This window comes from Colius striatus, chromosome 8, assembly GCF_028858725.1.
Source record: "Colius striatus isolate bColStr4 chromosome 8, bColStr4.1.hap1, whole genome shotgun sequence".
NCBI classification, from domain to species: domain Eukaryota; kingdom Metazoa; phylum Chordata; class Aves; order Coliiformes; family Coliidae; genus Colius; species Colius striatus.
Window position 1 is genome coordinate 34,573,316 of NC_084766.1, and position 142,281 is coordinate 34,715,596.

Below are 142,281 nucleotides of genomic sequence, written 5' to 3' on the forward strand. Positions count from 1 at the left end.
CATGGGAATGGTACAGCATTGTTTGCGGCTGAGTTCAGCTTTTATTATTGTGCTCTGATTACAGCTTTTGTTTCGCTGTGAAGTGGGGTTGTTAAATGCCAGCTTGAAACAAAGATGTATTTACATGCAACGGCTGAGTTCAAATGATTTCTATTTTGAGAGATATCCTGGCTTTAAACTAGGGAAAAAAAGTCTCAATTACTGTTTTGGAAAACCCTATGCATTTTAGCACATATACAGTACATGCTTAGAAGACAATTCCCATTAAAAATGGTCAAATATCATGATTGGAACTTGTTATTTGCCCCTAGAACTGTGGTGACTGATGGCTTCATAAAGCTTTGAAGTAGCACCTGAAATGATAAGTCTTCTGTTGAGAGGTGTAAGGGAAGAGCCTCCAGATGTCCAAATTGTTCTTTCCCTCCTTGTCCCTCTCTGGACAATTTAATATTACAATTGATAGCCAAAGAAGGCCAATGAAGCCGGGGAAGGTTCTGGAGCACAAGTCAGATGAGGAGTGGCCAAGGGACCTGGGAGTGTTCGGTCTGGGGGAGGCTGAGGGGAGACATGAGGTTGCAGCAACGTGGGGGGGGTCAGTCTCTTCTCCCCAGTAATGAGTGGCAGGAGAACAGGCCTCAAGTTGCACCAGGGGACGCTTAGCTTGGAAATGAGGCAGAACTTTTTTTCTCTGAGAGGGTTATTAGACACTGGCACTGGCTGCGCAGGGAGGTGTTTGGGTCCCCAGCCCTAGAGACATTGCGGAGCCGTGTAGCTGAGGTGCTGAGGGCCATGCGTTAGTTGTGGCTAAGGCTTCCACTCAATAATCTTAGAAGTCTTTTCCAAGGACCCCGTGCCTCTGTACCTGCTCGTTTAACACCGAGCCCCACAGACGGGCTCCGCGCCGCGCCGCCCAGCCCCATGTGGCGCCTCACGCCCGCTCCCGGCCCCCGCCCGCCCCGCGCCTCAGCCGCCGCGGCGCGCGCAGCGCCCGGCCCCGCCCCGCACGGCCGCACTACATCTCCCAGCGGCCTCAGCGGCGCGGGGCCTCCCGGGCCGTGGGGCTCCGGCGCATGCGCGGGCCTCGGCCGTGTCGCCGCGGTCAGTGGCGGCGGCGGCGGCGGTGTGAAGTTCCTTCGGAGGGAGAAGGTGGGCGGGAGGGGCCGGGGCCGCCGGGCCGCCCCGGGCCGGGAGGGGAGTGCAGCAGGAGGCGGCGGGTCCCCGCGCGGCCCGGCTCTCCTCACGGAGGACTCTCGGACTGCCCTGGACTCCAGTAAGTGGCTCGGCTCGGGCCGGGGCGGGGGCGCTGAGGCGGGGCCGGGGGCTGAGGCGGCGGCGCGGCTCGGCCCGGCCCTGTGGGGAAGGCGCCTGATTGATGCTTTTCCTTCCGTGCTTGCCTGGTGTGTGACCGGGCAGGGCACTGTCCTGCTCCTGCAACGTCTTCGCCTTTGTATAGCTCGTCGGTCGCAGCCGCTCCGTGCCAGCCCCTTCTTTACCCTTCCCTCCTCCTTCTCCTCTCTCTTCCTTTTCGTTTTCCCTCGCCGCCGCCGCCTTGGCGCGGGGGTTCTCCCCGGCTTTCACCTCGGGGGCGGTGTAAAGGAGGCCGTGGCGTAATTGCCCTGGTGAGGCAGGCAAGGCTCTGTCACATCCCCAGAGGTAAGAGGATGATCTCATTACCCGTAGTTTTGATTTGGGCTTTTTCTTTTTTCCTCCTTTCTCCTCTCTTCTCAACTTCGGTCTTTGAGCATGATGGGAAGGAGCGATCTTATCTGGGCAGTGATGGTGCCTGGGAGGGTGTGGGTTCCCGAAGCACTTCGGCTGCTGAGCTGTGCCTCTCTTGGCTGTGCTCGCCTTTGGCAGTGAGGGCTCAAGCTGCAGCCTCAAGAAGAGCTGAGTGTGATTGGCCGGGTTAGGTGGCTGCTTTGGTTTTAGCTTTCGAAGGTGCTCGTTCTGAGGCGAGCTGTTTTGGAAAGCTGGTGCCTGTGCGAGTAGTGCAAGTTTTGTTCCAGCTTAGTTGTAACGTGGGCTGGTTATTTACTGAAGCAGAGTGTCTTTAAATGGATAACTTGACTATAAATGAATGTTAAACTGTAACTAGTACTGTCATATTTGCAGGTCTTAGCCTATGCAGAAATAGGCATTTGATATGCAACTAATTTAACACAGGCTTAAATACTGTATGTATTGTGCATTCCCTTAGGTGTAACTAATGTATAACCTTCATAAAAGGCATCTTATTATTTCATAAAATGTTTGTGAAGTAACATCAAGAGAACAACAATTTCTCTTTGGGGTACAAGCTCCTGGTTTGAGGCCTTAAAAAACCCGCAGAAGTCTGATTTTTCACTAATCAGTGTACTATATTAGTTTATAAACAGGTGAAAAGAACAGTTTATCTTCAAGAGAGAAAACAATTATTAATGGGTTAGGCTGAGCATTAGGGATTGGCCAGGAGCACAGTGATGTAAAGCTGAGAGGGAGAATTACTTTTTTTTCCACCTCCCTAGATTCTTAAGAGCTAGATCTCTCCCTGCTTCACCTTCTTACAAAATCATAGGACTTCCAAAGAAACTACTAGACATACCTGCACATAGTAAGCTGAATTACATCTGTTTTTTGTTATCTTCTGAAAAATTGCTTGCTTTACTAATTGAGGCCTTAGTGTCTGTAAAGATGCTTTTTCTGTTCTCTCCCCATTACCCAATCCCATATGTGACATGGAAGAAAGAGCCATATTTGTTCATATAGTTTAGGCCTGTGAGGTGCCAGGAATAGCTTCTCTCTGCTGAATCCAACAGGGTTTGGGGATATTTTCTTTGATTTCTCCTCTTCCTCTTTATACTTGGGCTGTGTTCATTGTGAGACAGTACAAACTCAGTCCTTACTGAGATGAAGCTGTGCCTGGCAACTTTGGCTGGTTGCACTGGGGTGGGTTACTCTGCCTTAATGAATTTGCTGTACTGCACTTTTAGGTGGGGGTTTTTAATGCTTTTGGTTTGAGAGTAGTTATGACATATGATGAAGTCTTGTGTAGGTTTATTTTGCAGCTGAGTTACAGGGGCAGCTTTAAAGCAAATTTGGTACTCCTGGAGAAGGTCTATACATCTAGTCACATACAGATGGATTTCTTTGAGTTTTATCACTTGTTCTCATAAGGCTCCACATTGACTAAATTCACAGGACACTCACCACTTTCTATTAAATATTAACACTTGCTTTGGGACAGTGGACTTGCTTTTTAGGTCCCTACAGTCTTGTCTCCTTCTCATACTGGTTATTTTTACTCGAGAGAGTCACACAAGTAGCAGTACATGAAAACTGTCAGGTGTATAAAGCAGAGAAGTGTAGAAGTGCTGTTTTCCTGTTTGTCACATGAGTAAGTGTTAAAAGTGCTTTGAAACCTGTCACGATAGAGAGAGATTCTGAGCCTGGTTGATGTTTGGAGTAGAGCCTTTTAATTCAGGGATAAGTATGCACTGGTGCTACAGAAAGTGATAATTCAAGAGATAATATGAGGGATATGTGTATCCTAGATGCCACTGAGCTGGAGACAGCTTTGCATTATAAATTCAACTTTGTGACTCTTGTGTTCTTTTTGCGGTTGTTAAAGGCTGCACTGTGATTTTTGGTAGTGTCAAGACGTTAATTGAGAGTTAGCAAATTGTACAGATGAAATTTGTTTTCTTAAGCTGTTTCTGTGTTTTGTAACTATGGTTGGCCTTATGTTCCATTTCATAGCAATGCATTTCTGGGGCAGAAGTAAGGGAAAGGATGCACAGACGGTCTCAGTCAGGTGTATTACAATGTTTAAAGGTTTTAGAGGAGTAGACACTTCCATGTAAATTGGAGAACAAACAAAGAACAACCAGTGAATGAAGAAAATAAGAAACATCTTAATGCTTCTCTCCCCATGCATTTATTTTTCCTCAGGAATAGTAACTGAGTGACAAAAGACAGATAAATGCAAAAAGAATAGAGAAGGCAACATATGAGGAAGACACCTGAATACAGGAAAAGGCCTTGGTTTTTCCAGGTAGCTATGGCTTACTTCAGAAGACAAGGGAGCTACATTAGCAGAAGTAATGAAGGATGACTGTATGTCGAGTTGGTGTAGAAGAAAGGAAGTGCAGAAGTCATTTTTTATTGCCTGTAACAGACTAGAAAGAACTTGAGGACATTACTGAAATGTGAACAGGTCTCTGCTTGTAATCCAGTCTCCAGTGTAATGTTGGACATAGCCCAAACTGCCAGGCCCGCAAAATCCGTGCTCTATTTTAGTAGATTTAGAATTCCATTGATGTCTTTATTACTAAATGTTCCTGGTTATTTAAGATGATAGTAGTAAATGTATTTCCTTCAAAATACATCCAATCACAGTGTTGGGGAAGGGAGCACATATTGTGAGAAGCGATGTGTGCTTTCTTGTGTCCAGCTATTGGTCAGTGTCTGTCTAAACAATGGTTTGGGATAAGAGCATCTACAGATTTCTTGAAAGGTTTGGGATTTTTTTCCCACTGGTAAGTATAACCAATAGAAACACTCCTAGTAAGTACTTGGTGATGTTCAGAGCCAAATAGATCTTTGTGCAGTTTTACAATTGCATGGAAATATAGGATGGTAACTTAATTCAGTGCCAAAATATGGGAGTTTAGGTAGCTGGCGTTAGCATGAAACATTTTTATGAAGTGGAGCAAGTGCTGTAGATGTCACCAGGAAAGGATACAAAAAAATAGAGCAGTCAGTACCTGTGTTCTCTTGATTTTGAGCCTAAATGCAACAAGCCATGGCTAGAAGAACTGCTCTCAATGCTTTAGAAAATTATATAACAAACGTAAATGTCAAAATTCTAATAAGCTGATCTGACATGTAGAAATAATGTAGCTGCTTTTAAAAAATGCCAGCTGAAGAGGTCAGAGTAACAAGTGTGGTTCAAGCTGGGGTTTTGAAGTTAAGCTTTAATGCCCAGAATGACTGAAATGAATTGGAATGAGGGACACGACTGAGCCATTTCATTTTTTTTTCTACTCTTACAGCGATCTCTCAAATTAGGATTTTGAGAATTTGTGGTTCTAAGGTCATCATGATACATGCAGTAGCTTAACTTGAGGAAAGATTTAGATATGTGTTTGTATGTGGCTCCATTTTATAAATAACACTTTCCTGTTAGTGCTAGGTAAAGCAGCAGGGGTTTGTTGCTGTTGAGGAAGGAAGCTTGGTTCATTGTCTCAGTGTTAGGCAGCATTTTCTCCCTCCAGGGACTTGCAGAAGCATCTAGAATGTGTAGGTGTTTCTTTAATCTTGGAGAAGGAACTTATTAAGCTTTCTGGTGCAGAACTGTATGAGCCACTTTTAACAGATGTTATCTGCATGAGTAGGGAGTTGCAGGTCTGGTAGACATTCACGGCATTCAACAGTTTAAACAGTTTTCAGGTTTGAACATATGCCTTTGCCTTGAAAATCTGAATAGTTTCAGGTATTTTATGTAGAAGAAAGGTGATTCGATGGTGAGGTTGCTGCTCTGGGACTCGGCAAACAGGTTCAGCTCACTGTGTTGCCAAAAGCTTCCTGTGTGGCCTGGGACAAGCTACTTCACTGTCCCTGCTTCTTATACTGACAGTGGAGAGCAGTAGGTGCAGTCTGCATCACAGAAGTGTTACAAGGGGATATCAGTCAGATTTTGATGTGTTTGGGTGCACTAGTAGTGTGCAGCACATAGCTCTGTTGGGCTAGGAGAGGTAGGGAAGAGTCTGCTCAAGTGAAAAGCTAGCAGTAAGCTCAAGGTAGAAGGAGTAAAATCAAAAAATAAGGGGTGAGGGGAGAAGTTTTTTGACTGAATCTCTTGGATCAGTTAAAAACAAACTCTTAAAATGTTAAGGAGCACTGTGTTACTTTGTTTAACAAAGTACAAAAACAGTGCTTAAAATACCTGAAAGAAACAGGCAAATCTCTGTAATGGTTCTGCAAAGCTGTCTCTGTTCCTCTGTCCACTGTTCTCTTTGAAAAATGCTTTTAAATTCTAGGTAACTGTTACATCCAAATATTCCATCTATCAGTTTTGTTCATTTGTTCTGTGACAAGATAGGCAGCATCTTGTAAATTCAATCTTATTTATTGACTCTTCATGTGAAAGACGCTGAGAAAAGATAGCTTCTTTATCTCCCCACTCCCCCAAGAGCAAGAGGAGTTTGTAATCACCTCTTTAAAGGGCAGTGTCTTCAGCATCTTAGTAGAACCAAAAGTACTTTGGATTTTAAATCCTGGTGGAAATATAAGATTGTGTTGTCATTACCATAAACCAAAAATGTAGACCAGACAGCAATTACCAAGCTTTGCAAAACGTGTTTTCATTGTTAAGAGTCAACACTGCCAAGAACAGCCTTTACTGACAGATAGGTGATAAATTCATTAAATATGTAATTATTTTGATGTGTATGCTCTCCGTGGTGCTTTGGTACCTGTCACATTTACATCCCATGCCCAAGAAAATATGTTTGAACTTGTTCAGACTAGTGACTTTTAATTAAGAGTTCTTCTGTTAAGGACTGAAACAGTTACATGTCAGATTTGTTGTAAGAGTGAGTGATCCTCTTAAAACTACACTTCAAAAGCTGCTGTTAAATCTATTGATTAACTCTTTAGGGAGGAGTTATAATAATGGGAAACTTAGGCTGTACTAACAGTTCTTTAGATGAGTTATTTGTATAGTTAGTAGTCACGGGGCCTGTATGTGCTGCAAAATTAGGTAGCAGTGTGCAAAGGATGTTCTTGCTTCAGAAGTGGTCCTGCTTATGCAGGACTTGGGTTATGGGGAGATTTTTTCCCCCATTTAACTTATTTTTTTTTAAATCAAGTTCACTGCAGGTACTGTAACTCGTACTGTCATGCTAATTTGTGCTGATGCCCTGATTTTTGAGTGGAAGAGGGACACTTCTTAGGAGGGTCCATTTGTTTCCCCCCTTGGGGGAAGGTTGTAATACAGTATATTGTAGACCAGTCTGTTGCACACTCCTGGGCAGTTCAGGATTTCCAGGCACATTGTTGCACATAGACAGGACTTGTGATTCTTCTGAAGTATTTCTGTCTCGCTGTGTGTGGGTCAGGCTGAAATCCTCCAAAGTACCAGGAGCCTGAGGACTTCCTGGTAGAAATGGGATTACTCTGTGGGTGGAACATTGTTGTTCTCCACGTGCATGGTAATTTAGGCTTTGAGAAATGCCAGTGTCACTGAAGTAAACTGGCATTTATATCTCTGCACAAACAAGAGGTAAGGAAGAAGGTCAGCAGCCAGACATAGTCTATACCTGATGGGAGGACAGTTCCTTGGGCTCACAAGTTGTTTCCAAGGAGGAAGTCTGCTGGAAATGAATTATGTGAGAAGTTTTAGTGAAGTATGTGCTTCAATTGAAGTGTTAGCGTGCTGGCACTGTGCTACAAAGTCTGTCATTGCAGAAAAGCTTTTATTTGATGGAATTTCTCTCTCAGGTGAGACTTTCATTAAATATAGCAGAGCAGTATTTAATTTTCTTAATTTAAGTAGTAGAAACAAAGGGGAGGAGGGGTGGGGCAGGGCAGGAGGGTGATGACCAGAAAACCTTGCCGTTTGATGGGAGCTTCATTTTCTTTTCCCACCACGGTGAACAGGAGCTGATGTACTCTGCAAATCAGTATTGGATTCACTTATGTGAGACAGACAAAGCCTTGTTCTTCCTAAAGAATTTGTACTAAACTTTTACTCACTGAAGAGCTCGGAGATGAGTCCCAGTTGCTGTGAATCCATCTCTAGTACTAACAGGTTTGATAAGTAAACTAGATTGTGGAGGAAACTACCCTTCACAGTAGTGGGAATTTTGGTCCCCATAGGGGCTTTGCAATGAACTGAATGTGGTCTGTGCCTTAAAGTCCCCAAGTAGTAAAATAAATGAGATAAAATCTTAATGGCAACATTTTTTTTTCCTTCCCAGAGTATTCATGTAAATGAACCATTGTGGTTTTTATTCTGCATTGAATTTGCTAAATTAGATTTATAAAATCAAATTTGATAATCAGTTACTTGCTTTATGTGCTTTGGTTTCATTAAATCCTTTCATTTCATTAAATCCCTTGACATTTTTTTAAAAAGGTCAAACCAAATACTCATCCCATAGTGTTCTTTTCATTAACTGATACTTTAAATGAACTGAAAAAACAGTTATTTATCGTCCTTGTTAGACTCCACAGTTTGGTTTTGAGCATTAACAAATGTTTGCTTACTTTGTTCTGAGCTCGGGATAGGCAGCATTGTTAAATGTGTCTTAAACTTGTGCTCAGGTAGCCAGTAATAAGCTGTGCTAAGGGCTGACATAGGAGACATGAAACCCCAGTTTGCAGGTGTTCAGCTATTCAGAGCTGCCTTTAGAGTGTTTTAAATACATACAGTTTAATAGAATTAGTCTGTGTGATATTCATGCATTTAAATTTGGAACTTGCCTTTGGGTCTATATGTAAAAGGTAATCTTTTACTACTGCAGCACTTTCTGAAGTTCCCCTCCATTTGGCTTCTGCCCAACTTTTTCAGCACATTTTGGTGCTGCAGAGGCAGATAGGGTTTTTTAAGTAGCACTTCCAAAATTAATTGGACACACTTATGTACATGCTCCTATTAATTTAACAATGTAAAAGTACTCTGTGAAAGCTGAAGAGATACTTTCAACTTGTGAATTTCCCAAGCAGCTGGCCTGCTGATTTTTTTTTTTGCATAGTTCACAGAAAAGAAGGTCTGTGTTTCTGCTGAAGAGTCTGTAGCCAGGATTCAGAGTGAAAATGACAAACTTCTTTTGTAGCCAGACCCACGTTCCTTTTTCTGTATTGAACTTCCTCAAGTCAGAGAAGATTCATCAGAATTTGTGGTTTGCTGGAGACAGTCTTTGTGCTTCAAGTCATTAGGGTGCCTTTGAGGCTTTTACCCTCTCATATTTGAAGACAAGTTTGGGTTGAATTGGAGATAATTGTCAGTATGTGTGAGTTCTTGGAGCGGTTGACCTAGATGAGAGAGTTACTAATAATTGAAATTAAATAGGGGTTTTTTTACTAATGACTAACTAGTAGTAATAAGTAATTCTACTAAGTAGCATGCTTATTTCCTGGTTAATTTCTAATTTGGTTTAGTTGTCATGAATGAAACAACTTCTATAGACTAATGCATGTAAGCATTTTGAAAAACAAGGACCTAATTTGTCATATTTATAGTTTCGGAATTTAATTTTGAAAAGGCCTAGAATATTAAAATAATTGCATATAATAATCACTTCTGAACCAGCATTATTAAGCATTTTAAGTAGTCTGTAACTTAAATTAATAAGCTTTCATGAAGTTTTTGAGGATTATATGAGAAGTCAAAGTGAATTAATACAACTCTTATTTTCTACTCCTCTCTGGTTATAGCTCATTCTGAGTAACCAGACTTAAGAAGTGATGGAAACTGTACATCCAGCTCTTGTAAAAACTTTGCATTATTAAACATATTTTACTCTCTTTTAACTCTGTTATTTGACTTTATTGCTTTCTAGACTAGTCATCACTCGTAAGTTATTAATAGATAAATTTCAAGAGTGGTTTTATAATGGTAACTTTGCACAGGATGCTTCCTTGTATTTGTGTTAGCTCAGTGCCTCTAGAGGGACAATTAAAATACTTGTTTTAGCTAGGCACGAACCATAAATAGGTGAGGTGGGTTTTTTGTTTTGGCTGTCTTAAGAGATCAGTGATAGGGATTTTGTGTCCTGGGAAGTGCATTTCCTCATGTCCCAAAGCCTTTGGCTGCTATTGCAAATACCTTCAATGGAGGAAATGAGTTAAGAGCATTACAGAAACCCTTGCAAGAGTTTTTAAAGAGGTACCAATCTGTCCATACTGGAACTCATGTCCATATTTGAAGTAGGCCAGCAGGTAATAGATTCAGGTGACTTCAGAACGTTTTCCTTAGAACTACAATCTTCCCTCAAAGCATACTGAAATTTGTACCTAAACAAAGGTGAGATTACTGCAGTTAAAATGGATTAATGTTGTATGTGGCAAATGATGGTGGCTTTCTGCAAGCAGTGTCTCTGGTGCTGGGAATCAGACCAAAATAGCTGTGAAAAGCCCTGACTGCCATCATGGTTGGGAGGGAGGTGGTAGGCTGTATTCATTAGTCCAGTGTGTCTTACGGTAACTTCATTTTGATTGTTTCTTGCTTCAGTTTGAGCCAAATGTTCCTTACTGGTGTACTGTTGTACCAAGGGCCTTGAAATGTTGCAGGTTTTACTGGATTTAATCTGAAATAACATATGTCAAACTCTTCCTGTGTGACCTACTCTAGGTGGTCCTGCTCTGGCAGGGTGGGTGGACTAGATCTTTCGAGTCCCTTCCAACCCTGAAGAGTCTGTGATTTGTGTTTTAAAGTGTATTGCAATAAATGTGTATGTTGAAAGCAGACAGTATTAATGCTGTATTGTTTGAATAGTAGATAGTATGGAATAAAACTACAGTCACTTGACTTACTGAGGAAGACTAGAAAAGGTGTAGTTGTCTTGCCCTCATTTAACAAGTCTTCCTGGGAAACAGAGATGAGATGTTTTGAAGACAAACTGATACCTGAGTAAGACTTAAGTGTAAGATAAGACTTGCTTTCATTAGACAATTCATCACTGCAAATGATGGCTCTTCTATATTGTCACCTTGTTGGAAGTTGGATTAGGGAACAGGAGAGGGATGTATAGTTTTAAAGGCCTCATTGTTAGATCAGGGATAGGAGAGGTCAATTCTACCAGTACTAATTTCAGGGTTTTTAACTTTGAAGATGAACTTATTATGCTTTGGAGTTGTCTTCCAGGCAAATCCTGGCCTTTTGCAGATGCTTTTTATTCCTTTTTGACTATTTTAGAGAAGGAACCTATATTTAGGGGGCAGCATGTCCTGGAGACTTCCAGTTCTTATTTATAGATAAAATGTTGCTAAGAGTTTCATACTCTTCTAGCAAATTGAAGTCATGCCTTCTCATTTAACAGAAGCATATAATCCTTTAGTACCCTCCAGAACAACCACAACAACAAAATAATTGTGCAGGATCTTTGGGGAAAAAGAAAAGCTCAGTGTATCACTTCAAAATGGTTAATCCTAAATTATCTTAAGTTGTCATCAAAATTGTACCCAAGTCATCTCTCCAGCTCCTGGATTAGTGTTGTTCTGTCATGTTTTGGGTACTTAGGAAATTGTGGCTTTAAGAGGTTTGTGAAAGGTGAGCAGAGGCATCGTCTCTCATTTTTAATTATCTGTATGGTGTTCTGCCTCTGCTGGAAGCTTTTCAAGGGGCTGAAAATAAAGAAGTTTGAACAACTGTCCTGGAAGATTTATGTGACTTGTTTTCAGAGGCTGTTCTGAGCTGATTGTCTCGGGGTTTGTTCCCCCCACCTCCTCTTTGTTGTCCTGGATTTATGCAAGAAGGAAAGTTTTCATTGGTTTGTTCTTCAAGGTATAAGCAGGAGCAATCCTTTGCCCTTGGGAGTCAGTAAATGGAGTAAATGGCCAGTAAAAGAGATGACCAACTGGAGAGTAGCTGATTTACAACAGGAAGCTGATTATAATTGCCTAGGTAAAAGCCAAGATCTCTCAATAGTTAAGTTGCCCCTGGAGCTGCAGGAATGACTGGAGACTGCTGGGGATGCTGCTCCTCTTCCCTTTGCAGCAATGAAGCTAGTGTCAATAGCTGAGCCTAGAAAGGGAGGTGGTGGAGGGATGGACATTGACTCATGACATCATTTTATATTTATCAAGTGTAGTTTTATGGATGTTGTTCACTGTTTCATAGACTTGAGTAATTAGGTGATGTATATTTCTTAATCTTCTTAGTAGAAAAAGAACCCCAAAGTCATCTCCTGTGGTAAGTTAGATCCAAAGTTCAAAAGGTCTATACATTAACAGAGCAGGAAGTAGAAATGCTGCTCCAAATGACAGGAGTAAAAACAATAATAGAATTATGTACAAAGCTTGGGAAAAAACACAGGTGAAATAAAGCTAAAAGGTATTAAGGAGCAATGCTCATCTTGCTGAGTATCTTAAGCTTTCATGTGGATAATGTGAAGCCTATTACATGGTCTCTTTGTTCATACAAAGTTCCATTTTCTCTGGTAAGCCAGTGGCCCACAGTTTCTGCCTACTTGTATAAGTCAAGCGTTAACTGTCAGGGGAGAGACGGGGCCCTAGAGATGTTCACTTGTCTATCCCTTTAGTAGTCTTTTATCAGCTTTGTACTTGAAGATATAGAGGCTGCAACCAAACTGTAATGGAGGTGAACTCAAGAACAGGTGCTGGTGTGAAACTAAAAATAGAAATCAATGTCGGAGAGTTTAAATAGTGTGTTATAAATGGGGAGAGTGAGATGCTTGTGTGCTTCTGCAGGTTCTCCTTGTGCAGTCATGCATTTAAAGTTACAGACTGGGAGAAGGTGATCTGTGATTTTTATTTATAGTGGTACCCAGGAGGCCAAGCAGCCTTCAGGTCATGATATAAATGTTGAGGAATGTTGATATATGGTACACCCCAGAGGAAAAGAGTGGTGAGAAATCAGAGAAGCTGGGCTGGTGAGGTATGTACCTGCTTAAATTAGTACAGTGCCGCTGGAAAGAGGGATGTAAGACTTCAAAAATAAGTGAGACCTCCTATTTGGATCATGACACAACCCTCCAAGAAGGAGTTTTAAGGATCTGAGAGTTTTCTGAACTCTTGTATATGAGTGTCAATATACACTGCAAAATGGGGCTTCAAAAAGATTGAAGCTTCTAGTAGTTTCTCACCAGAACTACGAGGAAATGGGCCACAGGGATATTTTTTTCTGAAGTACTGCTGTCATTGACCCATGTCTACCCCCTCCTCTGCTCCTCTTCCACTCCAAGGAGGGAAGGCAAAATCAAATGAAATTGTGTGTAATCTGTTACAGGTTTGGTGCCTTTGGCTCTTCTCTCTAAGAGCTCATAATCCTTTATAACGTTTGATTCTAGAAGTGGGCAGCAGGGCTATTCTACTGTCCTGTACAGCAGATTCTGCTACAGAAACTAAACGTCTGTGTAAAGAGCCATAAAACACACACAGACTTGGAGATTTTTGGTTTATAATTCCATGAAATAATGTCATGAAAAATAAATGATGTCTTTGTAAGACAGGATCCTTATGATGAAGACATTTTGAAGTTCTGATGAGTTGTTAGATTGGTGGTCTTCTAGCCACATTTCCTATGCTGAGGAATTAATGTTGGAGTTGTACAATTCCTTTAAAGAACCTTGAGAAGTGATGTGGTAATTCCATTGTTGTTGTTTTTTTTGTTCTGTCTAGATTTCCCAGGAAGGGTGTTTAGTGATGGTTTTGTCACGTGTTCAGTTTGTGGAAGAAAGTCACAAATTGATTATAAATTGTGGTTTGTTAATGAATGCTGAACAGAATTAGTATTAATTTACAGTGGAATCTTGCCAAGGTGCAATATGGTGGAAGCAGAGCTTTAAAACTGGGAAACAATTGTGTGATTTCATGTTGGATTTCAATTTTATCAGAAAGTTAGAGGCTTTTAATCTCTTAAGAGCATCAGTCTAGGGGATGTCAGTAATCCCTTGAGGAATTTCAAACTGATCTGAAGAAAATAGCAGTTATACAGCTTAACTTTAAAATTAGTGATAGTTTATCCTGTATTTTCATCAGAGGACAAAAGAACTTCAAATAGTAGCATTTTGTAGGCTAGAAATCAGTTAGAAATAGAAAATCTGTGCAAGTTTAGGTGAAAATTCAGTTTGATTTTATTCAAGGTTGGTTTTTTAGTCAATTTCTATCTTATTTCAAAACCAAGTTTTCCTTGTTTCATTTTCTTCACATCTGCAGAGAACTCAGTTTAAGCCTGTTCAAACAGGAAACAGGTCACCAAGATTTGCCTTTTTTTAGGCACAGGGCTTTTCTGGGCTTCAAGAACTGTTGATGTGAAGCTGAAACGATGTCCCGGAAGTGTTGCGTATTTTCTTGAGGGACCACCTGGCACAACTTTGGACAATACTGGTAAAGGACAATTTTTAGGTTTATTTAAATTTAAACAATGTGCAGTGCCAAGTTCTTCCAGCTTAGTTATGATTCAGAGAATAGCCACCCTTTAACTTGCCCCTAGCTACAGATGAGTTCATAGTGAGTGTAAAGTGATCCTGGGAGCCAGCGTGTAAGTTACTGATGAATGTTTGTTATGATTATGACATTGTCTTAAGAGTACTCAAGTGCTTGTTTCTGCTGTTACATGTAACTTGATTACAGAGTTTGTCTCATCTGTGATATGTAAGTTATGAGGAACATACCAATAAAATTGAGATTACCTTGGCAAATGTTACTTTTTTATTGAAGAACAAACCAATACTTTTGAAGATTTAAGCAGTGTGTTGCATACCTTAAATAGAAAGGCTCTCTTACCTTTTGGAAGTAGAAAGAAAACCAGGTCAGTCAAGCACTTACTGGAAGGCTTATACACATTTAATGTTCTCCTAGCTATACAGAACATGTCTAGCATCTCAAACAAAAGTATGTTAAATTTGTTACACACAGGTGCATTACATTTTAGGATTTAATTGCTTGTATTAAAAACCACAAAGCACTAATGCTTTTAATAATGTGTCATCATGAGGATATTACAATCTCAGAATTTTTTTGCAAATGCTACTGAATTGGGATTGTTAGACACGGTCCCTGGTGCCAAGCTTCATGTGTCAGACTCGAGTTTGCACCAGAGGGTTAGTTTGATATTGGGAATGAAAAAGGTCAGTTACTGTGCAGGTGGAGTGAAATGGCTTTAAACTGTTTACTTAGAAATTTTGCTAGTATGGTATCAAAATCATGACATGAGATGTAAAAAACCATTATTGCTCAAAGTGGTTAAAGCAAAATTTGACTAGTATTCTGACTAATCACATTAAAAAGTCATTAAATCCAGCTCATATTTGCATGTTTGTATACCTGATTCCCCCAGATAAACGTATGCTTGTGTGTGTATATCTGAATCACTAACATATACACTTTAAAATGTGCTTAACCATGGATCATGTTTCTATGGTGTATCAGTAGCTATCTACAGAGTTATCAAGTGTCTGCCCCGTTGTGTCTGTAAAACTAAATATAAATCAATTAAAGCTAGGAAATAGTAGAGGTCAAAAATGTAACGAAATATTTAATCTTCCCTATTGCACAGTGAAAGCTGGAAGATGTTATGAAAAATGTTAAGTGCTTAAACCTTCAGTCTATTGATAATATTTTTGGATATATACTATTTCTGAGTTTTGTAATGTGGAAGAGACTGAATTGTTTCTTTCCTGCTCTGGTCAAGATTGGCATTGACCTGATATTCATCATATTTAAATGTTGATTTATTGCTGGTTTTAGATGAGTAAGCAATTTTATCTTTGGTTTCACAAAGCTGGCTCTTAAGGTGAAATGACTGCCCTGTAAAATAAAAGGAAGCAAAAAAGCCAGATGCAATAGGCTGCTGTGAGAGAGCCTTAAAAGGTGAGGCAGGCGAAACAGGAATAGATGGTCAGTGGTCATAGAATGGTGGGGGTTCCCCTGCCAAAGCAGCTCCAGCTAGATCAGATCACACAGCAACATGTCCAGGCAGCTTTTGAAGACCTCTAGAGAAGGAGACACGTGGTACAGGTCTTTATTTGTTTATTAAAGCAAAACAAAAAGAGGACAAAACCCCCTCCGCCCCCCCCAAAAAAAAGCCTGCCACTCTCAAAGTTAGTACCACATGGCTATTGAGGATTTCAGTTTTGGACTAGCAAGTGTGTTCCCTTGTGCTCTACATACAACTTCTTTCCATCCTTAGACATTAAATAGTCAAAATGAAGTCTATTCTTAGACCTTGTTAGACACTAAGTGATTTTTGTCTTTGTAGAAGAAAAGAAAAATACAAGCAATGTTTCTAAAAGCCTTTTTGTTGAATTTGCCTTAGCAAAAGATGAAAAAAAATCCCATTGGACAGTAGACCTGCTGACAGGTCCTTTCTTGACCATGAAAGGCAATGTCAAAAAAGGAAGTGTAAACCCAGCATTAGCTCAACTGTCTGCAAGCTGTGAAAGAGAATCTTTGATTATTCTTTAGTGATCTTGTAAAAGCTAGTCTTGATGCTCATATACAACTTATCACTTGTATCATTGCACCTAAGGTATTAGATACCCTAAGGCTATGCTTCAAAGAAGGAAGAAAAGCCTGTCTAATAATTCGGTAGTGGGGGGAAACAGTTAGGCTTCATTTATTCTGTAGAAACTTCTTTAAGCTGCTGGTTGAAACTACTCAATCTCGTGGGTGGGCACAGAAGTCTTAAAATTAGTAACGAGGAACAGTCCTTAACTTGTACACTTTTTGTTCTACAGTGTGATGTTCAGGGTCAGAAATGCCTTATGTGGATCGCCAGAATCGCATCTGTGGTTTCCTAGATATTGAAGAAAATGAGAATAGTGGGAAATTTCTGCGGCGGTACTTCATTCTGGACACACGAGAAGACAGTCTGGTGTGGTACATGGACAACCCACAGGTGAGATGTTCTGAGGGATAATTATCTGGCTTCTATCGATTTAAAAATTTACATGTTTAAAAACTTAAAAATGGGGTTTCATATTGGTTTATGTGAAGCTGGGGCAGGAGAGGGGAAGTTACCTAAGTGAAGTCATTGTAAGTCAGTGTCTCTTCTTTGCTAATATGTGCAATAGTTTAAAGAAAAAGTGTAATTAATATTTAAAACACTGTGTTGCAGCTAGTAGCAAAGCATTAAAAACTCAAACATCAGTGAACTGACAATCTACAGAATCTAAGTATTGACAGGAGAATTGGGAAATGGATAGGAACCTGAATTTGGTACCACATGTGAATCAGTTATTTGGTTTGGATCCCGATGTGCTCTATTGTACTTCCTATTGAGTGCCTTGAAGGTGCATTGCAGATTCTCACAGGAACCAGGTAGAGCTGTGTCATGGAACCACGTGAGTCAAATGACATACTATTTTAGATCTTTGAATTCACCTTTAACCCTGTGAGGAAGTATGTAGTTTTCCTTGTGATGCAGATCAGTTGGCACTTCTACATGAGGTAACTTCAACTAAACCGGGCATTGAAACGTAATTTCCAGGGATGTTGGCAATTTCAATGCAACTGATGGTATGTGAATGCAAAAAGCTTATTTATATCCATCAGGATGGAGAGCATCCTTTATATAAAAGCTGCTTTTACAGTGTACACACATCAGTATGTTTTCTAGCATAGGGCAGAAGAGATAATTGCTTAAGATTTGGGTACAGAGACAGTGAAAGCATAAGATCTAGGTCAGCAAACAACTGACAGAAGAGTCTTCATGTACCGTTCTGCCAGCAAGACCACAGTTAGAATACAGTAGAAGTCTGCTGTTCTAAGGAACCAGCCAAAACCAGGTAATTAAACCAGGTACAGTCCAGTGAATGTGACTTGACTGAAGGATTCAGAAGTTCTTACTGAGGAGGAAAAAAGAAATCATTTCTGGAAATGAGAGACTTCAAAGGTTTGATCTCAACAAGTGATATGAAGCAATTCTCTTCTTCAGTTTCTCCTGTGGTATAACCAGGGCACGTGAGCAAAAAACGTGAAATGCCATAGAATTGCAGTTTGTTTGGAAGTTTTCAGACTAATATTTGCAGTGCACACCTCTTTATGGTTTTGGCTTTCTTACCTTTGTTTTTAATGAGTTCATGCACAGATGAAAGGCTGCCTTGCAAGGGGTAAGGTGAAACTTCTTGATTTTTCTTCCACTGCTGCTTTAGTTTTGAAGAACTACAGAACTTTTACAGAGCCACTGTGAGGAGACCATTCTTAATCCTTGAAGTGATGAAACTCTTCATACAGGATGAGTCTATGATGTGTGCAGAAATGTACAGGCCCTTTGACTGAAATGCTCTATTTTTATCTGTGAAAATCAGTTCAGCTCTTCAAAGAAATAAAGTGTTTAAGCCCACCATTACCTCTACATGATTATTCTAATAAAGATTATAAAACTGATGTATACTGTGATCAAAATAATTCTGATAAGGTAAAACTTATACATTTATTTGGGCAGAAAGGGAAGACTTACTAATTATTTGTCTTTGTGGACAGCATCAGGCTTCTCTGTGCAATGTAGACTTTCATAAGGCATTACAGGCTAATGAAGAGCATTTTAGCTGGAGAAAGGGTCAGTGAGCAGATGCAGTACCATTCTTACAGCCTCCAGGGAGGTCTGTAGTGGGAAGAATGGTGCTGTGTCTGAAAGGGCCATTTTGAAAATAAAAATTCTAATGGAAAAAGTAAATGCAAAACAGTGTTTTATTTAAAGGAGCAAAATGAGGAAGAATGTTTCATCAGAAACAGTTAATAAAAAAGAGAACAGTTTTTTGTGATGCTCAGTTCTTTAAGGATTGTATTTCTAGGCTACTACCTGATGGTGAAAGGTAATGTGAATGTTAAGACCAATGTGTTAAATGATGTAAAAACAACAGATGAATCCTTTTGGGGTTGTAAATAGACTTAACTGCAACTTTAGAAAGTTTTTCCCTGCAATAGGCCAATGGCATCCTGGGGGCATCAAGAAGAGTGTGGGCAGCAGGTTAAGGGAGGTTCTGCTCCCCCTCTACTCTGCCCTGGTGAGGCCTCGTCTGGAGTCCTGTGTATAGTTCTGTGCCCCCCAGCTCAAGAGGGACAGGGAACTGCTGGAGAGAGGCCAGTGCAGGGCTACCAAGATGCTGAGGGAATTGGAGCATCTTCCTTATGAGGAAAGGCTGTGAGAACTGGGGCTATTTAGTCTGGAGAAGAGAAATTGAGGGGACATCTCATTAATATTTACAAATAGCTAAATGGTGAGTGTCGGGAGGTTGGGGCAGCACTTTCTTGTGTTGTATCTGGTGACAGAACAAGGGGTAATGGAAAGAAGATGAAACACAAAAAGGTCCATTTAAACATAAGGGAAAAACTATTTCACTGTTGAGGTGAGGGAGCCCTGGCCCAGGCTGCCTAAGGAGGGTGTGGAGGCTCCTTCTCTGGAGGTCTTCAAGACCCGCCTGGACACGTTCCTATGTGACCTGATCTAGATGGGACCTGCTTCTGCAGGGGAGTTGGACTGGATGATCTCTAGAAGTCCCTTCCAACCCCTACCATTCTGTGATTGTGTGAAATGAGAAGACTGATATTTTTTCAATCCATTTTGGAAAATACATGAGATGGCCTTTGAAGTGTCTGACATAATAGATGAATGTCACTTCTTGGCCTTTCCCCTGCCCTGGTCAAAATATAGAAGACGCCAACATCTGTTCAGGAAAAAGTACTCTTTCCGGATTTCCTGGATGCAGACCTGCAAGAATCCTTTTCCTCTAGTAAAATAAGTAAACCTCTGAAACAATTACTATTTGTATTGTTTCTAGCAGTCTTTCTATTTTTAGTTGATTAACAGATGTGTGTGTAATAAACAGGTAATTTGGATCCTGTTTCAAGCACACATTGTGTATTGTCTATAAAAGCACGTTGGATTTACTTTTTGTTTGTGCAATTATTTACTTTTTATGGATAAACACTGACTGTGACATGAGAATAAGCTAGTGTCACATTGTAATGTATGTTTTGTTTCAGAATCTCCCCTCTGGATCTCCACCTGTCGGAGTCATTAAACTTACCTATATTTCAAAGGTAAGGTTCTGTGTGAGACACATGTTGCTGAATTTTTGGTGATAACTTTCAAAGGCCACTTCTTAAGGCCTCAAGTATAGACCATTTTAAATGTCTTTTATGTAGCACATGGGAACCTTTTTGCTTTGTGTGCTACTCCAGGATTTTAGAGAAGTGTTAAAAACACTTCAGTAGTATCACGTTAAAATAGGAACAGATGAATTACGGTATTGTCTGGGTTTGTTTTGTGATTTCATATCAGCTCTTTGTGCTGCATAGAATTAATATTTCTGAACTGTATGTTTCAGTTCTGAGTATTTGAGTTCCAGTTAATCTGGGAGAAAAGATAGGCCATTTGTCAAGTGGGAGGTAGGTCTTTGGGTGTGATTGTTGACAAGTATTAATGATCTTTAACAGATCAGAAAAAATCTAGAAAATACTTCATTATACTCAGTAGACATTCACTTCCAAATGTGTCAAAAGAAAACTGAACTAGGACAGTCTCCTTGGTTAAATTTGTAGCAGATGCTGCATTGAAGTGAGAGAAATAATCTCTCATCTTCCTGCTCGTTCCTCATGTTTCCTTTGATTTTCTTGTTGTCACACTGTATCTACCCACCTTCCTTGTAAAAAGATATCCCCAGCATCAATAATATCATGAGTGCAAAAATGTCTCTGGAGACCTGCTCATGTCCTTGCTGCTTTCCTTCTTCTCTGCCTACTTTGCCCTAAACCTCACCGTTGTCATCTAAAGAAACTTGAAATCTTGTATCTCACTTTTAATGGGAGCAGAGGTGGTCACGTGTGCCTTTGCACCTCTGTACCTTGGAAGGCAGCTCAAGTGTGCCTGCTGTGTGCATGCTCACTCTGACTTGCCATGGTTCTTCCATTTACTTACTACATGGGTTTTGTTTCTGGCCCAGAGAAAAGGTTTTGATGTGAGAAAGTGTTTTACCTTCTTCCCTACCCTTGATAGAAATGCTCTATAATGTAAAAATGTCAGCACCTCTCTCTAAACAGGACACACATTTCTCTCCTTCCCCAGCACTGCAACATTTTAGAGACTTGTGAAGGAAATTCAATATTATGATAATGGTCCAAAATAAAACTGATATCCTTGAGAGTGTGAATTGAATGTTTAGTTCAGTTGAGACATAGAACTTCAAAATGCAAGTGTTATGTTTTTGGATTTCACCTATTGTCTGGTAAAAAGAATCCTTAAGGAACGAGAACGTACAGCTTAAGCTGTCATCTTACTGCAGGTTGCACATCTTGAACTGCATTTTAGATACTATTTTGTGTTGTAGCTATTTGTCTTTATACTTCAATAAGCTTGCTATGCTGCAAATAAAAAAATGCTTTCAAATTTAGCCACTTTAAAGAAAAAACAAAAGTAATACACATGTTTTGTGTGCACAGTGACATTTATCATCTTCATTTCTCTAATAGGTTAGCGATGCAACTAAGCTGAGGCCAAAGGCAGAGTTCTGTTTTGGTAAGTTCTTGCATGTGCATCAAGTACATCCTTCTGAAATTTGCAACAAAGATAATATTCTGCAATTCTCTTCCTAGATACAGCTGATTCAGATGTTTTATTAATGCCTGAAAGTTTTGAGACATTAGTAACCTACTAAAAAACAGGGATGTTTTCAGAAACACAGCATGCCTGTCAGCTATGAAAACAACTAATTTAACTGTCTTAATCTCTTACTCATAGAAGAGGTGATTTAATTATCTAAATATACTGTCAGCCAGTGTTTTTAATGTTAAATTTCAACCTGTGTTGCTGCACTGAAGAAAAAAAGTTTGCTTGGGGTAACTTCTGGTTATATTGGTACTTGTATAAACTTGAATAAAGCTTTAGATAATAATAAAAGCTTCGTAGAGTCTTTTAAAGATATTTTTTCTTATAAGTAATTTTTCCAGAATTTACCATAATTGCTTTTTTTTTAAGCAATTAGCATTCACAAAAATGTGTGTAGAGACTGGAATCAGCTCGATGGATGAAAAATGTTCTTTATAGGTGCATTCGTGTAAGAGTTTTAGCTCAGGTAAAGGCCCATGAAAATGCCTGAGGATCTTATGACAATCAGTTGACGTGTCCTTTGCCACCTGCAGCGTTGTATCAGCTCAGAAAAGGCAGCCTTGCTGTATTTGTGCAGTCTTGGTGGTGGAGCTTGTGAAACATTTGGTAATTTAACTCTGTGTGTAAGGCTTGAGGGATTCTAGACCTAGTGTGTCCGCTCAGTGCCATCTACAGATTCCTCTGTATGTGAGGTGGTTGTCTTCATCATCTTTGAAGTTGCTCTTTTCAGTGAGCCAGCTCTGCAAAGCCTTAATGATCCAGGGTGCTGGTTGAAATATTTTAATGTTTCTTATTTATTAAAACGTTTTTGACACTTTTTAGAGGAAACAAATACATTTACTGCCTTTTTATTTAAGTACTGGGAGTCGTTTGTCCGCTCATGCAGTTCTGTATTTTGGTTTTTGTATTTACATCAAATAACGTTTCCTTCAAATCATCCACTCTGGGGAGAAAGATGATTGAGTAAAAAGTATCTGCTTCTGGCATGTGTTAGCTGTTAATGATGACCTCAAGAACTATAACGTTTTAGGTAGGGCTTCCCAGGACAGATTTTTTTTCTCTGGGAAGGTTTTAGGTAGGGTTTACCTCGACTAATTTCAAGATATATTCTCAGAGTTTGTGAGAAAAACAGCTGTGATGTTTTTATTTTTTACTGTTACACAGAAACGTTTGTCCTTTTTTGGGATAAAGTTATGCCAGGTGTTGCCAGGTAGATGTCTAAACTTGCTAAAAAGATACTTTTTCTGCCAAGTCTCTGAAATAAAAATAAAGTGTTATGTTCTGGCTATTTGGTTTGATCCTGAGCATTGTTTATTTAATTATCAATACTGATTTTTTCACAAATCATAGTGATCATAGTCATAGTAATGAGGTTGTTGCAATGAATGACAAATACTGGTCAGAGGTTTGAAAGGAGAAATTGTAGAAGTCTCCAAGTGCAAAACTTGGTTGCTTAGAGAAATGGAAAAAAGGAAATGAAGCTGTAAAAAATTTTGATAAAACTCAACTTTATTTCTGTATGTTAAAAATTTCTCAAACTCTGTGTGATGCTGTGTAAGTGGAGGGCTTTAAAAGAAGTTTGCCCTTTTAGAATAAAGCAAACCTGTCAAGTGAATGTGTGTATCATAAGATAATGCAGCAGAAAGCTTAAATACTTCAGCTGGATTTCAAACCTAAAATCAGATCTTTTTATGATGGTGTTAAGTTTGCTCTTAAGTTTCAGTGCTGTTAACTTTCATGGTTTTTTACAGTGATGAATGCAGGGATGAGAAAATACTTTCTACAAGCCAATGATCAGCAGGACCTAGTTGAATGGGTAAATGTTCTGAACAAAGCTACCAAAATCACAGTAAGTGTTTCAGTTAATACTTAGTAATGCTTTTAAATGGTGACCGTCTCAAAGTGCTTAAATATAACCTTTGCCTACAGTTTTTATGCTAAAGTAGTGGTATTTTATCTCCACAGGCAAGTCTTGACTTGACTTTCCAAGACTTGGAGAAACTATACAGAAGTCTTCTTAAGCTTTGAGTTTATTTTGCTTTGGAACTTGGACAAAAATGGGATGATGTTTTTCATTGCAACATTGATAGTTTCTAATAATTTATGGTTAACTATATGCATATATTATTAATTGAAATATCTAGAAGACACTTGCAAGTAATGAAGAGATACACATACATTTGCCTGGTGTCAAAACTCTGTGTTTCTTAAAATATCACTAGAATAAGGAGCCAAGCACGTGTTCCAAAGGCTCTGTCCCTGATTTCAACCAACGTCTACTGAAAGAAGCAGTAATACATTCTTCTGATGAGGGTTAACTTACTTTTCTGGCTTTTACCAGGACAACTTGTTGTCTTGTGATAGAAAACCCCATGTGTTACCTCAGTCTTTTCAGGAGGCAGAAGTTAGGGGTTTGTTCCCTATGCAGTTTTGGGAAAGTGATGACATGAGCTGTTTTGAGGGCACACCCTTACAAAGAAGGGGTTCTGAGCATGAGTGTGCATGTTTGTATTTGTTCTCAGCTGCTGAGTGCCACCTTCACTTGGCCAGGAGGAAGCTATCCTAGGCTGACATTTGTGCTCTCAGGACTGTTTGTACTACTTTGTGGGCTGTTTTGGGTGGTGGTTTGCAAAATGAGCAATTCTGGGCTTAGAAATTAGAATCACAACAGACTATAAAGTAGCTTTGGGTTTGTTCAGATCAGTTCCATTTAATGTTTTGAATGTGCCACAGTCTTGCATGGTAGTTGAATGTATAAAGACAATTGGAGTGTCTTTCTGAAGGAATTTGTGCCCTCTGTAAACATTCAGTAGATTACTGACTAGAATATTTTGGTGTGAGACTGTTGATGTCTTGTTGAAGGCACTGTGAGTTTATTAATATGAGGAGTGAAAGGAGATTGTAAATCAAAATGTCTTGGCTAGACATTTGTTAGTGCATTTCTTAGCATACAGGTGTTTCCTTCTTGTAGAAACTCGGGAATCTGAGTAAACATCTTAGATCAAAAAAATTAAATTGCTGTAGTGTTTTGATTACACATCTGAGACAGTTATCTAATAGCTAATGATGGGTAGTTAGGGATGTTATGGACAGAATTTAGCAAAATGTGTCAGAGTAGTGGAGGCAGCATGCTCCAATCTTCATCTCGAGAGTTGGGATGAGCGTGAACATCATACTGCTCAGCCATCCTGTTTGATACAAGTCTCAATTAGAGAACTTTAATTAAATCCTGCTTAAAAAAAGCAAACAAGGCTTGAATAATGATTAGGGATTTTTTTTTGTCTTCCTAAAACTTTTGTAGCTAATGATCGTATTGTACTTTCAGGTACCAAAGCAGTCTGATCCTCTGTGTCAAATGGATAATGCAAACCGTCAAGCTGAAAGCCCAGGTGGAAAGAAGCAGGTGTCTTACAGGACAGAAATTGTTGGTGGGGTTCCTATCATTACACCTACCCAGGTAATACCCTGAAAACAAGTGGGCTGTTACTTGGGAGAGAAAGCTTTGCTGTTTGGCAGTTGAGGATAGGTTAGGTACCACAATACAGCAGTCACCTTGGTCAGAGGACTTATACTTTGCTGTGCACCTTTCATTGACCTAGAGGTAAGAGTTACAGTTGCAGTAAGTTGCACTAGTGTTCAGTAACAGTGGAAGAAAAAAAATCCCACAAATATCAGGAGAATAAGGAGCAAAACAGAAAACATCTTTGTTGCTGTATAAATCCTGTCTTTGACGAGTCCTTGATTACTGTGTCCAGTTTTGTTCTCAGTAGGACTGGAAAGGTTGAAAGATTTCAAGGATGATCACTCTGTGTGGAATGATCTCAGTGTGAGCAACAGCTTAGTGGGCCAGTACTGTGTGTGCAAAAGAAATAACTAAAGGAGCTTTACAAAATCACAGTTCGCAGAAGTGGATGGTGTAAATTTTCTTTTCCAGTATGAGAGCCATGGGCTTTTAAATTAAGCTAATGGTGTAACAAGGTGGAATGAAGAGAAGGATTTCTCTTTTCAGTGAATAAATAAAACATAAGATGCTTCTCAAGAAGAAGCAGCTTTCCTTAGTTTGAGGGAGTGGACAAGCTCATGGAAGCAGAATCTATGCAGTGTGAAAGATGTAGACTTGTATCTGTTTCTGGAAGTTCCCAGAGCTGAAGATAGTTGCAGATTGGATTAATAATGTAAAATAAATGTATACAGCTAAGTTGCATTTAAAAGATTGGTGAATTCTGGTGTCTCTAATGGTCCTAGAAGTAACTTTTTCTTTGCTATAGCCACCTCTAGAGTGTTGCCCCTAAAGTCATGTTACAAGTTTGCACTAAATAGATGCATATACCATGGTTTTATATCTAATGTTCTTCACTGAGTGTCTGTGACCATTGTTTGAGAACATTCAGCACTTCCTTAGTGTAGTCCCTAAACAGAGCTTGCAAGTACTGTACTGAGCCCTTGGAGGGAGTCTCATTTGGTGTCTCTAGAAATCAGCTGAATGTTTTATCCTTTAAAACAAGCTGGAAATGGGATTTATGAGCATGCAATGATACAATTTTATAACTAGTGCAGTTATTCTTTGACCTTTAGGGGAAAAAAAAGAGAAGATTCTGAACTTTACTGCTTTTTTTCTAGAAAGAAGAAATCAGTGAGTGCAGTGAAGGAGCCGATAGGAACTATTTGAAACGGTCACAAAGCCATCTTCCTTATTTTCCTGCCAAGCATCCCCCAGATAATGCTATTATCAAAGCTGGCTACTGTGTAAAACAAGGAGCAGTGGTAAGTATTTGAGATCAATGTATTTCATTAATCAAGAGGAAAGGTGATCCTAAGGTGGTAGTTTTACGTATCAAGTAGGTGTAAAAAACCCCACATAACTAGCAGTAACTTCAGCACTACTGACAGTATTGATAGTGACTAAACAGTTACCCTCCAGTAGCATTTCATTGATGCCTGTACTACTTTTCCTGACTCTTCAGTGTTCTGTTGTTGGACAGAGACATTAACACCATGGTTAGTGCACACAACTAGGAATTCTTCTGCTCTACACTTCTGGTGGGCTCCTTACTTTGCTTACTAGAAGCATCCAGTAAGGCAGAAAAATTAAGGCAGAAGTTAAATGTCTGCAACCTTTTTAAATCACTACAGTGTTTAGAGAAAGCTAATTTTTCAGTTCAGAGGAAGTATTGTACAACTTGTCACACTGATTACTACAAGTGGAGCTGTTCATGTGGTGCCTTGCTAAAAGCAGGAGCAGATAGCTCAGTCTGAGAGATGTGCATGATTTGTGAGTTCTCAGCCCCATTTTATCTTGGATTATAAAACTTCTTTTTGTTGCATTCCTTCTAGTTAAAAATGAGCTAGAAACCTTTAATGTACTGTCTCCTAACATTTTTTACAAGGCATTTGTGTTGCTGAGTTACTGCAGTTTAAATGGGGATTTTTGAAAAATGCTTATTGATAGAAAACAGCTTCCAGAATTGTTAATTTTTGCAGTTAAAAGAAATCACTAATTGGCCTGAGACTTGCAGAATTGTTTGGGAGGCACTATATACAGATATACAACACATGAATGTAATGTGCAAAAATATAAATGTTATATATATATATAACTAAATAACAAGTAATTACAAAATAGTGTATATTAAAGAAAACATAGAAATGTAAATATATAAATGTTTAAAGGTGAAAAACACATGATGTGTAAGTAGATCTGCATGTATATAAAATATATAAATGTTTGTCTTCCTTTAACAGATGAAGAACTGGAAAAGAAGATACTTTCAGTTAGATGAAAACACAATAGGATATTTCAAGTCTGAACTGGTAAGTTTCTAAATGTGTGTTATTTTCCAGTGACAGCTGCAAGAAAACCTAAAGAAAATGTACTTGCATTTGAAACGTGTGCTGTGCTGCTCCTGCAGCTCTTAGCTCTGTACTGCAATAACTTTCATGCTCAGGAAGAATTAAAGATTAATAGGGTGGTTGTTAACTCAGGCTTCAGTTTTCTGTTTGGTAACCTGCCTGTAGGGTACCGAGGAACAGTAATGGGGTGTATTTAACTATTCTACAGTCACTCTGATTTTGGTATTAGTATCTTATGTCTCTTTGTATGCACATATGACTAATTGTGTTCTTGAAACAGCTGCTCATGGTGTAGAAAGACAGAACTGTAATCTTGCAATTTTTTAATTGAAAGTTGAGATTACAGGATGTTTATCATACAAATAATGGGATCATTTCCTTGCTAGGGCAGTGAAGACAAGCAAAGAGAACTCTACTGCTGAGAGGCAATGCCTACAGAATTTGTTTTGCTTTCATGACCTTTCTTCCTCACTCATTTCTCTTAAGCCTTTTGACCAAATGTTAAGTGCTTTCAGGCTTCATTTAAAAATGAAGTGGTTGGTACTGGAGACAGTGTTTTTCCCAAAAAGGAATCTCACACTTAGTATAAACATTAGAAAATAGAATTCTAAGGAATGAAGTCTGAGTTGTAGAGTATTATAAATCAAGGAACATTGAGACAGCTGTAAGATGTAAAATGTCAAGAAGCCAAATTTCAGGCTGTTTCTGAAAAGAACTTTTGCTTTCCTTTTAATGAGGAGTATACAACAGTAGCAGGAATTCAGTCTTGCATCGTTATCTTTGTTAAACTGTCAGCATAACCCAAATCTGACTCATTGCCTATAATAAACCCTCTATTTTTATTTTAAAAAGATGGGAGTGCAGATTGCTCACAAGCAAATTCTCAGTGAAGAACTGTATTGTGTGAGAGTATACTAGAAAGCTGGTAGAAGTGCACATGTTTTGTTTCATCATGCTCCTTTCAGCTGTTTTGAACAAGACAGAATTTTGTAGTGTCCTCTGTTCTTCAGGGTAATATCCTCTTGCTGCAGTTTGAAGAAGGTACTGGACTGACTATAGCTGACAGGCAACAGGGAAGTAGGTCCTGCTTTACAGGATCATTCACCTGGTGTAGCATCAGACTTCTAGAGGACTTCTTTCTCCCGGAGTTCAGTTCCCACTAGCTGTAGTCTTTAGTCAAGTATAGCTCTTATTTGAACTTAATTTCTCTCAATAGCCAGCCTGTTCACTGATAGTTCAGGTGAGTCTTACTAGATAGTTTGAGATGTAGTTGTTAGATAATACTCTACTGAAATATTTTTTGCCTTTCTTTTCTTTCCAGGAAAAGGAACCTCTCAGAGTTATACCACTTAAGGAGGTCCATAAAGTTCAGGAGTGCAAACAAAGGTGAGGAAAGCAGCAGTGCCATGGTTACCTGGGCTGTAGTATATTGCTCTGTCCTTCCCAGACTGCTCACTGGAAACAGCAGAGAACTTCTTAGTGTTTTTGGTTGATGTCCACATGTGTATTACTCTTAGGACAGCAAGTAGTTTTGCACACAAAAGTGGTTTTGAGGGTTCAGCATTAGGGTGTGTTTCAAACTTGTAACATGCAGTAGAATGTAGATGCACTGAACAAGAGTGGAACAAAGGAACACCATGCAGTAATGAGCTGTGTGGATGCTTTCTGATTTGAGGCAGCGCTTCTAGGTGTCTCTTTTGCTTCTATAATCTCTAAACCTTTAGAGGATGTCACCTTATGTTAAACATATCAATTTAGATGAAGAGCTTTCCTCCTGCTATTCCTCTCCCACCAAAGGGCAGTGTAGTAAGGAATTAATTGCCTTTGTAGTAGTCTGAGGGTTTTTAGCAGGCTACTGCTTAGGAATAATACTATGCAAAAGCATAACAAATATGTAAATGTGAAATTTGACTAGAACAGTACTTATTTTTAAACTTACCGTGATGTGGTGTAGAATGTTCCCATTTAAAATATGTACAGTAGCATGTATGGCACAAACCAAGAGTTTCATGGCTAAAATGAGTAAGATGTTGATTTTCTTTTTCAACTTTGTATTTACTAAACACCAGTGGTAGAATCACAAATACAAAGGTTGTCAGACAACTGCTCTGCATATCCTGGAGTCTTTTTAAATAGAAAGCTGTACTTGCTGTTGAAGTGTTGTTGTTTGTTTCATTTACAGTGATATAATGATGAGAGACAATCTCTTTGAAATTGTAACAACTTCTCGAACCTTTTATGTTCAGGTAATTTCTTTTTTTAAACCTTGGGCCAAAGCAGGAGACTGCCATAGTCAAAGCAAAGGAGTGCTGCCATTTCTCTTTTCAAGCTGTATTTAACTAGGTCATGATTTTCAGAGGGAATGTGATCTTCGTGAGAAATGTGCCTATAGGAAGTATTCCACATAACAGCACCTGTTAATGTTGATGGTGTATGAAAGTAATAAACAGTAAATCCTAGTGTGATATTTTTTTGTTGGCACTCGGTTCTTCAGACTCCGTAGGATGAACTCAATATGTGAAACCTTTTAAAGTACTGAATTTTTATGTGTAGTGACTAAGTTCTCAAATGGGCCACATTCTAATACGTGCTTCAAGCACAGCAACATTCAGATTTGAGTATCTGTTTGGTAATATGTATCTATGTGTACTTTATTCACTGCATCCTTACCTTGTTATTTGTCCTTATGCTTGGATATGATGCAAGTCAGACTTGTTTTTCCTAACTCTGAGGGAATTTGATGCTTATAGTACTGAAATAATTGAGTTTCTCTTGTAGGATCAGAAAGGGCTGTATATAATAGAGGCAGTGGTGCCAGATGCTGAGTTAGGAGCTGTCCTGTAGCTGAACATAATGAATTGATAATGGTAATGACTGAGTGGATGTGCTAATTTAACCAAGTTGCAAGTTCCTGTGTGACCTACTCAAGGTGGCCCTGCTCTGGCAGGAGGGCTGTAGTGGATGATCTTTTGAGGTCCCTTCCAACCCTTAAGATTCTGTGATTCTGTAATTAGGAGACAGCTTTTGGTTTTGATCTGTCTTTACCTGAGATACATACACCCTTGGTATTCACTGTTAATCTATTGCATCTTTGGCTTGCTGTTCTAAGTAAACATGCAGCTGAGCTCCTGACAGAGACTGATTTACTGAAGACTTTATCTTTGGTAAATATCTTATAGGATTAAAGTACCCCAGTGATTGAAAAGTACAGAAGTTATATCACTGGCTACAGTCTGCTAAGGGGTCAGCAGACCTCCTGTGCAAAATGCAGGACAAAATGTTAAGAAATGTCTAGGTTAAGAAATGGAAGTTCTTATGGCTTTAAATAACTAGCTACTAAAGCAGGGTATGGCTGTCACTTTAATGCAAGTGGTGAGGACACTGGGAAGGTTGGGAGTTGTTAAATACGATGTATATTTCTTGATCCAGGCGGACAGTCCAGAAGACATGCACAGCTGGATAAAAGCAATTTCTGGGGCCATCGTAGCACAGAGAGGACCTGGAAGATCAGCAGCTTCCGTATGTTGCTCTGAGCCTCAGAGAAAATGTGATTAGTTGATGATCACTTGTGCACATGAAGTTCTAGTTGTGTTTTCCTTTCGCCTGTTCTCTATCCTGTCCTTTAATAATGTGGCATTTTTGCATGCACTTTTGTACAGACTGGCATAAAATAGATTAGTTTTAATTGAGCACTTACCTTAGTCTTTTCTTTATGTAACTTTATGTACATTGTATTTTCTTGAACATGTAGGTAATGCAAGTGCTAACCTAGAAAAAAAACAACTGAGTTCAGTATAATCTTTGTCACTGCTACTAGTTTGGGAGTACAATTGAACCTTTCTAATTCCTGCGAGGTGTTTCTGATAATTACTGAGTTTTGCAGTCTAATGCCAATATCCTAATTTGTTTTAAACAACTCTCACTACCAATTTGTCATTGTCTGTTGTTGGTAGTTTATTCTGTATGCAGATACAGATTCAAATGTTAAGTAAACCTCTCTGAGACCTCAGCTCGCATGAATTGGTTTTGCTGTTGGAAACGTAGTGTGAACACCATCTAGCATTGCTGAACTGAGGCACTGTGACAAACCTTAATACTTGTGGAGCCCCATGGCTGCAAACCCTTCATACCTACTCCAACTGAATTAGATGTTCAGTACGTGACTGCATGAAAAGCAGCAAAGGTTACTGTAGTGTCTCAGTGTCTCCAAGTATGTCCAGGTTTAACAGACGGAATACTTTGCAGTTCAGACGTTGCAAGATCTGGTTTTCACTTTCTGGCTATGGGGTGTTTAATAAGCTGCATATATCATTACCCTCGTAATCTGAAATTTAATCATTTAAATCTGACTTGCAGCTACACATTTGCATTGATACTGTGCTTCTGTTGACTCAGTCTAAGCTCTCAGTCGGTTTTGGCAGCTGGGAGCCAATTTTGTTTCTTTCGAGGGCAATGAAAATATGGAGATAACTTTTCTCAGTGTATGCTTTTTTTTTTGTGGGACTTACTGAGCATTCTAGCTATGACTGTCTGCATCACTTCTTTCTTTTTCCCTCTCTTCTCTTCTTTCCCCAAGTATAGGTTACTCTAATCTTAGCTTTGCACTGTGTTCCAGATGCGGCAGGCCAGAAGGCTGTCGAATCCTTGTATACAGAGGTATACATCAAGAACTGGTGAATGCAGCACGTATGTGGGCTCTCATGTAAACTTGCCTTCTTAACAGAGGGCTAGGACTGGAGACTAATTTGCACTATAAAAACCTAAAAAATAATGCTACCTGTTGTCATTACCATTCCTGAAAACTAACTCATAAATTGTCATTCACTTACAGGTTTGCACTGTTTTTTCTTACTTTTAAAATAATTGGGAATTAAAAATGGCAAAAAACATGTATTTATACTTCAAAGCATACTGTGTCTTTAAGAGTAAGTCATGTAACATCACTTGAATAAGAAAGTATGAAAACTAATTTGCATGAGAGTTCATATTTCCATTTTACTTTACCTTTTTTATTTGAAACTGCGCAGAAGCAACCTTGAATTTAAGCTCCCCACAAACTAATACAGATGCGTGCACACAGGGAAAACAAGGCACGTTGTAACTCAAGCAATTGGAAGGATAATGTTGTAGCCTGATTTGCATGGCTTCTAAGTCTCTGCATGAAATTATTAGTTCAAACGTAGAAGTGTTGTAATGTACGATCGGCACAGTGTTCAAAGCAGTACATCTTAGGAGTGAGATGGCAGCAGAGTCTCTTAATTGTGAAATTACAGGCAGTGTGGGTATTAAAATCTGAGTATCCTTCAGTTCAATTTATCAAAAGGTTTCCTTTGGAGATCTTGTCCTAATATCCCTTACTTTTTTCCTGTTTGTTGAACAAAAATGAATAAGAATAGTAGGTAAATCGCTGAATCCTGTCTTTTCATGAAGCAAGTGCTTTTCTTCAAGTGGAGTGTCAAGTCAGGAATGAAGTAAGGCAGTGTGAATAATAGAAAACACTTGACTGAAAACAAAACTGAAGTCCAAAAGCAGTTGCACAGCTCCTTCACCCAATAATATTGGTTAATTTATAAAAAGAAATGCATACCTACGTGAGAGAATCCATTATGACTGAGTTGATGGAGTCACATCATAGCATTCTAAACTTGGCAAACAGCTGGGAAAATATACTCAGGATGCATAATTGCATCTTGGACACGCATCTGTGATGGTGTTTTTGCTGACAAATCTTTAAGAGTTGACTTGTGTACACACATGGGTTTGCAGGTTCCCTTAGTTCATGCACTAACACTGATGGCAGAAGTGGCAGCAGCTGCAGCTCCTCATTCATGCAGAGTGATGTGTTCGGTGCATCGTCACTTGGGTCATCATTTAACACCGTATCCAGCTCTGCTTTAGTATTTGGTATTTGAGACATCCCTATAGAACTCGTTCTGGAGATACAGATGTAGGTTAGGCGGGATTACCCTAGGACATCTAAAGGCCACTCTGTGCCCGTGCTTTAAACATCCAAATCATTCTTGGGAACTTGTTTTTTATCAGTAAGTAAAGGATGGAAGGTTATTTTCACAGCATCAATCTGACAGTTATATAAAGGGCAAGAGAATGGCAGCTAACAATATTTACATAAGAAAATGACGAGTAGAAAAGAGCTTGAGGATCAGTTTCTTTTCTAGGTCCATTAACTTCATTATTGTTAAACAGTCTTGATAGCATAAAGTAGTTACTGTTTTTGTTTGGTCCCTGGAAGAAATTGGGGAGATGGGTACCCCAGGAAGAGGGCATAGTAAAATGTGCCTGATGTATAGGAATATGGCTGAATACGTTTTTCTCTCGGAAAGGTGTCACTTGCAATGGCCTTTAAAGTGTGTCTCTTCAAAAGGTTACTGAACATCTTAGTGAAATGAGAAGCCTCATTGCTGGACTGTATTATAAAGTCTAAAGAGTTGCTGAGCTTAATTTGAGAGATTGAATTTCTTCAGTTGAAGCAAGCGATGTTGCTGTCACATACTGCTGTAAGCTCACACTTAACAACACACGGCCTTGAGAAAGCACCTGCCTCCTGCTGCTGCGGCTGATGCTTTGCTTTGTGTATCTTCTGCCTTGATTTTTGTTTATTTTCTGTCTGAGACCGAAACCTTGAAACTGCATCGTTCCAACGTGACCTCAGTGACTTCATCTGCCACGTGCTCTTCTTTTCCAGGAGCATCCCGAGCCTCCTTCCGACCCCAACCATGCTGTCCGTTCTGCCGTCCCAGCCCCAGCCGCCTCACATTCCGCAGCCGCTCTCGGCAGCCCTCTGGTCCCAAACCCTCACCCCAAACACCCTGCCTTGGAGAAGCGAGGATTTCACGAATCTTTTACCAAGGCCAAGCCAGGGAGCTACAAGATCCAGGTTGTCGCTCCAAGAGAATCAGCTTCCAAAGTGACTGATCGGGGCTTCTCAGAACCCCGAAGTAGAAACGGCACTCAGGAACAGGATCCTGGCCTTGTGGATCTGGATGATGCAAGCCTTCCAGTTAGTGACGTGTAGTGATGGAAGTGTTTGGAGAATGATCCATTTGTTCGGTCCTCTAATTTCCTCGCTGGACTTTTAACCAAAGAAAATGATAGGAAATGAGAATAAATGATAAAAAAAAACCAACCCCAGAACACTGATTTTGATACGTGTGTGTGTGTGTGTCTGTGTGCACACACATGTATATATAATGTGTTTGTATATTGCCTTTCAGCTGAGGGTCAGAAACGGCCCTTTTGCGTGTTCTCAAAGCCTGATAGTAAATCACTTACTAGGGAGGGGCCAAACTGCATGAGTTAGAGGAGGAAAAAAAACATCCAAAAGGCAAAACCAAAAAAGTACTTCTGCAAGTAAACAAGGTACCAGCAACTTTTCATTCCTGATCTGGCAAATTTACCAAACTTACAACTAATGCTGTGTCGTTGGAGAACAATTCTTGCCAATAAATGTGATTCTTTAGTTCCACTCTGAACTACAGTAAGACTTCAGACGAGAGCTGTTTCTCTCTGTGACTTTCAGATACCAGGAAATAAATGCACAAAACGTTTCTTCTGTTCTTTAGGATCGACAGTGTCAGCTGTTTTGTTGTCAGAACAAGAATTCTGAACTCCCTTGGAATTCTAATTAATGGTGCTGTAAAATTTCCACTAAAATAATATTTTGCCTAGTCAGCCTGTTTTTGATGCACTCCTGAAGGTGGCTTGTAACTTTTTGCACATTTGGGTTTCAGTGGACTGCATGTAACGGTGTTTTGGAGCGGGGAGAAAAGAAATTGGACTTTTGAATTTGGACACTTTAGACCTTTTGATCCAAGTAGGGTTTCTGTTGTGTTACATTAAGCTTTGCAGCAGTTCGTAAATGTCTAAATGTATCCTTTAATTCCTGTTTTGAGAATGGTTTTCTTACAAGTGCTGCGTGAACAGTTGTTTCTAGATTTGATCAGTGGAAGGCAGAGCTCCTCACCTCGTTTTGTCATTGGTACTGAACTGTTTGTAGTCATGCAATTGTGGCCTATAACTGATAATGTGCACTAATAATCTTTAAGTGCCTGTGTTTTTCTTCTCACGTTGTGGAAACACTTTTGGGTTCGGTATGTACACAAACCGTTCTGAATGGGTTTGAATGTTGGCTTGGAGTTGTTCTGAGTAGCATAGTATGAAACAGCTATTGAAAACAGAAAACTTGTGCTAGGAATACCAGTGCTCTGGTATTGCACCTACTAGCTGTGCAATATGTTTTTAAAACAATGACTCTTTGTGTACACTGTGTTATGGGGCTTCAGTGATGCAGGTGAAAAGAACCTTTACATTTCAAGGATTGGATTTAGATCGAGTGTGAACTTTTCATCGGGTTTGAAAATGTTTGCTTTAATCAAAACCCCACAAATATCTCATGCTGCTGCTTATTGTGATTCAGATTGTCCAGCTTTGCAAGACTTTATTTCTTTTGTTTACTGGAAACTTAAGATATATATCACACAAGTCCATCTTCTCTCCAAATTCCAAACTGACTTCCTGCTTGGGAGATAGGAATGACTTTACCACAATAATTTGTTGATCCAAGGATAGAATAATTGGTGTAGTATATGATCTGATTTCAAAGCCTAAAATTTTATCAGCACCTTTTTTTTTTTTTGAATCCATAAGCTAACTGGCCACTGTCTTAAGGCAGTGGTGTTTGTAAATGGTTTTGTTTGACTCTTTAGATATATGTGAAAACTAGCAGAGAATTGGAAGTTACTGTAATGTCTGTACTAGCATTTTAAGTTTTAACTTCTATAAAGATAAAACAATAGCTCTTTAAAGCTTATTTTTTCACAAGTACATTCTGTGTGGAAGACACTTGGCATTGAACCATTTTTTACTGTAGTCTAACATCTGAAATCACTCGCTCTGGTACAGCTTTCACACTGCATGTTCATTTTATTATGTTTTGGTATTGGCAGTTTTACACATTGGGTGAAGTTAAAGCAGCTCCCTTCTGGGACTTAGAGGAAAAAGGAAAAAAAAAGAAGAAAAGAACTACTATTGTAGTTCAGTAGCACAGGGAAATATTTGTGGTTGGTAATTGTCAGGGTCTCCTATTTATCAGTACTTTTATAAATCTATGAAAATTGTTAAATTATTTTAGAAACAGTGCTGTAAATATGTCACATTTAAATTGTCAATAAATCAGTTTGGGTAACTTACTAGCTGGCTGAGTTTCCTTGCACCGCATCAAATTTTCATCAGAACTGTATATTTTAGCATGTAAGAGCTAAGGTGATGTTTTAGCAGGCTGTAATGTCTCTTGAATTCTTCAAATCTAATCAGATTGTGTAGCCTAAGAATGAAGGTGAAAGAAAAAGTTGGTTTACTCTTCTCAGTTCATACTGTGCAAGTTGTATGTGTTATGCAAGAGAAGTCAATCTGATTTCGTTTTAACCAGTGGGAGGGAAGATGTGATACATAGTCATAGCTGGAAACACTCATCTGAAAGGGAGAAGCAACCACCCCAGGAGAAGAAAATGTAAGGTGTGTTTCCTTGGCTTTATACCTTTGTGTAAGAAAGGGTCTCTCTCAAGAATGCCTTTCTGAGCTAATGACACCTGAATGACATCTGGCAGCACCTCGCTGCCTGTCCAGTGGACAGTATGATGTGCATTTCTCAAGTCTGTTTTTCTCTTGTGTAAAGGATCTGTCTCAACAGCACACAAGCTTTGGGTCAAGAATGATAATTGAGTAGGGTCTTTACATAAACTGGGATGCAAGTACAGCCTGAGTGGGACATCTTCTGACTGGAAATTACTCCAGGTAGCTACACATCTGCAGGCACACGGGTATGGAATGTGCATGCTGTTGCCTCCAACATCTTACTCTGATATACCACTTCTCTCTAGAGGAGTCACTACACTGAATGTCCCAGTTAAACCCCAGGCCAGAGCTGGTATGAAATGTGTGTACAGTTATACCTTCAGTTGCCCATCTCCATTTAAACTAGACATTTTCAGCTTTATCATAACATCCCTGAGTTCCAAAAGCAGCTTGATGACAGCAGTATGGAGCTGAGGTTTGAGTAAGGTCCTTGGTGTAAAGGAGTTAGATACTAATCCCTATATAGCAATACAGTTTAGTCTGCCTGGTGATTAATGTCAATGAAGTGTAATCACTGGCTGCAACTCCAACTCACTTAGGGATCTGAAAATACCATTTCTAGTTCATCTATCTTACCACATGAATCTTGGCTGTTAAGCTTTCAGCTTGTTTGTACTCTGTTCTCAGAAAAATCTTAGTTACCTTTCTCAGCCTATTGCAACCTGAACCTATCATAGTCCCTGAAATTATTTGAGCACTTCATTTTACTATGAGGCTATCTTGCATGTTTTCATTTGCTATGTACTTGCCCCTTTACTGAAGGGGGATTTGAATCCTTTATGGTTATGGATTGAAACCCACTGTTACAGCTTCTGTATTGTAACTGCCAAATCAGTCCACCTGCCCCAAGGTAACTGCTGAAGGTGAATGGTCCAGAATATAGTCTTAATAAGCTGCAAATGCCTCAGCCTGATGGAATAACAGGGTACCAGCACCACCTAGAGGGAATGCTGTAGCTTGAAACGTTATTCAAGCCAGGCCTTTACTTTTGAAGTATATTTCTGAATCTTAGAAATGCATCTTGGAGCTCCAGTTGTGACGTCACAGCACTGCCCACAGTTTTTGGTTTAAGTTTTTAATCTCTTGCTGCTTGTAATCTTTGAGTAGCAATGGCAGCAAATTGGTTAGAGACAAAACATCCCTTTCTCCCTGTTGCTTTTATTTGTAATACCTGAGGAAGCTATGAAATTACAGGGAAAAAAAAAAGAGGACTGATCTGTTGACTTGTTCAGTGAATAATTAAAGTGTGAGGCTTCTTGTGATGCCATGGGCTGTGGAAAGCAATTCCAGGCAGAGAAATGGAAGAAGGGGAAATTGGGACAGGCTATTTCTAGTCTATAAGCTGAAATGAAATTTTTCAAGTAACTTGGAGCACTGCAACATTTAGTTTTGCTTTTTGTCAGTTTTATTTCATGGGGAAAAAGAAGCTGGTAGTCATTTATAAAGGCACTATGCCACTGGTAGTTGAATGTAGCTCTTCAAAGTGGTGCCTCTAAGACTGTAATTAGGGATTTAAATGTAAAACTACTGTCTGTTGCATATCTACATGCAGAGTGAACACATCTTTTAAGAATTTAAACCACTCTGCTACACAACATTCCATTTGCCTCCATTCTCCTAATGATAGCTGAGCCCTTCAGGATACCAAGTCATGTCTGTTCTCAATAGGTGGGTGTCACCTGCCTGTTTTCATAGCAACACACTTGTTTTCTGCAAGATAAGATTAAGAAGTTAATGAAATGTGATTTTTACAGTCCCTGCCTGTTGTGTAATGCTTGTGCTCCGAGTTACAGGATTGCCCTGTGACTTTAGGGACACCCCACATGCACACAAATACCTAGTTGATTTATTCAGATTAGCAGTTGCTTCTTGGGGCAGGTTGCTTGGTTTCACCTGAGACATCTTGATCATTCATTTATTTTATCAGTTATGCCAACAGCTTGTCAAGCACCAGGGATGAAGTCACAAGTGAGAAAGCAAGTGATTCTAAATTCCCTGCTTTGCAGCCATTCTCTTTCAAAGTCATGGCATTTCCTCTGTGTGTGTCAGTGATCCAGAATACAGCTCTAAAAAGCGTTTTTACGTGAAAAAGAAAAGGTAAATATTTGTTTAACAAAATTAGAGAAGTCCTAAAGAGTAGGGAAGTCCTGGGATTTTGTGGGCTTGGGGTTAGAGGTGTCATGTCCTGACTCAAAAGTATTTAGGACAGCATAAGCTTTCCCATTGGAAAAAAGCCAGTGATGAATGAAGCAAAATGATAACACAGTCAGCGTAAACCTAGAAAGCTTTCTGCAAAGACCAAACTGCTTCAGCTTGCTCAGAATGAGGACAGGCTGGGCATCTCAAACCCATCTCAAATCCTCTTTGCTGCCCAGGACCCCTTCTAGCATCTAGATTGTAAAGTTATAACCCCTTTCTCTCCTGCCAAGTGTACTCTTCTTTTTCACCCTTTACATGCTCCTTGCTTTCCCCCCTTTGCCATGTGTACCCAGATGCTCACTCCAAAGCCACATCCTTGTCCCCCCCCATGCACTAGCAATGCAGGAATCCTGTGGCAAGTGCTGCAGCCTTCCCTTGCTCCCTCCTTTGCCCAGGAGGCCGCTGGAGGTAGCTACTCCTACCCCAGGGCCTTTTGCTGCTTTCTGAAACTGAGATTTCAAAGGCAGTAAATGATACATCTTGGGTAACACGACAGCATCTTCCCAGGCATCCAGGAAAACTGACTTTTGTAATAAGTGATGTAAATCATGCTGCTGTACTGCAGGGAAGGCTGAGCAATTCTGCCCTGACCTTAGCGTGAGCAGGGCTGAGGCTGAAAGTCACAGCAAATTCTGGATCCCTGACAACAGTATCCAGACTCTTTAATTCCTTCAGAAGAATTTGTAGCCTGTGATCTCTAGATGGAGCCTCCAGTCATCGAGTTGTGTTTGAAAAGCCACAGATGAAATGTTTTGCTAGTGAATTCTCTCCAGCGTGAAGTATTTTTCAGACTACGTTTTCAGCATCTCTGAGTGTGTCTGCTGGCTTGGACAGCTGTTTTGTCCAAAAATGTTGTGATGGAGGAGAAGTAAAGATACTCTAAACCCAGAAATTATTCAGGTAAGGCCCTTCTGCACAGGTTGGCTAATTTACAAACATCTTTTTCAATGAGCTAAGTTATTAAAGCCCTCAAAGACTTAACCCAGTGATTTTGGAAAGCGAGGTGGTTTGGGTTTGTTTTTTTCCAGTTTTGTGTGCACCCATGTGAAACCTGTAACACTTCTGTTACAAAATACTGTCTTTTTAAGACTCAGTAGAATATTTACATTCCTGCCTGGCTTAGGAAATGAAGAAGGTAACAGCAGAAGGCCCTCAACACTAGTTCTCTTATTTGAAAGTGAGCAGCTGATTAATAGTTTCCACACAAAACCCTGGGATGGCTTTTATTTGTTTTGCACTGTTTAACCCTTGACTGTCAACAAATGTACTTCCCTTTTCTGTGCTATTTCAGACAAAACATTGAGTAGTGCTATTACAGGCCTTTAGTAGTCTGTAGAAGAGCTTGAAGTTGATGATGGTGCTGACTGAACTGTGCCAAAAAGGAATTGTACATCATAGAAAAGAAAAATACACTCAAGGGGTGTTTCAGACTTCTGTGTGAGAACACTGCTCATGTATTCCAAGCCTCCCTTTGTGCCTTTACTCCCTAGAATGATCCAGATAGGACACCAGGCTAAAAGAAACGTCCATAGAGAGGAGGTGACAGGACAAGGCGCTTCCCCACTGCGCCTGACTTCCTTCTGCTTACTGAGATGAGGCTCCAATGGCTTCAAACAGTAAGTTATGGGACAAGGGCAATGTGTTTGAAGAGCAGATAGCTTTTCTGGGTGGGGAGGGGCTAAACTGCCCCATACTTCACTGCTTGTTGAGTGTTTTGCACCTGCTTCTAAGGAGGGGCTTGTGAGATCTTTTCTGAACCTGTATTTGCATTTGCTCCCCTTTTACTAAAAACTCTTCATCCTTCCTTAAAGACTTTATTTAAAAGTAAAGGGGGGGGGGGGAAGCAAACCAAAACCAGTAAAAAACACCCAAAGCTTATTCAAAGTATCCATAAGTAATGGATAAACAATAATTTAGAAACACTTTACTGTGACATCTGTCCATATTCTACATAAATTCAAGCTTTTTCTTTTCTTCAGGCTTTCTAACACTGTCATGATTTCAATCCTAAGGGAGTTTTGCTGCGAATTGTTACAGATTACTACTTTGGTCACTTCTGAAGTGAAATAATTCTCCTGAAATCTCTTTTCTTACACAGGGTAGAGGTTTTTGGGAAAGGTGAGATGTGAAGGGGTTGATACTGGAGCTTTCACTGGGAACGCTGGAGGCTGTGTGGTTTCCCACCTTCAGGAACTAACCAAGAACTTGTAAGTTTTATACATCTCTATTTTTTTGGTCACAGATAAGATCTTTCTAACGGTCCCTGGAACAAAAAGAGCTGAATTCTGACACAGGGGATGCTGCTTCCAGCTGGTTGTTAAAGATTATTCCACTTTTTGTAGGAGAAAAGACCTTGTATCCTTGCATACCAGTGTACCTGCTGGCATCCTCGATTTATTAGTTGCAGCTCATCTAACAGTTAACAGCGTTTCACCTTGCCTAATGTTTGGTAAAGTTCATTTGGTCCTTAGTTGTCAGGTCCCTGATAAAGATTAAATAATTACAGATTCGTAGTCTGCTCAAAAGTTTCATCAGCTCATAGCTGAAAAATGGACTGTGCCCAATTTCCAGCTGCTAGTTCTTGTTGCACCTTTCCCCTCTAGCTCTGGAAATGCTGCCGTTTACCTCGGAAGGTACTTATGTACCACTCACCAGCCTTTTCAGCTGCCTCGTTATGTGCTAAGAGAGCTCTGTCCATAGATTCTGGCGGTTACACAACTGCCAGATAGATTGGATTAGCTAAATCATCACTGATGGAAGACTACTCTCTCTTCTCTTTCGATTGATTAACCTGCTAAGTGCTAGTATCCACCTCGCCCTGAGGCTCCAAGAACCTCTCTTGCAGTGAGGGGGCGAGCAGGTGCCCGGGGGGAGGCTTGCTCGCCCCTTCCCGCTGCCCTTCGGTCCCCAAGGGGTTGGCCCAGCGCCGGCCCTCGCTCCCCCCTCCCCGCGCCTGTCACTTGCCTGTCCCACTTCTCTTCCAAGCGGGGCCGGGCTGCCGGCACTGCCCTGCGCATCCACCTTCCCACCCATCCTCTTATCAGACAGAAAGCTCACCGCCGCTTGCTTTAGATTGCCTTTCCCGTAATTCCTTCAGCCGCGAAGAGTTCCATCCCCCGCCCCAAATTCTCTATGATAACTGCTCCTATCGTCTCTCCGCCAAGCCAGTCGGGTTTTTGGGTGCGATGACGGGCCATTTCGGTTTGCCCCACAGAGACACGGCGGCGGCGGGGGGGGTGTTACGGCCCGGGGGGGGGGTGTTACGGCCCGGGGGGGGGTGTTACGGCCCGGGGGGGTGTTACGGCCGGGGGGGGCTGTGGCCGGGGCCGTGTCCGCCGTCCCGCCCTCCGCGGCCGCGCCGCCCCCCGCGCCGCCGCTTAAAGCCGCCCGCGCGGCCGCCGCCGCAGCTCAGCGCGTCCCGCCCGCCCTCGGCCGCCGCCGCGATGCCGCTGTGGGGCTGGAGCCTGCTGCTGGCCGCGCTGCTGCCCGCCGCCGCCTCGGTCCCGTCGCCCGTGTGCCCCGAGCGCTGCGAGCGGTCGCGCTGCCCGCCGCTGCCCGCCTCCTGCCCCGGCGGGGCCGTGCTGGACGGCTGCGGCTGCTGCCGCGTCTGCGGGGCGGAGGAGGGCGAGGCGTGCGGCGGCCCCGGCGGCGGCGGCCCGCCCTGCGGTGAGGGGCTGCAGTGCGTCGTGCCCCCCGGCGCCGGCGTGCCCGCCTCGGCCACCGTGCGCAAGCGGGCGGCCGCCGGCCGCTGCCAGTGCTCCAGCAGCGAGCCCGTCTGCGGCAGCGACGCCGTCACCTACGCCAGCCCCTGCCAGCTGCGGGCCGCCAGCCGCCGCGCCGAGCGCCTGCGGCAGCCGCCCGTCATCGCCATCCAGCGCGGAGCCTGCGGGCAGGGTAAGGGCGGGCGGGGAGCGGGCTGATGGAGTGGGTTCTCCCCGGCGGGCTCCGCTGCCGCAGCCGCTGCGACCCTTCCAGAGCAGAGGGACCCCGCGGCAGAACGGCTTCCCGTCCGGGCGGGTGGGTGCCTGGCATCACGGGGCAAGGAGCGGAGAAAAGGGCTGGCCTTGGCTCAACTTCGGTATTCAAGTGCGGCGAGAAACTAGAGCGGGAAGGCAGTGTTTGTCTTCCTCTGCCAAGCGTCAGGGGAAAAAGCACCCCGTATCCAACTTCAACCATCTCCTCCCTTCCCTTTCCCTTCCCCCAGAGAAGCGATGCCCGGCTCAAAACGGAGGGAAGCAGGTTGCAAAGCTCCAGAAGCTGGGACGGATGAGGACCCAGCTTCAACGAAGTTTGAAGGAAAATACTTGAGCGTGCTCCCACCCCAGGCGCTTTGGCGCAAAGAAATGCCCTGGGAAACGAAGCCAAGAATGTAGAGGCTGTTAAAATCTGGTCAGAGCAGGCAGCAAACTGCCCTGGCCCCGTCTAGCAGATGCACTCTGATTATTGGTAATAGATTTGCTACAGAGGGAGATACTCGTCACTCAGCGTTGTGTTGAGCTGACTTTAGGGGTTTTTTTTTGGAGGATGAGAGTGGCAGTCAAGAAGTAAGATTATAACTAGTAGCATTTTTCCTCCAGCATTACTGTTCACTTGTTACTTTGGTTGAATCGGATGTAATTTGAGTCCTCAGAGCTGCAGGACAGATGCTAATTGCTTATTAACCACACACTGTTGGGTTATGAAACTGCGGCTCTGCAGATGGAGTTGCTGGACTGTTCAGTCTGGAGGGAGTGAGGAGTGCAGGATGTGACACTAAGGATCGACAGGGGATGATCTTTACAAGATGCAACCCCTAATATAGGCTGGCTTAAACCTTGTCAGCTAAGGCTGTGTGTTTTTTCCAAGCTAGTCAGCATGTTTAAGGGGTAACATGTAAGAACTAGTGTGAATTAAGCCTTCATTTCTGAAGTGGTAGTCACCTTTTAGTCAGTACCATTGTGCTGAGGATTGACTGTACTATTTCTGCACTTCTTTCTTTGAAAACAAATCTTTTTTCCCCTGGTTTAGCCATTATCTCTCCAGCAGGAGAATATTCCGATGCCTAGTGACAAAACACTGATCCTGCATTGCAGATTAAACTTATCACTTTGGCACCAATACAATCAATTGTTGGTACCAGTGATTTCCCCCTCGGTTTCAAAGCTGCATTGTGCTCCGTGGGGCATTGCTGGCATTTATGGAAGTTGGAAACAATTAAAGCTTTCACACTACAGTTTCCTGACCTCCAGTATAATATAAAGCCTTGTGATTGTATTTTATTATGCTCAAATCATGAAACCAGTGTAGCTTTCTCAGTCCTTTCTGCTGAACGTTGGCAGAATTTGGGTTGTGTGTGAGCTGGAGAGCGATATGTGCCTCCAGTAGGTTGTGTAGAAAATGCATAGGCTGCCTGTGGACATTGTATGGGAAAACTCCACTGGAGTGGATCCATCACATGTACATCCAGACAATCATTTTTGCCCTGTGTTTGGAGTGGTGCCTATTTTCAGCTGGGGACAAAAGGAAGGTGCTGGAGAAGCCAATCAGCAGCACTCGTTTATCCCTAGACCAGAGCAAACATTGCTGCCAGCAAAGCAAAAAGAAATGAGGAGTAGGCTGTAAAGTCCTGTTCCCTGGAGGCAGGTTGAGCCATTGTTTTGAGAAGCCATTGCCTAATATGTGACTCCTTAGAGTTGTTAATTTTTACTTCTGTCTTTGAGCTCATCATCGTTGAGCTCATCTTCAGGAGATGGAGTTATCGCTGGGAACACACTGTGATGCTTTCATAGGAATGTATCAATGCTTATACAGTGCAATGGCCCAGGGAAATGAGAGGTGGAAAGAAAGTGTTTGGAAAGCCCTTTTTTGCCATGTTTAAGTTTCACATCACTTTAGTAGCTGGTCAAGTGCAACATTTTGTATATTCCACAAAACAAAGTGAAAGTTTTTGTGTCTTTTTCAATTTTCATCTGTTACCATCCACTCCTGGTGCTGCTTTTGTCCCCCAGTGGTTCTCGGTGCATCTGTTCAAGTACCAGCTGGGTGTGTTGATGCAGGAGGGGCAGGGGAAGGCTGCTCTGTGTCCATGCACAGGGATTTTGGTTTTCCCATGGGAAATGGGAACCGTGAGTCTTAAGAAAAAAATTCACCATCCTCAGAGCTGACTCTGGCCTCATCCCCAAACACTGCAGTGAGGATGGGTGGTGCTGAGCAGGTCTCCTGCACTGTGGTGATGGGTCTGGGGTGCAGAATCAGCCTGAAGAGCCTGAAAGAGCACAACAGGTTTTACCTCAGAAGCAGTGAGGAGAGAGAGGAAAGCCTGGGAGTGGCTTTGAGCTGGGAAAAGCATTGGTTAAACCAGTATGGTGTGTACACGAGGTGGGAATGGGACTGAAGCATTCCGTGCCTGGGCTCTTCTCTGTTAGAGCAAGGGTGACATAGTGAGGTGGCCCATCAACCCCTTTCATTAGTGCTGTATCTCTGGGCAGTGTGTACCCTTTCCAGCTCTCCCCTTCTGTGGTGGGGCTATGAGCAGTGTAACTGGTGGTACCCATCCTGCCAACTGTGTGCAGCCTCCCCAGGGACATCTTGCCCCAGCCTTCCATATGCAGAGCTCTGACAGACAGGTGCTTGCAGCAGCAGCAGCAGCAAGCTGTTTCTGCAGCAGCCTGGGCAGCAGCTTTCACAACAGAAATCTTTGCTTCCTGTGAAGGGTATGAGAGATGCTTCTCAGGCCCACAGAGCACACAGCGTGGCTTGGCACCAAGGAAAGTACAAAGGCAAGGAGAGGAGGTGAAACCATGACTGTTTAGAGACCTTCCCACACCTGGGAAGGAGGTCAGTGCAACGAGACCTCAATATTCTGTGGCATGAGGTTCAGCATGTTGGGAGGATGTTTTCTTTTTCTTCTGCAAATATGGTTGTGGTGCTCTTAAATCCCTCCTGCTGACCAAGGGAAGAAGGCTCGGGATGTTTGATACACAAACCAGCCTCCCTTCCCCTCATCTGTCACAGCAAATGCTGGCAGGCATTTTAGGGCAGTGTGCTTTTCTCTCCATCTTGTGCTCTTCACACTGTAAAATACAAACTAACCTGGATTTGTCCTTTCGCCTTTAACCATGGTAAGAAGAGGAAAGTTCCTCGTGGTTGCTCTCAGTGCCTGACTTTCCTCTGCTTCTTTTTGGATGGGATTTTGATGTTTCCCCACTTTTATTAGTCTCACTGTATCTACTGTGGTATCCCAGTAACCTCAGCAGTCCCCAGCACACCAGCCACAGACGGGCCATGCTTCTCTGTCCCAGCTGGGCTCTCTCCACCACTGTGTCATATCTGGAGTCTGGCATGAGCTCTTCTGGCTTAGATTAAACAGGCCCTTACTGCTTGCTTTGGGAGAAGGCAGAGGTGACTTTAGGGGTAACTCCCAGTTCTAGAAAGGTATGTATCACTAACACATACAGGCTTTGCAATTTTCCTTTATCACATCATTTCATAGTTCCAGACAGGGGTGGAGGGGAGGGAAAAAACCAAATCCATCACTCAGACTCAGTTTCTCGCAAAGGGCTGACTTTGTGTTTTGACATGCAGCAGGAGAAATTGCATCCAAGAGCCTCTGTGTAATTATCTGGCAGAAGAAAAGGCCCTCCACGGTCGATAAGCTGTTTGTCATTGAGTCCTTTAAAAATGAGATCCATGCAGCAGGAGATGGGAAAGAGCAGTAGTTGGACCTGCCTGTGTTCCTTTAATATGGATAGGCTTAGTTTGTCACTTTAGTATGGATAGGGATAAGTGGCTGGCTATGCTGAGCCTTGCAGGGATAAATAATCGGGGCAGGAGCTAAAGAGGAAAGTTGATATTGTTATGAGCTAGGCTTTTGGCCGGCCCTCTAAAGATAATGGCAGGCACATGATGGTTAAAGTGCTGAAGAGATGTTGGGAGCCTTTCCCAGGTTACTTGGCACGTGTTGAGTCTATTAAAAATGACCTGGGAGGTCCAGGTGTTCAGCAACCGGACGCACAAATGAGCGCTCCGGTGCCATTAGTGTTTTTAGCCACCTTCATCGCCTTCAGTTGCTGTGTTTGGGTGGTCTGAAAGTCATGATCTTCTGACTTTCCTCGGTCTCTTTTGTAGCAGAGGGAGGGAGGGAAGAAGCAGCTGAAGGCAATGGAAATAAATAGCAACATATTTCCAGAGGAGAAGCAATTCCCAAGCGCGGGATTAAAGAGCTTTTCCAAAGCCAAGTATTCAACTCTGAGGGAACTGTAAGAAGTGGTTTGTCTGAAGAAGCTCACCTTTTCCCCTCTCCACATCTAGATTTCCTTCCTGGGGAGCCAGCAATAATTCTGTAGTCTCTAGACTTCAGTCAGGTCAGTAAATACAGATTTGGAACAAGGGGAAAAAAGAATCAATCCTTTCATCTTCTGGCCTTTGAAATGTAAGGGTACCTGTGGACTGGACAGGAATGCTTCAAGCCATGAGTAAGCAGCAGGAGTGTTTTTAAACAGAGCTTGGATGTGATGTGGGCAGCGTATCCTGAGCAGTTAAAGGGAAGGTTCTGCTGTCCAAGAAATAGGAGAAGCTGGAAAATATTTTTCAAATGTGAGTTTACGTGTGCTCAGAGTGAAAGAAAAAGCAACGTTAGAAATAGCAACTGGGATACTGTGCAACTCAGCTTTTGTTGTAAATAAACTCATTCCTCACTGCCATAAACTGCTGGGGCCTCTAGGATCCCTGACTGGACTTGGCAGTGAGTCCCACAGCCTTTGTAAGTGGGCCCAAGTATTATTTTGGAGGCTGTGTCCAGCATGTGGAAGAAAAGCTGGACTTTGTTTTGCCTTCTGGATACAGGTCATTGTGATTCCCAACTCGGTTCACCTGCCTCAAAGAGAAGAATGTATCTACAAAAATAAGTCTCAACTCCCTTAGGAGTTTTTACAGGGGCTTATAGTGATAGGATAAGAAAAAATGGCTTCAAACTGAAAAAGGGTCAATTTAGATGAGGTGTTAGGAAGCTCTTCATTGTGAGGATGGTGAGATACTGACACAGGCTGCCTGCTGCTCCATCCCTGGAAGTGTCTAAGGGCAGGCTGAATGGGACTGTGAGCAGCCTGGTCTAGTGGAAGGTGTCCCTGCTTATGGCAGAGGGGCTGGATACTAGAGGATCTTTAAGGTCCCTCCACTCCAAACAATTCTGTGACTCTGTGTGATTATAACTGATAATATTGACCTCATACCTGTTGGTAACAGGAGGCTTATAATATCTTAAAGGCAGGACACAGGTGAGTAGTTATTTTGAGATTGGTGAATTGACAAGACCTTGGCTACCGTATTTAAGGGACTGCAGATGAATTAGGCAGCTGGACAGTACCTCTTGAATTTCTGGGTTCATGTCAGATAGCCTGGTGCATTGATAAGACAAAGCACGAGGCTGAAAGCCAGCTGGGTTGTGCAATTCCTTGCAAGTGCTCTGCCAGCAGCTTGTTTATGGAGACAAAAATGTGTGCATGTGTGTGCACACACATTGCAACAAGAAACACACAGTTGTGATTGGCTCCATGAGCCTCTGCTTGTACTGCACAGTGACTGGAGGCTGGCACCAGGATGACGACTGGTCCCACTGGTGTGAGCAGCGGCGCGTCCAAACCTCCTTCCTGCCTCCCTCATTTTCTTACCATCAGATTCTATGGGGGGTTTCTCAGTCTTTCCATTTCCCTGCTCTTGTGAAGCTGCCTTTTTGGTGAGATGAGAGAGATGGATATGCAGTGGATAATTCCTGCTTGCTGTCAGAAATATTGATGAGCTGGAACTGATCGAATTGGAAAGAAACCCATCTCACGTTGCTGATAGCAGCTGGATTTGCACATACTTCTCTTGACAAACAACTGATGGGTTCAAGAATGCATACTAAATCTGGTAACCATGCATAGCAGTTATCCAGTGGTCAAAAATTTGGAATAGTTTATGTAGCAGAGTGTTAGGAGAAACTCACAAGGTATTTCCAGAGGCAAATGTTGTTACATCATCTTACAGATAGCGGAATCTAGGGCAGAGGAAGATAAAGAGCTTTGCTCAAGGTCAGCCAGTACACCAGTAGCAGAGCTGAGAGCAAACTGAGGTTTTATGAGTCCCTGCCCATTGTGCTGCCCCTTGCCAGCGTTGCTGCTCCGTTTTCCATTACTTTTCTTTTCCATTACTCTATTTCTTAACCTTGCAGACTGCAGTTTTGGCTTTGTTCTGCAAACAGCATCGATGATCTGTCAATCTGCATCTGCAGAAAGTAATTTTGGAGAAGGAAAGTGGGTGGACCAAGCACTAATAAGGAAGAGAAACCCAAGCAACTCTTTCCCCCTCCCACCATCCCACCCCTAAACTAAACATAATTCTCCCCAGGAATCTCGTACTTCAGTGTTTGTGGTGGTAAAGGGATGATTCACTCCTTTTTCAAGGATAGTATATGCACTGTTTGACATGTCTGCCTGTCCCATATCAGACATCCCTGTGTAGACCTCTGTCTATGAAGGTAGAGCTGGGCTAACCCTTCTTTTCATTGCATTCAGACAGTAAAAGTGGGCAAGCAGAGACCACTTAGGAGATATGAAAAATATTCAGATGATGCATAAAATAAAGCAGAAGAGATGTGCAGGTAAAAGAGCCACGATGTACATAGTTAATGTTGATAGGAGAGCAGTGAATATCATAAACAAAACTCTAAGTATCATAAAAATATGCATGTTTGAGAGTGAAATAGAGACCTGCTGCTCTTTTAACCTTTAAGGAGAAACTCCATGTGCAGAGGAGCAGGGTGTTGTATATCTTGGCAGTGCCATTTCTTTTCTATAGTCCTCAAAATAGGATGGCACACGTACCATCTGCATGGCTCCAGGTTCATTTCCCAGGCATTCGTTGACTTCATGGAATCATAGAATGTGGGGGTTGGAAGGGACCTCTAGAGATCATCTAGTCCAACCTCCCTTCCAGAGCAGCTCCACCTAGATCAGGTCACACAGGTACATGTTCAGGAGGGTTTTGAAGACCCCCAGAGAAGGAGCCTCCACACCTTCCCTGGGCAGCCTGTGCCAGGGCTCCCTCACAGTAAAGTCGATTTTCCTTATGTTTAAATGGAATTTTCTGTGTTCCAGCTTCATCCCATCACCCCTTGTCCTGTCACTGGATACAACAGAAGAAAGTGCTGCCCCAACCTCCTGACACCCACCCTTTAGATACTTGTAAATATTAATGAGATCCCCCCTCAATCTCCTCCAGACTGAACAGCCCCAGTTCCCGCAGCCTTTCCTCGTAAGGAAGATGCTCCAGTCCCCTGATCATCTTGGTGGCCCTGCACTGGCCTCTCTCCAGCACTTCCCTGTCCCTCTTGGCAGAATACATTCTACATTAAACCAAATTCTGGACAGTCTCAAATTCCTAAGACAGATGTGGAAGATACTGACAGAGACTGAGGTGTTTGTTCAATACCTTGTGGCTTTTGTGATACATCTCTGCTGAGTTTGTGTACTGTGCAGTTACAAAGCCCCAGAGCAGGACCATGTCTTTGTTATTACTGTTTTGAAGTTCTTCTATAGATGTGACCCTTTTGTGTGTCATCTCTGATGTGACCCTTTTGTGTGTCATCTGTGTGTGGCTCCAAGTCCTGCCTCAGCAAAGTGATGAAACCAACAGCATCTCCAGGGGCAGAGAGGCAACGTCTTGGGAGGCTTTTTTCAGGCTTGTATCTGAAGAGGCTTTATTTAAGTTTCTTGTTAGAAAGGGGAAAAAAAAAATAGTTTAATAAAGCATGAAAACAAGAACTTGTGTTTATTCCCTCGTGTCTTTATAGCAAGGTTCCTGGAAGTTGAAACTGAGTCTCTCTTAAGCAGGGATTTCTTCTTGAGATGCAGTGCGAAAGTTTCTCACATACTTAAAGCGAGACCTTAATGGCTTTATAAGGTTAAGAGGAATTTTCAAGATCAGGCAGCTGTTGGTTTAATGTAGGATACAGGAATTACCACGTTGTTGTTACTTAATAGGCATTTTGAGGTTGTTTTGCTGGTTCTCTGCCTGTGATGACTGGAGCTGGGAGGCAGAGCAGGGTGATGACCTGAACTGGAAGGGGACGTAAACTGAGCAGGGCTGGAAAAAGGAGAGGAGAAATTATTCCTGACTCATGTGTTGTATTTTCAGCCTGCGGAGAAGAGAATATCACGTCTGCTTTAACCTCTTCACTGAAGTATTCTTTTCATCTGACAGCAGGAAATCAAGCAGGCTCTTTTCCATAACTACCTGACTTCTGTTTCTTATGTTTCCAGTTCAGACAGGACGACTGTTAATGATGTTTTCGAGCTCAGCACTCCTTGCCATTATCCTGAATTGCTCTTCACCTTTTGTGTGTGTGTGTGAGTCTGAGCACCTGCCTGTACTCTGCCCTCCCTCCTTGTCCCTTGGCCAGGGCAGAGGGATGCACCCATGCCGGGCACTGTGAGCACTTGTCAGCAGGCTGCTCAGTCGCCATGAGTTTGTCACCTCCTCCCATGAGCCCAGGATTGTATTAATATGGCAACTCTGCTCTGGGAACAGCACGTTCCTCCTTCTCCTCCTCTCAGGGCTGCGTTCCTCCGGCCCTGGGGCTGCAGCCTGCGCTGTTTATGCAGAAGTTGGGTTTCCTCCCACCTCACCGCTGGTGTTTACAGAAGGAATTGCAGTTTCCTGTTGTGTTAGATGGAGCTGTGGCTCCACTCAGTGTGCCTGTCCTCATTGCTGAATCCCACTGAGCCTCACCAGCTTGAAAGTCTGCTGCTTGTGCTCGCTGCCACTATAATTGTGACATCAACTTTTTTGCAGGAGCAGGCACTGCAGTTGGGTTATAGAAGAATTTCTGGCATTTCTGAGAGGTTTTATATATCTATTTCATCCCTGGGAGGTTCTGCAAGTGTTGTTAAAGCCTGAGACTGTTCCTGAGAGATTAAACAGGGGTTATGCCCATTTAAAAGATAAGTGGGAGACACTGAGGATTGGAATTGCTTTTCACAAGTTCCACAGAGACTGAGTAGCACAACACAGACCCAGATGCTCCCATCCTGGGTGTTCTTCTTCACCACCACCTAATCTTTCCACATCTAGCAATTCCCTGCTTGAGTTGCAACTCAAAATACTCTGTATTGGATTCATTGACTACTTATTCTGCCTTGTAGACAAGTGATAGGAACAGTTCCTCTGTGGCTAAAATGTTACAGTTTATATCTGGAGTTACATGAGGACTTCCTACAAGAAAGCTGGATACACGTTGCCTGTGGCCCTTGTCCATTTTCAGCAGCAGGAAAACCTTGAGTTGCATTGGGATTGGGTGCCAAAGAGGTCTGTTTCATGCTAAGAAAACAGCTTGACCAAAGAGATTAGACTAAAGTTCTCTGAAGACTCTCTGCCTTAAAATTGAATCATCTTCAAACACTTTTTTTGTCGTTTTATAAGTGCACAAGAGCGCTGTAGGTGTAGGTGTAGCATGGTCATTCCTGTGTTACCACTGTCTGCTTTTACTTATTCATACATTCTTCATTTTCAGTAACTTACCCTCTTCAGACTCTCAGGGCAGTAAGCACTGATTTGTGTCCAGCAGCTGGGAACAGGGTGCACGCAGAGGCTGAGCTACCCAGCGCATCACAGCAGCCTCTGCACCAGCAGCAGAACACCCTGCTGCTTGCTGGGGCTTGGTCTCCTTCACACACCTTTCCCTGAAAATCAGTAAAGTCACCTTTTGTTCTTGAGACCATTGATTCAAACGTGCAGCTCATTCATCTTCATTTTTGGGCTCAGAACGTGTGATGTGTTATAGGAGAGACCACACAAAAGCGGTTTGGTGCTGTTATTAATTTGAGAGCTGTTTTGTTCTATGAGCTTTGTACAGATTCCTTGTTTTGTTTAGTTTAGCACCTCTTTCTTTAGTGGTTGGTTTAAAATCAGTGATGAAAATTAATGGTTTCAGGCTTTTGAGCTAGCAGGGGAAATAGAGATTTCAAAGCCTGTTACTTGCAAGATCTCTGGTGCATGTGAGAGAGCCCTTGTTAAAGGCTGCCAAGAGAGAGCTGATCATCTAAATATTATGATGATGAAAATGGATTTCATTTTCCCTTTGCAAGTTTGCTTTCATGCCAACAAGCAATATTACTTCAAATTCTCACTTTAATCTTGCAGTAGTTCTTGCTGCAGGAAATCCTTTAAGATAACACCAGACTTGTGCAGTGTCCTGTTGGGTAGAATAAAATGCTTGAAACCTCCCCATCATTTAGTGCCATGGAAATGGTTTTGCTTTTAGGGAGCCCATCACAGCACAGATCTTATTCTCAGAAATCTGTGAGGTGGCTTCAGTTTCTTCTTGGATTACACAGACAGGGGGGGAAATAACTGATGTAGTGGTAGCTTTATTAGCAAGGTGCTGTGGTTCCCTCCATTGATCTGAAAGTTGTCCTGCAGCAAATCTCCGCTACGTAGAATGTTGTTTCCTATTTTCTGAAGTGTTTTCATTGCGTAAGATCCTTTTTTGGTGTATTACACAATTTATCCTTGAATAGGAAGTGGAATATTTAGGCTTGCAGCTTTATGTAATTGAAAGAAAAAAAAAAGAGAAATGTGGCAGCAGCTTCCCATCCATCACTTTTTCCTCGTGTCTCTCCAGCAGAGCTTGCTGATCCCACCATTTTCGGTGTGAGCTAAGCACATTTGCTGGCCTTTTGGTTTCCAGAGTGGTGTCAGAGGGTTTAACGTTTTCCTCTGTGCCATGAATGGGAGTTTGTACAAACCCCAGCGGCTGCAGTCTGAGTTGGGAGGGTGGAAATTCTCCAAGCAAAACTTTACAGCCTTGCGGTTTGTGTTAGTAGTCACTGGTTCTGCCAGCCAGGAGGTTTCCTCAGTGCTTAAGCCCTTTCTGGTGTTGCTCTGCAGAGGAACCCAAGTCGTTCCTTCAGACTCTAGTGTGTGTGTGTGCACCTGGGGTTGTGTATCTGAGGATATAACATGTAACAAGCAGCAAGTACTGGAGGAAGGAATCATCTCTTTTCAGCAACCTGGGTAGCTTAATTCATTGAGATAGCCCATAAACTTCATCAGGTTGTGGTGGCTTTGCCTGTACTCTTACTGGGCAGGGATTTTACAGTCACTTACAATTGTCACGGGAAAGAAAGATGAACTACAGATCTCTGGATCCAAGCTTCTTTTTCTTCCACTGTCACCAGCTTGATGTTAGCAGACCATGGACCCCCCCAGGTTGAGATGGTAAGGGGTGAAGCAGCTGTCCTGGCTGAGTGTGCCACTGCTCAGGTGCCAGCATGAAGCAAACTCCAAGGAAATCTGGACTTGGTTCCCCAGAAGGACGAGGGCACTGCACTTTCCTAATATGAAGCATCTTTAATGATGAGCCTGGAGATGGTGCAATTTGCATATGAGCGTCCTCTTTGACAGTTATGAACTTGCAGCCAGTGATAGCTGCAGCTGTCTTGGGTGATTCTTGTTTCATGGCAGCTTGTTTTGGTCGTTATTTTTAAATCTTAAAGGGAATAAAAGTTTCTTGTTGGGTTTTGAAGAAATCAAAGGCCTGTGCCAGGGTGAACCTGAGCTTTTTGATTTTAGAACAGGATATCTGATATCACATGAAGTGAGGATGGGAAGCAGGGACTTGCTGGTGTTTGCTGGGATGTGCCTTTTCACCTCCCTGTATCTAGGGTGAAAAGCCTAGAGAGCACTGTGTTGGTTCTGGCTTCAGGCAGAACCTGGGAGCATCGCAATGCCTGAGCACAGGGCACCTGCAGTGGCTGCAGTCAGGAAGCAGAGCACAATGGGCAGCCACCTGAAGCTGGTCCTGAGGGATGAGGGTAGAACCCCCTTGTTTGAAAAGGGGAAAACTCATGAGAACTGGTGGGGGGAAAAATAATCCTGAGATGTGCCTAAAGTGTTGCATGAAGATCTGCCCTCGAGAGGCAGACTCAAGCTGAGAGAAGACCTCCAGAGCAGCAGGTGCAGCTCTCACAACTGCAGGGGAGAGGTTCCTTTCACAAGGTTTCTATCTCCAAAGCATCTTTTCAAAATACTACAGAGAGCAGCGTGTGTGAGTTGTAAAGCATTAAAGCCACTTTGAGTAATGACCTGATCAGAACCTGGATCTTAATTTGCTTTTTTGGCTCACCTTGATAAAACCAGACTTTTTCAGTTGCTTACAGATGGGTGTACTTTACTTTTTCTCCATGGTTTGGTGTTCTGCCTTGCCTCCTACCAGTTTGTTTACTGCTATTAGCCCTGTTACTGTCAGTTGGCAGAGGTTTTCCTTTTCATTCGAGGGCTGACAGCCAGCACACCTTTGAAGTCCTTGAAAAGTCTTGGGAATATTTTCATGCTGTAACCTAGGTATGATTTTTTTATAAGTCAGTTTTTGATCATTAAGTGAATTCACAACAGTCATCTTTATAATGTTGTTAATAAAGGCTCCTTAACCCTGCTCGTGGGGATTTTAGGGCACTGTGAAATAGTTCAATAAAAACATTACAAAACACAATAATCACAGCATATAAATAGAAAGAGAAACAGTCTACAAGGCTGTGAACATCAGAGCCTGAAGGTATTTAGGGGCTAGAGCTTTACTCAGGCCCACCTCTCAATGATTTTAAGAAAAAGAACCAAAACAATCATTAAAAGACACAAACCTCCCCAAAATACAAGAACAAAACTGCAGAAGGGTGTGGTTTAAAGAGGGCCAGAAAATGAAGGAAACGTGATTCTCATGAATTTGACACTGGTTATACCAAAGAAGAGAGAATGACATTTTGGGGCCCAATTTGAGCATCAAAGAGCTGGCTGCCTGCTTGTGGAGTGTCTATTGGTCAGGACGGATGTTGTGGTTAAATGTATAGATGAAGATACACAGGCAGTGGGGATCGAGCGGTCAAACCCATATCATCAGTCAAAACACTTGCTTTTTCCTTTCTTAATAGTTGAGGTCCACTAAACCACTGCAGAGCCTCCAGCTCTTTAACCCTGCAAACTTGGAGGAGGTTGCATGACCCTTATTCTTAAAGCTGTGCTTTCTAAGAGCCTGAACTCTCAGTACAACTGGAAAATCCATCTGTTAGAAGAGGAAAGCATCCCCTGAGAAGTTCTGAGTTTCACTGCTGTCTTCCACAGTGGCTGGTGATGGCTGGAAGCTACACTGTGGTGGTTGAGGAATGAGCATCTGCTCACATTAGGTTTGTATTGTTGGTGGTTTTGTGGCAATTTTAGCTTCTGTGTAGTAGCTTGTGCCTAGGGCTGGTGCAAATCTAAGATATGTTTTTACATGGTGGTGGTTGCTTTTAGGAAAGTGAAAGTGCACCTCTCAGCTCTGTAATCCCAAAGAGCACTTGGCTATGGTGGGCAGTGAGGATGTATGGAACGGGCAAATGGTATGCACACACGTGTCTCTTTTTTTTACCCCCCCATGATACTTTTTCTCAGTGACAGAAGAAACTTTCAATGTATTAATCCTGTTACTATAGCTTTCAATGTATTAATCCTGTTACTATAGCTTTCAATGTATTAATCCTGTTACTATAGCTTTCATCGTGTTTTATGTTGTCACACAATGGTAAAGATCAGTTGATGGGAGGGGGGGAGGTTTATTTGTTAGCATTCATCAATGAATCCATCAGAATGGTACTTTTGAGTCTGAGTTGCTTCAGAAAGGTATGTTTTCCGTTTAAATGGGCAGTTGTTCAAGAGCTGTTGCAAAACTGTGTTACACAACACAAGAATTCCTAATGCATAAGCAATAGGCAGGCGTGGCGAGCTGTTGTTGAGCTTTTTAGGTCAGTATGCCATGAATCAGTATTTATTATCTAACTTTGCTTCAGAGTATGAAATGGTGACCTTTTAATTGTGCAGCTTGGTTTGGGACTGCACAGGGAGGTGGATACCAAATCCTGTCACTTCTGAAATGGGGCTGTCTGTAGCCTCAGGCTCCAAGTGAAGGCAGCTCTTGGAGATGAGGTATTAGTAGTCTCACCATGTACAGCTTAGGCATCCTTTCTCTTCTTGAATAGCTAAATGCCAAGAAGATTGAAGGCATAAAAAAAGCAGTGTTCCCTGTGCAGTTCCCTCATCCATGGGAGAGCTGAGCTCTCTTTCTCAAGGGCAGGACATGACCTTTGAATGGCTACAGCGTTGTAACTGAGATGAAATCATTTCCTAAGCAGCGATCAAAAAGCATATTGATGGATACAGTGGTACCCTGGGGCGCTGGACCCCAACATCACCTTAATTCAATCTGATAAGATGTCTGAGCTCCTCTTTGATGCCAGTGAATGCTTCCAAAAGGCAGTTCCCATTCTCCTACTGGTTTCCCAAACCTTTCCCATTACTATTGTCAGCTCTGTAATGATGACATGGTCCATTTCATAAGGAATATTTCTAGTACAGAGAACGTAAATCCTTTGGTAAGTTGATGTTTGTCAGTCAGCAAAGCCTTTCTGGCATAAATTCCAAGGACAGCAGCTTATGTGTAAATGGGAGAAAGCACAGAATGCTTTTGAGGAAAGCAGGAGGTGAGTGCACAAGTTTCTGCTTCATAAAGCAGATTAACGTCTCTGAAGCATGATCTGAAACTGCATAGCAGATTATGTGGCTGCTGCTCTGAATGCTGGTCATGACTGATGGCCTTAAGATGCTTCAGAGGGTATAAATGGGGGAAAAACACCTTCTTGAGGGATCAGGTAGTATTTGGGTTGAGCATCCACCCCTCTCATAAGGGCAGCATTATGCTAGTTGTTATTGGTAAGTCACCAGAAACCTGTCTGTCTGCCCCTGAATCATGTGAATGCTAAAAGCCAGCAGTGTTTTGTTCCCAAGTTATTCCTCTGAGTTTCCTGCTGTCAGGTTTTGCCTCCATTATGTACTTAAAAACTTGCATAGTTTTCCAGTCTGTTTTTCAGATAACCAAGGTCATTCAGGGATCGAGATTGGGATGATTTTCTAGGCTAGTCCTGGGTCTCCTACCCTTCTGCAAAGAATTTGTCCTGTTACATCCTCACAGGCACTTAGAGCATCCACAAGCTGCTTACTGCTTTAATCTCTGGACAGATTTAGAAGCCAAATGGCAAGGATGGATGGGAGCAGCACAACACATTAGTGCTCATCTGAATGTCAAATGCAGACTTGGCTTGTGCCTTTATAACTGGTGAGGTGAATGCAGCAGATAAATGCATCAGATAGAATGGGAAGATTAAGGAAACAAAAGGTGCCTGGTGCCTCTAGGGCAATACAGAATCTCTCTCTGGGGTGTTCCAATTGCTTAGCTGCACACATTTTTTTAAAAGGTAAGTTTTGCCCCTGAACTAATTGATTCTGTGTTAGAATTGTGAGGGCTTTTTCCTGAGAGTTTCAGACATCTGATGGTGCAGACGGGTTTTCTGCTGGCCACAGTAGGAGTTTGGTATCCAGTTGCTTTTGAAAATCCCATTGACCTCCCTTTAATACTCAGTGACCATGAGCTTTCACGTTAAGGCACTGCCCAGGAATGCAGAGCTTAGTGGCCCCATTGTTTTCACATGCCTATCTCTTGTATAGCCTTGAGAGTGGTTCAGTAACTCCAGGGTGCGTGGGATCTACTGCTCTGTGGAGCTGATGGACCACAGGTGGTTGCAGTGAGGAGGAGGCTCTGAGTGTGGCTTGTGTAGAGCGTGTTAACGTGCATTCACACTCAGGGGCCAGGCAGAGGCTGGTGGCTCAGGCTTTGTGGGGACAGTGGTGGGACAGGCAGCACAGAGCTGGTACTGAGTTGAACTTTCCCAGCAGGTGCTGTAGGCTCACGCTGGGGTCAGGACCTCGATGTCCTCAGCACTTTACAAATAAATGCAGCAGCATGAGACTTGAAAAACCACTAAGCAGGCATTTTGGCAGAGGAACACAGCCTGTTTGTGTGATCTGAGAAGACCATACAAGCTAAATAGAGCATCTAGAAAAGAAAAGAAGTGAGAGCAGTAATGGAAGCATCTGAGTCCAAGATGCCTTTCATGAGGGGAAGAGCGTGGCCGTGCAGACATGAGCTAAGCCCCACGCTCCTCCAGCACATCATCCCTGGGAGCTGCTGGTGATGGGTTGTACTGAATGGGGGGCTCCAGCCACGCTCAGGCCAGCACATCTACTGCCCCATGGCCCTGTTACACGTGCTTAAAAGGAGAAGGTTTCACAGATCCTTGTGTTGTCCTAATGATAAGGCACCCTCCCTCTTCTGTGCAAAGAGCCAGAGGGGAAATGTGGGAGCAAGGGTTATGCTGCAGCTGACTTTTAAGGAGAAGAAAGATATCCATCCACTCAGAGCTTTTTGTTTTTAAATTCAGGTGTTTTGCAATGACCCTTCGCCTGTCACTTGAAGAACTCATGACACATTTTCTGTTTCTATTTCAGGCCAAGAACATCCTAATAGCCTGAGGCACAAATACAACTTCATTGCAGACGTGGTGGAGAAGATTGCTCCCGCTGTGGTTCACATCGAGTTGTTTCGCAAGTAAACAAGATGCACTGTTTTGGTTTTGCTGTTCTTGAGAACTGCTGCCAGTGTGCCAGAAAAGTTGATTGATGCTGTGGAATGATCAATATTTGTCATGCTTAAGAACTAAAGAGTCTTGGTTAAAAACCACCCAAAGTTAGAGCAATGCATGTGCATTATCTTGTTGATGGTAGTAAGTAGCAGCAGATATCCTGGTTAAAACCACCAAACTCTTTTTGGCTGTGTGTTATTTGGGATGATTTCTGATCATTTTTCTGAAGTGAAAAATGCTTAAATGTGTGTTTCCTGTGTCTTTTAGACTTCCTTTTTCCAAGAGGGAGATTCCTGTAGCGAGTGGGTCGGGGTTCATCGTGTCAGAAGACGGGCTGATAGTGACGAACGCCCACGTCGTCACCAACAAAAACCGGGTGAAGGTGGAGCTGAAGAACGGCGAAACGTATGAAGCTAAAATCAAAGATGTTGATGAAAAAGCTGACATTGCACTAATTAAAATAGATGCTCAGGTGAGTTGTTATAGCAAGGCACATTTTATTCCTCTTAGCTTAGCCATCCTCCTTTCCAAAGGCTAATTTTCAGGAGAGGCTGGTAGTTTAGTTTGGAGTTGTAGAGAAGCTTTGAGCTAGGTGCTTACACATTTTTAGAAGCCAAGTTTGGGGTTGGTAGTGGTTAGTTTTATCACCTCTCAGTGTAGTGCAAGCGAGTCTGTAGAACTTTGGTGTGCATCCTCAAAAATGAAAAGCACCATTGTCTGCTGGCTGGTTTTCGCACACACATGGGCTCTCCCTCTGAGAAAGAGTGGGGGTGTTCCCTTATGATTGGTAGAGGAGCATATTATTCTTTCTTATGTGCCTATACTGAAGTCACAAATTGCTTTTAGAGGGCGTGTTTGTCCCTCTGAAGGGCTGTACCTCACTGATATAGATACTAAGTTAGAAAATATCTTGGGAACCTTCCTGAACGTGCAAACCAAAGCTTGGAAAGATACAACTTCCCATCCATAGTCTTCTTCCATGTCAAACAGATGGCTGTCAGCATTATCCTGCCTCCTGCAACAGCAGCAAAGCTGTGCTGTGCTTCTGCACATCAGCAATGTAGCCCAAGTGGGATATTGTGTCGAAATACTGTGTCATGTCGCCGCAGATAGATGCACGTGATTGCTTGGGGTGCTGCTCATATTGTTTGGACTGTTAGTTAATGACCTCCAAATTTAGCAGGCAAGAACGTTTCATTTGAAACACATGACTCAAAAATGTGTAGATCTTGCAGTGTTGTTTTAGTTCAGACCTATTCCCCGGTGAGGTCAAAAGTGTTTGTGCCAGAGTTCATGATTAAATGGGACGTCTAAGGCAGAACTCTTGGATGACCCGGCATCCAAAGTGCTTCTGCTGCTCCCTTGTCACCTTTGCCATTTAAAAGCTCTTTGGTTTTTCTTCCTTAATTAAAAGCTTTTTAAGAGCAACACGGCAGGAAACTTAACAATACCAAGAACATTTGTTGCTGTGCTGTTTTTTCCTCTCTTTTCCTGAGGTAACCTATTTACACATTTACCAGTCACCTATTTTCTCCTTTTTAAATCAAAGCAAGCAAAAGCAGATCTGCAGTAACAAAGCAAAGATCCCCCAGTATGACATCTGTCAGCCTTAGGCTGAGTAGGATATGGCAAGGAGTGGAGTGCAGCTGGAAAACTGATTTAAAATTGGAAGCACAACACGGTGAGGAAGGTGTAGACCAGAAAGTGGTGGTGAGAAGGAGAGGACTTCAAGTAGCAAACTTCAGAGCAGAGAGAAGCTGGTGAGTCAAAGACAGGAGACATTGAATCGATGTGACACATTGTTTTGAAGGACTTGAGAGCAGACATAGAGTTTTGTTATTTGATACCCTAAAGAAATGGCTCCAGAATTTCCCTGGTGAGCTGCTTACGGGAAGGGAGAACCTGGGAGACTGGAAGCAGCTTGGAAAAAGGAGAATGCAGCCAGCTGAGTTGCCTGTAGTGGAAACCACTGCTAGACAGGACTGGAATCGACGAGTCTAGTTGTGACTTGCAGGATGGCAGATGCTCCTCTGTTGTAAAAATTGCTGCTGTGTGATTAAGTGGTAGTCATCGACTTCTTCCATCAGCCCAGTTGTTGAACGAGGCTGTGGCTCTGTTTTGCAAACAGCACATCAGCACTGCACCCTCGTTCATCAATATGTCTCTGAAAATTCGTTAAAAAGGAAACTTTTTCCATCTTGGAGCTATCCTAGAGCCCCAGTGGCTGCATTGTTCTTTCTGGGGATGGAGAGGTGAAGGATTGACTGTTAATATTCAGCTGCCTTTGAGAACAAGGGTTGGTTTGGAGGCAGAGCTCTTGCAGAAGGAGGTGAACAGGCACCCACTGTCTTCCTCACATGGGGTCAGCGTAGCACATCCAGCTGGGTAGCAGGAGATGAAATTTCACATCCCTGCTCTAAATTAGGTAGAATATGAATATAAACTTGGATCTGATATACCCTTGGTGTCCTATCAGTTGTACAACCCAGTGCCATATGTATTGTTCCCCCCTGTTGCATCTCAAGATAATTTTGAGAAGACTCTGAGAAAACTTCTTCTATCACTTTGGGGTTTCTTTTTTTCTGGGATGAGAGACCTGTTTTCCAGATAGCTGTAGTGCCTTGGCACTGGGAAACCCCAATCCAAGGTGAGCCCTGAGGCACCTCTATTGGCAGGACAGATGGTGCTTTGCACTTGGAGAACTCTAAACACAAAGTTTTCCACGTTCACAAGAAGTTACAGTGGAGAGGCAGTCAGACGACTTTCGGACTGAACTTGCATGTGCCATTTTTATATATCCATTCCATTGCAGTGTTCAGGCTTTTCCTTTTTGTCCTGAAATACCTTGTAATCATCCAGATTCATAAAAGGCTTTTTAAAATCACAGAGGTAGTAATTTGTTGAAGTTGAAATGTATTTGATGACTAAAGAAGTCAATGTGTCGGTACAAATAACCCTTTAAAAATCTGGATATAACATGAAAACCATCCCTAGGAATTTTTCTGAGGTAAGAGGTGAAGTTCTTGCTTTGGAGTGAATAATTTGAAGGTGACATCAAAGGTGCAGAAGGTTTTTTTATTCTGTCTTTCTGTGGCATGTTAAGGCAAGATTTGAAGGGTGAGGAATGTCTCTGTGGTTAGGGACAGAGCTGGGCTTGAAGTGTAAGTTGAGGCTGTCAGCTGGGATTCCTAAAACACTTGGATTTTACAGCAGCCTGTGTGCTGGTTTTCTTTAAGCTGTGAACATCTGGCCAAAAGCCTTGAACTAATTTGACTTTGAGTGCAATAGGAAATGAAAGAGGATGGTAAACTCTGGGTACCAGTAAGGATGAACCCTGACTAAATTCTCCTTCATAGAAAAACATATTGCAGTCAATGAGGAACAGAATCTTGGAGTTGTTGTTCCAATGCTAGAGCATGCTTATTTTTACAGTCTGTGAAAGAGAGCAACTGCATTTCTGGTGTCCACAGTGACACACAGCACTTTGCTGAAGTCTTGAAAGTAGGAAGTAAGGTTGGAGTCAAGCATGGCAAACGTGAATGCAGTGCAGCCGTCCCTCAGCTTTGAGGAGACAGCAGCAATAGTGGACATAAAACAGCCCAGTTGCAGACAACTTGGACATGAGCATGCAAAATCGACACTATTTCCCCAGAAAATAATTGCACTTGGGCAGCATAGGCAGAGGTTGGTGAAATAATTCATCTTGTGTGGCATGTGGGATACTGCAGTGAGCACGAAACCCATCCAGAGCACTGCACAACACTCCAGAGCTTGCAGATGCTTTTGAGCTGGCAGAGCTTGATGGTGAAATTCATCTCGGGACAAATTAGTGTCTTGTTAAGTGAGTGTGTGATACAGCTGCTGAAATCTGTAAACATCAGGAGGAGGAAGGGAAAGTTTGAGGCTGTTTAATGGACAATGTCAGGGTGCCCTCACCCAAACTGAAGCTGGAAGACAGTAGTGGAAGCTGGAGGTGGCTTCTGCCTGGACCCTTTTCTCCCCTGGAAATTAGACTCTGCTCAGAGAACTGATCTCTGTGGCAGGTGCCTATGGTTTGGCAGTGAGTGCAGAGCCAGGGAGCACAGGGAATGGCTTTTTTTTGAGGTGTATCTTCTTTCCATGTGCTTAAAAACCAGCCACGAGCCACTTGCCACCGACTGAAATGTTTGTTGTTCCTCAATGTGACCAGTTCCTGCCTTCTGTATCCCAGGCAGGGTTTGGCATCCCCCTGGTACAGCAGCAGTGGGTTTGTGACCCATGTCTAATTTGTGGTGATATTTCAGCCCTTTTGCTTCAGGGTTTTTTTCTGCATCTTACTAATAACCACTTAGTTTGACACTTTTTAAATCAACAAGGGCTTCTGCCCTCAGCCCTTTGGCGGTTTGATGAGACAACGCCGCGTCTGTATCTTTGTGGTCAGAGGGGATTTGCTTTTCCCCCCTCTCTATGTGTACAATCTGGAGGAAGCAGGAAAGCCAACTTTCCTGTTTATGTATCAATATTTTAATAGCCCACATTCTGAAAAAACAAACTACTGGACTACCAGATGTAAGTGGCTTCTCTGAAATGCCGTTTTACTTTGAAATCCGCCGCTGGATGTTACGTTGCTTCCTCTTGAGAGCCCGAGGAAGCCCACATATTGCTTCCAGAAGTCTTCAGGACCCACAGAAACGAAACAGCTTGTAGAAAGCTTGGATGGTAACTCCTGTTTACTCATCAGTTTAGGCAGCAGTGGTTTCCTGCCATCTTCAGCTCCTAGCAGCCCTCGCTGCAGGGACAATGTGCTGGTCCAGCTCCCCATGCAGTGAAATGCTCACCCACCTCCAGGGTACTTTAAGGGTGAACAGCAGTATCTTGCCAGGTAATTGAAATCCTGGTGACACAGCAAAACAATGCTTCATCCTTTTTTTTCCTTTTCTTTTTCTCTGTGAGCTTCCCATGCTCCATATTTAGATAAGGAGACTCAGTCTTGTTTTTTCTAACTATAGATGAAATACTTTCAGAGGCTCGTAATGCATTCAGCTCGGGTTCTTCATTTTCTTTGGCACTGTGCCAAGCAGTTTCTGGATGGTAGCTGATGCTCTACATTTTCATCCACTCATGGCCTGTGTTTTGATTTCTCCATAATGTGTTCTGAGAGTTAAATAGTTTCATTAATGAGAGCAGAAACGCAGTTCCCAGGGAAGTGACATGTTTTGCCAGTTACTTACAGCTGAATTAGTGCACCATACAAGCATCTGTTTTCTTTTCCACCTAAAAATAAAAAGCATGAGGGAAACGTGTCGCTGTTTGACACGAATTGAACTCGGCACACTCGTCTCCTCTTCGCCTCTTGAACTGCAAACTGCCTCCTGCAAATTCGTGACCTGCCTTCCACGAACAGATTACAGAGCAGAGGAGGGATTTACTTGTTTTCCATGCTAACATAGAGACAGATTCACTTGTTTCATGGATGAAAAAGTCCCAATTGAAACCCCTCCTGCTTGTGGTTGTCTGCCTCTTGGGTTTTATTTTCCCGTGGCACTGGCTGTGCCCGACAGTGGTCACATGCTGCCGCCTCTTTTAGTTTCAGAGCTGACTTGTCAAGGCTCCACTTACTTTGGCTGACTTGAGCTGCATTGCTAACATTCAGTCAGGTGAATATTTGTCTCCTGGCTGATGCTGCTGCTCTTCTCTACTTGTCCTCATCGCTCGTGCCACGGTAGCCGCGTCTCATTGTTGGGTGAAGCCGTTTCTTGTGGTGGTGTGCAGCTCTCCGTTTTGTGGGAGTTATGTTTATCCAGGGTTTGAGTCAAATCCATATATAAAAATGTCTGAAGCCCTTTGGGATGAGAAAGGCTTAAAATATTAACACTAATTAACGGCTCCTTCTCTGGCTGGGTGTAAACAGTGAGTCATGTGCCACTTATGGTTTTGCATGTTTAGTCCTATTTCTGTGTGCTTGCAGAATGCCTGCTTGCAGATTTGTTTTATTGAGTAAACACGCATCCCAGCAGAGCCCCAAGGCTTCAGCAAATGAGGAATGGAGGGAGAGAAAGAAAAGTTATGTGTTGCCCAAGGTCATGCAGTGAGTCATGCAGTGAAAGCTGGGTTTAGGTGGTGGGTGTTTCTGGCTCCCTGTTGATTGTGCTGCAAGGCAAGCTCGTTTGCCTGGGATTTTAATTAACTGTTGTGGCAAATCTATAGAGAATCACGAGGTGTAACGGGAGTTACATCGTCCTGATGACCAGCAGACGTTATGTAAAAGTTGTGGTGTACTCAGTTATTAAGTTAATAATGACCCAAGCACTGAAACTCAATTGACAAGGGCTGCCTTGACATCCTGGGCAAGAGCTGGCCAGTGGTGGGGTGTGAGGGCACAGGCAGGTTGTTTGACACAACTGTGGCTGCCATGCTGCTGGAAGTGCTTGCCCTGCATTTCCAGCCCTGATGCCCAGGGTTTTTGATGGGTTTTACACTGTTTTCTCTTGTAAACCACCTCTACAATTTAAATAAACACTTGAGGGGTTTTTGGTAATGGAAAGTTTAGTTCTGAATATGGTTGTGTTATTTTTAAGCTCTTTTAGAGAGAAACCCCAAAATGTAAAGCCTCTACAATACATATATCCATCATAACCAGTTCTTCATGGCATTTACCTATAGAGGCACTAATGAGAGTATTTACACGCTATGCTATGGAATCGTAAGGAACAGAGAACACATTTCCCAAAGCTGTATTTCATAATGTGCACACAGCAAGGCTAGTTTTTTTGCAGCTGGTTTTTGTTCCTAGCAAAGGAGAGGTTAGCCAAACTCTTTCTAGAAGGCACATTGAATCCCAGGGATGACCCACAGCCCGTCCATGCAGTGTTAGACTTTGAGCTGCAGCCTGGCTAGTGTAGGCACGGGCTTGAAAACTCAGCACAATCAAAAGCAATTGTATTAGTCAGAGATTGTTCATGTATTCTCTTTCTGCTGCCAGATGCGACTTTGGCTCCATGACTGTTTTTATAACTCAGGAACGTTGTATAAATGTAGCTTTGGACATGACCAGTCTTTTTCCCCCCCCATTAACAAGAAAAGTTCTGTTTTCTTTTACTTCTGTTTCATTTGCTGATCAGTGCCCTCTTTCTCTAGAAAGTATCTGTTTTCAGTGCACTGCTACAAACAAAAGGCACTTTTTGTGTTGAGTTTCTCATAGTTTGGCTTAGTGGGGTTTTTTTAAATAAGGAAAAGCAGTGCCAGAAAGAGATTCACTTCTTGACCCACGACATCCTCCCAACCCGTGCTACGTAAGCTTAATAGCATCTGGTGAAAGAAGGCAGGGCCAGGGTGCTCCCTCTGTCCAAACAATACCCATATGGGGCTGTTTGTGTTGCATATACTGCGTGCTTCCCAGCACAGCTAACCTCCCTGCTGCACTGAGAGATCCCTCGGAGCCAGGGCTGTGCTCTGAGAGGAGGAATTGCTCAGCAGTGCTGCGCTGGGATGTTGCTGCTCATCTGCCGCGCTGCAAATGCGATGGGGAGACTGGGCATCACTGTTGAACCCATCCCAGAATTAAGGCACAGCCTTGGTTGGGTTTATCTGTAGCTGTAGAGAGGCCGTGGATAATTATTACTTATTAATAGCAGGGCATTGCTGGCTGTGGAAACTTTCCTCTGAAGGATGATTAGAAGGGGAAGTGTTCTTTCTCCTTGCTGTATTGCCTACTCTGTTGCTCTTCCAACTGGTTCTGTTTAACAAGCAGCTCATTCATTATTTCCTTACTGTCTGGAGGCTGAAAGATAAGTTTCCATCGAGCATCTTATCCTGTCTGGGATCTGGCAATGAGTTTTATTGAAACAATCTGTTCACCTGAGTAAAATGTTCCTGGTGGAACTGTAACAAAGTTGGATAAAAGAGACGCAGGATCAGGCTTGTTAAACATCAAAACCGTAACTTCTGCACTTGCCACAGCGTATAGGGATGACTGATGCCTTTCTTTTCTTACACAGTGCCTGGAAAGTAGAAGGTATCTCCTAGGACACTGGAAATTAAAATGCAGGTGAAAGCTGGGAAGTGATGGGTGTTTGGGTTGGTTTAAGTTGGTGGGGTTTTGTCACTGAGGGTGACACCGACATGGACTTTCAAACTGCTGATGGCAGAAGGACCCCTCAAGACCTTGCTCTTGATTTCCTATTTAAAGACATTAGATTTCCCTTTTTGCCTAAATTTAATGATGATTCAGCTCTTATTAACTTCTGAAGCAAAAATATCCCTACCTTTGGGGATACATACATATAAATAATCAGGGCATGCTGAATATTACCCTGTGCCTTTGGTACCCAAGTACAAAGTATACACCTTTTGCATCCCAGCAGGTATGGGTGCATAAATCTGTGCCTTCAAACAGCTATGGGCTGAAAAAAAGCACCTTTAGATGTTTTCTGGAAGGAATTAATTACATGAAGGGATATCGAGCCAGTTTGAACCCCTAGTTTAGGTACACAGCTCAAGAATAGCTTGAAGGTACCCTGACTTTTAATAAAGTGTTCTGTGTTACTCCTTGGAAATGCGTTTAAGGTCATCTCTGAGTGAAGCTTTCACCATTTGGAGTCACTGGCTGGTTCTGAAAGTGTATACTAATACCTTTTTCCTTTTGGGGCTGGGTTTGTAGAGCAAAGGAAAGAATTCTGAAGGGAGGCAGGCTGGGAGGAAAGCTATATTAAAGTTAGGTTTGCCAAGCAAAACTATATCCCCTGACTTCTGGTTTGATTTAGGGCTCAGTAACTTCCTAATCCTCCACATCCTGAAGTCTAAACCTGAGTTTATCTGTGTCTAGGTTCATTGATGCTAATAGAAATAGTCTGATGACAGGATTAAATACCTGGAGGGGGTCAGAATCATTTGGACAACATGGTTGAACATGAAAGGATTAAAATGCTTGTGACATCACTGAAAGGGTAAAGACTGAAGTATGAAGCAAAGAAGAAATAGAGCTTGATGCATGTTTTGAAGACAGGTGATAAATAAAGGCAAAGTGCTTGAAATATATTCTGTTTCAGAACACCTGTCTTAAGTACTTGCTGAGTAGGAGGCCTTAATAACTTCTCAACTGTTTTGTGATTGCTGTGGAGGAGTTACTGGTCCATCTGTTAACCAGCCAGTTTCAGTCTCTCTGCGGATACAACGTGGCTTGGAGCAGCTATGCCCTCTCCCCTTGATCCCTTGCCTTGGCAGGGGTGTGTGGATCCAGCTTTCCCTCCCTTTTTTTAATTGCTCTTAATTGCATTGATGCCTGTTGATGCTGGATTTGAAGAATGTTTTGTGTATGGCTGGGAGTGTCTTCAATAACACAACAGTTAATATGTTTAAAGATAAGATCTTGAAAGGAAAATATAATGGTATCCACAACTGTCATAACACAACAATCCCAAAAGGCTGAGAGTCCTTTAAAACATCTTCAGAAGGCAGCAGGGTATGTAGGAGGCAACATAATCATTTAGAAGAGACACTCCATTGAAAAAAAAGAAGGTAAGATGAAACATTAGCTGGTGTCTTACAGAACAGAAGATGCTTTGAACTCTACACAACGCGTTTGATATGCTTCGGCTGTTGCTTTCATGGCTAGTGTTAACTCTTGAACTGTGCTGGTTTTACTTCAAGCAGCTGTTGGCTAATTATTTTGAGAAGCTGTTGGAAAGAACACATTCCTAGTACCACCAGGTGTTTGTTTTGTACAGCAGAGCATAAATATTCCTTTGGGCTTCTGATCACTTGTTGTTCTGTGAGTTGTGGAAAAAGTACTCCTACAGTGTGAAGTGCCCAGCCTTTAGAGCAGAAGATGCTTCTGTGTAGAGCCACGTGATATACTCAAAGAAAAGAGAGGGAGCAAAATCCCCAAGGGGTAGAAGCTTCTCTTTTGGTGCTGCTCTATTGATGCATCAGTGTTTCTGTCACATTTGCTCTACACGCGTGGCAGCAATGTCTTAACAATTGGGGTTCTTTACATTATACTTCCTTTTTATTTGTAGGGTAAATTGCCAGTTCTTCTGCTTGGTCAGTCTGCAGACTTGAGGCCTGGAGAATTTGTGGTGGCCATTGGAAGTCCCTTTTCCCTTCAGAACACAGTGACCACGGGCATCGTTAGTACCACGCAGCGCGGCGGGAAGGAGCTGGGGCTCCGCAATTCCGACATGGACTATATTCAGACTGACGCCATCATCAACGTACGGCCCCCTCTCAGCCTCACCCCCCTTACATTCCTGGAGTGATTGCTTTGAGATTTTCACTGGTGGAGCAGTGAACAGGGAGCACGGTTGGCTTTTCTTTTGTCCACACTGAACGTGGTTGCCTTTCCTTTTACCCGTGTAAATACGGCCATCTGCGCTGCGGCAGCGCTTGGTTGTTATTTAGAATCCTCCAAGGAGCCACACCAAGTACAATATCTGCCTTCACTTCAACATTCACTACAAATCACAAGGGAGGAGGCAATATTCTCTGGCAAATAAGTATCTTTTGGAAATCTAGCGTGTTTTCTAAAGGAGCAGCCAAACTTAGCTTAGGGATTCAAGTTTGCTTCTGCAGTAAGGCAAAACAATGGCTTTTGGACTTCTACTGTGGCCTTGTAAGAAATCTTCACTAACAGCTCCCAGGGCTGCCCTAAAATCTTCTCAGTTGTTTGTGTGGTACCATTAAAACAAAAGAAAAACCATGGCTTTCTTAACTTTGGCAAGAGAAGAAGGCCTGGAGATTTGCAAAGCTCGGTTAAAAGGGCTGATGTTCAGTGTAATTAATGGATTTGGATGTTAAGGGTGTTCTGTTGCATTAATAGACAGTGGGGGAAAAAAAAGCTACAGAAATATTTCAAACATTTCTTTTTATGTTTTGCTTGCCAAGAATGAAGAGGTAGACACTAAAACTTGTTCTTTGTTTGCAGTATGGAAACTCCGGAGGACCCCTAGTAAATCTGGTAAGAGTTTCTCTAAGCTTGCTTAGTGTCAAACTTAGTACTTGTTAGTTTAAAAACTAAACCAAAAGCCTCACCCAAACAAAACCCAACACCAGAAATGTATTTCAGAGATTTCCATGTCTGACTACACCAAACTCAGGTGCTTCTCACTAATCACATGTCTGTGTTTATGCTGGCAACTAGCAAGATACACTTGGATTTCAGTATTTAAGGTGTTTATGGTTTTCATAGTTTCGGGCAAGTGTAATGCCCAGTTTGTTTTGCCTATGCCTTGCAAAAGGTAAAAACCCACCTTTTAAAGCTGAGCTGTTTGCCCTCACTCTGTGCCATGCAGCTGGCAATATCTTTTGCATACTGAAACTTAACTTTAGTGATTCAAAACCATAATCTACCCCTTTATTTTGACTCATATTTGACTGAGAGGGTCAAAAACCCCATGAATGTATCCAGATAGTAGGGTTTATATGCTAATATTACCCAATTCTGATCTCTTCTCTACTAGTGGCAAGATGAAGGTCCACATCAGTTTTCAGAAGCTATAGAAGAACGGGTTTTTAATCAATAGACTCAAAAATTAAGCTTAAAAAAGCCATTTGGAGAACTGAAAAGCAGCTCCAGAGCGTGTTGTGTGAATTTGCCTCTGTGATCGCTTGGAAGAAATTCCTTTCTCTTTGAGATGTTTCACATTTGCCAATAACAATTTCTTCTTTCTGCAGGATGGTGAAGTCATTGGAATTAACACATTGAAAGTGACAGCAGGGATCTCTTTTGCCATCCCGTCGGATAAAATCAAGAAGTTCCTAACCGAGTCCCACGACAGACAAGCTAAAGGTACTGCACTTGAACACTCTGACAGGGGAAAAGGTGCAAATAGTAACGAACCAGAAAGTCAACAGCTTTTGAGGCTCTTTTCTAAGAGCAATTGATCAAGACCTGTTTTCCTTTTTGTAGGAAAAGCTATAACCAAAAAGAAATACATTGGCATACGAATGATGTCCCTAACTCCTAGGTAAGTAAAAGTGGGGGTTCCTGAGTTCCTCACCCTTCCCAAGTGGTGATCTCTGCATGCAGTGGGATCTGGCTCCTGACCTGCAGAAACAACCAGGTGGTTTGAACCAGCAGCCTGTGCCTCTGTAGGTGCTGGGGGCAACTCACAGCCTGTTTTTGCCACCTTTTTCTCTACATCTGCTAATTGGTGAACTCTCCTGTAGACTATTGTGTGAGCTGGTTTTTAAACAGCTCTCTGGCTTTTTTCCTTTTCCTTAATAGCTCAGAGAGAATGGGCAGTGATTGTTAATCTGTCCTGGGGCTTTGTTGCTGTTGTTACTACCTGTCTCGTTCTGCCATGTGGGTCCAAGAGAAAACAAGGCAGCATGTTTTCAGGAATTACCTGCATGCTTCCATTTCTATGCAATTATTTTCATTAAACACTTGATGTAAAATGAAGCTTTTGTGTGGCCTTATTCATACTCAAACCAGAAAAGACTCCTGTGTAAGTGATAAAGACATCCTGTAGACGTAAGCAGAAGTTCTCCCACGTGCAGGACCATATCTGTGACAAAGCATTGAAACTTGAAGGGATTTTTTTTTTGAGGTGTTCAGGATCTGGGAGTTCTGAAGTAATAACCAAGTTGTGAAATGTTTGGATTGATCCTGTGTATCTGTTGAAATGATTTCCTTTGCCAGAAATAGTCGTCAAAGGCTGTACGCCTGCAGAAAGTGGAGCAATTCTTGCAATGCTTGTAAGGGTTAAAACGAATTGTGGAGAGTCACGTGTGTAAAATACCACAGCTAGTGAATGTGAAGTGACTTAACCAAGGAAAAATGCATCTTCTTTTTGGTTGGAGTTTTATTTTTCCATCCTGTCAAAATATTTTTGTTGCTGTTTCTTCATTTTCCAGCAAAGCTCGAGAGCTGAAGGATCGCCATAAAGACTTTCCTGATGTTGTCTCTGGGGCCTATGTTATTGAAGTAATTCCAGAAACACCAGCTGAAGCGTAAGTTGAAGTACTTCTTTTTCCAAACCACTGCCACTGGCTTCGGGGGGGTTATGTTCTCTGCTTAACTGGCTATCTTGATTATGCTAAACGAACAAAATGAAGGCCATCTGATAGCTATTAGGTTGTCTGCTGGAAATTGGTTTGTGGTTTTAGCCTGGTCCCTGATGGGCAATACTGGGAATGGCTCAGGGTATTGCAGCAGAGCCCTGGTAGCCTTCCCAGCCAGAGGGCCTGCACTCAGTGGGCGTGAAAACTCTGGTTTCGTTTTTCTCAGTGACTGCTTCCAAGACATCTGTTGTACCGATGCCAGTGCTGAATAAAGGCCTTTGCTTGTGCCTGCTTGCCACGGCCCTGCGGGTCACTCTGCTGAGAGAGCAGGGCTGAAGCCTTGCAGCCACCTTGTGAAGATGTGTCCATCTCAGCCCAAGCACCTCTGCCTCCATCGGGGATGAAATCCTCTCTTGGCAGGAGACACTCTTCCCTGTGAGAGCTTTGTTACCAGGAAGAGCTTTTGGCTTTGGACAGCTGATCTTTGTGCTATTCAGTATTTGCTCAGAGGCTTTACCTGCTGGTTGGTGTATGAGGTGCCTGGCTGAAGCACAGCAGCTCTTCTGTGGTCACGGGCTGTTTCTTGCTGGGGACGCTTTCCTTTTGTGTCTCCCTGATATGAAACCACTCAGTAATCCAGGGCAGGATATAGGGAAGCTTTGTTTTCCAAACCTAAAGGTCATTTAAGAGTAGGTCTTCATAGAATGGTATGGTAGGGGTTAGAAGGGATCTTTAGAGATCATCTAGTCCAATCCCCAATGGCAACAAAGAGATGTGTGTAGCACCAAAGGCATGTAGGCACAGAGCTGCTTGGAGCAGGTGTATGTTATCTCCTGGGAAGACTGCAAGGATAGTTGGATGATGTCTTTTAGTTGCAGTTTGGATGCCACTGTAAGATGTACAGTGTTGTGTGTCAAGCGTGCTCTCCAAATTCATGCAGAATACTGATGTTATTGTGAAGAAAACTGGTAACTGCAGTTAGTGTAGGAGCTACGTGGCTGCTCCACTGTGGGACTGAACTTACTGACACACAGGTCCAGCCTGGAGGTGCAGAAAGACCATTATAGGAGTGTGGATAGTAGCAGAGGCAGGGAGGACACTAGAGAGGTAGAAGAAATGTGAGGCAATGTAGCCATGTAACTTGAAGACAAGCTTGAATCAGCTCATTTCATCTAAAGGATGGCCTGGCAGTTAAAATTCAGCCCAGATTTGCTCTGTTTCCCCCACTCCCAATTGCCAGTGGGTTTCCCTGTGCTGATCTCCTCTCCAGTGCACGTTGTGTAGACGTGCTGGCAGGGCATCGGAGCAGTTCTGCAGAGACCTGACCCAAGTATGAGTTGAGTGGAGAGGCTGCATGAGACACTGAGATAATCTGGAATGGCTCCTTCTATGAAAATATCTTAAGCCATGTCTCCAGTAGGTGACCAGATTTGTTGCAAGTGTTGGCCAAGACACCCTTCCTTGCAGGAGACACCCAGGCAAGGCGTGTTCTGCGGGCGGAAGAGGCCAATGACTGCTCTGTGGTTTTGTGAAGGAGGATTATGCTGAAGGGCTGAATCATGTCTGATCTGGTTACTTGGTTAATATTTCCATAACTTGGAGCCAGATCATTGTGCAAGACCAGGCAAGATGTTGTGGTGGATGGTATCCTTCAGCACCCTGTTCTCAGTCTCAGGCAGCTCAGGGAGAGACCCAGGCAGCCTGGGGCAGGGGAGCCTGTGCTGCCAGCCCCTGCACTGCCCCAGCTGGACTCCAGTCACAACTCTTTTGTTTCCAGTTCACGTATGGTGCTGAGGTCAGGGGAACAGGGTCCTGGGGGATGTGAGAGGAGGGAAGGACACGTTTGCATTTTGGTGACCGGGCTGGATCTCGGTGTGTAGTACTGGGGTCACTGTTGGGCCCCTCACTGCAAGAAAGACACTGAGAAGCTGGAGCATGTCTAGAGACAGGCACCAGAGCTGGGGAAGGGTCTGGAGAACAAGTCTGGTGGGGAGCAGCTGAGGGAATGGGAGTGTTCAGCCTGAAGAAGAGGAGGCTGAGGGGAGACACGATCACTCTGCAACTGACAGGAGGTTGTAGTGAGATGGGGATCGGTCTCTTCTCCCCATTAACAAGTGACACGACAAGAGGAAACAGCCCCAAGTTGCGCCATGGGAGGTTGAGATTGGAGATGAGGAAGAGCTTTTTCCCTGAGAGGGTTGTCAGCCCCTGTGCCAGGCTGCCCAGGGAGCTGGGGGAGTGCCCATCCCTGGATATACTGCAAAGCTGTGTAGCTGAGGTGCTGAGGGCTATGGGTTAGTGGTGGGCTTGGCAGGGTGAGGGGAGGGCTTAGACTCGATCTTAAAGGTCTTTTCCGACCAAAGCAATTGCTATGATTCTCTTCAGGTTTAAAACACAAAGGTAAAGTGGCTGCCAGTAGGCTCAGCATGGATCTGGGACAAAAATTCCTCAGGTGTTAACACATGGTGCTACTCAGGTTGCTTTGCTCTGTGTACACAAAGAAAAGCTTGACAAATATCCCCTGTAAAACAAGTGCATTGTTGCAGTTCCTTTAAGAGAAACACAAGCCTGTCTGTCACCTACCAAATCAGCATCCTTATTGCAAAGTTACTGTGTGCATGCAGCTGTGAATCCCTCCGAAGACAGTGAAATATGGGATGCATCAAACATGTACGTCCAGCTGATTCCTGAGGTTTCTGCATCTGTAACCTTTCCCTGCCTCATAAGCTGAAGCTGGCCTTTGCCTGCCCATTGTGTCTGTGCAGCCGCCGTTGAGTGGGAAAGGGGGGAAAATGCAGAACTCTCTCTTTTCTTTGTTGTCTTTACAGCAGTGGTTTAGCTTTAAACGAGAGGAATGGCAACTCTAATAACACATTGCTGCTTTGTGCTTTCAGTGGTGGCCTGAAGGACAACGATGTGATTATAAGCATCAATGGACAGTCGATAAGTTCAGCCAGTGATGTCAGTGACATCATTAAAAAGGACAGTACGCTGAACATGGTCGTACGCAGGGGCAACGAAGACGTTATGTTAACAGTAGTTCCCGAAGAAATCGATCCCTAACCAGAAACATGAGCTGGATTTCATGTTTTCCTTTTAACAGCATTGGACTGCTTCTATTCTCTCTGTGCTGGTACAGGAAACGTTAGACTTCTGACCAACGTTCTGCTGCTTCAGTGGATTAGTATTGGCCAACAGAGTAACTTCTAATAGGTTTAAGGTGCAAAATCAGTGTAATTTCACATACTCCAGACCATAACTTGTCTCCTCTGTATTATGTATGCAATGTATTCTTTACTGGCTGTTACATTCCTTGCTTAACCCATCGACGTTTGCTTCCCCGTGTTGGATCAGAGTTCCCGTGACTTCTGCTCAGATTTAAAACCCACGCACACAATGTGTGTTGTGGCATTCAGGTATTTATAGGTTAGCTGTGTTTTAACTGGAAATACCATTCTAAAGGAGTAGCTGGTTGAAAAGAAAACACAATTGGGAAGAAAAACACCCCGAGTTTGGTTTATAAACACAGAGAAGTCCCAACCGAAGTAACCTTTTGAGGACCCCGTGCAGGATTTTAATACTATGATATTTTCCTAGTGTTATTAAAAGAATTCAACAGTGCTGCTTCGTGTGAGTGATTCATTTTGCTTCCCCTCATGGAGGGTTTCTCCTTGAACACCCCATCTGCCTGAAAGGATGTCCTGACGGTCTCCTCTTGTCATCGTAAACCGAAATGCTTATTTTTGGATGTGTATTTGTATCTGCGCTCCTCTGAATCTGCTTTTCTTAGCAGGGCTGGCTCGAGTTTGTCATGTTGCCTGTCTCCCAGATGTTAATACATTTTCCTTCCTGTTTTAATTCCAACTTCACCAATGCCTGAAATCTGTTTGCCCACCACAGAAGCTGTCATCCCGTGGATCACAGATGCTCGTATCGTCGTGGTTCCAGATATTAGCGTGTTTGTCACAGCTGTAGACCTGATCTAAAGCTCTGAAAGAGGGGCTGGTTATTCACAATCTGGTGAATAATGTGCTTCTGGAGTGCTGGTGTGTGTACAATGGGACCTGGTTTTGAGCATTCCTCTAACAGATAGTCTCTGTACATGTGTTTGTGGCTGCCCTTGAAGCTTGGCTATTGAGTGGGATTGTCTTACTGCGATGGAGAATCAACTAAGTGTAGTTACAGTGTGGTTACTCATTGGGTTAAACAGTAGGCTAAGCAGCCTTTCCTTTCATCTATTGAAATACATATCTCAGAGAATAAATCCAAGGGCTATAGGCAAGTTTTGGTGACTGTCATCCCTAAATGTACTCTTCTTTTGAAAACTGCTGTAACACTTTTCAACTGGGTAGCTGGCAGTTTGATTTTAAAAGAAAGGGCTGGATTCCACACAATTACAGCAAGAAATCCTCTAAACTGGATCCCTGTCAGTGCTGTTCTCTCCAGCTGTATTTCAGTTGTGTTCCAGCCAGTTTATCCCACTGTGTGGAGCCTCATGTGTCCCTGTGTGCCAGTACCTGCCCTTTAAACAGCCATACTGGACAGGACTGAACACCTCCTTACTGGTTTTCTTCATCTATTGCTGTGGTAAATCTGATGTTGTCTGAAAATCTGCCAGGATATTATGGTGCCAAGTGCTGGAGGTCTGCACTACTTTGTAGCGTGACAGATGCAAAATAGAATGCTTTTGCAGGGTTGCTCTGTAGTGTGTTTGCACTGCCAGTTCATCTTACTGATGGTGACTAATGCTCCAGCTTCCCATTGAAGTGGTATTGTGTTTTGCAGACCCTCCATGCCCTGTGTGGTGCACAGCACGGTGCCGTGCAGCTCTCAGCAAAACATGAACTACAAAGCCACCCACCTTCTCTGCCACTGCATCTAACCCAAGGAGCAAAGACCCAAGCTAGAGCCCCCAAGCCAGGAAATTGTGATTAAAACAGAAGTGATTTTTCATCTGCCTTTTTGTTTCAAAACAAATGGTTGCATAATTGACAGAGCTGGTTGATCCTCTTTGTTCCTGTTGTTTGTTGTTGTGGTCTCTTAATATACTAAGCCATTAATTCCTTTAGCTTGCTGCTTTGTTTACAACCACGTCCTTGCAATGTCAGCCAGCACAGCACATCTTTGGGCCTGTGCTTGACATAAACACTCCCGTGGGGCAGAAATGGTTCAGGACAAGGGCTCGGGTTCTGCCTGTGTGTTAGGAAAGAGGCGAATGAACTTGTCTGCTCTAAATTTGTTTTCCTGCAAGCCTGGGATTAGTGACATCCTTGCCCAGATTTCTATCCCCTAGCTCCATCTAGTGGGGTGCGAGATGATCCCATTGCCACCAATCATTTTCCATCGTGCATTTAAAGGTGCTTTTGTCAGTTATCTTTTTCAATCTAGGATTGATTTCTTTGCATCAGATACCCACAGCCACATGCACATCCTCAAAGACGTTTAGAATTTACTCTTCTAGTATCCATCCGTACTTGCAGCTGCCCAGTTCCTTGCAGCCACACGGCTTCTTGCAACCAAAATGGTCTGTAAATGTTATTTTTTAAAAGAGGTGTTTAAGATTACTGCTAAGCAGAGACACAGAAGCAAAGTTTTGTCTTTAGAGTAACCAGCTAGCTTGTATTTTTGATGTATTATTAGGTTACAGAATCGAAATGGGGTTTATTCTTTGTTCTTTCCAAAAGCGCAATTGAAAGTGCTTTGTACAGAACAGCTTTGGCACAGTTGCTATAAATATCAGTTTCCTGGAAATTTTAGCAAACGTTGGACACTAAATCAGGGAAATTGAACACTCTGGCTGGATTTCCAGTGTTCTGGAATGTCTGAAATGGAAACTGGAGTTGCTGCGTGTGCGATGCCGAGGAGATGCTACGTGTGGCTGGCTGCACTTTGACAAGCTGCTTCAGCTATTCCATGAGGGAAATGTCTCAAGCTGTGAGAGAAATGATTGTGACTAACAATTGTCTGGTTTCTCTGGCTTATGTGCCACAAAGTCCCGTGGTTTCCATACCAGGGGACTTAGCGCTCTTTTGTAGTACGTTAAGGAAGCCGAGGATGTGTTTAAAACTTCCTTTTCCAAATTGCAGTGTGAGGCCAAGTAGGGCACTAGATTATATACTCCTTCCTCTTGTGTATCAGAAATATACTGTGCAGGTGATTAAAACTGCAGCTGCAAATATCCAGGAGAAACAGGGATGATCAAAACACGAGTAGTCACCCGTCCAGAGCAGGAAGGATGAGTGGGTGCCACTGTTTACATGCAGTGGTAGGTCACTGCAGGAGTCCTTTTCATCCTTAAAGTGAGAAGAAAGAAATATTCATTTGAGGTTCTGGGAGTCTCCCTGATTAAATTATATTTGAGATTATTCATGCTGTTTCTCTGTTTCCCCCTGTTTCATCTTCCACTCAGAAAACATGGATGTGACCTGGCATCTTTTGCTCAGTTTCCCCTTCCCTTTGCTCTTAACTGACTCCCCATTAGTACTGCTGATGACTGTCAGCAAAAGGAAACCAAAACTGTCCCCTGGGCTGATGTTCATTCAGCCTTTGAAGTTAGTTTTGTGTGTTTCTTCACACCAAGAGGCAGAAGTGTCACTAATAGATTAGAAGGAGCCAGGCAGAGAAGAGGTGGCTGAAAGTCTGCCTCATCTCTCTGTACCCTCGACTTTAGGAGGCAAAGCTCAGCCTGGCAGCCTCCCATCCAAACCCCCACATCTGCCCAGCATCTGATCTAGGTCTCTGGAGGTGAAGAGGTTTGTAGCAATATGCTGGGAAGTTTTCCTTCCATTTTCATGGTTTTGTTTAGTAGTCACAGTACTGCAGTGTCTGTCCCCATGAACCCTCTGAGGAAGTGGTTAATAATTAGAAATTGATTACAGAGAAAATGAGTCAGAGCTGAAGCGTGGGAGACCAGTGTACTGAATTTGGTAAAGAATTCACTTCAGTAGCTTGGAAATGCCACATAACATCCTGGAGAGGAAAAGGAAATCTTTTTTTCTGTTGGCCCCATCTGTGTTGAGTGTTTATGCAGAGAGCAGGGGGATCTGCAGAGCTGTCAACATCTGAGGGAAATGGACTGTTGCAGCAATGTGCTGCTGCTGGAACATGCTCCATCAGGTTCCTGTGGCTGCTGCTCTAAGCAGGTGAGGCTACTCATCTCCTGAACCTGTTAGCAAACTGCTGCTTACATGAGTTACCATTTTCCCATGGGTATGGTACAAAGCTGCAGATGCAGCCAGATGGGAACCTGTCTGCCTCGGTCAGTGGGATCAGAGCCCTGTGCAACAGCAGCTGCTTGGTTTATCTGTCCCTGTTGTTGCTGTACTCCTTGCACAGACATGCTGCAGAGGCTCCAGCTCTTCCAGGCAGCAGCTTCCCATGAATGAGTGATAAATAGAGAATGTTCTGCAGCAGATTGAGGTGAAGAGTGGCCATGGCAAACTGTGGCAGTTAATTTTTGTAAAGTGCAGAAAGGATTTGCTATTCAGACTGATGTGTGGAACTACCTTCCCTGAATAATTGAAGCAGTTGATCCATCTTACTAATCAAACCAGACCAGTCTCCCTTCCCTTCTCTTCATTCCATTCCTTTCATCATTTATCATTCACATTCACTGTTTTGGGTTGTTTTTTTCTGAGGTTTACACTTTTAACTGCTGCTATACCAAACAGGCTCATCATAACACTCAATCTGATCCTGCACCTTGCTGCTTTGTGTGCTCCCTTGCTTCCATTTGAAGCCCCATAGTGTGCAGAGTTTAAACACTGTTACTTTAGGACTAATTAATCCCATCTTCTTTCGAACTCCAAGGTAACCTTACCAACTCAGATCTTTTCCAGCTGAAGGTTGTCTTGCACCACTCACCCCTGTTGAGTTCTTGGGGCACAACAGGGTTGCTGCATCTCTTCTGTCTCTTGTTCATGGGCTATGGCTGCCTTCCCATCCCCTCTGGAATAGAGCTAATGGTGCAGGTCACTGCTCTGCAGAGGAAAATGCAGGTGTGAGGTGTTACTGAGGAGAAAGCTGTGATGCAGGTTGTGTCCCTGCAATAGCTGTGGGGTCTTGCTGTGTCTGACAAGCTGCCCCCTTCTCCCAAGCCGAGAGAGGAGCAGCAGCCCATGGAGCTGAACCCCCAGCTGCAGTTCTCTGGGAGAAATATTGATAAGAACCTCTGCTCAGGGAAGTCAGCCCACGAGAGGGCGAATTGAAGCTAAAAACTCGAGGCCATCCTCTGTGGAAGTGGACTTTGCACCCTGATTACCAAGCAATCGCTGCTGGTACTGCGTGGAGATGCTGAGTGGGGGATGATGCTGGAGGAGGGAGATGCAGGAGGGAAAACCAGATGTCCATGGAAGCCCAATCTTAATGTCTGTTGTGAAGGAGGAGCTGAAAGTTATTCCCATCACAGAGGTGATTCCAGTTTTCTGAGGAACTGGGCAGGTCTGGTGAGGAGAGAGGAGATTTTGTCTGCCTCTTCGGAAAGTTCACTTGTCTGGCAAGGAAGAATTGCTGACTGTCTGGATTGGAGAACAAAGTTTCAGGGTGCTGTGACTGGTTTAAAATTTTGTACAGCTTTGCTCTTATAGGAAAAAAAATACCCCACAAACCCAAACCACAACAACACACAAACCTGCAGGTCAACCAGAAACAGGCAAATGGAACAGAAATGCAACTCTAGCTGTCACATGCCAGTGCAAAACAAACCTGTCATAAACCACACCTGTCATTAACTGCAGAATAGAGTGTCTTTCCTCAGGTCTGAATCTGAGAACATGATTAGAGACAGAATCTGGCTTGAAAAGAGGGAACCACTGAGGGCAGGGGAGGCTGAAGTGCATCATTGCTCCTCCCGCTCAGGAAATGGGGCTTGTGAACGTTGGCAGCAGGGCTGGTAGGCAGCTGTGGATGAGGGGTTAGAGGGGGTACCTCTCATTTGAATCAGAGGTTAGGATCTTGAAAGGAAACCTTCCTCTTGAAGAGGAATTGGCAGAAGAATGCTGTGTGTTGTGGATGTAACAGAAAAGGTTTTACAGCCAATGTAAATGTTCCAATTACATACAGAGCCTCATGTAAAGGGTAATGATGTACTGAAACTGTGCCATCCATCTTTCTTACAGTCTATTAGTTTTGCTGTATTTGTCCTCAGGTAAGTGTTTTTTTAATGAAAAAAAACCCCACTTTGTAAGAGAAGGCAGGAGTGGAGAAGGAAGAGCTGCACTGGGATGGGTTCCAGCCCATGCAATGCCTTCCTGCACAAAATGAGGGACTTTGAAAACTTTGCTGCTACGCACAAGGGCTTCCTCTGTCCAACTTGGTTTATTGCCTGTGGAACAGAGCAATTTGGTTGGTTGGGTTTTTGTGTTCTGAGTTTTTTTATTATGAAAAGCTAGTTAGCCAAAGCTCTTTGCTCAACAGTAAAAGCAAATCCCAACCTATGGATGTTCCTAGTGTTGCCTGATCTGTTACTGGAATGCTAGACACTATAGCTCTGCTCTTGGCACAACTCAAGATAGGGAGTGGGAGCAGCTTCAAAAAACCTTTGTTGTGGCTTTTGAAGCCTCGTGTCCCCAGCTCAGTCCTCAGTGTACAGCTGAACAGCTTCAGGACTGTTTGATACATCCCTGGGGATGTTCCTGCACCCACACATAACCTCTCCCTGGCACACATGGCTGGAGAGGCGATGCATCACCTCTGTACAGTTCAGTCACTTGCACTCAAATCATTCCTGTCTGAGGTTTCCATGCATTTGTGGACACCCATCAGCTGCACAGTTAGTTTTTTCTCCTGATACTGAATAACCTTTCAGTTTCTTACTGGAAAGCTTTACTACTTACCCTGTCTGCTGTAAGCACAGACATTGCATGTTGCTGCTTCCTCTTTTCAGCAACATATTGTGCACTTGAAGACTGCTATCACATGCCCCTTTGGACTGTTTTCCTCTCAAAACAGAGGACGATTGTCCTCAGCAACTATTTTAATCTCCTTTTATCTCATTTTATACACCTATCCTTCTTACCAGGCTCTTTCCAGCTGATTCAAATCCTTCTTGAAGGGAAGTTCCTGGCCTGAGGGCATCATTTTGCAACCATAAGGATAAAGTGCAGCCACTTACAGTGGTTCAGTTGCCCCTTCTAGCAACCTGGGAGAGTCTGAAAAGTCATTGATCTGTGGCTAGCAGTGGAGTGATGTTATATGGGATAACATTTATTCTTTAACTCTGGCTTCAGTCTGTGGGGGTTTGCAACTCCAGCCTGCTTTTTGGCACCTGGTTCCCCTCTCTAGGATCTGCTGTGTTGGCTCAGAGCTCTGTGTATCTGTGGTACCGTGTTCACTGATCATCAGCACCCTCCAACTGCACTGATCTTGTTCATATGAACTATTTAGTGATATTGTTTTGATGCAATGTAGATACACAGTAATAAGTTGATGAATGCATAATACAACTTACAGTTTTGTTTCAGTAAAGTATCAATTCATTTTCAGTAAGAAATCCCCACTTTGTGTGGGATTTCACAAGAGCAAGGAGGCTTTTGTGTCTCCTTGCTCATTGCTCACATCTCAGCAGTAAAGCATTAGCAAAGAATCTCACATGTGCTGCTCAGTTCTGTGTATCTTCCATATTAAATTACATACAATACACTAAGATATCTACATATAAAAACATACACTGTCCATATTACTGCAAATAATGTGTTTCCTAGGGGGATGTTTTTCTTTCTTGGTAGCTTACCTGCTCTTAGGCCTTCAGAGCAGGGACCTATATTTGGGTGCTGTTGGACATTCATTGCTTTGGTAGGTATTTGGGCTCCTCTGAGTGGGAGACTCCCAGGTTGCAGCTTTAAATGTCCAGACTTCTAGTATTTGGTGTTGGAAGTCAATTTTGCCTCCAAATATAGCTCAGAGTACTCGTGAGGCTGGAGGACACGTGGAAATGTGGTGTTCTGGAATGCAGTAACAAAGGAGGCCATAACTGCAGAATTCAGTCATGTGTTTGTGCTGATCAGTCCTTCCCCTCATGAAACATACTTCTGTGGTTTCCTTTTTATCTTTTAAATATCTTTATGGGCACAGTATTTCTCCTTTTTATTGGAAATTCCCTTGGCTTTGACTTTTTGTTTGGCTTATTTGCTTTGTCAGGACAGCAGAAGTATTTGATGCCATTATGAGTGGTATTGGGATAAGAAGGAATAGCTGCTAAGTTTAGAACCATCAATGACCAGCCCAGCCCAGATGAGTTAATGAAACTGTCACCCAAATCTCAGAACTAGGTGAGATGGGTCATTTGGGAAGTTGGCCAAAGTGCCTAAACAAAAGTGTTAGTAATATACAGCATTGTTAACTTCTCTGCTGCTGCATAAAGCCGGTGGGAACAGTGACAGTGTTTGTGTAAAAGCCGTGTTAAACTCTAATGACAAACCCAAATGTTGTGTTTGGAGGTGAAGCAATTCATGACAGGTAATGAACTTTAACACCAACTTTGGGTTTGGGGTTCTGGGTTGCAAGGAAATCTGAGTTGTGAAGCTGTGATGTCTGTCAAATGCTTCTGGTTACCCTGAAGTTTATGGTAATGGTTTGACTTTTCAGTGAGATTTTGTGGGGTTGTGGTTTAATGGATCATTCAACTAATTATTTTCCTGTCTGTGTCCAGACTGTTTCAGACCCATCCTCCTCCTGCAAACCACCACTCACCTGTTTCAACTTCTGCTGTTTTGACAGGAATTAGAACAGTTTATTCAACAAGCCTAAGGCAAGATTCAAGGGAGATCTTGGGCAGATGGGAAGCTGGACTGTCCTTCCCCATCTCTGGCTGGCATCAGTTGCCACCAGCTTTGGAGGCACTTGGATTTGATGTTTAGTAGCTGCCTAAATGGTGCCAAGTGTGGGGTGATCTCAGCAGATGTTGTGTGTGTTATGATTAGAGGCCACTTGCAGATGGGGATGTTGAAGCCGTTTGCTTTCTGAGCGTGGGTGGTTCCCATCTTAAAATGGCTTAAGAGTCTGTTCAGCAAGGAAATGCCCAAGCTGAGAAGAGGTCAAATCCATCTATCTCAGGCCAGAAAACCCCTGACCATCAGTTGGCTGGAGTAGAAGAGGTCTCTGCTTCTGCCTTGCATGGTGCCAGGTGCAAAGAATTGCAGGGTAAGGAGCAGGGGTTTTGCTGTGGCTGCTTAAAAGCAAGTAAGCCTCAGTCCCTGCTCTGGGTCAGTGATACTTTTCATTTCATTTTCCTCTGCCATGGAGCCTTTACCTGCCTTTACCAGCTGCAGCTCTGAGTGTGTTGGTTTAAGGAGTGAAGAGTGTACGTTCATAGCAGGAGTTTCTCGTGCTGTGACACTCTGTTGCATTATATTGGGGTGTTTGTTACCAGAAGGTAAAAAAGGGATCAAACAGTTCCTGTTCTATGCCAGGTCTTCTCTTTGTAAGGTTAAAGCATTTGATTTCTGTTATCTCATACAGACCTTTGGTAAGCAGATATTGTTGCATTCAGATATGGTTATAAGCTTGTGTACCTCACTTGGGTGGGAAGAAGAGGTCGGTGTTCATTAACTGGGGTGGGTTGGAGTCAGTGGAGGCCTGGGAAGAGGGAGGGGAGCTGGAGGCAGGTGAAAGGCAACCAGCAGGAGCATGAAATGGAGACCAGGCACAAGTTTCATGTCTTTCATCACCATCTGCCTCTCACCTTTCCCAGAAAACCCCATCCCTTCTCTTCCTCCACAGTTCAGCATCTCTCCCAGGCGTGGGCAAGCAAGTTCAATACTAGCAGAGCTGGTGAATGACAGCTTTTTCAGCTGCAACCTTATGCTGCCTCAAAGGAGCAGTGTTTTAATCTCAGGTTGTCCAAGCTTTAAAAACTAGATTAAGTCAATTTCCAGCAGCTTAATTTCAAACACTTTGTTATGAAGAGCAGGTTTTCACACAGTAGCATTTCTCTCAAAGGAAATCCTTGAGTTCAGCCCGATGAGCCTTTGTCCTCCTCCTGTTTCAAAACTCTTCAGCCCAGCCAGGTGTACAGTTACTGTTCAGCAGTGGGTCATAGAGCCTGAATATCACAAGATCAACACAATTATTTCTTTATGCAGCTCTTGGCTCTCACAAAGAGCTGTCCTTCCCTGCTCCCCTGGATCTCTCACTGTAACACACCAGGCACAGGTCTTGGCCAAGCACTCGCTGCTCTGGTGCCCTCCTATGAGCTACTGCTGTGGGCTAGATGCCATTCCTCTTGGGGAAGAAGGAGTCAGCAACAGAGCAGAGAGGAGAGGACTGGGAAAGGAAGAGTAAGCCAAGAAAGTGCATAAGAGGAAGGAACAGAGGAGCCCTTCACATAGTCCTGTGTTGGGGACTGCAGTGTCCAGTCCACAGCTGTGGCTTCTGTTGCTGACACATTTGCAATCATGTAAGATATGTAATGAGTTCTGTCCTAGCTGTGTGTGAGCCCTCAGACATCCATAGTGAATACAGCCAGGGCTGTGTAACACAAAGAGCAAGGGGTGAACTGAAGAACAAGGGAATCTCTGAGCTAAAGGACTGAACTAAGCAGCTGTTAAGGATGTGGACTGAGGAGTGCGAGTCTTCTACAAGGAAAGCCAATTTGACACCATATTCTGTTGTTTACAAATTGTCAGGTGCAGCACCTACTTGCACACTTCTATTCCTGCTGAGATGACCATTACTGGAAGGAAGTGCAGCAGAGGAGTGGCAGGAGGCCTGTGCATGGGAAGGGAAGCCCGTGCTCCCGTGGCCCTGCGTGGCTGTCTCCAGCTGCTGACTGAATTTGTTAATCTTCACTGCTCCAGGCAAACATAGCTTATCATAAATCTTGATTTCATTATGCAGTGAACCATTCCAGCCTTGCAGTTTGCTTTGGTAACACTTGTGTAAACAAAGCTTTGGACAGAGGTGCAAGGAAAGTGAACAAATGGGGAGAGGATGGGGAGCAGGGGAAGGTGTGTGCCAGGAAGGTTATCTCAGCTTGGGGTGAATGGTTGGTACAGGCTTTCTGCCCATTGTGTCCCATGCTAGGGAAGCACTAGGGATGGTGCACCAGAAGTGATGGTATCACTTCAATTGAATTTAATGGGAAGTGATCAATAGTAATAATTAATTAAAAACTGTGAACTACTTGGATCCTTTCTCCCACCCAAAAGACAAACATTTCATCGCACAGTTGATTTCTGAAGCGAGTATGGATCCAAACTGAAGCTGATGTTTGTGAACAGTCACCCAGTCCCAGTTATGTCAAAATGAACTAAAAGTCAACTAACAACCCCCTCACCCCATCAACCATCCTACCCCATGGGAGGAAAGGTCATTTTGTGCACAGAACTGGTCAATACCAGAGCACTATTTTGCTAGTGGCTCTTTGGGCTTTTTTTTTCTGTAGCATCAGGGACCACATAGGGACCACTGCAAGCAAAGCAAATGCAATCCAGTATGGGAACTGGGAATGGAAGGGATGGTCTTGTCATGTGCCAGATAGTGTCATATCTGACCCAACATCTCTGGTGCTTCAATGTGCTCCAGCTCTGCAGAGCCAGCTCTGCGGCAGCCTCACTTCAGGGCACAGCTGAGTCGTGCTGGTGGCACCTCTCGGATAATAGATTTAAGAAAGAGAAGAACACCAAGCAGAGAATGAGAACTGGAGGAGAAAAGTGTGAGGAATAGCCCTGTGAATACCAAAGTTAGAGAAGCTGGAGGGGAAGGAGGTTCTCCAGGTGCTGGAGCTGAGATTGCCACAGTCAGTGGAGGACCCTGTGCTGGCGCAACAGGACATTTCCTAAAGGAGCTGTGTCCACAGAGAGCTCACAGGTTTATCCTGAAGAACTGCAGCCCGTGGGTAGGACCCACACTGGAACAAGGGAAAAGAGTGAGGAGGCCAGAGCAGAAGTGACAAACTGCTAAAGACTGACCACAACACCCCATTCCCCCTATTCCCAGGGAGAGGGGAGGCACAAGAGTCAGAATGAAGGAGTGAGGTCCAGCCCAGGAAAACAGGGAGTGGGGAAGGTGGTGTTTTAATGTGTGTCTGTTTCTTGCTATGCAAATCTATTTTAAGTGGTAATGAATGAAATTCTTTTCCTCCAAGCTGAGTCTGTTTTCCCTGCAGCAATAAGTGATTTCCCTGTTCTTATCTTGACCCACGAGCTTTTTCAGCTCGTTTTCTCTGTCTGCCCTGCTGAGAAGGAGGAATGAGAGCGGGGCTGGGTGGGCATCTTGCAACCAGCCAAGGTCAATCTTGTTTTTATCCAAGGGCAGAGCAACTGAGATGCTGGGCTCCACGGAGTGGATGCCAGTCCACTTGCCATTGCAGCCTCTTGGAGCTTGTATGGACCAGCCACCCCGAACCTGCCTCCAACCTAATTTTTGGAGTTGTCTCACATGTTCTCCTTTTCCTTTCAAACATTAACAGCTCCTATTGAGTTTTCAAGGTTGTTAACATTGTTTTTACTTTTCTTTCACCTCTCTGGGTGTGCAACTGCTGCCCCAACTGTTTACCAAGCCACCTTCTTTACTTCCTTCCTTCATTCCCTCCAGATGACCACTTCTTCTACCTGGCTTGCAAAGCCATGATAAGACTACCTACGTTTACAGAGTCAATGAACTGTTTACATGTCTAACAAAGTAATCCTTTCTTTTTTCCCCCCTTCCCACTCTGGAGTTTGTGCTTCTGTTCTCCTTTTGATCTTCTTTTGACTTCCCTTTGCTGTACCAGGTTGCGTTTGGGTGTTGGCTCTTCTGAGCCAGAACGGTTGTGTTGTGTGATTTGTGAGGCACAAGAAACATTTTTCTGAGTACCTGAGAGCAGTATGTTTAATAATCAGCAGTGAATCAGATCCTACCTAAAACTAGAGCAGGAACAACCAGCATGTCAGATTTCTATCTAATAGAGGCTTTTGCAAAGTTTGCCTAGGAAAAGAATGCTAAATTCTGTGTTACAAGAATAACTAAGACCCTGAGACACTTGGTCAGACTTTGAAGATAACCCTGTTTTGAATTGGGGGTTAGGCCAGATGGCCTCCAGAGACCTCCTCCAGGCTTGTATTTCTGTGATTTTGCAGTTTTATGTACTGTTCAAACATTGTCAAATGTAGCAGTGCTTTTGTGGGTGGACACTTGGATCCACTGACACCTGACCGTGACCTGAGATAGTTTCTCTTTGTAAAAACCCATTGTAGAGTTGCATTGGATCCCATGATTTATTGTGAATCCCAAGTGGGAAGACTGTGTCAAGGGACCTGCAAAGTTCTTAAGAGCTTCAGAAACAGAGAATTTGGAATGAATCTTCCCTTATTTTCTATATTTTCCCCCATGCCCAGACACTCCTTGTTCTCTGAGAAAGTCTGTGCAGTTTAACAATGATCAGTGTATGTCCACTGACTTGCAGCTTGAGTGTGTGTCAAAAGTCACAAGATTACTTTGGTGGTTTCAGATCTGTAGTAGGTAACGAGTTGTAGAGCTTAAACATACTGAGTCTTGCTATCCTGGTGAAGACAGAGCATGTTGAAGGATGAACAGAGGAAGAACAGACAAAGATGAACATACTCACTTTCTATTGAGTGTTTTTCTGAGGTCTGTTTGGATAGAAATGCTATAAAAGCAGCCTCAGTGAATTCAAGGCAACTCAGCATCCTGGTTCCAAACTTTTCTACCTTCAGAAAGTCAACTAATGTGTAACTAACGTTTGAAAAATACATGAAGGTAAGTTGTGTGTGATACTTGACTCAGTCCCTGAGCTTATACCATCACACTGACTTTGAGAGTTGTCTCTGAGGGATGCTCTCCCAGGAGCTGGTAGGAATGTCTCCCCAGGGGAGTCCAGGACAGCCAGAACTGTCAAGCCTCTCACCTTTTCCCACCATGCTCTCACCTTTCTGCTTCTGCAGTCACAAAAAGGAAGACTCTGCTACACAGATTTAAGAAGCAGCTTTGGCTCAGACACAACTCAAACACAAGAAAGGGACATGTTGCATTAGTGACAGCAAAAGAACTTGGCAGCTGAAAGAGGGACAGGATGGAAAAGTATCAGCCATTGCAGCCCCTTTTGATCTCTGTCTTCCCTGGGGAAGATATCGGGTAGTGTCTCCTTGTAGAACCAGGAAGCTATAGAAAGTTGGGCAACAAATCAAACATCCAGTCAAGGAAGTTTGGAAAGCAAGGCAGAGAGGCGTTGTGTTTGGTATTGACTTTCTGAAGGGACAGGTTGGGCTGCTGAGCTACACCCTTTAGCATCTCTGCCTATAAATTCTGCTGCCCTCACGCATCAGGAACTCCGAGGAGATGGCGGCCACCATGATCTTGTCTTGGGTGGCAATGATAAGTCTTCAAATCCAGGCGGATGCAGGTAAAGAATCTCACTTCTTATCACCTTCATGGCTACACTTCTCATCAGGCTGGTGGTGAGATTGAAGGGTATAAGAGGATTTAGCAGCACAGCTTAGCTCTTTCCAAAACCATCATCGGGTCAAAACCTGAGCAATAAATCATTGCACCCGTTAATTAATTTAAAAGCTTTTATATAAACTACTTAATGAATTTAAGTTACTGTTCTCACCACTTGTGTAAAGGAAAGTCAAATGAATATACTGCAAAGCCAGGGATGACATTTTCTGGATCTTTGTGTCGGGGTAATACATTCAAAGATGAATGTGCATTTTCTGGGTGAAAGGCACGTTTATTTCCAACAGTGTGAGGTGCTCTTTGAACCCTGTGTTTTGTATTTGATTAAGCATATTGGCCTGAATCCTACTTTAGTATTTAATAACAGAGTGCCCTGGATAAAGCAAGTGTGGCACATGTCCCTGTTTCCGTTATTATTGTAGTTATTTCAATATAATAAGAATTGATGTAATTTTATTCTGATTTCCCATCATCTAATTGCTGTTATGAGTGTAATTTGATTTGGTTGCAGAACAATCATCTGCCCAGACACTTTCATCCCTTTGGGGACTAACACCAATATTGGTGGGTCTAATGGAAGGGAAGATGCTTGCAAGAGGGTTAATCTTGCTGTGTTCAAAGCACACTTTCCCCTTTTCCAGGTGAGGCTGCCCCGGCTGAGCAGAGTGCTGGGAGAAACATGGCATTTCTTTTTAAGCAGCTGCTGTCACATTCTCTGTGCAGGACAAGGGGACTGGGCAAAGAAGTCAAGTGTTTGCCACAGCTACTGATTTTCCATCCTTCCTTCTTCCAGATGTAAAGTTCTGCAATGAACTTAACTCAGATCAATGAACTGAAAGCAAAAACCTTTCCTTCTCTCTGCTCCCCCACATACCCACATACACAGTGGAAAGAAAGAACCATTCAGGGCTGTTTCCAGGCTCAAGTTTTTAATGCTCTTATCATTTACTCCCTCCATAAACATTTGAGGTGCAATTAGTGTTATCAAAAACCAAGCTGGAACATTGATATTGAGCTGGAAAATACCGAGTTTTTGTTTAATCCTTCCATTGCCATCTGTGTAATTTAGATTTAAAGCCTTGCGTGAACAAGGAGCAGCGTGGTGGGATGAGTCAGAAAGTTCCCTACTCACTGAATAAGTGACACATCTCCTTGTTGTCTTCTTCTACCTACAAAAATCACCTTCGGGGTCAATGTTACAGGTCTTGCCACGCATGCTGTTAGCCAGGGGAGTACTCCCACCTCTCAGGCTGTCCATGGAGCAGGTTTTTTATTGCCAGCAGTAGAATCATAGAATGGCAGAGGTTGGAAGGGACCTTTAGAGAACATCTAGTCCAAACCGCTTGAATTAGCTGGGCTTAATCTCCTTCCCTGTCAATCAGCAGCCAGTGTCACCAGGGCATCCTGTGTATCCAAACTTTCCAGCCACATTACTTAATTCATGTGATGTTCTTTCAACTTGTTTGTTTGTTTGTTCCTTGTGACAGCAGTATCTACAGCTTGGACATCAGCAGGTGCTAGAAAAACTTTTCTAACAACAGGTAACTGAAAAGTCACATTAAAATGTACTTTGTTTATAGAGTTGACATTGCTAAATATTCTCTCCAAGCTGATGTTTGCACTTGAAAACTTCTCTAGTCCAGTTATAGCAGATGCAATACTTAACTGGTAAGCAAACTTAACAATTAATCTTAACAAACTTAACAACTAAGCAAACTTACTGGTATAGTCAGAGGCTCAGTGTCCTTCAGACTGAGGACAGTGTCTGAAGGACACTGAGCTCTCAGATGCTGAAATGCAGCCATGAAGGCTCTGCATGGCAGCAGATGCATGCATCTGGAGTGCAGTGTATCATTGTATATATGCCCCTCCTTCCTCAGAAAGAACAAGAGTCAGTGCTGCAATGAAGAGCTCAAATAAATCAGTACCTTGGCTAAGTCCTTAGCATGATAATACCATGTGAAAAAGGGAGGCTGTATAAATGTGGCAGTTTCTGGGTATCTGAAAATCCAGAGGGAAGTCATCCAGAGCTTGGGCAGGCAGAAATTTTAACTGAATACAGGTTTGTAGACTGTTTCCCTACACTGAGACTGAGCAGCACCTCACTGCTCCCATGGAGTCCTCATTTTCATTATAGGATCAGTGCTGTCACCTGGTCCTGTGCCCTGATTTTTCCACTCTCTACCATGCTTGCTGTTATCTTACCAGACCCATCAGTTCATCTTCTTAAAAGCTGCAACTCCTCCAAAGCAATACAGTGACACTGTGATTGAGGCAACGTGGCAACCAGTTTCCTTTCAGTAACTGCAATTATGAAGTTAGCAAACAGTGAAACAACTGTTTGTGTTTTGAAACTAGTTTGGAAAGAGCCAAACTCACCTATTTAAACTCTTTTAAATAATTCTCTGTTAATTTTGTTGTTGGGTTTTTTACCTCTAGTGGGTATCTGCTGGGTTGATTGGTGTTGATAAGTTTATTCACAGCTATGCTTTTAGAGATAATTGTTGGCTGTCTCTAGGATGTGTGACCAGTGATGTGAATAATAGTGTCCAGCCTATTTATTAAAGATTTTGATCTTTAATCATCTGAATTACAAGTTAGTGTTTAGGTGATAAGTGCTTGACTTTTCCAAGGTTTAGATTAGTACCATGTGCATAGATATTGTTAGTGCTCACAGAAATGCATCTCATAAAGGACAGTTTCACAATCAGAGCTGAATTGTTTCTTAACAGATGTCCTCTCTGCCAAGGGACACCCACATCCTTCTGAAATGCACTATTAAATAGCTCAGTATAGAAAATGCATTTTTTACTTTAACAAGGATGTAGAATTGTCTGAGTGTAGCTGAGTCAGAATGAGACTACTCTTAAAAAGCTCTTGCATGCTCCTCCAAAGACCTTTGGAGAGCTGTCAGCCCTGATGGAGAAGGGAAGTTGTGGTCTATGTGCTGTCCTTCTTCCAGGGCTTTGAATAACCCCACAAAGCCCTATCTAAGAACACTCAACTCTCTAGGTTAGATGGACAGGAAAGATCACAGAAACACTGAGAAGGGCACAAGGAAGTCTCTGCCTGCCAGACAACCGTCTCACAGGACACCTTCAGTCTCCTGGTGCCACCTGGAGGACTTTCCATCAACTGTCCTCTACAGGAGCCTCAGCAGGGAAAACTCTTCTCTGACCGAGTTTATGCCAGGAGTTGGGCTCTGCAGTGAGGGATGGATGAAAACTTGAAGGGGACAAGAATAGTTTAAACCTGGGGATAGGGATGTGAACAAAAACCTGTCACAGACAGCCACCCAAACAGTCCAAAATGAAGGAAAATAAAGGGATCTGCAGCCTCTCTTCCTCACTGCTTGCTCTGACCAGCTCCTCAGGTAGTTTTCCATCATTCTTGTTATTTGGGAGTAGCTTTGTTGGTTTTGGTAGGGGGAAAGCGAGGAGGAGATAGTTGCTGACAGCTTATTCTGACACAAGAAGCAGAGTCATCAGGTGAAACCAGCCAATACCCTGTTAAATAGAGAGTCTTCTCACTTCAAGGGACCCTGGCACTCCCTGGGCCAGGTGCAGGTTTTGGTGGGCTCACAAAGAGATTTGATGGGGTAACAAAGGAAAAAAAAACTGCTGGTGTCTGCTAAAACAGGGAGAAACCTCCTAGATCTAAAGCTGGCCAGCCAAAAATTGCTAGAGGCTGAAGCAGTAGTTGAGACAGTTTCAAATTCTATTGGCCTTGTTGACCTTCCCATATGGTATCATGGATGTTTTTTTTCTTCTCTAGAAGAAACAACACGTGCCCCAAGAACAACTGAGGCCTCTACTGGTAAGTATAATTCATTGGATTTGTACTTCAAATGCAATGATGACTTTATGTATTTACCATCACATTATTCTTCTGAAGAAATTTGTGTGATGGAGAAGTTCACATTTGCTTTATGCAGGGGCTGTGGGGAGGGGATGAGAACAAAGTTATTTGGGAGCCAGGATTTTGGGGGTGGTTTGCTGCTCAGTTGCTTGTGCCACTTTGGACTTCACTTGCTGGGGAAAGGATAAAGCTCACTGATGGCTCCCAAAGGATTGTCCCTAATACATTTGCTCCCTCTTCTGTTTGTTCTCCTCTGCAGTTATAGCTGATGGTGAGTCTGTGTGCCAGGGCCCTCGCTGTGGCCCCAGCTGTGGGTAAGTGCACGGTCCCCAGCGTGGGAGCCCGAGGAAGGGCTGTGGATGGGTGTCAGAGGCAGCTCCTGGTGAGGATGTGGGAGCTCTGCTATCACACATCATGGCCTGAAACAAGAGCACTGATCAAGGGTTTTGTCTCTCTCAAAGAGCTGTTGCTGCAGCTGACTGGAGGGCCCAACAGATGTGCAGGCAACGTGGAAGTCTTCTATTTTGGAGGCTGGTTTAAAGTGTGTGGGTACCTGTGGGACATGCAGGACGCCCAGGTGGTGTGCAGGCAGCTTGGCTGTGGCTGGCCCCTTGGTGTGATGCACTACTTCCCTTCCAACACCTGGGCCTCCTACCTGATGACAGAGGTGAATTGTACAGGCTCTGAACACTATTTGTGGTACTGCCCTTACAGAGAAGAGTACTCAGGCTGTTACCGAGGGCCCGCTTCTGTCATATGCTCAGGTGGGTTTTGTTTCTCATTTTGGTGGCATTTTCCCAAAGGGAACCCATCTGGAGTTTGTGTGAGGGTGGGTGAAGGCTGGCCAGCCCTTGCTCTGCGCTCTGCAGGGCAGCAGCGGGTGATGGATCCGTGTGCCTGATGTGGGGAGTTCACGTTTCAGAGTTCAGGGTTCACTGTAGCTGCTCTTGCAGAGTGTGCTCAGGAGACTGGGAATTTGAGCAACGGGTGAGAGGAGGGGGGCATCAGCTTTGAGGCAGGCCATCCCGCCCACGGGTCCCTTTGTAGCTCTCCATGAGCATGTGCTCTGAGTGGAGCCAAGCAGTCTCAGTGCCTCATATCTTCTGGTTTCCTCCTTCCAGACTCAGGACTAACAGTGTCTTCAACAGCAGGTAACCAGAAATTTCTGTGCACATCCTTTTTCTCCTTGGGGTGCTCTGTCTCTGGCCTACTCTGTCCCCATCAGAACACAAGACCCAAATGTGAGCTGTACTTTCAGACCCTGGGTAACATCCCTGATGCTCAGGGAGTTGTGGGATCACTTGGAATACTTTGGGATATTTTACAACTGTCTCTTCTCTGGAAGAGGTTTGGGACTGGTCTTGATAGTGCTGCAGTGGTGATGCCTTGAGCAAGTGGGTCGTTGGTACTGCAGCCATCTTGCTCAGGCCTGACATATCAAAATGCTGGCTCCAGGCTTTGGGTTTCAGTGTCCTGGGGTTCCCTTTGGACAAGGGTGACTTCCAGCAGGATCTTTCTCTTATGTAAAACACTACTCTCTCCCTGCAGCACCACATAGCTCCAGGATGACGCGCACCACGGCATTTACCACAGGTATGCTGGGAGGGGATGAGGGGTCTGACTAACTCCGGCTCCCAGTTATGGATCACAGAATCAAGGATGGTTGAGGTTGGATGGGATTTCTGGAGGTCATCTGGTCCTACCCCGTGACCATAGCTGGGTCACCTAGAGCTGGCTGCTCAAGACCATGTCCAGATGGCTCTTGTCTGTCTCCAAGGATGGAGAATCCATCACCTCTGAGAGCAACCTGTGCCCATGCTCTGTCGCACTCAGAGTCAAAAAGTGTTTCCCACTGTTCAGAGGGAACCTCCTGTCTTTTGGTTTGTGCCCACAGCCCTTTGTCCAATCATTGTGCACTGCTGGAAAGAGCTTGTCTTTTGGAGAGGATTGACTCCCAGTAGGTTATTCCTGTTGGGCAAAATGCTGTTGACTCAAATGCTGATTTGTCTCTTCAGAACCACTTAGCTCCAGCTTGAGTCCCTCTGTGCCACTGACCACATTGAGGCTCAGAGGGGTTAAGAGACCTGGTTGTCTCCTGCCCCAGGTGAACTGTGGGATGGCCAGGACATACCAATGGGTGTTACTGTGCATCCCTGTGCTCTGGGCTGGGGGGATGTGGGCATGAGCCTTTGGGCTGCAGCCACGTGTCTGAGAGTGAGGGTCTCTGTGAGGCTGTGGCAGAGCCTCCTTGCAGGTGGCCGTGTCCTCCTCTGAGGGCATTTCAGGAGCTCTCCACCCATCCCAAAGCTCTGCTCCTTTCCACAGCATCTGTCTCCTGCGGTGGTTTGCTTCAGAATTTGTCTGGCTCGATCCTGAGCCCTGGCTACCCCAACTCCTACCCCAACAGCATCCGCTGCGTGTGGCGCATCCAGCTGCCGGAGCGGGATCGCAGAGTGGTGCTCCAGTTTGAGGATGTCGAGTGAGTCCCGTGGGGTGGCAGCTGCGGCGTGGGCAGCCTGCCCAGGGCTGGCTGTGGGATCGGGGTGGTTTCATCCCCAGGGCAGGGCTCTGGCCGCCTCTACCTGAGCGCAGGGCCAGGCTGGAATGGGATTGTGTTGCCTGAGCTCTGCGGCTCTGGAGCTGAGAGGTGGCAGAGGCTGTGGGGCAGACAGACCCTCCTCTCCCTGCACAGGCTGGAAGGCACCAGCTGCCCCTACGATTACATTGAGGTGTACGACGGCGGCTACCCCGGGGGACGGCTCCTCGGGACCGTTTGCAGGAACGACCATCGTGTCTTCAGCTCATCCGGGCCACACATGGCCATCCTGTTTTACACTGATAGTAGTGTCACCAAGAGGGGTTTCCAGGCCTACTACTACTCAATTCTCATCTCCAACAGTACCATAGGTATGACCAGAGCTATCTTTTACTCTTTGCCAGGGCAGAAGCACAAGCTCTTCCTTACAGGCCCATATGGACATGGAGATCCTCTGGCCCCACTGACAGGCATTTTGGCTCAGGGGTATCTTTTTGGACAGGACTGCCACCTGACTGCTGCCAGAATGCTGTTTGTTTGCCTGCTGGGCAGGCACAGGGCTTTCTCCACCTCCAGCAGTGCTACCACTGGACCATCATCAATTTTTCTGGCCTTTACCACAGGCAGAGGAGTTGCTTGTTCATAGCACACTCATTGTTGCAGCTGCAGAGGCCCATTTCCCCACTCATGACTACTCCTTTTCCCAAAATAAAGAGGGTTGATGCATCCCATGCAGTGCTGTGAGCTCCTTTTTGCAGCTGAGGAGCGTGCATGGGTGCTGCTCTCTGCCTGCCAGGGCCAGGCAGCTCCAGCCCAACTCACTGCTTGATCTCATTCAGCTGCACCAGCTTACACTGTCAACTGCAGGTCTCAGGCTTCTGTATGCCAGGGTTACCTTTGGGGAGGGATGACTCCCAGCAGACTGAGGTAAAATGCTGCTCTCTCACTTGCTGCTCTCTCCCTGCAGCACCGGGTAACTCCAGCTTCACGCCCAACGTGTCGGTGCCGACAGGTATGTGCAGGGGCTGAGGAGTTTGGTTATCTCTTGCCCTTTCTCAAGGTCACTGAATCACAGGATGGCTGAGGTTGGAAGGGACCTTTGGAGGTCATCTAGTCTAACAACTCCTCCTAAACCTTTGCTGGCTCATGTTGAACTTGGTGTCCAACAGACCCCCAGGACCTTTTCTGGATTGCTGTTTTCCAGCTGGTCACCCCACAGCACAGGCTGGTGATTGGGGTCATTCTCACCCAGGTGCAGGACTTGCCATTTCTTTCTGTTTAACTGCACAAGGTTCTTACTGTCCCATCTCTCCAGCCTCTCGAGGCCACTCTGGATAGCAGCAGGACCCTCTCTTAGATCAGCTGCTCCTCCCAGTTTGGTATCATCAGCAAATTTGCTGAGGATCTCCCCTGTCCCATCATCCTAATGATTTACAAAGAGATCCGATGCCCTGCTGATGGGAGCTGTTGCATAGTCAGAACACAAGCTGCACCCTGGGCTGGCGGGATGGAGGGGGACAGCTTTGAGGTGCAGGCACACAGGCACCTGCCATGCATCCAGGTTGTGTTTAAGGGTCTCAGGTTTCAGTGTCCTGGGAGCTCTTTTGGGGAGGGGTCACTCCCAGAGGGATTGTTTCTTTTAGGCAAAACGTTGTGTATTCACTTGCTGCTCTCTCCCTGCAGTGCCGGCCAGCTCCAGCCTGACACCCACTGTGTCATCCACTTCAGGTATGTTTAGAGGGGTTGAGGGGTCTGAAGAGCTCCTGTCCCCAGTTATGGATCACAGAATCACAGGCTGGTTGAGGTCAGAAGGGACTTTTGGAGGTCATACTCCCTGGCAAAAGCCAGCTCACCTCGAGCTGGCTGCGTCTTTTGACTATCTCCAGAGATAAAGTCCACCAGCTCTGTGGCAACCTGTGCCATTGGTCACTCTCACAGTAAAGCAATGTTTCTTGATCTTTGGGCAGAATATATGTGGAGCATCTGAGATGGAGTCCTCAGAGGGAAAAGCTCCTGTGTTTGTGTTGGAGCTGTGTGTGCACAAGTGCAAGAAGAGTTGCTTGGTGCAGATTGCAGACAACGAGAGGAATGTCACTGCTCATCATTTTGGGGCATGATCCTTGTCATTTGATTACAACAAAACAACGCTTCAAATTATCCCAAAATAGCAGTGTAGGTGATTTCACACCCAGTGTAGTCACTTATAAGCAGTAATTTCACAAGTGCTTAGGAAGCACTGTTTTTGACCCCGTCATACGTACTGTTATCCCACTAACTCAAATTTCAGCTGTTTGTTCAAGCACATCATTTGAGGAGGGCATGTCATTTGAAAGTTCAACTGTTCACAGGGTAGAAGTCAGGTCAGTGACAGAAGGATTTGTTCATGTTTGCTAGAAGCTGAAAGGAAAACTTCTCTTAGACCTCAGTCTCTTGTTCATTCTTGAGATTAAAAGTAGTAAGTATGTACACTCCCTAATTTGGAAAGCAATTCCAATGATGGTGTCCATTTACACATTTCTGTTTTCTTGGAGCAGTTTGAGCTTGTCCTGAAAAGTATCCTAGAAATCCATGACTTTGTTTTACTTCTAAACTGTGTTAGATCTTGGTTCCTCTGTTATTTGATGAGGTCGCAACTGATCTATATATAAACTTCATACTGCTTTTTGGCTAAGATGTAAGATCTTCACGTTTATGGGTTGGATATTTGTCAGCATTCTTATTTAGCAACAAAATTATTTTTATCTGTCTTTTTTTTTTCCCCTACCCTTTGGTCAATAGGATTAGTAACAGAGGCAAACCAGGCTCAGCTGTGACTTTTTCAAGGAGCAGCTGACCTCCAGAAGTCCAGCCACAATGACTGTGCAGTTCTATGACAAATACTTGTATCTTAATAGTGCAGACACCGAAGAGCAGCATTACACAAGTTATTCAGTGTGCTTAGCCTCTCCTGATCTTCTGATATATGTGATATATGAACCTAAGGGAAAGATCACTGGAGCTGATAGAAGTCATTGTCTTTAAACTTTAGACTTAGAAATTCTACATAAATGTATTCCAAAAGCAACTTTAAATAATGTACACGTGTATTTTCCTTGTTGTCTTTTTGTCTGTAGATTATTCTTGTGGTGGCTTTCTCTCCTCTACATCTGGAACACTACAGAGTCCATTTTACCCCAGAAACTATCCAAACAATGCCAACTGTGTTTGGGAAATAGAAGTCAAAAACAACTTTCTTGTCACACTCACATTTACAGACGTCCAGTAAGTAAAAGTTACTTGAGAGGATGAATATATGGGTTTGACACCTTGAACTTACTGAAGAGATCATAGAATCATAGAATGGCAGGGGTTGGAAGGGACCTTTAGAGATCATCTAGTCCAACCCCTCGGCAGAAGCAGGGCCACCTAGATCAGGTCACACAGGAACATGTCCAGGTGGGTCTTGAAGACCTCCAAGGAAGGAGCCTCCACAACCCCTCTGGGCAGCCTGTGCCAGGGCTCCCTCACCTGACCAGTAAAATAGTTTTTTCTTATGTTTAAGTGGAACATTTTGCGTTCTAGCTTCATCCCATTACCCCTTGTCCTGTTCTTCACTTGATTTCCAGGACCTTTTTCACTTGATTTCCAGGATCTTTTTCAAAGCTTTTAGTACATCTGAGATTAAAAATGTATTAATATTTGTTTATTCAGTCAGTAACATGGCTGGCATCTAATGAGATAGAAATATCTAGGCTGTACCAGTAGAGGAGGCTGTATCAGTAAAATGTACTCTTTTGTTCTCAACAGTCAGTGTGAGGTTTAGGTTGGTTGCTTGGTTGGTTTTTTAAAGGAAAAATAAGTAACAAAATTCAACTGAAGCATTTAACTGAATAGTTGTATTTGTTCCCCAGGATGGAAGGAGGCAGGTGCCTGTCTGACTATGTGGAAGTCTATGATGGGCCACTCTTTACCTCTCCTCTCCTGGCGAAGTTCTGTTCAGGTTATTATCGCACATACACATCTTCCTCAAACCTGCTGACGGTCCGATTCCACAGCAACTCTCGGTACACCTACAGAGGCTTTCAGGCTAACTATTACTCCACTCCAGCAGATGACACCACTAGTAAGTTCATGTTTAAAGCAGAAATCTACTTCTTAATTACTTGCTAATTCACTGATTGCTGATCTTGTCCCATTCCAATGAATTGCCTGTTTCATGCTCTCTTAAGCTAGATCTGCAGCATTTCATAGAGATGGAAGCACATGGTTTGGATTCTGAACTCGGCAAAAGACATTGTTTATTGAAGTCTAATCTTTTCCAGTGACTTTGATGAGCTTGTAACGGATTTTCCTCCCATTCTTCTAGCACTGTTGTGTTTGCCAGACTACATGCACGTAGTTGTGAGCAGATACTACCTTCAGGGACAAGGCTACTCTGCTTGGAACCTCTCCTTGAACGACCCCTCTTGCAAACCCAACATTACATGGGACTATGTGGTATTTGACATTCCATACACTGGCTGTGGCACGGTGAGACAGGTAGGACTTTAAACTCTTCAGTGTGCAAATATTGGGAATGTGCACAAAAGAAATTCAAACTGAAAGACTCGCTTTGACAACCAGCACAAATTGGAAGCTCTGCTGAGGTCTGTATGGGCTGGAAGCACCCTGCTGATTATGATTATCCCTCTCCTGAGGGATAGGGTTTATTAACACTTGTGCTTCCTGTACCTGCTGCCAGAGCATTCACTTACAGCCCATTACTGATCTCCTAATTAAGTATGGAAGAAAGAAAATACTTGGCATTTTCAAGCTCCCAAGCTGCGTGTGGTGGTTAAAAAGGTCTCAAAGTCCTTATTACACATGGCCAATCATCATATTGGTCAGATTTCAGTTTAAATACTGTGCAAACAGTATTTAAAACCTCAGGCATTTAATGTTTAAAGCATTGTATGGGTTGTATTTAATTCAATTATGTCTGCATTTAGTGTGAAGAGTTTTCTAGGCCCACGCTGTAGTCACTGAATATTCTTTAGTGTCCAGTGACAGGACAAGGGGTAACGGGCATAAGCTGGAACACAAACAGTTCCACTTAAACATAAGGAAAAATTTCTTTACTGTGAGAGTGAGGGAGCCCTGGCCCAAGCTGCCCAGGGAGGGTGTGGAGGCTCCTTCTCAGAGGTTTCCAAACCCACCTGGACTCGTTCCTGTGTGACCTGACCTAGGTGGACTAGCTCTGGCAGGGAGGCCCCTTCCAATTCCCACCATTCTGTGATTCTGTGTGATTACAAATCCCTATCTTGAGAACAAAAATTGCTGGAAATTACAGGGAACTCATGCATTGACTGTGCACACTGCTGTAAGGATACAGTAAAGTTTAGACTGCAGAATAGAAAGCCTGACCATATGAATTAATTTTGCATTTTGTTTGATATGCCAAATAGGGAAACAACAATACCATAACCTATTCCAACATTATTAGAGGATCCTCTTCTGGCAATGTAATCACAAGAAACAGAAACCTTCATTTGCATATCAACTGCAAAATGCTTCAGAACACGTGGGCACAAATAGTGTACATTGCAGACGACAATTTTGAGGTCAATGAGACTCAGTATGACAGATATGATGTGAACCTCACATTTTATCAGTCTTCGTCCTTCTCACGGCCGGTGTACGACTCACCATACTATGTTGATATCAACCAGAATTTATTCCTTGAAGCTTACCTGCACAGCTCTGATCCAAACCTGGTGTTATTTGTGGACACGTGTGTGGCATCTCCCACTCCCTATAATTTTACAACAGTAACCTATGATATCATCAGGAATGGGTAAGCTCTCACACATTACAGTTACAGAAAGAACTGCCTTTGAACTCCTATCTCTCTCTCTCTCTCTCTTTTTCCCTTGTTTTATTTTAATGGAACGGTGTCAATACAGCACACACTAATGTCAGCACCTAGCTGATTAATGAACATGAGCATTTGGGGTTGACTGGGGGAATGGGAATGGATTAACTCAAAATATGGCACACACTCTCCAGATTCAAATGATAGACAAAAAAGCTATTGCCAGTTCACTGGGGATTGTTATTATCAAAGAGGTAACAGTGGCACATCTCAGGTGTGGATAACTCACCTTGAGAAAACATGGCAACACTAGGGACTCAGATACACAACAGGCTGAGGGTAGGCAACACAGCCCAGCACTGCCAGATGGGCATCTTGCTTTTCTTAATGGGAGGTTTATGAACCACCCATCATGTTTAAAAGTTACTTTTCAGGTTTTGTGTTATATTGCATGTAAATGAGTGACTGCAGTGTGTGTATTCATGAGAGGTTTCTTTGTTTCTTCTTAGGTGTGTTCGAGATTCTACCTATGGCACCTACTATTCACCCTACAACCACATTGCCAGGTTTACATTCAGCGCCTTCCAGTTCATTCGTAACAGTCCCTTGGTTTACCTGAGGTGTGAGCTAGTGGTGTGCAGGGCCTATGACTATTCTTCCAGGTGCTACCAAGGTTGTATTACTAGGTCCAAGCGATCTGCAAGCTCTGTCCAAGAAAGCGTGACTGTTGTTGCTGGCCCACTACAGCTTAAGAAAGCTGACGGTGAGAACAGTGATGCACATGATTTGGAGTAAAGCTCTCTCCTCTGACAGGTAGCATCCTTAAATGACAATTTAATTTTGAAAGAAACTATGCTGCTGCTGAATGACCAGCAGCTCTGCAATAAATATTAGAAATGTGCTCACTGACTCATGCCTGTTAATCCCACTTCACGTCTGTTTTCTTCATCTGCACGTGACAAAAATCCCATCAAGGATCCATGTTTTGGAGATAACAAGATCAGGGAACAAAGGTCTTATCTTTCCCAGAGTTGGACTCCTTTGTCATCCAGGAGGACACGAATCCAGCTCCATCTGGTGTTTCTCATGCACCATTTCCTATTGCTCTTGGCCCCTGGCAGTGGCTGTTTTCACTCTTGTCGCTTTCTTTTGAAACACAAATTGTACAAACTAATTCCATACCAGATCACGTAAGCTTTGGTGAACACCTGCAGCTGATCACATTTGGTCAAGTGATTTGATGGGTTGAGTAATCTTCTTTCATTGAGTAATTTCACTGTCAATTAAAGATTTAAATCCAAGCATGAAAGGCTTTCTGTGATGATGGTTCATCTCATGAAAAGAGGATTGAAGGAGTTTAATAATTTAACAACTTAATCCTAACAATTTAGGATTGAAGGAACTGGAAGAGTAGGGAGTTTGCAGCCCAATAACAACCTTCAAGTTAGTTGTCACCTGCAATATTAGGACCCCAAATCTTAACACAGTACTTCAATCATCATCTTCTTCCTCTCAAGATGGATATCTTGACTCTGCTAGTGAAAAATACAGCCTGGGTCATGGGGAACCTAGATGACCAACTCTTGTTCCCCATCAAACATGAGTTTCTATCCCTTACCAAAGGGAAGTCCTGTCTGACCAACCTGATAGCCTTTTATGAAGACATAACCAGGTGGATAGATGGTGGTAGTGCAGTGGATGTGGTTTATCTTGATTTCAGTAAAGCATTTGACACTGTCTCCCACAGCATCCTTGCAGCAAAACTGAGAAGATGTGGGCTGGATGATGAGATAGTGAGTTGGACTGTTAACTGGTTGAAGGGAAGAAGGCAGAGAGTTGTGATCAATGGGGCAGGGTCTAGTTGGAGGCCTGTGTCTAGCGGAGTCCCTCATGGGTCAGTGCTGGGACTGGTCAATCTATTCATTAATGACCTTGATGAGGGAATAGAGGGCATTGTCAGCAAGTTTCCTGACTATACTAAACTGAGGGGAGTGGCTGACACACCAGAAGGTGAAGCCTTCATTCAACCAGACCTGGACAGACTGGAGGGTTGGGCAGAGACACATCTAATGAAATCCAACAAGGGCAAGTGTAGAGTCTTACATCTGGGAAAGAACAACCCCATGTACCAGTGCAGGTTGGGGAATGAACTCTTAGAGAGTAGTGTAGGGGAAAGGGGCCTGGGAGTCCTGGTGGGCAGCAGGAGGAGCATGAGCCAGCAATGTGCCCTCATGGCCAAGAAGGCCAATGGCATCCTGGGGTGGATTAGAAGGGCTGTGGGCAGTAGGTTGAGAGAAGTTTTGCTTCTCTTCTACTCTGCCCTCGTGAGACCACATCTGGAATATTGTGTATATTCCAAATATTGAAATATTTGAATGCAAGCACCACCAATGTACCCTCCTGAGCCTGCTTTGAAGTCCTGCTTTTTATGACTTCTGATTTTTCAGAGATTGGAGATCAAATTTTGCATAAAATTTGCATGGAATGATGAAATGTTTCAGATGGAGAAGGTTTTATGTAGCTAAAAATACCTATACCACCATGCACAACTGAAAGGGAAAAATCATTCTTTCAGTTTCAGGTGGATGTTCAGACATAACGTCTGAGTATTGTGTGATTAGTTCTTTAGGGAGGTCCTTTTTGAGAAAATGAGTTCTTTGAGCTATTTTCTATTATTTCTGATTCCCAGTTTAAATTATGTAAATACAAATTCAGGAAGACAGTCTTTCTAGTGTGAAATTTCTGTCTTGATTCCTGAAAGTGGCTCTGCATTTGAACTCAGAGTTTTGCTGTCTTGAACAGCATCATCTGTAATAAAGAACTTTTCCAAGCAACAAACTCTTCATCAAATAGCTCTATTTGTTCCTCAGGGTGTCCACAGCTCTGCTGGGTCAGTACCACAAGGGTTGCAGAGGTGACCTTGCACGGTTTGTCCCTTCAGGTAACCTTTGCACACAACATCTGGTCATCACTGGGCTCTGAGAACAACAAAACTCTACATAAACTGACACAACATCAGTTTTGGCTATCCAACTCTAGTTTCCAGTAACCAAACCACATCCAACCATCAGCCAGCTGCAAGTCTTCTCCTCCTGTTTTCTTAAACAGCAATAAATATTGTTGGATGGTACATGCTGGACTGAGATACTAAGAGATCCTCATGTGCCATGCCATCAGTAGGCAGCTGATAGAAAGTTCTTTGAACTAGACAGTGCCTTGAAAAAGCATTGTGCTTCCTTCTTCCCTGCCCATGGCTGCCTGCACGAGCTCATCTGCTCTCCCACTGCATCTCCCATGACCATGGTTCAAGATGGATCACCACAGGGGCCAAGCACCACACTGTTGATGACACAGCACACCTCATCAGAGCCCTTGCTGCAGAGTAGCTTTGCTTTATGTCTCTGAAAAATGCATTTTAATCCTTAGTGGTGGATCGTGAGCGATCAAGGCTGGCCCTGGACTGTGGCCAAGTCAAGTGGAAAAGGACTTGTCTGATCTCAGGTCAGCTCCACCTGAGTCAACAGACCTTTGTTACCTTTATTTCGACATTTATGGCTTTTGTGAGAAGGGACAGGCAACTCAGGAGGTCTGCAAGGGTGGTGGGAGAAAATGCAGGGGAAAAAGTAGAAGGGCCAAAGACCAACTAGGACTTAATCTGCCTACTACTGTAAAAGGCATTAAAAAAGAGCTTGTATAAATACACCTACAACAACAAGAAGGTTAAGAAGAATCTCCATCCTTTCTTGAATGAGGGGCAAAACACAGGGATGAGGAAAAGGATGAGATGCTTAATGCCCTCTTTGCCTCAGTCTTTAATAGTAAGACCAATTGTTTCTGGAGAGCTAAAAGATAATATAGGTTGAGGACAGAACTGGATACAATGATCCCCAAGTACTTAATGTTTAAGACCAAAGCAAGTGAAGTAGCTACAGGGCTATAATAAATTTCTGTTATCATGAAACTACAACCTAAGTGTTTGCAGCAAAACCCCAAATGTCTCCACAATGTCTTCCTCTGCTCAAAGCTGGTGGAAAGAAAAGATATGAGTGTCACAGAAAAGATATGGTGTCACAGAAAAGATATGAGCATCCATAGTATGATATTTAGGCCGTCATATTTGCATTAAAGTCTGAGGTTTTCCCCACCATTTCTTGGTTATATCCAGCGAGCCTCTTGCAGCTGTACATCAAATCTCAAATTTGAAGTTAAATGGTGTAGTCATTGAAGTGCTCTTGGTAAATGCACATGAAAATTGTTCATAACTAATGCTTCCATATTCTCTTTTTAATAATTCTTCTTCTAAGTGCTCTGCTAACCCTCATTTGAAAAGGCTTGTGTTAGTATTTATCTCTGTTTCAAGGCTTCTTGTCAGTTCAGTAAAAGCCTGTCTTATAATCATTCTTAGCTCAGGTTCCTGGTTCACAACTACACTAATCTTTCTACAGTGTAGCGTGGCAGCTACAAAGGGCACAATGGAATAAGTCAATGGCTATTGTCTTTTTCTTTTTGAAGGGACGATTCATGCATCCTTATTGAGAAGATAGAGTAGATTCATTGTGGTGTTGCATTCACGTGAACCAGGGAACACCAAAAGCCAACGGCAGTTGCAGGACAGTGAAATCCTCAGGAAAAAAGAAGTCATACAGGAGATGAAATGTATGAGGTTCTTATAACAGAGAACTTGCAAACACAATGCAGAGACTTTTCAGAGCACTCTAAATATTTCTATGGATCCCCACTGTTCTTACACTGCATTTGTTGAGCTTACAATCAATGTAAGAAAGCTGAATGTAAGAGAAAGTCATGAAAAGATGTTCTATATTATCTCTAAGGGATCTCCACCACATTTCTCTGGGGGATTTTTGGGTTTTTTTGTTTGACAAGCCAATGCAAACATTTATCTTCTCTAACAAAGACATAAAATGACAGGGATAGACAGCTAAGCCTTGCCTAATCTTTTGAGCAAGCTGTGAGTACTCAGGCAGGCAGTTAATGTAACCAGTACCTGCACGTGCATTATGCTACAGCCAGCTTCTAGGCTGTCTCCTTCACACTAGTTCTTGGTTATTTATGTACTGGCAAACACAGCCTGGAGCCCATTGGGCAATCTTTATGACTTGCTCAGACTACTGGAGAGCAATGCTATATTTTCTCTTCACATTAAAGAACAAAACCTACAGTTTGGTGTTTTCTTAGACAAACTTGTTTAGGTTTCACGTGCCTGACATCTTTTGTATTGTAAGACAAACTGAATCCCTTGCATTCTGTCTCAGCAATACGTGCTCAAGAACCAAGGCAGTAGTTTCCATTTCCTGTTGATGTGATAACAGCAGAGGATTGCTGCTATGCTATCAGGAATGCAGCCTCAGACATCAGCTGGTTTACAGGGGTTTTTACGGTACTGTTTTTTTTTACAGCAAGGTTCCTGCTGTTCTGATGCCAGTTAATGCAATTAAAAAGGAGTGGCAATCTAAGGTGTATTTTCTATAGAGAACACTGTCACTTTAGCTGCAAATCAAAGGTACCTGTTATCAAATCTGAAAAGATAAGTCCTCATGTAAGGTAACAAACGTTTACTGGAAATGTCAGAAATGCACCAGTCAGCTGGAATTGGCACAAATTCTGACAGGTAAGTTTGTGTTAAAGCACCATGCTACCAGGTTCAATCATTGTGGAGATGTTTAACCACAATGTATTTAGTCCTTCTCTGTTCCTGGATCTCCTTCACATCATCCATAACTTCTCTGTTCATGGTGTCACAGACCAGCTAAGGCTGGATGGTCTGGAGATCCTCTAGTCCATCACTTTGCTCGAAGCAGAGTCAGACAATGCAGATTGCTCAGAACTGTGTCTGGTTGGGTTTGAATATCTTGAAAAATAGAGGAATCATTAACTTCACTGGGCAACCTATTCCACTATTTGGACAACCTCACAGTGAATTTCTTTTTTTCCTATGTTTAAATGGAATTTACTGTACTTTGATTCCATTTGATGCTTGTTACTTCTTACCCTGTCACCAGGCATCATTGAGAAGGGTCTGTCTCTACTCCATTCCATCAGGTATTTCTACACATTGATGAGATCCCCCTGAGCCTTCTCTTCTCTGGGCCTCTCCTTGTATCAGAGATCATAGAATCATAGAATGGTTTCAACTGGAAGAGACCTTTAAGCTCATCGAGTCCAGCCTTTGTCCCAGCCCTATCAACTACTAGACCATTTCCCTAAGTATAACATCCACTCATCTCTGAAACCTCTTCAGTTGACTCCAGCAGGTGCAGCTTCACCAAAGCCGAGTATAGGGCAATGATCAGCTCCCTTCTCCTGCTGACAACACTGTTCCTGGTCCAGGGCAGGATGCCCTTGGCCTTCTTGGTTACCTGAGCACACTGCTGGCTCATGTTCAGCAGTTGTCAGCCAACACTGCCAGGTCCCTCTATGCCTGGCAGCTTCCCAGCAGCTCCTCCCCAAGCCTGTAGTGCTGCTGGGGGTTGTTGTGGCCCAAGTGTAGGACCTGACATTTGACCTTATTGAAACTCATGGCATTGGCCTTGGCCCAGCCATCCAACCTATCCAGATCTCTCTGTAAAGCTTCCCTCAAGCAGATTGACACTTCCACCCAGCTTGGTGTCATTTGCAAACTTGCTAAGGGTGCACTTTATCCCCTCATCCAGATCATTAATAAAGATGTTACACAGGAGTGGCCCCAGTACTGAGCTCTGGGGGACATCACTCGTGACCGACCACCAACTGGATTTAACTCCACTGACCACGACTCGTTGGACCTGACCATCACACCAGTCTTTCACCCAGGAAAATATCTGCCCATCCAAGCCAAGAACAGCCAATTTCCCCAGAACACCGTGGGAAACGGTGTCAAATGCCTTACTAATGTCAAGGTAGACAACATCCACAGGCTTTCCTTCATCCCAACAAGCATATCACCTAGTCATAGAAGGAGATCAGGTTTGTTAAACAAACAGGTTTCTTAAACAAAGATGTTCCAGTCCCTTAATAATCTTAGTGTCCCTTTGCCACATTTACTCCAGTGTGTCCCAAGTGTGTCTGTCAGTGCTGTGCAGAGTGGGAAGATCACCTTCCTTGACCTGCTGGCAATGCTTCTCTGAATGCAGCACCAGGATGCTACTGGCCATCTTTGCTGCAAGGGCACATTGCTGGCTCATGGGCAATTCATTCACCAAGACCCCCAGGTCTTTTTCTACAAAACTGCTTTTCAGATGCTTGGGCTCCTTGGTCTGTACAAAGGTCTTGTTTTTCAAGAATTTAGAGGCAGTGTTATGCCTTCCTAATGGCAACGTGTGATCACTCCACTGAGCACATGGTCTTGTTTTTGCTTTTGCCAGGGATTCAGGAACAGTAGAGCTGTGAATCACAGTGTTCAGGCTTACATTTCTTTATTAACATATGAATACAATCAATTGTATTTATCATTGTCCTCCAGTTTGTTTGCTCTTCTCAGCACTGCTTTGACAGCTTCTGATTCTGTTTCTGGACTCTGGCCTTTTGTCTTTCTTTCCTCTATTCTAGCACTGGGAACTTTGCAGGAAGAGGACTCTTTATTCCCTTTGTCTCTAGACCCAATCTGTGCTTTTCTGTAGGAGGAAGGTTGGAATATACTAAAAGGACTCACAACAAGTATTATGGTTTGGTTACTGTTTGCATCATAACTAAAATGAGCAGATAGGTACAGCCTGGATGATGTTTAATGAGTAGAATATTTGACTGACAGTTGGCCTGTTTCTAGCTAGATTGTAATTTCTCCTCATCAGAGAAGGAAAAAGTGGAAGTGCAAGACAGTCACTCTAGCAAACAGCAGGAGAGGGTTGTGGGCTGGTGTGCTCCAAGTGATCTGTAGCTCCATTAAGATTTCACAGACACCAACCCAGAAAACCAGTTCTTTCCCTTTTTATTAACTTTGTAATTCAAAGGATTCGGGGAAGCCTTGCTGACAAATTCAGCTGAGGAGAATAACAGTAGACTGAGTGAAGGCACTAATAGAGCAAGCTCAACAGATGAAGTCCCCTCAGAGTGTGTTACAAACAGCTGACATTAACTTACTTATAATACCTGACAAAATCCCGTTGTGCTCTTTGTGAACAAACAGCAGAGGAAAAGGTTAGAGTCAAAACCATCAGGATTATTAATATTTATGAGACCAAATCTTGCTGCTGAAGGATTTACCAGAAAGCCTGTTATGAATTTACTGCCTCGCATTCAATGTGTTACATTCTGCTTAATTAAGTCGTTCATTGTAAGCAATAAACAGATAAAATTGAGGTGACTGGGACAAGGAAACACGTAAGTTCATCACTTTAGTTCCAAAGGTAAGGCTGGCTTTGCATGTACAGTTAAGATAATTTCTGACAAAGGGCAGTAGCCCAAATTATCCAGGAAGTGGAAATTTTACCTTCCAATAGAATTGGTGCGTAAAGATCGGGTAATCATAAAAAATATTGCATAAGACATCAGATACAACATGGGCCACACTGACCTTGGGACCCTCACTCTATTACAGGTGGAGAGTATAAATTCTGATGTTTTCCTTTATTGACATCTCTTGACAAGATGGGTGCTGTGAAGAACTTGCTGTGGTTATTCCTCTTAAACATAGCCCTCCTGGATGCCACCACAGGTAAAGCACTTGAGACCTTTAAGGAATATTCTTCCAAAAACAGGCAGAAAAAAGGTGGGGGGTCTTAATCCTCTACACTGATTCCATTCATGTAGCTCACATGCTTATATAATTAACTGTGTAATGATTAGAAGTAAGACAGAGTTGCCCAGAGAGGTTGTGGAATCTCCCTCCTTGGAGGTCTTCAAGACCCACCTGGACATGTTCCTATGGGACCTGGTCTAGGTGAACTTGTTTCTGCGGGGTGATTGGACTAGATGATCTCTAAAGGTCCCTTCCAAACCTTACCATTTTATGATTTTATGTTGTCTTATTAAAAGTATGATCCAATCAATACCATGATCACCAATTATTGATGTGGAAGTAAATTTAATGCAATGAAATGGATATTGCCCTAAATTTTTGCTTTGCAGTAGTGTCTTCCAGCATAGTTAAACCCCACCAAAATAATATTACCATGAAAATGCTACTGAGAGACTTAGTTCCTATAAATTTGTGGGTTTCAGTATGGAATGAAGAGGGAGTACAGCTTCTTTGCCTGAATTGTGTGTTTGTTTTCTAAGACTTCAAATTCAACCTTGCAGATGCACAGGGAACAATCCAATGCATTTTTTAACTTTATATAGTTTAATGGAAGCACAGTTGCTATCCTGCGTGGTATCATGAAATCTCAGAGGTTTTCATTTTCCTCACAATTGTGCCCTTGAGACTTTAATGCACATGGAAGAAAAATGTGGAGACTAGCAATTCAATCTGCACATTTAACCATGAGAATCAGAATAGGATTGTTTTTTCTCAGAAATCAGTGTTTAGTATCGCTGAGAACTTTCTGAATGCTTTCAGTATTTTACAGGGATGAATTCTTAGCTTTACTATTCCCATAAAACATTGCTTGAGATGTATCATGCCTGCCAGCCTCTCACTTTGCCTCAGAGAGAGGTAAAGTCTTCCCTGCTTTAATTCAGGCACTAGGCATAAGTCTCTTCTTTCATGGAAGAAATCTGATGTGTTACTCTAAAACAGATTTCTTTCCACAGGGACATTTTCTTTCCTAGATAGCAGCAGACTTTGAAAAAAAGTGGTCCTTGTTGACCACATTAAGGTGGGACTTAAAAGCTTCTTTAAAAACTGTAATTTTCATTGCTCCCATCCTGGAAGACCACGCAGATGAGAACCCATCTCCCATCACTCATGTGACAGGGTGACCCCAATGACCCCTGTGATGGAATGAAAATCTGTCAATGTGACTTCATCCTAAAGGTCCTCATCTGCTTCTTTCTCTTCCCCCTCATAGTTATCCCAATCACAGCTACAAAGACAACCGTGGTATACACTCATACAGGTGAGTCTGAATTTGTCATGATGTTTGGACACTTCTTTGCTGGTACTAGTTAATGGTTCACCAGTTTGGGTTTGATTTCTCCATGGGAGAGCAGAGCCAGGGAAACACAGAGTGTAAGGAAGCAGAAGGTGGCAGTCCTGGTGGCCTGAAGCTCATAGAGTATGGCCAGTTCCCCATTGTGAGAAGGTGTCTTTGTGCCTGAGGGTTTTCCCACTTGTTCCTTCACTCCTGGGCAGTTTCTGCTCCAGTAAATGCCTACTTTGGACAAGGCACTGGCAATATCTACCTGGATGATGTGAACTGCACAGGGAATGAATCCTCCCACTTCCAGTGTAGTCACAGAGGCTGAGGTGTCACAACTGTGGCCACAGTGAAGATGCTTCTGTTGTGTGCTCAGTAATGTTACTTTTCCTCCCTAAATACGGAGAAGCAGTCCAAAAGTGGCCCTTGTTGACCACAACTAGTTAGGTGTTGGAAGCATGTTCCAACACTGGGTTTTCCAATGCTCACACTGTGGAGGACACCCCTGATGGTCTCAAGCTCTCTGTCACCCATGTGATGGTGGTAAAAATGTCCCCAGTGCTGAGAGAAAGTCTATTGATGTGAATTCATCCACAGAGTCCTCACTTGCTTCTTTGTCTCCCTCCCCTACAGACTCTAGAAGCAGCTTCACGACGTCTCCTCCTTCAGGTGAGTCTCAGTCACCTGCACGGGCTGCTCCGACGTGCATTTATCCCAAAGGCTGCAGCTCCTCTCTGCCTCTCGTGTGGGGCTGCTCTGGGCCCGCAGGCTCCAGCACGGCCTGTGCCATGGCCCCTCCTCACACAGTCCCTCGCCCGTCTGGGCTCACTCACACGGAGCTGCTGGTAGCTCTCAGTCCTGCCATGGCCCTCCATGGGTTGCAGGAGTACGCTGCATTCTCTCCATGGCTTACAGAGGGGTCTCTGGTCTAGTGCTTCTCCTTCCTTCCTCCTTCTCTGGCTGAAGTGTCCACCTGGTGGCCTCCATCTTGTATCACTCTCACACCTCCTGCCAGCACTTCAAATTCCTGTCCCTAAACAGTGCTGGCAGAGGTGCCAGATTGGCCCAGCCGGGCTGGAGGTGGGTGTGAACCCAGGAGCCGGGGGGGAGAGTCCACAAACTCTTTACTGGGTCTTCACTGCAATCTGCTCCCCCTGTTACCAAGCAAAAGCTGCTCCTTGCTAAACCAGGACACATTCAAAAAGTGGCCCTTGTTGACCACAATTAGTTAGGATTTGGAAGCATGTTCCATCACTGGATTTTCCAATGCTCACACTGAGGAGGACAACCCTAATGGTCTCAAGCTCTCAATCATCCATGTGACGGTGGTACCAACGTCCCCAGTGCTGAGAGAAAATCTGACGATGTGAATTCATCCGTGAGATCCTCACTTGCTTTTTTCTCTTCCTCCTCTACAGGTGCTACAAGCAACTCTGCAATCTATGCTCCTTCAGGTGGGGTTGAATTTGTCATGCTGTCTGTACACTTCATTGGTGGTAGTGGGTCAGAGATTGGGGTTTGATTTCTTAATGGGAAAGCAGAGCCAGGGAAATGCAGAGTGTAAGGAAGCAGAAGGTGGCAGTCCTGGTAGCTTGGACTTTGCAGAGCACGGCCAGTTCCACCTTGAGAGAAAGTCTCTGCGTGTCTGAGGGTTTTCTCACATCTTCCCTCTCTCTTCCTTTCCAAGGTGCCTCCCTCACCCTGGTGAACGGCAGAAACCGGTGTGAGGGGCGTGTGGAGATTTCATACAATGGGGGCCAGGGCACAGTGTGTGATGACAGCTGGGACCTGAGTGATGCCCAGGTGGTGTGCAGGCAGCTGGGATGCGGCGATGCTCTTTCTGCTCCAGCAAATGCCTACTTTGGACAAGGCACTGGCAATATCTACCTGGATGATGTGAGCTGCAGAGGGAATGAATCCTCCCTCTTCCAGTGCAGCCACAGAGGCTGGGGCACCCACAACTGTGGCCACAGTGAAGATGCTTCTGTTGTGTGCTCAGGTAATGTTACTTTTCCTCTTTTTCTTCCTAAATACTGGGAAGCTTTCAAAGACTGATCATTGTGGATGTTGAAAACTTCTTCCAACACTGTGTTTTCCAATGCTCACACTGTGGAGGAGAAACCCTGATGGTCTCAAATTCTTCATCACCCATGTGACAGGGTAGCTTCAACAGCCCCAGTACTGGACAAAATATGTCCATGTGCCTTCATCCACAAAGACCTCACTTTCTTCTTTCTCTCCCTCCCCTACAGATGCAAGAAACAACTTCACAACATCTGCTCCTCCAGGTGGGTGTGAATTTGTCATGGTATTCTGGACACTTATTTAGTGGCAGTGATTCTGATGTTGGGATTCGATTTCTCCATGGAGAGCAGAGCCAAGGAAATGCAAAGTGTAAAGAAGTAGAAGAGAAAAGTCCTGGTGACCTGAAACTCATAGAGCATTAGCAATGGCCCATTGAGAGAATGTGTCTTTATGCCTGAGAGTTTTCCCACCTGTTTCCTGTTTCTTTCCAAGGTCCCTTCCTGAGCCTGGTGAACGGCAGCAACCAGTGTGAGGGGCGCGTGGAGATTTCACAAGATGGGGAAAGGGGCACAGTGTGTGACGACAGCTGGGACCTGAGTGATGCCCAGGTGGTGTGCAGGCAGCTGGGCTGTGGTGTTGCTGTTTCTGCCCCAGGAAATGCCTACTTTGGACAAGGCACTGGCAATATCTACCTGGATGATGTGAGCTGCAGAGGGAATGAAACCTCCCTCTTACACTGCAGACACAGTGGCTGGGGCGTCCACAACTGTCGACACAGTGAGGATGCTTCTGTTGTGTGCTCAGGTAACATTACTTTTCCTCTTTTTCTTCCTAAATACTGGGAGGCTTTCATTGAATGTCCCTTGTTGACCATAATTAGGTGGGTGATGGAAGCTTGTTCCAACACTGGGTTTTCCAATGCTCACGCTGGGGAGGACAACCCTGCTGAGACCCCAAGCTCTCCATCACCCACGTGACAGGGTTACTCCAACATCCCCAGTGCTGGGCAAAACCTGTGGGTGTACCTTTATCCACAAATTCCTCACTTGCTTCTTTCTCTTCCTCTCCTAAAAATGTTATAAACACAACTTCACAACATCTGCTGCTCCAGGTGGGTCTCGATTTGTCAGTGTGTCTGGCCTCTTCTTTGCAGGCAGTGGTTCAGAGATTGGGGTTGGATTTCTCCATGGGAGAGCAGAGCCAAGGAAATGCAGAGTGTAATGAAGCAGAAAGTAGCAGTCCTGATGGCCTGAAACTCGTCGAGTATTAGCAATTGCCCATTGAGAGAAGGTATTTTTGAGCCTGAGAGTTTTCTCATTTTTTCCTTCTCTCCTTCTTTCCAAGGTACCACCCTGAGCCTGGTGAATGGCAGAAATCGGTGTGAGGGACGTGTGGAGATTTCACGTTATGGGGAAAGGGGCACGGTGTGTGATGACAGCTGGGACCTGAGTGATGCCCAGGTGGTGTGCAGGCAGCTGGGCTGTGGTGTTGCTGTTTCTGCCCCAGGAAATGCCTACTTTGGACAAGGCACTGGCAATATCTACCTGGATGATGTGAGCTGCAGAGGGAATGAATCCTCCCTCTTCCAGTGCAGCCACAGAGGCTGGGGCGTCCACAACTGTGGCCACAGTGAAGATGCTTCTGTTGTGTGCTCAGGTAATATTACTTTTCCTTCCTAAATACTGACAGGTCTTCCAAAAGTGGCCCTTCTTGAACACTGTTAGTTAGGTGTTGGAAGCATGTTCCAACACAGGGTTTTCCATTGCTCCCACTCTGGAGGACAAACTTGATGAGACTCCCAAGTTCATCATTATCCATGTGACAGGGCGGCACCAATGTCCTCAGTGCTGTGAGAGAATCTGTCAATGTGCCTTCATCCACAAGTTCCTCACTTGCTTCCTTTTCTTCCTCCACTACAGATGCTACGGAAAACTTCACGACATCTGCTCCTCCAGGTGGGTTTGAATTTGTCACGTCCTTCTGCACAGTTTTTTGGTGGTACCAGTTATTCTTGTGCAGGCTGGGGGTGGGTTTGTCCATGAGCAGAGCCAGGGACACGTACAGTGTAAGGAAGTACAAGACTGCATTCCTGGTGGCCTGATCCTTGTAGAGCATTGCCAGTGCCTCTTTGATAGAAGGCTCTTGTGTGCCTGAGGGTTTTGCTTCATGTTCCCTCCCTCCTTCTTTCCAAGGTCCCTTCCTGAGCCTGGTGAACGGCAGCAACCAGTGTGAGGGGCGCGTGGAGATTTCACAAGATGGGGAAAGGGGCACAGTGTGTGACGACAGCTGGGACCTGAGTGATGCCCAGGTGGTGTGCAGGCAGCTGGGCTGTGGCGATGCTGTTTCTGCCCCAGGAAATGCCTACTTTGGACAAGGCACTGGCAATATCTACCTGGATGATGTGAGCTGCAGAGGGAATGAGCCCTCCCTCTTACACTGCAAACATAGTGGCTGGGGCGTCCACAACTGTCGCCACAGTGAGGATGCTTCTGTTGTGTGCTCAGGTAACATTACTTTTCCTCTTTTTCTTCCTAATTACTGGGAGGCTTTCATTGAGTGACTCTTGTTGACCATAATTAGGTGGGTGATGGAAGCTTGTTCCAACACTGGGTTTTCCAATGCTCACACTGGGGAGGACAACCCTGCTGAGACCCCAAGCTCTCCATCACCCACGTGACAGGGTTACTCCAACATCCCCAGTGCTGGGCAAAACCTGTGGGTGTGCCTTTATCCACAAATTCCTCACTTGCTTCTTTCTCTTCCTCTCCTAAAAATGTTATAAACACAACTTCACAACATCTGCTGCTCCAGGTGGGTCTCGATTTGTCAGGGTGTCTGGCCACTTCTTTGCAGGCAGTGGTTCAGAGGTTGGGGTTAGATTTCTCCATGGGAGAGCAGAGCCAAGGAAATGCAGAGTGTAATGAAGCAGAAAGTAGCAGTCCTGATGGCCTGAAACTCGTTGAGTATTAGCAAATGCCCATTGAGAGAAGGTATTTTTGAGCCTGAGAGTTTTCTCATTTTTTCCCCTTTCTCCTTCTTTCCAAGGTACCACCCTGAGCCTGGTGAATGGCAGAAATCAGTGTGAGGGGCGTGTGGAGATTTCACGTTATGGGGAAAGGGGCACGGTGTGTGATGACAGCTGGGACCTGAGTGATGCCCAGGTGGTGTGCAGGCAGCTGGGCTGTGGTGTTGCTGTTTCTGCCCCAGGAAATGCCTACTTTGGACAAGGCACTGGCAATATCTACCTGGATGATGTGAGCTGCAGAGGGAATGAATCCTCCCTCTTCCAGTGCAGCCACAGAGGCTGGGGTGTCCACAACTGTGGCCACAGTGAAGATGCTTCTGTTGTGTGCTCAGGTAATATTACTTTTCCTTCCTAACTACTGGGAATGTTTTAAAGTATGGCCCTTGTTGACCATAATTATGTGGATGTTGGAAGTGTGTTCCAACATGGGATTTTCCAATGCTTACACTGGGGAGGACAACCCTGATGAGACCCCAAGCTCTCCATCACCCATGTGACAAAGTGATTCCAACATCGCCAGTGCTGTGAGAAAATCTGTCAATGTGCCTTCATCTATAAGGTCCTCACTGCTTCTTTCTCTTCCTCCTCTACAGATGCTATAAACAGTTTCACAACAGCTTCTGCTCCAGGTAGGTCTGAATTTGTCATGTTATCTGTACAATTCTTTGCTGGTTCTGGTTAATGGTTCACAAGATGAGATTTGATTTTTCCATGGGAAAGCAGAGCCAGGGAAATGCAGAGTGTAAGGAAGCAGAAGGTGGCAGTTCTGGTGGCCTGAAATTTGTAGAGCACTGACAGTTCCCCATTGAGAGAAGGTGTCTTTGTTCCTGAGGATTTTCCCATGAGTTCCCTGTCTCTTCCTTTCCAAGGTGCCTCCCTCACCCTGGTGAATGGCAGCAACCGCTGTGAGGGACGTGTGGAGATTTCATACAATGGGGGCCAGGGCACGGTGTGTGACGACAGCTGGGACCTGAGTGATGCCCAGGTGGTGTGCAGGCAGCTGGGCTGTGGTGTTGCTGTTTCTGCTCCAGGAAATGCCTACTTTGGACAAGGCACTGGCAATATCTACCTGGATGATGTGAGCTGCAGGGGGAATGAATCCTCCCTCTTCCAGTGCAGCCACAGAGGCTGGGGCATCCACAACTGTGGCCACAGTGAAGATGCTTCTGTTGTGTGCTCAGGTAACGTCACTTTTTCTTCCTAAATACTGACAGGTCTTCCAAAAGTGGCCCTTCTTGAACACTATTAGTTAGGTGTTGGAAGCATGTTCCAACACGGTTTTTTCCATTGCTCCCGCTCTGGAGGACAAACCTGATGAGACTCCCAAGTTCATCATTATCCATGTGACAGGGTGGTACCAATGTCCTCAGTGCTGTGAGAGAATCTGTCAATGTGCCTTTATCCACAAGTTCCTCACTTGCTTCCTTTTCTTCCTCCCCTACAGATGCTATCGCCAACTTCACAACATCTGCCCCTCCAGGTGGGTTTGAATTTGTCATGTCCTTCTGCACAGTTTTTTGGTGGTACCAGTTATTCTTGTGCAGGCTGGGGGTGGGTTAGAGCATTGCCAATACCTCTTTGATAGAAGGCTCTTGTGTGCCTGAAGGCTTTGCTTCATGTTCCCTCTCTCCTTCTTTCCAAGGTCCCTTCCTGAGCCTGGTGAACGGCAGCAACCAGTGTGAGGGACGCGTGGAGATTTCACAGTACGGGGAAAGGGGCACGGTGTGTGATGACAGCTGGGACCTGAGTGATGCTCAGGTGGTGTGCAGGCAGCTGGGCTGTGGCGATGCTGTTTCTGCCCCAGGAAATGCCTACTTTGGACAAGGCACTGGCAATATCTACCTGGATGATGTGAGCTGCAGAGGGAATGAGCCCTCCCTCTTACAATGCAAACACAGTGGCTGGGGCGTCCACAACTGTCGCCACAGTGAAGATGCTTCTGTTGTGTGCTCAGGTAACGTTATTTTTCCTTCCTAAATACTGAGAGGCTTTCATTGAGTGTCCCTTGTTGACCATAATTAGGTGGATGTTGGAAGTGTGTTCAAAGATTATTATGTCACTCCAAGTGTGGAGAACAAACCTAATGAGATCCCCAAGCTCTTCATCATCCCTGTGAGAGGGTGGCACCAATGTCCCCAAACACTGGGAGAAAACTTGGACATTCTCTTTCGTCCACAAGGTCCTTACTTGTTTCTTCTTTTCCTACAGGTGCCATAAACGTGACCACTAATTCCACTCCACCAGTAACTACTCCAGGTGTGTTTGCTCTTGCCATCTCTCTGATACATTACTTTGTTTTAGTCAGTATTTTACAGGCTGGGGTTTTGTCATCACACAATGTCATCCATTTGGTAAAAATCATCATTGGTTGTAAGATGTTAAATCTGGCACACTGGTCCCCTACCTCTTTTCCTGATTCAGTTGCTCAAGTAAGATTTCTGACCATGTTGGTTTTGTGTAAAATCTTTTCTTTACTTCTCTGTTTGCTATGTTATTTTCCCAACACCTCTCTCTCTCACACACGTGTGCTTTAAGCTACCAAATGCAGCAAGGTTTAGTCAGAGCGACCATCACAGTTGTGGGTTGAGTGAGAAAAGCACAACCATTCTGTTTATCTCGAGATTTAACCTCTTTTTATTACAACTTGGATGCATATAATTTGTTTTAACTTCATCAGAAGTAAATAATCTAAATGAATCACAGCTATATCTTCTTCTATTTCTTTTCTTTGTTTTTCTCAGCCAGAAAATACTTTTGTGGTGACTTGCTTTTCAGTTCCTCTGGAACGCTTCAGAGTCCTTCTTATCCTCAGAGTTATCCAGATAATGCAGACTGCTTGTGGCAAATACAAGTAATGAACAATTTCCGCATTATGCTCACGTTGCAGAGTATTCAGTAAGTAAACCGCTTCCTGCGTGGGCAAGAAATGGGTCTGAAAGTCATCTGCAGCCACAGATTTCAAGCACATTTCCCATGTTTACAAGCGAATTATAATTATCACATTGGAATTTTAAGAGTCCATTATCTTTCTTATTTGTTTAATATTGTTTGCTTTAAAAGGCAAAGTTTGCCAAATGCATTTTGTTAAACATTCATGTTTCTTCCTCAGGTTGCAAGGTGGGTGCCAGAATGACTACATCGAGATCTACGATGGGCCACCTAATACTTCTCCTCTGCTTGGAAGAATTTGCTCTGCTTCTAATCTCACGTACACATCTTCCTCGAACTTCCTGACTGTCAGATTTCACAGGGACTCCAGATATTCCAGCAGTGGGTTTTATGCTCACTATCAGTCTTTTCCAGCAGACCAAAACACCAGTAAGTTTCCATTCTGTTTGTCATGTTTTCTTTGATCAGAAGCTTTTACACTTTGATTTTATTTGCTAAATAAGTATTTGTCAATGCTGTTAAAGAAACTCCATGCAGATGATATTCCTACTTGAATTTTGTAACTGGTTATTGATCAGTCACTTTCAGACAATTATTACTTTTTAAAGAAATCTTCAAGTATGAAATTAATTGCCTTTATATGTTTGCTCCAGTGGCCAGTCTGAGTTCATACTTCTTATTACATCACTATTTGTGTCTTTTTCTACATTTATGGTCAGATTTTCATAAAGTCATAGAAATATTTGTTAGAAAGGACCTTTGGAGTCTTCCTAGTCCAACTACTTTAAAGAGGTATTGCAAACACCAGTACAGGTCCATCATGAATCTGTCTACCTGAGTCTCTCGAAACATTCAGAGGATGAAATCTTCAAAGCCACTTCTCTGGGTGACCTGTTCCAGTACTGTCCTGCAGTCCCAGTGGGAAAGTTTGTCTAGTGTGTGCTCATAACCTCCTCAGACACAAGCAATAGTTATCACATTTGCTTCTGTCATCTTTGTAGCTGCCTTTCACGAAGCTGTGTATTGCCAATAGGTCCCTGCCATCAGCTATCTCTCTCTACCAAAGGCCAGACTCTTCTTGAGATCATTACTTCTCAATTCATGGACTCAGTGAACTATCACGAAGATGATTTCAGAATCCCCTCCCACCCAAGCAGAGTTTCTGCAAGTCAGTGTGTACATTTAGTCCTACACTTTCCATAATTTCTTTTGGATTCTTAGTCAGGAAAAATTCCCACTTCTCATCACTTTTGTGTGAGTGGTGATACAGTCCCAAGGCCTTATTGAAAGCCCACTGTAAGCTGTGTGTTTTTGGCAGGAAAGTAACTGAAAGGCAGGTAAGTTTGTCAGAGACTTGCTTATTCATGTCTAAGTCTAAGGTATCTAAGGTGTAAAACTAAGAGGCTTGCCTTATGAATTCTCTCCCCTAAATGGTAGCAGCTGTTGTGTTTGTTGAAGTCATAATGTGCAAGCTTCAACAAGTATCCCAAATCACTACTAATTCTCATTTTCTCCCCTTAGCCCTCGTGTGTTCGGCAAACTACATGCAAGCAGTTGTGAGCAGGCACTATCTCCAGTCACAGGGCTACCCATTGCAGAACATCACCTTGTCTGACCCTTCTTGTAGACCAATAATTACCTCAACTGAAGTTCTATTCAACATTCCATACAACGGCTGTGGTACACGCAGACAGGTTGGTGTCAATGTATTTTGGAGAGCCCTCCAGGTCTGGGACATGGAAATTTAATAGACATTTGGAAAACTCACATGGTGGTGTAGCCCACAGGTATTTAAAACAAAGAATAGAAGTACATGTTTCTGCAGGCTAAGGTTTGTTAAACATTCCTACTTATCCTTCACAGGGTTTAGGTAATCCCTGTACCTATTTCAAAGTGATGTTCTAGAGACCAAAGTATAGGGGAGAGGAAAGTGAACAATCCCACTCAGGGATTACTTGTGATTTCTGAGTGTGACGTGTTCCTTCTAATATTAGGAGCTGACATATAACAGAATCTCATAGTACACAGTGTGGACATGGCTACATGTGATAATTTTGTATTCATCTAACGTGTCAAATAGGGCGACAACGAAACCATCACCTACTCCAATGTGATAAAAGTGGCTGCTTCTGGCTCCATCATCAAGAGACAAAAGGACCTTAACTTGCACATCAACTGCAAAATGCTCCAGGACACCTGGGTGAAAGTAATGTACATTGCTGATGACATTTTTAATGTCAGAGAAACCCAGTATGGCAGATACAACGCGACCTTGACGTTCTACAATTCCTCATCTTTCCTGTGGCCAGTGCATGACTTCCCATACTATGTTGACCTGAATCAGAATCTGTTCCTTGAGGCTTCTCTTCAGACCTCTGACCCAAACCTGGTGTTATTTGTGGATACATGTGTGGCATCACCTGATCCTAACAATTTTAAAACACTAACCTATGATTTGATCAGAAGAGGGTAAGAACTTTCTAAAGAATTACTTTTAAAGTATCTGTACATATAGTTTACATATAGAAATCTCTGCCACTCTTACTTTTTGCCTCAGTTTCTGCTCTTGCTAAAAACACTTCTTTCAAATCCTTTTGAGTTCCCTCATATTCTTACCTTCTGGTTCTGTATTTAAACTTGGCACATACTGCACAGACATAGTGTAGTAGTGTCTCTATCCACAACAGCTAACCTGTTAATTTTATGTCTTTCTAGGTGTGCTGAGGATTCTACCTACTCTTCTTACTACTCTGCACACAGTAGTGTTGCTCGGTTTGGATTTAACGCCTTTTCATTTGTTAACCGATACCCGTCAGTTTACCTGGAGTGTGAGCTGGTGGTGTGCAGGTCCTATGACTACTCTTCCCGCTGCTATCAAGGCTGTCTTAGCAGGTTCAAGAGGAATGTAGGTTCCTCCTATCAAAACATGAACGTCATTATTGGGCCTGTCAAGCTGCAGGAAGCTCACGCTGAGAACAGGAATGGCCGTAAGTTTAAATAACATCATACTCTATTACTGTACGTTTGTGTGTCAGTTCAGACATGAAATACAGCTCTGAAAGGTATCTTTACTGGTTTATTCTCAACTCTGCCCTAATTCATATGGGAATGGCTTTTAAAAAACTTTTATTGAACTATTCTGTAAGATCTTTTACAAGCTGTTTCCTTTGCATCATAGTTTAGATCCATTATTTGCTCTGCAAGTGTCAAACGGCAATAGATTCAGGTCTGGAGGAAGAAGCATGAGATGTAACTCATCTCCCTGCAGGACTCACTTTAATTTTTCAAATATTTCAGTGCCTGATTGGCATGTCTCTTGTTTATTAGCAACTAATCTGTAAGTCCCCTTGGAAATGTTGTTTCCCAGTATCCTGTAACTGCTGTTTTCACTATCAGAAACCCACGCCTTAGGTGTAATCTTTAACTCCTTGCCATAATCTCTACTGATTTAGTGTGGCCACAGAATCATATGTGAAACGAGGTGCAATAAACCACTTTGGTTTCTGATCAGATCCAGATTGCAACATCTTAATTCAAGTCCTCCTTGCCTAATTACCTTTGAGATTAACTCACTCAGGAAAACAAACATAAGCCTCTCACTTTCTCTTTTGTGCACAGAGCTGGGCTCTGACACCCAGGCGAAAGGCGAGTCTCAGAGCACAGAACCCGCTGCCAGCTCCCACATTCCTCTGGTTGTGACCACTGTGGTGCTGGTGGTTGCTCTTCTCACGGTGGGAGGACTTCTTTTGAAGCGTAAACTGCAGGAACCCAGCCCGTACCAGATCATGTGAGAGTCAACCCAAGACTTGCAGGTAGAAGGATATTTTCACCAGACATCTGCTCCACTATTTGGTTTTGCACTTTGTGTAGACTGTAACTCTTGTGTGACTATTCCACCATCCTGATCTTGCTTGAAGAATGTACTGTATCAAGACAACATCCAGTGTTACCATGAACTGAACTTATAAAAGTGCCTGTCTCTAAAACCTTCAAGTCCAAATACACCTAAGATCTAAAGAAAAGTTGACTCTTCCATCTCCCCATCCAAATAGGTTACCATCTTCAACACAGGACATTTCAGAGCATGTCAGTTGAGCTCCTGGGGGACTATCTCCCTATGAAGCTTCATTCAGATGACTTCAGAAAGAATAACTGACTTCTCTTGTCCTTGCTGATATGCAGATAAAAACCAACTGTGTCTCACCATGAAACACTCTGGAAAGTAATCCAAGAAAAATGTTTCTTTGTGATTAAAATATCTCAATAATGAGCCACCAGAGAAAATGCACAGGGGCTGCTCATCAGGAATTGCTGTGTGCCTTTTTTGGGGTGTATGGTTCTTTACAATTACAAGTTTCTCTGAGAAAATGTAGGTCATTTGTAAGATTTTGTATAGATATGATAAAATACGACAAAATATGTAATGAAAAAAAGAAGGGAAGAAAACGCTTTTTGAGCAATACTTTATGTACTTGCAAATATGCCCCCTGTGTGTCTGAACATCCAGTTAAGGCATGATCAGGTTGGAGAATGTGGCTTCTGACAAAGTGACTTTGCCAAGTGGTGATCTCTGCTCTTGCTCTTACGCGTTTCCACACCCGTAAGGAAGGGGTGGGAGGGTGGGGGTTGGAGGAGAACGTACGTAAGTTGCCATGAGTGAGTGTGACCTGTCTCCTGTCCCCATGCAAAAATAAAACAATAATAAAGGAACAATCTGTTTGGAAGAAAACAGAAATCTGTTTCCACCTACTACAGGTGGAAAGGTCGTTGATATTTATTGAGAAATGCTGTTCTTCAGACTTTCTTGTTTTCTGGCCAGCTATGAAAGAGGGAAGTTCACAGGGAACAGTGTCATGTACTATGTGTGAAGTGAGCCGGAGACAAAGTAGTGACGTGTAAGGACAGTGAGCTATACTCTGGCATCCTGACCTGACAAGGAGGATGTGGGCAGCTCTGACAGGATTCATCATTACAGCTTGTACCATTTCTTCCTTCAAGCTGCCTTTTCTTGGTGACTCCAGGCAGACTTCTTGTCACTTCTCCATGCTAGGCAGAAGGGACCATACAATGAGGGAATGGCATTGCCCATAGAAAATCAAAGTGAATTCTGTCATCTATGCTCGAGGAACCAGGACTGAGGAGGGTCCTCCCCTTTTCTCTGCCTACAATGACCTTTGAAGGGCAGAGAAATCCAGGAGGCTGAGCTGCCATTTCACCTGGTCCTGTTGTGAGGACCAGGGACTGTCCAGGCTTGGAGGAATCCATTGATCTACTCAGCAGAGTCAAATCTGCTCTTCCCAGACCTGCTGTTTTCTCTCTTGCCTCTGCTCCTGCTGTGACCTCGTTGCTGTTGCTACCCCAGTGTTTCTAAAGGCATAGCTCATTGGAACTTTTTCTACTTCTGTAAGTCTCTGAATACTGTTGTGATCAGATTAGAAGAAAGATCCTAGGCCTAGGATTTTGGTGCCTCCAATCTGCAGTGTGCCTGTGCTGTTTAGAGATTAACCTGTGACAGTATTCCCAGATGGTTTGTATCAGAATGCAACGCAGAAGCACCAACCTCAGTGCTTTCCATACAAAATGTTGCAGTAGAAAACATTGCTAAACTGTTCAACTAGTTGATGTCTCAGACATTCTCCTTATTTCCTGATGCCTTCCTTGACCCACAAGTACTTTAGAAATGCAGGATGCAAGAAAACTGGATTTGATGATGGGGAAAGGGTCAGGGTGTAAAGGGCATGTGCCTGGTGAATGATCTCTCTGCCAGGAAACTTCCTTCCCACCTTCTGCCTCACCACATTCAGGGAATCTTCTACTGGTAAATGCAGTGGATTTGTCTCTCAGCAGTGGACAGTTCTAATCCATTTGCACCCTCACCGTTGAACAAATGCAAATGGATTTGCAATGACATGCTCCACACGACATAGGCAACAGAGCCCAAGAAGCCATCAAGGAACCAGATAAATTGGACTAAGCTGCCTCATTGCACCATGACACACAGATTCAGGTTATCATTTCTCGGTGCATAAGTCTGTGGATACCCTTATTCAAGTGCAGGTACTTTCTTATCACCACTGGTGAAAGCTAAGTACTCTTCTTTGGTCTTTCAATGGTTTTCAATTGAACCTCACAAAACCCAATAAGTTTGCAGAGGTCTCTTAGCAATAGTCAGCAGGACAGAAAGTGTTTTCAAAGCCCAATGGAGCCCCCTTCACAGGGTAATGTGCTGAGAAACGCTTCAACCTGACAGAAGTCCTAGAGAGCAAAAATATGTTACCACAAGAGACCTACCTAGCCAATGGGAAGGATTAAAACGTGTGCTGTATGGTATTTTGCATCCATTAATTAATTCTAATTAATCAGAACACAACATTTACCTATTCCTACTGCACAGAGATTGCTTGATAACAACCTAGAAACATCTAGAATTTTGAAGTCTGTAGTAAAGAATTAATTGGTGAAAACTGTAGTGAAGAATTCATTGATAAGTATTGCTCATTTATCTGGACAGTTTGGCACGGTTCTTTTGTTCACTTGAACCACCTGGGAATCACTTTCATTTTCCCCTTGTTCCCCACCCTTTTCAGTCATTACAAGAGATCAGAGAACAATTGCTATTGATCACTTGCTTCACTGATTGCAGTGTTTAACTGACCAGTCAAATATACTGGCATTTTTTCTGCTTCTTGCCAAGATGTCATAACCAGAAGAATATGAGTGATGAACACCAGGTGTTCTGTACATTTCCTCATGCATGTGTGAATGTGGTTGTTTGGATAAAGAAACATATTTACTCTTCTCAGTGTTCACTTTGAAGGCTTCCAACATTATCTTTGGCCTCTTGCATTTTGCACTTCCTTCTTATATCTCAGTAATGCTGACCTCTGTGGAAAGGCCTTCTAAGTCTTTCTCTTTTTCCCTTGGGGTCCTGCACCTTAGTTTTCATCTTTGATGACTGCCCCTGGAAGCCGTAAATTTGTATATGGCATCAATTGTGTCACAAATTTTAACTCCTGATAATGCCATCCAAGACATGATGGGTGTAGAGTTAGGAGTCAGATGAAGAACAATCTTCTGACTCTTCAGTGTTAGGATGGTCTTCAGCTTTCTCTTGTTAAATGGTTAAACATTGATGAATGTGATGAATGGGAACTAAACTTTATTCCATGTTGTGGAAAAGCTTTGGATTCATTCTTCAGAGAATGAATCCAAAGTTGTAGGTGTCACTATGCAAATTAATCAAGGAAGATAGATTCTTAATAGAAACCTGAAAGCTTCTTCCACCCCATTCGATGGATCAAGGGATCAAAGGAAATTTTAGGATAAAATTAGAACCTGATTTACTTAATTATGCATAAAATCTACTGGTTTCTCTGCACACTTTTCACAAAAAGTTACCAGTTGACCCTGATTTTCTCGACATTTTCTTGCAACACAACAGTTTCTCAGTGAACAGTTTTGACCTGAGCTTATAAGTACCTAAAAGGAATGGGTTTATATCAGGGCCAGAGGTGTTGATTTCAGCTGCAAGCTTCTTTAGAGACTCAAGGGTGAGGGAGCAGTGGCACAGGCCGCCCATAGGGGTTGTGGAGTCTCCTTCCTTGGAGGTCTTCAAGACCAGCCAGGACATGTTCCTAGGTGACCTGATCTAGGTGGCCCTGCTTCTGCAGGGGGGTTGGACTAGATGATCTCTAAAGGTCCCTTCCAACCCTACCATTCTATGATTCTATGATCCCTGAACAGGATTTATTTCAAGTAGGCTAAAGCTTTAGAATCATTAAGAATAGCCCTGGCAAGGAGAGCACTTTCAAGAGCTTTTCCAATAAATAGGGAGTGGTAAGACACTCACAGCTCCCCAGGGAGACTTGCCACACTAGTTGGCACCAAGTTATGAAGGTTTTTTATTACTTTGCTGGAAGAAGCCCATTGAAGCTTCAAGATTCCACTGCCTTCCCCAGACCTGTCAAGGAATCTCCCCATGAAAGAAAAACACTGAGAGTCATTGGCTGGAATTGAAAGGTATCTTTGGATAAGAGCTCATTTTCTTTGTGCAATGAGGTGATTGTGAAATCTGTGGTAGCACAAGTATTTCTTTCCAGGCAGTGCAAAATGTTGCTCTTGAGATATTATCTTTCTGCAAAACCCAGGAAGTTACAAAGTCTTAAATAACAAATCAAACATTTTTGTTTCAGATTATGGGACTGTAGTGGTTTTATTGTTCTGCTGTAGAGAAACTTCGAGAGCCCCTCCCCTCCAGAGAGAGAGAGACTATATATTCTGATGGTCCTTTCTATCAACAAGAGTTGATGAGATGGGTACCACTACGATTTTGACATGGCTACTCTTGTTAGGTCCAGCAGTTCTGGAGGCCAAAACAGGTAAAGCACTTAGGGCACATTAAGAAATGATAAAGACTGCTTGGGGTCCTTGCTGCTGATTGTCTGAATAGAATTCCCATTCATGTTGGTATCAGCTTGGGTAAAAGGTTAAAGGGGATATTGGTGAGATAGCATGGCTTTGTTCTGTGAAAACAATGAACTGATCATCATAGTGAATTATAAAGATGATTTAAGCCATTTAGTGGAGTTCATTTTGCTGCCACAGGCTCTTACTTATCTTAGTGCCTTGTATCATTGTGAGGATTGTGTGAGTATGTTATGACAAATCATTCTTCCAGCTATAGAAATCTGATCTAAGAACTATGGCATGCTTTATTTTTCATAAATACGTATTTATTCCAGAGTGCCTGCACACATACAAATGCTCTGTATTTAATATTGCTCATAGTAGTTGATTCTTCTTGATGTACAACTTAACAAAATCTAACAAGGAGTAGTTTTCATAAACTAGCACCATGGATAAATGAGGGACCTCTAAAAGTGATGAGAGACAGGAAATGCTTTTAATTGGTCATTGACTTTTTCCTCACATGATTAGTTACTACCTCTGAAGTGACTTAGGTGACTTTGAGCTAAATAGTTCTAGGTGTATCCTAGAATAATTGCAGATTACTTTTCTAACTAGTTGTTTAAACATCATTATGATAATTGAGATTTCCATCATCCACCTTGTTCAGTTTTCTTCACCTGTCCTCTGCTCATCTGGTGATAAGCCATCTCACCTTGGCTGCTCTAGTTCTCCCTGTTCTTGGCTCATTTCCCAGCCCTTGCCTCTGTCTCCTATGTCAGAGTAAGTGCTGTATTTGTATAATTACAAGCTTTTGTCTTTTTGACACCTCTAAGGTGTGAGGCAGTATGCAACTTCTCTAATTACATGCCCAGCTGATGGTTATGCTCTCACAGTGATGACAGATCCTGAATGAGAGCAAACAAAATTGCTTAAGATCAGCTTTGATTTCCTAATCCCACTCTGACTTTTTGCCAAGTTTGCTGTTTCACATCTCAAAAATCCTATGAGTTTAGTTAAAAATGTGCATATTCAAGTACATAATTGAAAAAACAAATCAGATATAAGTCAAGGGGCACTCTTGAATCTTCTCCCTTTGAACTGATGGTGAAATACCTGCAAATAGGGACAAATTTTGTTTGGACACTGTCTTCTAGTGCAACAACTGTTAGATGCAGTGAGGAAACCCTGGAGCTGTTAACTTCTCAGATTTGTTTTGGATGACTGATTCAGTGCTCAATGACAAGCTAAATATGCATTTGGCAGAAATGCAAAGTATAAGAAGTGCAATGTGCATATTTTGATTTCCAAAGTGTAAATACCGCAAACCATAAGTTACAACACTTATTTGCTCACTTACACTTAGTGGTAAAGTCTTTCATAAACTTCTTCAGCACAAATGGATCTCTAAAATCAGAACTTTCATACTGTTTGCTGCAGAATGTCTTGACAAGTAAACTGAAACTGGAAAGCAGATGGGCTTTACCTGAATGAACGCAGCAGTCAGATGTATGCATGACAGGCTCTTATTATTATACAGCCCAGGACCTTGCACTTGCCCTTGTTGAGCTTCAAGAGGTTCTCATGAGCTTACCTGTCAAACCTGTCCAGGTTTCTCTGGCTGCCATCTCTTCCCTCCTGTGTGTTGACTGCATCACACAGCTCAGTGTCATCAGCAAACTTGTTGAGGATGCACTCCATCCCACTGTCTGTGTCACTGGCAAAGATGTTAAACAGCACTGGTCACAATACCGAGGAACACCATTTGTCACCTCTCTCCATTTGGACATTGAGCCACTGACTGCAATTTTTGAGTGTGACCATCCAGCCAGTGGTCCATCCACCAAATCCATGTGTCTCCAATTTAGGGACAAGGATGTTGTTGTAGAACAGTGTCAAATGCTTTGCAAAAGTCCATGTAGACAACATCAGTCATTTTCTATCTTTTGCTTTCCCACTATGCTTTTCTTTTGTTATTAAAGAACTTTGTTTCTTGCTGAAATAGGTTGTGCTTAGCCTGCTGTCTAAATTTGCTGTAGAAATGTTGCATAAAACATATGCAGATGACTTTGAGATCTGGAAGAGTGCAAGAAAAAAGTGTATATCATCTCTGTCCTCACAGGCATTAAGTATTGTGCAAGGGAAGTGCCTAAGAGTGGACAGAATAGATGACTTCTTTAGGCCACTTGCATCTTATTTGTCTGACTATGTATGTGCTCAATCCACTCTTCTCCCAAAGCTGTCCATCTCCAGCTGGTGAACGGAAGGCACAGATGTGAAGGTCGAGTGGAGCTCTACTACAAAGGACAGCCAGGGACAGTGTGTGATGATTTCTGGGACATTTCTGATGCCCAGGTTGTGTGCAGACAGCTGCAATGTGGCCATGCCATTGCAGCTCTAGGAAGTGCTTACTTTGGGCGAGGCTCAGGCAACATCCTGCTGGACAATGTGCAGTGCAGAGGAAATGAGCTCTCCTTGTCGCGTTGTAATCACTCTGGATGGAGGATACACAACTGTGGCCACCATGAAGATGCCGGTGTTGTCTGTTCAGGTGCGTCACATTTTCCTTTTCTAACTACTTTTGCTACAAATTGCACTCAGTATACACATGTCAGCATGGGGGTATGAAGATACTCTCCTCCTGAGACAGCATTTCATTCATTCAGGACATATGGTGGGAAGCTATACAAGATGCATGTCTAATCTTTCTTTCTGCTGCACTATGAGGAACTTTCTATCTGTGGAAGGGCACACTCCCTCTGAAGGCCTGTTCTCTGGAAGCAGAGTCTCATCTGACACCTCTATTACCAAATGTGCACTGTGTTCAGTACCTTTTTGGGTAACATTTATTTCTTGCTTGCATTTGTAGCTCCAGTGCCTACGACAGATTGGCCGTATTCAACAGGTGATTCGTGCTGTCCCGATTTACCCCCGGCTTTATGCCAAGCACCACCCCAAGACCACCACCCAGCCTGTTCCTGAGGATGACCTAAGTCTCTGTAGAAGGGCATATCTGTGTGTGTCCTGTTGTTGCCAGCGACTCTACAACTCTGTGGCAGGAGCCTGTAGAGGACAGCTTCTGGCCATGCCTGGGACATGATGTCCTGTGGCTGAGTGCAGATGCCACATCAGGACATTTCTCTGCTGTCACCATCTGAAAAATGTCGCTTTCAAGAAAAATTTTCAATTGGCTTTTACCTCCGTTCTCTCCACTGACCCCAGTCAAGATGGAATATGCCATCAGAGTAATTTGTCTTGATTTCACTTTATCCTTGAGGAACTGGGCTTGTAGTTAATACACAGACGTACCCCATTGTACAAGTATGGTCCTCATGTGGGTGGTATTTTTCTTCCATATTCACAGGTGAGACCACTGCTTCACTGACGACCTCTTCATTGCTAACCTCAGCGCTGGAGGAATCTTCCATAGTGGAGACAACTTCCATAGAGGAGTCAACCACACAACCAAGGACCTCTCCAGCAGTTACGACCACTGGAGCACCAATAGCCTCCACATTGGAGCCAACCACGTGGGAGACAACTTCAACACCAGTGACTTCTCTAGCAGATCTGCTCAGAACAGCACCAAGATACTCCCTAGACGAGACATCCTTCCCAATGCACATGACTACCACAATGCCAACAGCCTCCACGGAGGAAGACACCACAGTGGAAACAACCTCCATAGTGACAGAGAGGGAAACCACAATGGACATCACCACCACAACACTGGAGACCACAACAGCGAGGAGCACACAAGGTAATCCTGTCCACTGTCATGCACTGATCTTCTTAGTGCCCCTAATCTCCCTTCCCAGACCTGATTGCACCAGAGGGAGCCTTCCATTCCTGGGCCACTCCAGTTAGGCTATTCCTGGCACCCAAGTCCACACTGACCCTGCAAGCACATCATGAAAGAGAAAGAGCTGGTAAACCAGGGGGCTGAGGCTTGAAGCCAGGACTCCTGTAGCCATTGCTGGTGAAGGAAACTGTTTGGGCAACTATTTGCTCTCACTGCAACTGGGGGGATTGCAAGGCTATCATTTTGATTGGAAAAGATCTTAAAGATCATCAAGTCCAACGACTTGCCTCATATTGCCAAGCCCATCGCTAACCCATGTCTCACAGCAGCTCACCCAGGCATCTTGTAACTATCTCCAGGGATGGGGACTCCAACACCTCCCTGGGCAGCCTGTGCCAGGGTCTAAAAACTCTCAGTGAAAAAGCTCTTCCTAATCTTGAATGTAAATGTCCCCTGGTGCAATTTCAGGCCACTTTCCTATCACTCATCACTTGAGAGAAGAGATTGATCCCCAACTCCCTACAAACTCCTCTCAGGTGGTTAGATGTAGACAGTGATGCAGAGGCAGTACCATAGATGTACCTTAGACATGCTCTGGATTTGAGATTGGGCTGAAATGAGATAGCTGTTACTACAACCAATATATATAATGCAGGTCAGAACTCCAGGGGCACATGGTTTCTGCCCAGGGAGCTGATGGTTGTGTGAAAGAGAGAAGCCAGGATGGCCATATCAACTGCATGAAAGAACTCTGTGTGGTATCAAGGGCCATAGGACAGGGATTCCATGAACACAGGCTACTGTGGGGTGCGTGACGGGCGCTGACTGTGCCCAGAGCCTCTTACATTGACACTCCATTGTCTCTTGCATCCACAGCTGCAGAGCCCAGCACAGCCTGGATATCTTCAACAGGTAACTCCTGGCCAGCCGAGCCGTCCCTGGCCCTGCAGCAGCCGGGCAGGCTCCCCGGGGCAGGGGCCCGTGGGGCAGTGGCGGGTGCCAGGCCGCAGGGCCCCTGAGCGCGTGCCCCGTCCCACTGCAGGCGCCCGCCTGCGGCTCTCCGGCGGCAGGAACGGCTGCGAGGGCCGCGTGGAGCTGTGGGACGGCAGCAGCTGGGGGACGGTGTGTGACGACGGCTGGGACCTGAGCGATGCCCAGGTGGTGTGCAGGCAGCTGGGCTGCGGGCAGCCCGTGGCCGCCCCGGGCAACGCGCGCTTCGGCCTGGGCTCCGGACACATCTTCCTGGACGACGTGCAGTGCCGCGGGGACGAGCCCTCCCTGTCGCTGTGCTGGCACAACGGCTGGGGCGTGCACAACTGCAGGCACATAGAGGATGCCAGTGTCATCTGTGCAGGTGCGTGGGTGACACCGCCTTTCCCTTGAGAGCTCTTCTTATACAGGTTTCAGTGCTCTGTCACGGGACCAGCCCTGATCACATTCTGCCATAGTGCTGAGGCAGAGCTAGGACTGGGAGGCTTTTGCTTCCTGTCCTTTCTCAGTCTTCTTATGGCACAGGAGGGCACAGAGGGCTCCACACTGACATGTGCAGCTGCTCAGATTGGGAGTGAAGAGCAGAATGGTGGTATCACGGTGTGGGGAGGTTGGCGCAGCACTTGGGACATGACAGTGTGATGTCTTGAGGGAGAATGGCAAGACAGAGGTGCATGGACTCTTCCCCCATTACTGCTCCAACTTCGGTTTTGATCTCCATGGCCACTCCCATTTCCCTTTCTACTTCCATGTACTTGTTTGTTTACATTTTAAGGTCCATAGCCATTGCTATGTCCATGGCTGACCTTGACCATCCATTGCCACATCGTACAGCATCCACTGCCCTTTCAGTCACTCCATCTTCTTCCTTGCAGATGCATCTACAGCCCGTCCTACTGAATGGCCATACTCAACAGGTAACTCGTGCCCACTCAGCTCATTGCCAGCCTTATAGAGAGCCCCAGCCCAGGACCGAGGTTGCAGCTCTGATGTCAGCCCATGACAGAGGCTTTGCAACACAAAGCCCAGCTGGTCAGCAACTGCCAGATCCCTGCCAGGCCCCATGGACTCAAGTATCTCCAGGATACGTGGATCATTCAAGGAATCACCCCTGGTCTGAGTGTGCAAAGGGTGTTTGTGCCCTGAGGAGCTCCCAGGACTCCCAGGCACTTTCCAGGGATTCCTCTAGAATGACAGCGCTCATTGTGCCTCTACACAGTCCTGGGCTTTAGCCTATCATTGCTGTTCCCTTGTGTCTACTCATCTGTGCCATCCCAGCCAGAGAGCTGGGAGCAATGGGGGCCATGTGCCATAGCCCGGAATCATACGATAGCTGTTCTCTAGACATGCTGTGGAGTCTGAGAACAGATTGAAAGGAAAAACTGCTACAACTATGTTTGCAATGCAAGTCAGACCTCCCTGGGCATTTGGCTCCTCCCCAGAGAGCTGATGGTTGTGTGAAAGAGAGAAGCCAGGATGACCATATCAACTGTATGAAGAACTCTGTGTGGTATCAAGGGCCATAGGACAGGGATTCCTTGAACACAGGCTACTGTGGGGTGCGTGACTGGCACTGACTGTGCCCAGAGCCTCTTTCATTGACACTGCTTCCTCTCTTGCATCCACAGCTGCAGAGCCCAGCACAGCCTGGATATCTTCAACAGGTAACTCCTGGCCAGCCGAGCCGTGCCTGGCCCTGCAGCAGCCGGGCAGGCTCCCCGGGGCAGGGGCCCGTGGGGCAGTGGCGGGTGCCAGGCCGCAGGGCCCCTGAGCGCGTGCCCCGTCCCACTGCAGGCGCCCGCCTGCGGCTCTCCGGTAGCAGGAACGGCTGCGAGGGCCGCGTGGAGCTGTGGGACGGCAGCAGCTGGGGGACGGTGTGTGACGACGGCTGGGACCTGAGCGATGCCCAGGTGGTGTGCAGGCAGCTGGGCTGCGGGCAGCCCGTGGCCGCCCCGGGCAACGCGCGCTTCGGCCTGGGCTCCGGACACATCTTCCTGGACGACGTGCAGTGCCGCGGGGACGAGCCCTCCCTGTCGCTGTGCTGGCACAACGGCTGGGGCGTGCACAACTGCAGGCACATAGAGGATGCCAGTGTCATCTGTGCAGGTGCGTGGGCAGCCCAGGACACTGGCATCTCTCCCTTTGGAGCTTATGGTCCTCTGTGCCAGATCCCCCATGTCTCATACCCTGCTCAACTGTGGTCCCTATCATGGTGCCCTGTGTCTCAAATTCGGGTCATGTCTGGCCCCAACACCTTTCTGTTTGGCAACATTTCTCACTTGTGGCTTTTCTTCTTCCACACCCACAGCTCCTCTGCCCATCCCAAGACCTTCAGCTGTTTCTTCAGGTAATGCTCTTCTGTGACTCTTCTCGCCTTTTCTATTTGTTTGCTGTCTTCCTTTTGTTGTTTTATTTTAGTTTCTATATCAATCTTGCTTTAAACTTGGCTGATATTTTTTAGACAGGCTGCACTATCCCCTTGCATTTTGTTTTATTGGTGCTTATTTTGCAGTTGTGTTACTTGACAGTGAGCAAATGATTTCCCTGCTGGTCTCTTCAGCTGGGTCAAGGCTTTGGAAGCATTGTCTAAATGTTTATCTTTTAGCCACATACATCGGTATGGTTGGGGTGGTGTTCAGCTATTGCAATGTGTAATTTTTGGCTGTTAAATTCTTCAGTCAGCTATTTTTGCCTTAGAAAGATACTTTTGGTTAAGAGCATGAGCGTTCACAATAGGAAATTGTTGAAAAGTGGAGTTATGAGAGATCCTGTCCAGTCTGATCAGAGGAAGGGTCAATGTCTGGATATAGTTGATGCTCCCAACTTTGAAACAGCCCAAGAATCCTGAAATCCTGAGGCAGAGAGGAGTGTGCTGCACTGGTGGGTGTCCTGCTGCATAAAATGGTGGGTTGTTGCCTTTATGTGTCACAGCCTTTAGCAATTAAGTTCAGAGGTTGCTCTCACCTTCCTATAAGGAAACTTGTAGGATGATGTGTGTAGCATGAGTTATATGTCATCTATGCTGGCAGGAACGTGAAAGCTTTTTGCACCTACACTTACAGGAGAAATGAGACTTGGCCCAGCAGCTTGGAGTGTTTATTTCAGTCTGAGACCATAAAATTAGTGTTTTCTAGATGATTTGCAACTCATCTATCCTCCAAAGTGCTTTGGGGAATAAAGAGAAGCAGCAAGGGGATGCTGTCTGTTCAGGAAGATTCTTCCATTTTGACCATCATGACAGCTCCTAGAATCAGACCTTGACTGCAGAAAGTTCAAGCAGGAAGTATCAATGTGTTACCAGCCCAGCCTGAAGAGGGTGGTCTGACACCACAGATGTGACAAGGAACCTCAAAGCCAATGTGAAAGTAAACCTAAAGCAAAGCCAAATATTTGCTTTGTTTTGGGTAATACAGAATATCACCTGCAGTCAGCAAATCTCCTCTTCGGCAGCTGTGGATGAGACAGCTCAAGTACAGGTTTCTAGAGGTTGCTGTAAGTCAAATTCTCTTCTATCTCTTTCTGCAGCACCTTATGTTTGTGGTGGCTCAATCTCAAATTCCTCTGGGGTGCTGCAGAGCCCCTTTTACCCTGGAAGTTATCCAAACAACGCTGACTGCATGTGGGAAATACAAGTGGAGAACAATTTCCGTGTTATGCTCACATTTAGAGACATTGTGTAAGTAAAACACGGATTCCCTGGGCAAATGGCAAAGTTAAAACTTGCTTTAGACGTTTTTAACCTTACTTTAAACAAGTAATCTTCTCGATACCAAAGATACTTTCGGTAACGCCCAAGGATTGGAAGACCAGAACAAAATCTGAGTTACTGCCATATTTTCTGCATACAAAATACATAAAACCTCTGCCATTAAGGCTTTAGGCTGAAATACTCTGCCATGTGTTAGGTAGTTAAATCAGAGTTTCTGCAATGCATTTGACAAGGAAGTGTTTCTTCCCTGTTGAGCTGAGGGAGCACTGGAAGGGGCTGCCCAGATGGGCTGTGGAGTCTCCTTCTCTGGAGACATTCAAACCCACCCGGATGAGTTCCAGTGTGACCTACTCTAGGTGGTGCTGCTCTGGCAGTGGGGCTGGACTGGATGATCTCTCAAGGTCCCTTCCAACCCTTAAGATTCTGTGATTCTGATGTTTCTTCACCAGGATGCAAAGCAGCAGATGCCAGTATGACTACGTTGAAGTCTATGACGGGCCTCCACACTCTTCCCTGCTTCTTGGGAGGCTTTGCTCTGGTTCCTTTCCCACATACTTATCCTCTTCAAACATGATGACCATTCGCTTTCACAGTGATTCTAGAGACACCTTCAGAGGGTTTCAGGCTCATTACTCCTCCGTTCCAGCAGATCACAATATTAGTAAGTTCCCAGTTGGTGTTTCTGAACAGACCACTCTGTTTATTGCTTTTTTTTGCAATATAAATATCTGTGTATATTTAAAGACATTAGGGAAATGGAATCATGTGTGGCAAAAATGATAAGTTGGTGTGGGAACTACTTACCTTCTAGAGCTAAGGGGAAAAAACCCCAACAATTGGTTCAATTCCAACCTTTAACCAGTACCAAATTCCTGAAGACACTGATATATTTTACCTTCTTTCACCAGCCCTTCTGTGCTTGCCCGACTACATGCACGCAGTGGTTAGCAGAGACTATCTCCAGTCCCAGGGCTACTCAGCGCAGATGGTGGCCCTGAAAAACAGCCACTGCAGACCGACAGTCACCTCACAGGAGGTTGTGTTCAACATTCCCTACAACAGCTGTGGGACAGTACGAGAGGTACGTTCACCATCGTATGCAACAAACTGCAGGAGCTGCTTGGAAAAGAGTCATGAAAGGGTTATCATGGTCCAGGGTGCTAAGAAGTTGACCAAAACCTGGAGGTTTTTAGTGGTGTAGCTTTGCATGCTTTAGGGAATCCCCATGCTTAATAGAAATGAGTTTCTAGGAAGGAAAGCATGGGAGGAAATTATATGAACTTCCAGGTTTGGGATGACTGTGTACCACACAGTTGGTGTTTTGATTGGTTCATTGAGTTGGCTCTGCCTTGGATTTAACATAGAGATTTTGGTTTAACTACATACTTCAGCAAGTTTATTTATAGTGTGTGAGCAGAAAAGACCAACATCAAGCTTCTCGGTTTAAAGAGTTTAAGATGAATCTACATTTTCAAGCTGCACATTGTTCGATCAAAGCTTAGAACATGGAACATGCCAAAAAGGCAACCTCTCATTTTAAATTATGTGTTAAACAGGAGAACAATGATACGATCAACTATTCCAACATGATCAAACTTACGTCTTCGGAGCACGTGATCAAGAGGAAAAAGGATATTCACTTACACATCAGTTGCCAGATGCTACAGAACACATGGATGCAAGTAATGTACATTGCTGAGGACACTGTAGATGTGAGTCAACACCAGTTTGGAAGATATGACATCAATATCACCTTTTATGATTCCCCATCTTTCCTGCGGCAAGTGCACGACTCTCCCTACTACGTTGACTTGAACCAGAATCTGTACCTTCAAGCTTACCTTCACAGCTCTGACCCCAACCTGGTGCTGTTTGTAGACACGTGTGTGGCATCACCTGATCCTCATGATTTTAACACTCTGGCCTACGATTTAATCAGGAATGGGTAAGAGATTTCCCAGGCCATTGCAAGCAGAGCTGTAACACCCTTTCTGCATTTAATTAAAAGAATAGAGCCAATCTGAATTGATTTAGATCTCATTATCAACAGGGGCCTTGGGGTTGTTTTATTTTTACAGTAGGAGCCTCAAAGAAGGAAATGACATCTAGATCTTGCTAACATTTCTTCTTGCTCAGTTCATCCTTGTAGAATGGTTTCAGCTGGAAGAGACCTTTAAGCTCATGGAGTGCAGCCTCTGTCCCAGCCCTATCAACCACCAGCCCATTTCCCTCAGTGCAACATCCACCCAGCTCTGAAACCCCTCCAGGGACGGTGACTCCATCACCTCCCTGGGCAGCCTCTTCCAATGCCTGACAGCCCCTGCAGCAAAGAAATTCCTCCTCAAATCCAGCCTGAACCTCCCCTGGTGCAACTTGAGGCTGTTTCCTCTTGTTCTGTCGCTTATCACTAGAGAGAACAGACTGACCCTTACCTTGCTACAGCTTCCTTTCATGTAGTTGTAGAAAGTGAGAAGGTTTCCACTGAGCCTTCTTTTCTCCAGGCTCAACAGCCCCAGTTCCCTCAGCCATTTCTCATAGGGTATGTGCTCCAAATCCTTTCCTAGTTTGGTAGCCTGCCTCTGGATTCTCTCCAGCACCTCAATGTCCTTCTTGTAGAGAGGGGCCCAAAACTGGACACAGTATTCAAGGTGCAGCCTCACCAAAGCCAAGTACAGGGGAATGATCACCTCCCTCCTCCTATAAGCAAAATTCAAAGTAGTCACTATGAGGTAGATGCAATGAGATGGTGAAAACTGGCAGCAGGAGTCTATCATCCAAGGTGTTAAGTCTTTTACTAAAACCAGATCAAGCATTAGACTAATGTTTTATGTCTCATACAGCACAGACATTAGTAAAAGCCTATTCTCACTTATAGTATCCTTTTGGAAAACAAACCCAAACCCAGAGTTGCCAGTGCTCTAGCTGCCTCACAGGACTTCAATAAGCCTATGCTTTAAAAGTCTATACTGTGCTATAAAGTCTCATGTTTACTCCATTGTGTTCTTAAGACCTAGCTATGCCATATTGTATTTTTTGCAGGGCTGTATCCACAAAGAGTAACTCTCTCTCTTGCTTCTTTCTAGATGCGTCAGAGATTCTTCCTATGCCACGTATAACTCGCCCTACAGCCACTTTGCTCGGTTCAAATTCAATGCCTTTGAGTTCCTGAGCCGCCAGGCGTCCGTGTACCTGCAGTGTGAGCTGGCTGTCTGCAGGCTCGGGGACTCTTCCTCCCGCTGCTACCGGGGCTGCATCAGCAGGGCCAAGAGAGACACAAGTTCTGCTGAGGAAAAAGTGAACGTGGTTGTTGGACCGCTCATGCTGCGAGAAGGGAGTGCTCAGAGTAGGAATACCGGTAAAGACAAATGGTTTTCTCTCATGTTTAAGACTGCTTAGGGCTTCAGGGGAAGCCATGGCTCTGAGCTTCTGACATCTGTCACTGAAATCTGCTTTTGCTAACTTTGTCATAACAGGGAAGGGGTGGTTTGGCTTACTCAGGTGCCTACAGATCTCTCTTTCTTTCCACAACTTGCAACCCCCCCCTGGTTTCACATGCACATATAAAAAGTACCGCTGCTTTGGCTCTCCCAAAGGAGAGGCAGCATGTGACCTGTTCTAGTGCTGTAACTCCATTGAACTCATTAGCTCCAGTCTATTTGTGTAAGGTGATGGCCAGCTGGGAGCAAACTCCCAGCCCTCTTGAGAAAGATTTAACTCCCTCCATTGCCTTCTGTTTATGAAGTTTGCTTAGTTAAGTTGTCATCCCTGCTAACAGAGCGCCTATTCAAATCACAGAATCAATCACAGAATCCCAGCGGGGGGGGGGGGGGGGGGGGGGTGTTGGAAGGAAGCTCTAGAGCTCATCTAGCCCAACCCCTTGCTAAAGCAGGCTCCCCTCAATCAGGGGGCACAGGAACATGTCCAGGCAGGTTTGGAAACCTCCCAAGAAGGAGCCTTCACACCCTCCCTGGGCAGCCTGGGCCAGGGCTCTAATAGTTTAAAGCAATGAATCTGTATGAAGTTTTAATGCAGCAGCTCTTTGTGCCCTGATCTTTAATTTACTGAGAACAATCCCCCCACTGATTTCCTTCACAGGGCTGGATTCTTCTGTGCCTGCTCCCCAGGCAGCTCCCACCACTGCTGACAATCCCCTTGCACCCGTCGTTGCTGCTGTCGCCCTCGTGGCAGTGGTCGTTTTTGTCCTTGCTGGTTTTCTTGTGGGACCTGTGCTGAAAACACCGCTTTCCCATGGGGTAATGTGACACCATAGGTCAGCATCATCCACTACCTGGCTACAGGGCAAATGTCACATCTTATGAGCCACCAAAATGCTTCATTGATGACACGTACGTGCCATTTGTTAGAACTGTGAAGTCTTTATCTACAATGAATCCTAGGCTGTCACAGTGCTGTAGGATAACTTTGTAATCATCACAACCCTGACATGATTAAGGAATAATTTCAATATTCAAGTCATGAACTATTTGGTACAACCATTTCAGCATTTTGTCTCTTCTCTCTTCTCTCTTCTCTTCTCTTCTCTTCTCTTCTCTTCTCTTCTCTTCTCTTCTCTTCTCCCCTCCCCTCCCCTCCCCTCCCCTCCCCTCCCCTCCCCTCCCCTCCCCTCCCCTCCCCTCCCCTCCCCTCCCCTCCCCTCCCCTCCCCTCCCCTCCCCTCCCCTCCCCTCCCCTCCCCTCCCCTCCCCTCCCCTCCCCTCCTCTCCTCTCCTCTCCTCTCCTCTCCTCTCCTCTCCTCTCCTCTCCTCTCCTCTCCTCTCCTCTCCTCTCCTCTCCTCTCCTCTCCTCTCCTCTCCTCTCCTCTCCTCTCCTCTCCTCTCCTCTCCTCTCCTCTCCTCTCCTCTCCTCTCCTCTCCTCTCCTCTCCTCTCCTCTCCTCTCCTCTCCTCCTTCTAAGTCCCCTCACCTAATGCCTTGAAATTTACTTGAGTTTAATGTAGTGGGTTGGAGAGAAATTATGAAGGAGGTATCAAGAAATATTTCAAGATTTATCAAAAGGAAGATTTAATTTGGGGAGGATAGGTCATGTCTGGAAAAGAAAGGTAAAGACTGATCTGGACTAGTGGCTATACAATATCCTAATTACCTTGAGCTTTGCTTTTAGTGTCAAATTTCTCATTGAAGCAACAATGGATCTGTGCTTATTTATGAAATGCAGAGGTTTCCCAGCTAAAGCAATCTGTTACCTGTGCAGTGTAATTTAAAATCGAAGGAAGGGATGTTTACAAAGCAATCATTCTACTTTGTCTTTCCAATTAATGGCTGTGATTAAAACACAAACTAATGTTTTACCTAATTGAAGAGTGTGGTCTGT

The 142,281-nt window shown here is 43.9% G+C and overlaps 4 protein-coding genes across 13 annotated transcripts; all 4 read left to right on the forward strand.

Annotated features, from left to right (window-relative positions):
- The first annotated feature begins 1,089 nt into the window (after positions 1-1,089).
- Positions 1,090-36,327, forward strand: PLEKHA1 (pleckstrin homology domain containing A1). 10 transcript variants are annotated; one of them, XM_062001140.1, is made up of 14 exons: positions 1,090-1,270; positions 13,939-14,049; positions 16,401-16,561; positions 19,651-19,707; positions 21,136-21,181; positions 23,023-23,120; positions 24,597-24,728; positions 25,892-26,035; positions 27,014-27,082; positions 28,443-28,507; positions 29,304-29,367; positions 30,551-30,668; positions 31,737-31,777; positions 33,825-36,327. In XM_062001140.1, the coding sequence occupies exons 3-14, from the start codon at positions 16,421-16,423 to the stop codon at positions 34,152-34,154; spliced, it is 1,305 nt and encodes a 434-aa protein (XP_061857124.1). In that variant the 5' UTR covers positions 1,090-1,270; positions 13,939-14,049; positions 16,401-16,420; the 3' UTR covers positions 34,155-36,327. The 10 variants fall into 10 exon arrangements, with proteins under 10 accessions (XP_061857124.1, XP_061857122.1, XP_061857127.1 ...); XM_062001141.1 differs by lacking the exon at positions 1,090-1,270 and adding an exon at positions 1,399-1,653; XM_062001138.1 differs by lacking the exon at positions 13,939-14,049.
- A 6,064-nt stretch (positions 36,328-42,391) lies between these two features.
- HTRA1 (HtrA serine peptidase 1) lies at positions 42,392-76,095 on the forward strand. Its single transcript, XM_062001606.1, has 9 exons — positions 42,392-42,865; positions 59,360-59,459; positions 59,761-59,965; positions 69,489-69,683; positions 70,394-70,426; positions 71,143-71,257; positions 71,378-71,435; positions 72,328-72,423; positions 75,369-76,095. The coding sequence occupies exons 1-9, from the start codon at positions 42,415-42,417 to the stop codon at positions 75,535-75,537; spliced, it is 1,422 nt and encodes a 473-aa protein (XP_061857590.1). The 5' UTR covers positions 42,392-42,414; the 3' UTR covers positions 75,538-76,095.
- Positions 76,096-89,748: 13,653 nt separating this feature from the next.
- On the forward strand, positions 89,749-102,887 carry LOC104557050 (deleted in malignant brain tumors 1 protein). The gene is made up of 11 exons (XM_062000732.1): positions 89,749-89,812; positions 94,188-94,400; positions 96,052-96,205; positions 96,419-96,633; positions 97,230-97,274; positions 97,946-97,990; positions 99,376-99,523; positions 100,153-100,364; positions 100,608-100,780; positions 101,686-102,074; positions 102,602-102,887. The coding sequence occupies exons 1-11, from the start codon at positions 89,749-89,751 to the stop codon at positions 102,885-102,887; spliced, it is 1,944 nt and encodes a 647-aa protein (XP_061856716.1).
- Positions 102,888-110,675: 7,788 nt separating this feature from the next.
- On the forward strand, positions 110,676-141,544 carry LOC104552647 (deleted in malignant brain tumors 1 protein). The gene is given in 33 exon segments (XM_062000733.1): positions 110,676-110,742; positions 112,739-112,774; positions 113,524-113,559; positions 113,793-114,145; positions 114,324-114,364; positions 114,630-115,010; positions 115,488-115,830; positions 116,286-116,634; positions 117,176-117,487; positions 118,025-118,336; positions 118,798-119,109; positions 119,364-119,455; positions 119,577-119,584; positions 120,265-120,391; positions 122,125-122,294; positions 122,760-123,031; positions 123,663-123,831; positions 128,346-128,422; positions 130,690-131,001; positions 131,320-131,355; positions 131,815-132,210; positions 133,129-133,164; positions 133,295-133,606; positions 134,118-134,159; positions 134,871-134,906; positions 135,037-135,348; positions 135,551-135,589; positions 136,768-136,918; positions 137,401-137,612; positions 137,860-138,032; positions 138,508-138,896; positions 140,035-140,306; positions 141,047-141,544. Coding segments are annotated over 33 exon segments (6,342 nt in total). The 3' UTR covers positions 141,214-141,544.
- Positions 141,545-142,281: the final 737 nt, after the last annotated feature.

Excerpts from the sequence above, each read along its gene's own strand:
- PLEKHA1 (XM_062001140.1), top strand. The coding sequence starts at position 16,421 with ATGCCTTATGTGGATCGCCAGAATCGCATCTGTGGTTTCCTAGATATT. Across the intron at positions 19,708-21,135 it reads AACTTACCTATATTTCAAAG|GTTAGCGATGCAACTAAGCT; the intron begins GTAAGGTTCTGT and ends TTTCTCTAATAG. Across the intron at positions 23,121-24,596 it reads ACAAAGCTACCAAAATCACA|GTACCAAAGCAGTCTGATCC; the intron begins GTAAGTGTTTCA and ends TTGTACTTTCAG.
- HTRA1 (XM_062001606.1), top strand. The coding sequence starts at position 42,415 with ATGCCGCTGTGGGGCTGGAGCCTGCTGCTGGCCGCGCTGCTGCCCGCC. Across the intron at positions 42,866-59,359 it reads GCGCGGAGCCTGCGGGCAGG|GCCAAGAACATCCTAATAGC; the intron begins GTAAGGGCGGGC and ends TTTCTATTTCAG. Across the intron at positions 59,460-59,760 it reads CACATCGAGTTGTTTCGCAA|ACTTCCTTTTTCCAAGAGGG; the intron begins GTAAACAAGATG and ends TGTGTCTTTTAG.
- LOC104557050 (XM_062000732.1), top strand. The coding sequence starts at position 89,749 with ATGGCGGCCACCATGATCTTGTCTTGGGTGGCAATGATAAGTCTTCAA. Across the intron at positions 94,401-96,051 it reads CCTGATGACAGAGGTGAATT|CATCTGTCTCCTGCGGTGGT; the intron begins GTACAGGCTCTG and ends TCCTTTCCACAG. Across the intron at positions 97,275-97,945 it reads CAACGTGTCGGTGCCGACAG|TGCCGGCCAGCTCCAGCCTG; the intron begins GTATGTGCAGGG and ends CTCTCCCTGCAG.